This window comes from Stenella coeruleoalba (genome assembly GCF_951394435.1).
Source record: "Stenella coeruleoalba genome assembly, chromosome: 8".
Classification (NCBI taxonomy): Eukaryota; Metazoa; Chordata; class Mammalia; order Artiodactyla; family Delphinidae; genus Stenella; species Stenella coeruleoalba.
In genome coordinates, this window is record NC_137154.1 from 8622479 (window position 1) to 8724058 (window position 101580).

At 40.1% G+C, this 101580-nt stretch overlaps 2 protein-coding genes across 2 annotated transcripts; one reads left to right on the forward strand and one right to left on the reverse strand.

Moving 5' to 3' along the window:
- Positions 1-1059: 1059 nt before the first annotated feature.
- On the forward strand, positions 1060-26021 carry PLAAT5 (phospholipase A and acyltransferase 5; the record flags this gene model as incomplete). Its single annotated transcript, XM_079928353.1, is given in 10 exon segments — positions 1060-1096; positions 1498-1820; positions 1905-2043; positions 2601-2694; positions 3982-4081; positions 20514-20532; positions 20535-20606; positions 20609-20626; positions 22552-22814; positions 24890-26021. Coding segments are annotated over 10 exon segments (1158 nt in total). The 3' UTR covers positions 24983-26021.
- Positions 26022-37760: 11739 nt separating this feature from the next.
- LOC307189739 (organic anion transporter 7) lies at positions 37761-71009 on the reverse strand (the record flags this gene model as incomplete). Its single annotated transcript, XM_079928157.1, has 10 exons — positions 37761-37962; positions 38862-39065; positions 39532-39640; positions 41264-41478; positions 42141-42256; positions 53127-53250; positions 54386-54554; positions 54657-54811; positions 69849-69952; positions 70608-71009. The coding sequence occupies 10 exons, from the start codon at positions 71007-71009 to the stop codon at positions 37902-37904; spliced, it is 1659 nt and encodes a 552-aa protein (XP_079784283.1). The 3' UTR covers positions 37761-37901.
- Positions 71010-101580: the final 30571 nt, after the last annotated feature.

Sequence of the window (101580 nt, forward strand, 5' to 3'; positions counted from 1 at the left end):
AGACAAGCCAGGAACTGGAAGAAAATACGTGTAAACAAATACAACCGACTAAAGATGAGTATCGAGGATATATAAACAGCTCCTACAAATCAGTAAGAAAGCAACTCCAAAGAAAAATGGGCAAAAGACACGAACAGGCACTTCTTAAAAGAGGAAGTCTAAATGACTAATAAATACATGTAAAGGTCTCAATCTTATTAGCGATCAGTTAAATGCAAATGAAAACTTCAGTGAAGTACTATTTTACATCCACTCACCTGGAAAAATTAAGTAAGATAGTACTAAGTGTTGGTGAAGATGTAATCAACAAGAATTCTTACACATTGCTGGTGGAAGTGAAATTGGTACCACCAATTGGGAAAACGTTTTAGTGTTCTATTGTAAAGTGGAACATTTTCATACCTTCTTAGCTATTAAATCCTATAGACTCTCTTGCATGCATACACCAGGATACAATTTGGGTTCTTTTCAATAGTTTTCTAAATCCAAATTAGAAAACAAAACAGAACAAAACCAAGTGGTTTTATCACCATATCAATAAAATGTGGTCTATTCATATAATGGAATATTTTCCAGCACGGGAAACAAATTACAGTTCTGTACAGCAATGTGTATGTATTATAGAGACAACTTTTTTTTTTTTTTTTTTTTTTTGCTGTACGCGGGCCTCTCACTGTTGTGACCTCTCCTGTTGCGGAGCACAGGCTCCGGACGCGCAGGCTCAGCGGCCATTGCTCATGGGCCCAGCCGCTCCGCGGCATGTGGGATCTTCCACGGACCAGGGCACGAACCCGCGTCCCTTGCATCGGCAGGCAGACTCTCAACCACTGCGCCACAAGGGAAGCCCTACAGACAACTTTAAAAGAAGCAGATTGCAGAAGATAATACATCGTGATACGATTTTTTTTCTGTGTGTGATACGATTATTACAAGCTTCAAATAAGCAAAACGAAACAACGTGTTAGGACTACAAAGAAGAGATTTTTTTAAAGTTTTAAAAAGCAAGAGCATGATAGACTGGAGAGAGGTGACCTCTAGGGGATGGGGGTGGAGGTGAGGATGGGGCTGGGATATGGGATAAGGGAAGAACACACAGGTAGGAGGAGCCTCTGTGCTAGGTGTGTTGCGGTTCTTAGTAGGATGGTGTTTTCACGGGTGGTAATTTTATCGTCATGTTTCATAACTACATGTATTCCATGGATTCTTTTGTATATATATTACATATTATGTATATAATTTTAATACAAACATATAAAAGATTATCGATCGCTCGATCTGGTCTGAATCGCCCAAGATTTTAACTCCTGAGCGTACCTCCCCAAGCCCTCCTAACTTGGCCTCAACCCCTATCTCCAGATGTCGCTCCTCTGTCTGCTCCGTGGACCTTCAGCTTCTCCAGCCACATCAGATGCCACCTCTGAGTCTTACAGAAACGATTCTGTTACTTTCCACCCCAATCGCCTCCTACGACGCTTTTCCCTGCCTTTCCTCTCAAAGCGCCCCCAGCCCCCGGCCCCGCGCAGGTTCCTGGGCTTTCAAGCGCCCCCATCAGCGCCGGCTGTGTTCGTACACGTGCTCACCGCGCCCGCGCCGTCCTCGCCCCGCGCGCTCTGGCCGCGCGCCCCCGCCGTTCGCTGCGCGCCCGCGTGCCCACTCCGCGCCCCTCCGCCCTCCCAGCAAGCAGCGTCCCGGACCCCGCGGCTCTGCCGACCCGGGGCCACGCCGACTGGGAACTGGCCTGGCGCGTCGCCCCCAGCGAGGCCCTGGGACCGGCGGGGCGGCAGCAGCGGGATGGGCCTGAGCCCCGCCGCCGAGCGCGAGTGCGGGCGCCTCCTCCCTAGGTTCCCCCGGCCCCGCCTCAGGCCGCCTCCGAAACCGCGAGTGTACGGACGAATGACACCTAGCTTGCTCCTGGACTTTCGCCTGGGCCCCAGTCGGGTCGCCGCGGGAGGGGGGCTCCTCCTCACCAAGCCCCCACGCCTGGGCCTGGAACCTTCCGGGGTCGTTCTCCAGGCCCCAGCAGGCCGTTGGACCCCCAGAAAGGTCACCATGGTTTCTTTCAACTCTCCTTTTCGTAGATATTTGTTCATTGTGCGAAATGCTTGTTAACCGAAATGAGTGAATATTTTGGAATGATCGTTGGTTATTAATGTAATCGAAGCGAACCAGGCGTCCAGTGACTCTCTCGAGTATTTACCTTCCTGTTGTATTTAGGGTGGAAATGGGACAGACGGGGTAGCTGCCGGGCAGGTAGAGTTATAATAACAGCTCTGGCTCCGCAGAAGCTTCTGCCATTGGGTTTGGCCCCGAGGATTCTGCCATCTGGGATAGAGGCATCCTCTTCCCGAGTCTGTACCCAGGAATTCCAAAGCCTCTCTTTCCCGGAGGAACTGAGCCCTCTCCAGGATGGTCTCACAACCCCCTTTATCGCAAAGTTTATTGAGGGCTAACCAGGTGCCAGGCTTGGTTCTAGACTGGAGCTCCCACCTCTGCATAGCTGTCAAGGTGCTCGCTCCAATCCTCCTTTCATGGGTTTCACGCCCTATAGAAGGCAGTTGTGGTTTAAATATTCAATAACATTTTTTTTCCCCTTGAATTAGAAGAATCTGTGGGATCTCAAGAGTTGGTCCAGCTCTTGCCCAAGCAGGCACAGCAGGACACGTTAGAACAGGGCAGAAGCAGCGTCCGGCAGGGGTAAGATTCTTTGTATGTAAGGACTGGGTCTTTGGGTGGTTAGAAGCCTTTTGAAGAACCGACTTTGATGACAGTTTTGTAAAACAAATCCTGAGCTGGTTTTGCGAACCAGCCTACCACTAACGAAGGCTGGTGTGCTCCTGGTAATAACAGCCAGAGGGCAGTCCTGGGGCCTGCTGGAGGGAGGCTACCTTGCAGCAGTTTCTAGCCGCAAGGCCATTCTACAGACTCCTGAGAACTGAATTGCTTTCCAAGAGTGCTTACAATATTTTGCCAGCTGGGCTCAGTAACTAATGAATGATGCAACCTGCTTGCCAATTTCTGCAATTCGCTTTCATTAAAAACATGATAGTTGCTTCTGTTTAAAATTCTGAGAGCTGAAAGTTTGGAGAAGAGCAATATGGAAAACGAGGGGTTCCCCCACTCCCCCACTCCCATATACTGTACTTTTGGAGAAGAATTAAAATTTGGGGAAGGTAAAGAAAATGCCATTTGGGGGTTGGTAATGTATTAGATGTGTACATATGCTTTCTCATTTAACCCTCTTGACAACTCTGCGAGAAAAATATTAGCATCTCTATTTTATAGACAATCAAACTGAGGTTCAGACAGACTAGTTTACTAGCTCAAGGTTGAACAGCACATATCAGAGCCAGGATTCAAACCCAGGTCTTTTTGGCCCCCATATATTTCACTCTACTTTTCTACCCCAAAAGCATACTCCTACCTTTAGTTTCAGTCCTCTCCTGTAACATTTTGTTTCTAGGGACAAAATATACTGATTTCTTTCACATTACTTGCAGTTACAGTGTTGTCAACAAGATTTCTCAGAAACATGGAGCTAATTATTGGAAGAAACAGCTCAAGAGTTCCGGGGGCTTGCCTCTGGCCAGGAGGACTGGGAGGGGAAGGGAAAGAGCAGAGGCCTGTTGCATTTCCGTATAAGTCATTATGTACAGTTACCATTTTTTAAAAAGCTATGTCCAAGTATCACTTTGATAAATATTAAAAAAAAAAAGATTATCAGAGGAGGGGGGGAAAGCCCCTGAAAGCAACTCATTGCTATCATTAGCATTTTAAACAATTGTCTGAAAAGCAAAAAACAGCCATTATTTTGTATGACAGCAAATGGCATCACAGAAACAAGCTTGGGGGGGGGGGGAATGTTTCCTATAATCTGAAAACTAAAAGATATCTTAAAATCGTAAATCTGAAGTAATACAGAATTTCCAATAATTGTGAAAAAGTGTTTTGTTTATTAACTGTATAATCACAAAATTCATTTAGGGAGAAGCCCTTGGAGTCCACACCCAACCAGAAGAGAGCAGAGTGGAATTCAGCTCTGGAGCCTGGGAGCGCGGGAAGGTTAATAAAGCAGGCAGCAGAGGTGGGTATCTCGGGAATTCTCAGACCAGGCATATCTTTAACTTCCTGGCGACTTCTTCCCTACATAATATTGTCTTTTACTTTATTTATACTGTGGCAGGTTGAATTGCACACTGATTTGGGATGTTGCTTATGCCTTTAAAATTTTTTAAAAACAGCTTTACGGAGCTGATTATTGAGCTTTATTGAGGTATAACTGACGTACAATAAACTTCATCTATTCAGAATATGCAATATACATTTGGGTATGTTTTGACATATGTATTCACCCATGAAACCATCACCACAATCAAGATAACGAACATCTCCATCACTCCCAAAGCTTTCTTTGTTCCCTTCTGTAAACCCCTCCCTCTTCCCACTCCCATCCCCAGGCAACAACTGATGCACTTTCTGTCATTGTGCGTTAGTTTGCGTTTTCTAGAGACTTATATAAATGGAGTCATATTGTATGTGCTCTTTTTTGTCTGCCTCCTTTCACGTAATTATTTCAAATTATATCCATGTTGCAGGTTATCAGTAGTTTATTCCTTGTTATTACTGAGCAGGATTTCATTGTATGGATAGACCACTATTTATCCATTCACCCGTTGATGGGCATTTGGGTTGTTTCCAGTTCTGGCTGTTACAAATAAAGCCGCTATGAACATTTGTTTACAGATCTTTGTATAGACATATGTTTTCTCTTGGGTGAATATGTAGGAATATAGTGGCTAAATCATTTGGTAGATGTTTGTTTAACTTACTGTTTTCCAAAGTGGTTGTGCCGTTTTACATTCCCACCCGCAGTATGTGAGAGTTCCAGTTCCTCCTTGTCCTCATCAGCATTTGGTTTGGTCAATCTCTTTAACTTTAGCTCTCCTAATATGTATGTCGGTATCTCATTGCTGTTGTAATTTGCATTCCCTTAATGACTAATGATGTTGAAAATCTTTGCATGTGTTTATTTGCTTTCCTTATATTTATATATAATCTTTGGTGAAGTATCCAAATCTTTTGCCTGTCTTTTCTCTTGGTTTATCTCTTTGAGAGTTCTTCAGAAATTCTGTATACAAGTACAGATGGAGTTCATCATCACTTGCAATATTCTCTCTCAGTCTGTGGTTCGTGTTTTTGTTTTCTTAACAGTATCTTTTGAAGAACAAAATATTTTAACTCTGTTGAGGTCCAATTTATAAGTTTTTCTTTTATGAATTGTGCCTTTGGTGTTGTATCTGAGAAATCTTTGCCTAAACCAAGGTCACAAAGGTTTTCTCCTCTTTTCTTCCAGCTATTTTAAAGTTTTAGTTTTTACACATTACCTTTACATCTTTGATACATTTTGAGTTGATTTTTGTATATGGCATGAGGTATAGATCGACGTTTATTTTTTTTTCTTCGTGGCTATCAAGCTATTCCAGCATGATTTCTAGAAACGACTATCCTTTTCCCACTGAGTTGCCTTTGCACCTTGTAAAAACCAGTTATCCACATACTAGTGGGTCCCTTTCTGGGCTGTTTTATTCCATTGATCCTATTTGCCTATTGTAAGGCCAATACCACACTATGTTGATTACTGTAGCTTTGTAATAACTCTTGAAGTCAAGAGTGTTAGCCCTCCGATTCTGTTGTTCTTCTTCAAAGTAGTTTTGGCTATCCTAGGTTCTATAAAACGCCTGCTGAGATTTTCCCTGGAATCACATCAAATTTTAAGAGAATTGGTGTCTTCACAATGTTGTCTCCTGACTCAAGAACAAGGTATTCTGTTTACTTAGGTCTTCGTTAATTTCTCTCAGCAGTGTTTTGTAAATTTCAGCTTCGGATCCTGCACATCTTTTTGAAAGTATTTCATACTTTTTGATGCTATTGAAATGGTATTTCAGAAAATTTAAAATTTCAATTTTGAACATTTAAAGTGAAAAAAATGTCAATTTCTGATTGTTTATTGCTAGTAATTGGAAATATAATTGACTTTTGCCAGGGTACTTAGATAAGGATACTTATCTTGTATCTTTCAACCTTATTTACTGACTTATTTACTTGAGTAACTTTTTGGGGGTCGATTCCATTAGACTTTTTACATATCATGTCACCTCTAAAGACAGTTTCGCTTTTTCCTTTCCTAGCTGGATGCCTTTATTTTTGTCTTAAATTGTACTGATACTAGCCAGAATCTTCAGTACAATGCTTAATGGAAGTGGTGGGAGCAGACATCTTTATCTAATTCCTTAACTTAGAGGGAAAGCATTCAGTCTTTACCATTTAGTATGATGTAAGCTGTAGGTTTTTCATAGATGCCTTTTATTAGGTTAAGAAAGTTCCTTTCTTTTACCAGTTTGTTGAGAGTTTCTTTGGAAAAAAAAATCAGGAATAGACATTGAATTTTAACACATGCTTTTTCTGTACCTATTGAGATGATCATATAATTTTTCTTTTTTAGTTTGAATTATATTGGCTGGTGTTCAGATGTTATAACAACCTAGAAATCCTGGGGGGGAAAAACACATGTGACCATGATGTATTATTCTTTTTATATATTGTTTTATGCAATTTACAAAATTTTGCTTTGAATTTTTGCATTTATATTCATAAAGGGTATTAATTTGTTAAATTTTATTTTCTTTTATTTGTCTGTTTTGGTATTATGGTAATGCAAGCCTCATAGAATGAGTTTGGAAGTATTCCTACTCCACAGAATTCTTGTGAAGAATTGGTATTATTTTTTCCTTTAATGTTGGTTAGAATTTACCAGTGAAGCTGTCTGGGCCTGGTGTTTTCTTTGTTTGAAGGATTTTTAACTACAAAATCAATCTCCTTCATATATTTTGGGATATTCTCATTATCTGTTTCTTCTTGAGTGAGCTTTGTCAAATATATTGGCATAAAGTTGTTCATAATTTTCCCTTGTTATCCATTTAGTATCTGTAGGACATGTAATGATGTCACCTCTGTCATTCCTGATATTGGTAATTTGCGTCTTCTCTTTTTTTCCCTGATCAATTTGGTTAGAGTTTTAACAATTTTATGGATTTTCTCAGAGAACCAGCTCTTGATTTCATTGATTTTCTTCTGTTGTTTTTCTGTTTTCTATATCTCTGATCCTGTTCTGATTTTTATTATTTCCTTTTTTCTATTTACTTTGGTTTTAATTTGCACTTCTTTTTCTGTCTTAAGGTGGAAGTAGAGGACACTGATTTCAGACTTTTCTTCTTATCTATTATAGGCATTTATTACTATAAACTTCCCCTTAAGCACTGCTTTGTGGTGTCCCACAAATTTTGGCATGTTGTATTTTCATTTTTGTTCAATTCAAAGTAATTCCCCCCCCTCCTTTTTATCTCCTGTGGGTTATGAAAAATGTTATTTAGTTTCCAAATGCTTGGAGATTTTCCAAGATATCTTTTGGTTATTAAGTTATTCTGTTGTGGTCAGAGAATGTATTTTGTATGACTTGAATCCATTTCAATTTAACGAGACTTGTTTTACAGCCCCAGATATGGTCCTTCTTGGTAAATATTGTTAGTTTTTGGGAAGAACGTATATTCTGCTATTGTTGGTGGAGTAGTCTATAAATATCTATTAGGTCAAGTTGGTTCATAGTGTTATTCAGGTCTTCTGTTTATATTTTTCTATTAATTACATAGAGGAGTACTGAAATTTTTGACTATAATTGTAGATTTGTTTATTTCTCTTTGTAGTTTTATCAGTTTGTTTTTAATGAATCATAAGGTCGTATCATTAGATGTGTAAACATTTAGTATTGTTATTCATTATTGATGAATTGATTCCTTTATTATTACAAATAATACCTTCTTTATTCCTAGAAAGATTCATTGCTTTGAAGTCTACTTTGTCTGATATTAATATAGTCACTCCAGCTCTTTCAATTAGTGTTAGCATAGTATGTCATTTTCTTCCTTCTCCTTTTAACCTATTTATGCATTTATATTTAAAATGTGTTTCTTGTAGGCAGCATAGAGTTGGGTTTTATTTTTTTATCCAATCAACAATCTCTACCTTTGCATTAGGACGTTTAGACTATGTACTTTAATGTGACTATTAATAGGCTGAGATTTAAGTCTGCCATCCCTATTTGTCCTATCTGTTATTTCCTATTTGTCCTATCTGTTTTTTTGTTTCCTTTCTCCTTTTTTCCCCCAACTTCTTTTTGATTGTTTTTTGTGATTCAGTTTTATTTCATTTGTGGTTTATTGACTATATAATTCCTTGTGTTTTGTAATTTTAATTCTTGTTTTAGCTTTTATATTCTACATTTTTAACTTATTATGGTCTACCTCTGAGTGATACTGTACCACTTTATTTATAGTATAAGAAGCTTACCGTAGCTCCATTTCTCCATATCTGGCGTCACTGCATTATTAACATCCATTTTGCTTCTACATATGTTATAAATCCCAACATACATTGTTGTTATTGTACTTTTGCTTAAGCTGTCAGTTACCTTTTTAAAAAATGACAACCTTATTGAGATACAATTCACATATACCTAAAATTTATCCTTTTAAAGTGTACCGTGTGGTGGTTTTTAGTAGATTCACAGAGTTGTGCAACCATCATAATGGTCTAATTTTAGAATGCTTTCATCACCCTAAAAAGAAACTCCACCTCATTAGCAGTCTCCTCATTTTCCCTTGTCCCTAGTCCCTGGAAACCACTAACCTGATTTTTGTCTCTAAGTATTTGCCTCTTCTGGACGTTTCATGTGAATGGAATCATACAATCTGTGATCTCTTGGATCTGGCTCCTTTCACTCAGCATAATGTTTATAAGGTCCATCCATGTTGTAGCCCGTCTCAGTATTTCATTCATTTTTATTGGCCAGTAGTGTTCCATTGTATGGATATACGATCAGTACATTTTGTTTAGCCATTCATCAGTTGATGGACATTGGGGTTGCGTCCACCTTTGGTTGTTAGGAATAATGCTGCTATGAACATTCATGTACAAGGGTGGACCTGTGTCCACACTTTCAGTTCTCTTGGATATATACAGTTATCTTCTAAAAGAATTTAAATGATAAGAAAACATGAGTAGATTGATCCGAAGTTTTGAAGGTGTCTTCTAGCAGTGATTATAGTGTCATGTGATCCGAGGTACTCAGGGTCTGCTAGAGAGCTTGGCCATCAGTTACTGCTGGACTTACTATGACTCGCTACGTTGTACTTGTTCAAATGGTGGTGAGACTCTTAATCTCTTTAGGAAAATAAAAATCCTTACAGTCAAAGGTTTTTATTTCTCATTCTATGATAGGAGAGGAAGGCGCCAATTGAGTTGGTCTCAATTGTATGGTTTAGGAATATAGGGGCGTCAAGATTCCAACATTATTACCAGGCCGGTGAGTTATCAAGCCCAACCACCAATAGGAATTTCAGTTCCTCCTTCAACTACAACAATTTCTAGAATGTCTCAACACCACTTTGTTCAGATGATATTCTAAGGACTGATTTATATTAACAGAGAACAGAACAAGTTGGTGACGGTTAATGAACATTCGGGAAGCCTCCATATTGCACAGTATCTCAAACCTGATACTCTTGTGTTTTCAGTTTGATACTTTGTCAAGTCAGATTCTTTGGCAAGCTTGATGCCGTGGAAAGATACAGCTATCTCTGCAGCTGCAGGGTGGCCATCACTTTAAACACTTAATTTTATTTATTTATTTTTAACATCTTTATTGGGGTATAATTGCTTTACAATGGTGTGTTAGTTCCTGCTTTATAACAAAGTGAATTAGCTATACATATACATATATCCCCATATCTCCTCCCTCTTGCATCTCCCTCCCACCCTCCGTATCCCACCCCTCTAGGTGGTCACAAAGCGAAGATTCCTTTTAAATGGAAATTTATAAGGACTTGCATTTTTTTTTTTTTTTTTTTGCGGTACACGGGCCTCTCACTGCTGTGGCCTCTCCCGCCGCGGAGCACAGGCTCCGGACGCGCAGGCTCAGCGGCCATGGCTCACAGGCCCAGCTGCTCGGCGGCATGCGGGATCCTCCTGGACCAGGGCACGAACCCGCGTCCCCTGCGTCGGCAGGCGGACCCCCAATCACTGCGCCACCAGGACTTGCATTTTTTAAGGTTAGGCTCTGGAGTTTCTTTTGATAACGTTATAAGCAAAAGCAGGTCTGTAGAACTCAGTGTTAATGGCAAAAATGTAATACGAGATGAATAGGATTTTACTTAATAGCGAAATAAGGAGTGTATGGCATTGCTTCTCTACAGTGTTTTACTCAGCAGAGATCTGGGAGCCTAGTCTTGTCCTTGGCCTCAAGGTGCTTGTGGACTATTTGGGTAATAGGAGGAAGAGAGGAATTTATCTTATAAAATGACAAGCAACATCATTACCAGCTCCCCATAGGAAACTTTGTGTAACATTAATACCTGGTTTCATTCACTTGCCCCTGTTTCAGAGAGTCAGGGCAAAACCTGCTGGGATGTATCACTTCAAGCTGTTCTGTTTTCACCTTAACCCGATGGAGGTCTATGTGTAGGTCTTTGACGGATGTGCTTACTTTTCACCTTCACTAACCTCATGCCATTTTGAGGCTCTATCATTTGACTCCTATTTCTGCTGATTTCATCAAGACATGTACATACCCTTTAAAATACATGGAACGACTTACTGCTTTGTGTGACAGGGGTGAATTAATGCCAAGATAGGACAGATGAGATAAATGCATCTTGAGGTCCCAGCACATGAGGAGCGCCAGCTCTTTTACTCAAATGAGGCCTCAGAGATTGCTCACCATAGACACACGTCCACCCCCCACCCTGCCCACATTCTCTCCTTTTTGCTTTCTATTGTCTGGATCTGTATATCATCTCCAGATTCATCTCGTATCTCTCTCCTCCCCCTGATCACTCTGTACCAACCATCCCCGCCTCTTTTCTGTACATTTCATGAACCCAAGTCCTCCCTTTCTCAGAGCCTTTGCACTCACTGGGTTGCCAAGACTGCTCTTTCCTGGTTTTGCAAATCCAGCTCACATATGTTGTTACAGACTCAGTGTATGTGGGTCCCTCCCTCCCCCCACCACATTCATATGTTGGAGTCCTAATCTTCAGCATGACTCTATTTGGAGTAAGAAGTAATTAAGGTTAAATGGGATCATAAGGGTGGGGCCCTAACATGATAGGATTAGTGCCCTTATAAGAAGGGACACCAGAGAGCTAGCTCTCTCTCTCCACACACAAAGAAGTAGTCACTTGGGAGTTCCCTGGTGGTCTAGCGGTTAGGATTAGGAGCTTTCATTGTTGTGGCCAGGGCTCAGTCCCTGGTTGGGGAACTGAGATCTCCCATGTGTCGTCATGTGAGCTTGCAGTGAGGTGGCAGCTGCCTACAAGCCAAGATAAGAGGCCTCAGGGTGAAACCTACCTTTTTGGCACCTTGGTCTTTGGATTCACCAGCCTCCAGAACTGTGAGAAGATAAATTTCCCTTGTTTAAGCCACCCAGCATGTGGTATTTTGTTATGGCAGCCCAAGCATACCAGTGTGTGTCTTCTGGTCAGAAAGGCCCTCCCTGACCTCTCTATGGGAAGGCCAGCTCCTCCTCGGGGGCTCTTGATCTCAGCCCCTCCCACTTTTTTCAGGACCCTTTGCTGCTGATTAATCTTCTCTCTCTGCCGCCTTCAATATCTCCCTCCCGCTGGAGCCGTGCTACCAGCACTCATGTGCTGTCGTCCTTCCTGTCTTGAAAACGCCCTCCCTGGACCCCTGTTTCTGTCCATTTCCCACCTGGTGCCCCTCCTCCCTTTCACAACCAGTATCCTGAAGGATTCGTCTGCCCTCATGGTCTCCTGTCTATAACTGGTGTCGGAAAGACCTCCACCTCCATCACGATGGGGTCCTTTTCTTCTTCTACAGTCTCATCAGACCTTCCCTCCCTTCATATTCAGCCACACTAAACCCTCCTGCCCAAGAGTCTTTGTCCTGCCCCTGCCTGGAGTGACCCTCCAGATGGTCACATAATTTTCTTCCTCGTGCCTTTACCTTCTCAGCCTAAATCTTACCTCTTCATAGAGGTCTCTCCTGCCCTTGGGGCCCAGAGTGTATCCACAGTTACTCTATGTCACACCACTCCCCTTTCAGTTGGATTATAGAAAACCAGCTTTAGCTAGTATAAGTCAAGAAGAGATTTTTTAAATTGCAAGGTTACTAGGGTAACTTAGAGTCAGGGAGGACTCACCGTAGGAACCTGGGCAGATCTGGGCTCTTAGAGACTGGAACCAGGATCTGGGCCCCTGGCACTGCCAGGGGATCCTGTCTGTCTGGCCACCTCTCCCCTTGGTTTCTTTCAGATCGATGGCCTCAATTTTCCTCTACATCAACAGCTTCTTCCATGCGGTTTAGAGAAGGGAGGCCCCGCTTAGCAACCCCAGAGGAAATAGACAGCATCTCTTCCCTTGCTTTAAACACAAAAAATCCTGAAAACAGGCAAACACACAAACCCCAACCAACCAACCAAGCAAACAAAAAAACCCCCCTGAGCTCATAGATACAGAGAACAGATTGGTGGTCGCCAGAGGCAGGGGGTGGGAGGTGGGCAAAATGGGTGAAGGGGGTCAAATGGTACAAATGTTCAGTTATAAAACCGAACAGGCTGTGATGTACAGCGTGGCGGCTATAATTAATAATGCTGTATTGCGTATTTGAAAGTTGCTAAGAGACTAAATCTTAACAGTTCTCTTCACAAGAAAAAACAAATTCTGTAACTATGTATGGTGATGGGTGTTAACTAGACTTATTGTGGTGGTGACCATTCTGCAATATATACAAATATCAAATTATTATGTTGGATACCTGAAACTAATATAATGTTGCATGCCAGTTATACCTCAATAATAATTAAAAAAAAAAATCCCAAGGGAAAGGCTCGGATTGGCCTGAGTTGAAAGGGTGCCATGATTGGCATCCCCACGAGGATCACAGGGCTGGGGAGGAAGGGAGAAGTTACCCAAAGAGAAATGAGACGTCTGCTATCAGAAGAATCCAGACCATCTACCGTGGCTACACTTTAGTACATGTGGTACTAAAGTAGTCTTAGCATTCCATCACATCACCCCATTTATTGCCTTAATAGCATGTATCACATTATATAGTCATTTTGCTTATTGACTGTCTCCTTCCAAAAGAGGGCAGAGCTTTTGTCAGCCTTATTCACTGCTGTATTCCCAGTGCTTAAACTAGTAGGTGCTTGATAAATATTCGTTGATTGAATACATAAAGGCAGAATTTCTGGGGGGAATAAGACCATCGTATTCACTGCAAGGGATTAGAAAAAAGTTCACCATGGCAGATTCATAACAGAGTAATTAGGAGTGAGGCGCTCCATTGGGGCATACAGTCATCTTTCGACATTTGTAAAATGTTCTTTTGTAAAGACCGACATCTTTGCTCTCTCGGAAGTTCTCCTGAGAATGTGTCGAACACCTAGTAAGTGGCAGAGTTGGGATTTGAATGAGGTCTCCTAACAACAAACCCTGTCTTCTTTCTATGACTTTGTAGCTGCCTACCATTCTTTTTTTTTTTTTTTAAAGAAATATGCACATTTTATTTCAATAAATACATACACACAAACCCCCTACAAATGAACATTTATATGTATATATATGCTAATCTGTTGACTTGGGGTAAAACTTTTTCTTTGAGTATGAATCTTGCTTAAGTACAGAAAGTATCTTCTATGATTTCTATTTGCCATTTCTGTTAGATGGTACATAACCTTGAAGATGCTTGTTAAGCAGTCTGAGTGCAGATATCTTTTAAGTATTTACAATTTTTCCAAATCTTTTACGATTATCTTCCCTATACCTTTTCTTTCTTTCTTTCTTTTCTTATTAGTCATCCATTTTATACACATCAGTGTATACATGTCAAAACCAATCTTTGTTTGGTTTGTTTTTGTAGGTCCTTTTCTTCTCTTGTGTTTCCCACTTAGAGAAGTTCCTTTAGCGTTTGTTGTAGAGCTGGTTTGGTGGTGCTGAATTCTCTTAGCTTTTGCTTGTCTGTAAAGCTTTTGATTTCTCCATCGAATCTGAATAAGATCCTTGCAGGGTAGAGTAATCTCAGTTGTAGGTTCTTCCCTTTCATCACTTTAAGTATATCATGTCACTCCCTTCTGGCTTGTAGAGTTTCTGCTGAGAAATCAGCTGTTAACCTTATGGGAGTTCCCTTGTATGTTATTTGTCGTTTTTCCCTGGCTGCTTTCAATAATTTTTCTTTGTCTTTAATTTTTGCCAATTTGATTACTATGTGTCTCGGAGTGTTTCTCCTTGGGTTTATCCTGTATGGGACTCTCTGCGCTTCCTGGACTTGGGTGGCTATTTCCTTTCCCATGTTAGGGAAGTTTTCGACTATAATCTCTTCACATATTTTCTCGGGTCCTTTCTCTCTCTCTTCTCCTTCTGGGACCCCTATAATGCGAATGTTGTTGCGTTTAATGTTGTCCCAGACGTCTCTTAGGCTGTCTTCATTTCTTTTCATTCTTTTTTCTTTATTCTGTTCCGCAGCAGTGAATTCCACCATTCTGTCTTCCAGGTCACTTCTCCGTTGTTCTGCCTCAGTTATTCTGCTATTGATTCCTTCTAGTGCATTTTTCATTTCAGTTATTGTACTGTTTATCTCTGTTTGTTCGTTAATTCTTCTAGGTCTTTGTTAAACATTTCCTGCATCTTCTCGATCTTTGCCTCCATTCTTTTCCCGAGGTCCTGGATCATCTTCACTATCATTATTCTGAATTCTTTTTCTGGAAGGTTGCCTATCTCCACTTCATTTAGTTGTTTTTCTGGGGTTTTATCTTGTTCCCTTCATCTGGTATATAGCCCTCTGCCTTTTCATCTTGTCTGTCTGTCTGTGAAGGTGGTTTTTGTTCCACAGGCTGCAGGATTGTAGTTCTTGCTTCTGCTGTCTGCCCTCTGGTGGATGAGGCTATCTAAGAGACTTGTGGAAGTTTCCTGATGGAGGGACTGGTGGATGGTAGAGCTGGCTTTTCTCTGCCTACCGTTGTAACTCGAATTCTCTCCTTGGTGTCATGTCTGTGTCTGAGGCTTCAGGTTTTATTTCTGAGGTATCATCTGGGTTAGGATCAGAGCTGGAAGTGAAATTCCTAATACCTGTATCATGATGATTTTCTTCTGCTCCCAGCTTCCCACATCTGCTCCAGTGCCTGGTCAGGAACTGACCCAAGAATCAGTGTGTTTCAGAAACAGCTAGGGACTTTACATTTTTACTCCCAGGAGTTCAAAATAAAGCTCTGTCTTTGTGGTTTTGTTCCTGCCTCCCTGCCACATGCTGCAGGCAGGAACGAGCCCTCCACCCACTTCCCTGCACCACCCCTGTCTTAGTTATAAGACTTTCAGAAACTGTTATCATCCAGCGGCCTTATGAAAGACTGGTTTTTCCAACCAGGTGCCTATTTCTGGGAGAAGGGCCAGAGCTGGGTTGCCAGCTTGTGCAAAGGAAATAAATAGCAGATGGATGGAAGATTTCAAAGTCATATCTTATTCCAAAGAGAGAAAAAGGGGCAGGGAAACCTTAATCTGGATTTGAAGATTGGAGCATCAGCTGGGAGTGGAGTTCGCCCTGGAGGATATAGACAGGTTCCCTAAGGTTCATGAAATGCTGGGGACAGGCTAAAGTTAAGGAAAAAGGAAGGATGGGACCTTGGAAAAGCTCCCAATATGGCTACAACCTTGGCTGCCATTAGAGTCACCCGGGGAGCTCTTAAAATTCTGGTTCCCAGGCCATACTCCACATCAATCTTAATTTTTAAAAGCTCTGCAGGTGATTTCCGTGTGCAGCCAAGGTTGAGACTCAAAGCTCAATACCATCAATTTATAGAGGGAGAAACTTCAGCAAGAGAGCAGGTAACTCTAGGTGACTGTTAAGTCTGTTGTGAATCCCATTCAAGTTTCCACCTGACTACCCCTATCCAGAGGCAATATTGCAGGTGGAGAGTATTAAGGAACAAAAGAAAACTTAAAATTCTAAAATCCACTCCCCTCAACCCCAGAATTTTTTGTTTCCTGTACCACAAAGCTTGTTCAATATCCTTGATGACCAGCACGTGGATTTCTTTTGTTTTTTTTGTTTTTGCTTAGACTAGCATCACAATGAATTGTGCTGTCTTCTTACTGGCAGATAATTCGAGGAAAAAACAGCAAGGATAGTGATTCTGCTTTCCAGATGAGAAGGCTAGTTTGGAGCGCCCTCTAGTGGGAGCTCAGTTGCCACCGTATTTTCTCTTTAAGGCAGAAGGAGTTGGTTTGGTCCAGGACCCCAGTTCTGGTCCTAGCTCTGCCACTGACTTGCCTAGGACCTTGGACGAAGCACTTCATCTTTCTTGGCCTGATTTTTGCCCATAAAAATTCTAAAATCCACTCCCTTTCTTGGCCTCAATTCCTTCCATGTAATATCACTGAGTAGATGGTCTGCTTTTTGCCCATAAAAATTCATTCCGTCAAGTGGGCAGGACATCTGGAGTGGCTAACTGAGCATCTCAGAAAAATATCCCCAAACAGCAAAAATAAAGCTGGACAGAACCATCAAAGACAACCATTTAAAGACTCTGGAATTTGACCAAAGGCATACAACAAATTGATAAGTGTTGAATTAAGAAAGCCTACTGAATCTTGGAATCTCAGAACAATGGAGAGCTGTAGTGTCTTAGTAAGTCCCCCACCTCCCCCAGCTCTGTGGTGGGGAAGTTGTTACCTGGGTGGGTGGGACCTGCCAGGAGGACTGGCAGTGGCAGCAGAGGGCAACTTTATTTGTTGGAAAATTCCACGCCCAGAGATGTTGTGGAAAACAATAGTTATCTCAGTGACAAACATCATGGAAGGCCTAGCCTGAGGTTGCAATACTGGTTGGGACACATGATGGACTAACAGACCAGCCAGACCTTTAATACGGAAACCCAGGTAATGAGACAGCTGAAGAGGGTCTAGAAAAGCTGCTGTTCTCTAAGGGATGCACGAGGCTGCACACACATTTGGGAGAGAACAGAGGGGCCTGCGTGAGTCTCTAGCTCCTGGAGGAACACGAGGCCTTGTGAATGCAGAAAGTAACAGCTGGGACAGACTTCTAAACTTGAGAACCTGAATGAATTCTCCAAACCACACCGAGCTCCGTAGGAAAGGAGTGATGCCTTATTGGCCCAAGATGTGGCTTAACCTCTGCCCAGTCACTGGCTGACCATTATTTTTATGCCAGGCTTGAAAATAAGAGCAAGAAAAAACAAACAAACAAACAAAACTGAAGCAGATACACCAGTGGTTGCTCTGAGGGAAACAGATATCACAGAACCAATCCAGGCAAACCTCTAAACAAACAGACAGACAACGGCAACCACCAGCCCTGGGGGGGAATCAGAATCCAAACGGCTGAAAGCCAAACAGAAAGAGAAAATCTTGAAAGCAGCAAGAGAAAGAAAGACTCATCATGTACAAGGGAACCACAATAAAATTGATAGCTGGCTTTTCATCAGAAACGACGGAGGCCAGAAAGCAGTGGAATGGCATTTGAAAAGTTCCAAAAGAAAAAATGTCAACCAAAAATCCTATACCCAGTAAACTGTCTTTCAAAAATGAAAGTAGGGGCCTCCCTGGTGGCGCAGTGGTGGAGAGTCCGCCTGCCGATGCAGGGGACGCGGGTTCGTGCCCCGGTCCGGGAGGATCCCACATGCCGCAGAGCAGCTGGGTCCGTGAGCCATGGCCGCTGAGCCTGCGCGTCTGGAGCCTGTGCTCCACAACGGGAGGGACCACAACAGTGAGAGGCCCACGTACCACAAAAAAAAAAAAAAAAAAAGAAGGTAGAATAAAGGTAGTCTCAGATAAGTGAAGACTGCCTTAAAGGGAATAGCAAAGAAAATTCTTCAGGCTGAAAGGAAGTCACACCAGATAGTAACTAATCCACATGAAAGAATACAAAGCATGGGAGATTCCTGGTGGTCCAGTGGTTAAGACTCTGCTCTGTCACTGCTTAGGGCCCAGGTTCAATCCCTGGTCAGGCAACTAAGCTCCTACAAGCCATGCGGTGTGGCAAAAAGGAAAAGAAAAAAAGCACCCATAAAGGTAATTACATTGGTTATTATTATCAAAGAGTATAAATATATATTTTAGCTTTTATCCTAATTAAAAAGACAATCGAATTAAACAGTAATTATAAAATTTTATTATTGGCCTTTTAACATGCCAAGATGTAATAAATACGACAATAATAGCACAAGGGAGGGAGGCTGAAAGGGACAGGGAGAAATCCAATCCACAGGGAGAAATGTGACTCAATTAAACAGTCCAGAAAAGGCAGAGATCATCTGACTTGATAATACAAGATCCAGTTATATGCCACCTACAAGAGGCATAGTTTAGATTCAAGGTCATAAATAGGTTGGAAGTAAAAGGATGTAAAAAGACGCAAGCAGAACCACAGCTGGAGTGGTTACACTAATACCAGAAAAAATAGACTTTAAGGGAAGAAGTATTACTAGGAAAAAAGAGAAACTGTTTGCAATGATAAAACGTTAATTCATCATGAAGATATAACAGTTACAAACACACACATTTAACAACATAATCCCCAGATTCATGAAGCAAAAGTTGATAGAATTGAAGAGAGAAATAGACAATTCAGAAATAATAGTTGGGGGTTTTAAATACTACACTGTCAATGCTGGATAGAACAATGTGACAGAAAATCAGTGAGCATATAGAAGATTTGAACGACGATATTAACCAAGTTGACCTAACTGACGTTTACAGAATAGTCCACTCAACAATAGCAGAATACATATTCTTCATAAGCAGATATGAATGTTCCCCAGGATAGGCCATATTCTAGGCCATAAAGCAAGTCTCAGCAAATTTAAAGGGATTGAAATAATATAAAATATTTCTTTGTTCACATGAAATTGAATTAGAAATTAATAACAGAATGAAATTTGGGAAATCTACAAGTATTTGGAAATTAAAAAACATACTTCTAAATAACCCATGGGTAAAAGAAAAAATAGAGAAATTGGAAGATATTTTGAGTTGAATGAAAATGAAAACAGCATATCAAGTTTTATGAGATGCAGTTAAAGCAGTGCTTAGAATAAAATTTAATATGGGCTGGTGTGGGTTCGATCCTTGGTCGGGGAGCTAGTATCCCACATGCGTCGTGGCCAAAAAACCAAAACATAATAAACAGAAGCAATATTGTAACAAATTCAATAAAGACTTTAAAAATGGTCCACATCAAAAAAATCTTTAAAAAAAAAAGGAAGATTTCAAATCAATAATCCAAATTCCTACCTCAGTAAACTGGAAAAAGGAAAGCAAACTAAACCCAAAGCAAGCAGAAGGAAGGAAATAATAAGTATTGGAGCAGAAATCAATGAAATAGAAAACGGAAATAAATGGAGAAAATCAGTGAGGCCATATGTTGGTTCTCTGAGAAGATAAATAAAATCGACAAAACCTTGGCTACGTTCATTGCCCAAGAAAAAGAAAACTCAAGTTACCAAAATCAAGAATGGAAGAGGTGGTTTACTACCAGTCTTACAGAAATTAAAAGGATAATAAAGGAATACTATGAATAACTTTATGCTAACAAATTAGAAAACTTACATGAAATGAACAAACTCTTAGAAAGACACAGATTACAAAACTGGCTCAGGAATAACTAGAAAATCTGAACAGACCTATAACAGGTAAATTGAATTAGTAAATAAACATCTTTTCACAAGGAAAAATTCAGGCCCAGAGGGCTTCACCATACATTTGAAGAAGAAGAATTACCAATTACCAGTCCCTCACAAACTCTAAAAATAGAGGAGGGAATGCTTCCCAACTCATTCTGAGGTCAATGTTACCCTGATACTAAAGTCAGGCAAAGAAAAGAACTACAGACTAACATCCCTTATGAATGTAGACGTGAAAGTCCTCAACAAAATAGTAGCAAACTGAATTCAGCAACATATAAAAAGGATTATACATCATTACTAGGTGAGATTTATCCCAAGAATGGGAGTTTGGTGTAACTCCCCAGCCCAAAGCCAGAACCTGCAGGAGAACCTTTTCCTCTTGCAGTGTCTCTCTAGCGCCCTCTATTGAGAAAGCTCGCATGGTGCGGAGTTTCAAGGAGAAATGCTTACAGGAGCTCCTTCGCTTATCACAGGGCATGTATGCAGACGGAGCTGTGCGTTTGGAGCTGGGACTGTCAGCCTCGGTGGCTTTAATAACGAGGGCGGTAGCAGGAGTGGGCGGGTCCCTCGGTCATTTGTGTGAAGAGAGCTTTTTGCAGCCTGGGTTTCTGTAAAGTGATGAAAGGCAGTGTCTTCAGGCTGAGCTGTAGCTGATCCCCAAACAAGGAGGTCTCTGGACTTCCTTGGGCATGTGAAGTCTACTTTATTTTATTTTATTTCATTCCATTCCATTCCATTTCCATCATAGAGTAAACCAAGACCCAGACCTGAGACCTGATTGAGATTTTCCGGGTTGGCTACGAGCACCGGGCCGTCTATGTGGAAGATGACTGTGTGGTCCACCTGCTCCCACAAGTCAGAGTGAATACTCTATTGAAATATTGTTATTGAAGTTAGCAAAGTAAAAAGAAGGACAGCTAATTACTGTGTTCCTCAGCTGCTGCCTTACTTTAGCAACAGAACACCCAAAGCACGACTGGACCTTAATTTACTGTGTGATAGAGCTTGGTCTCTGTCCACCAAAAACCACTGAGTGTCCAGCCCTACGACAGATAAAAGTATAAAGATCATTCCTAAGTTCCCTGACCACCTAGACCACTCTTTCTTTTAAAATAGAAGCGTAAGAACCAGAGCCTCCATTTGGTAATGACAGCAGTTCAGTATCCTTCTGAGGGTCCCCTGGGAGGGGTGCAGATGCTTACGCGTTCTGATTGTCACTTGCTTCCTATTGCCCCAAATGCTGCATCCATCTGGCTTCCTGGTCACCTCTGGCACCTCCATCCTCACCTTGTCTCCCTGCTTTTCCAACCCGTCCCAGGCTGCTCCATCCCCAGTGTGGGCATCGTTCTCCTTTCATTGCAGCATTAACACAGGGCTGAGATTAAACGGGTGACTCATTAAATTTTGGTGGAGATTCGATGGGGGCAGAAGTGGTGATAGTGGAAGATTACAGCACAGAATGTGAAACAGCTTAAAACTGGACATCCAGAACCATTGGTCACATGGTGGCCTCAGGAGATGGGGGAGCTGGGAGAAGGGGAGGCAGGGGCTCCTCTGGGTAATCTTTGATGCTTTGGGGATTTTGCCTCCTGTGCAAGTACTGCCCGTTCAAGATTCGATTACAGAAGGGCTCTGGTACCAAATGCCTGTGGCCGCACCTTGTTCACAGCTCTCATCCTTGTCTCCTGTCCCCCTCGGTGGGCCCCGCCCCTCACCTGGCTGAGACCTTCCTGCAGAGCAGAGTCCCTCCCCCTCGCTTTGCTTCCCCACCCCATCCACCCACACCCGTCCCCCTTCCTGCCTGGATGCCTACACGAAGAATGAAAAATCGCTCCACATCGCATTCATCTTCACCTCTCCTTTCCAGACTAAGTCCAGGAGCCTTCCTCTTGCGTAACCAAAGAGTTGTACAAGTTAACAGTTTTGTCACCACCGCCCCCCATCAGATCTTCCTTCAAAAATGAATTCTGCCATCTTTGTTCCTGAGAGCCGAATTGCCTACTGCCAGCTTTTGCAAAATCAGTAGATAGTCCTCAAATACTTCAGAAAGGAACAAGGGACATATCTTGCACTCAGACAACTTACAGAGGGGGAAGGTTCCCACGTTTGCCTGTCCATATGGTTGTAGTAGAAAAACAGTCCTGATATTAAATTACCACCCACCTGGCCTTGGGCAGCTTCCAGACCTTCTCTGGAGCTCTCTCTCCTCTAAGGACTGAATATGATAATACAGCAGTTTTCAGAAGTTTCTGTTTTTCCAAGCTGTGCAACCCTGTTTTCAAACAAACACTCAGTGAGAATCCTGATACTTGAGCAGAGGGAAAGGCAGAGTGCCTCTGGGTGGAAGCGGGTTGGAGCGGGTCTGCATGGTGGCAGAGGGAGGCCTATCCTGGAACCGCATGACAGCCCCTTGTCCAGGAGCTGACTCTTACCTGTAAGGGGATTCGTCACATGTTTGTGAAGATTGCTGGAGTCTGGTTAGGAAAGCAAGACCCCAGTCCTAGGACTTGATCAGGTCTGTACACGGAGTGGAGTCTGGGCCTACACCATAAGGTACCCCTGGAGCTTGATGAGAAAGAGATTGAGAGTGGTGGTTGAAACCGGGGAGTGCGGAAAGCTGGCCCTTTGCAGTTCATTTAGTCCAACTTCCCATCCTCTGCTGTGCCTTTTAGAGACGGTGAAACCAGGACCCCAAGAGGAGCCACTGATCCAGCGGCTGGAGTGAGCCGGTGCTCTGCCCCACTGCCCCTTGCAGCTTCCAACTTTGGCTTGTCTTTGGCCTCTAGGTGAGGAATTTGAGGCCAGCAGCATCACGTCTGTCTTCAGCAACCGGGCGGTGGTGAAATACAGTTGTCTGGAGGACGTGCTGCATGGCTGCTCCTGGAAGGTCAACAACGAGCTGGATGGGACATACCTGCCCCTGCCCGTGGACAAGGTCATCCAGCAGACGAAAAAGATGACCAGCAAGATAGTGCAGTACAGCCTGATCGACGGGAACTGCAAGCGCTTTGTCAACGACCTGAGGTACGGCGTGCCCAGGAGCCAGCAGGTGTGGCACCCCCTGCCCCCGCCCGGCTCTGACCCGGGGTCTTGGGGCTTGTTGCTGCATCAGGGGTCCAATTGGTGATCGGTGTTTTCATTATTATTTGTTGGGCTTGTGGGGCCTTCCGTTGCTCCAGGACGGCTCAGGAGGTGTTTTCACCTCTACTGACCCATGGAGGAGTAGAGGGGGCACTGGGCTGCATAGTAAGACCACCAGGTGGAATCCCTCCTCAGCCACTTAAACTGGCATGCTCTCCTCGGCCAAATCATCTTATTTCTGAAACTGTTTCCTTCCTTTACAAAAAGGGGAAAAACTGCGGTAGATACTCAGAGCTAAAGTTGCAAACTAGCAGCCCGCGGGCCACATCTGGCCCACAGATGTGTTTAGCTTGGATGACTAGTATTTTTTTTTTCTTAATTTGAATGACTTGCAAACATTTAAGAATATAGAAATTTTATATAAAAAGATCTGGATTCCCAGCCTCTCTTGGACAACCTATTTTTTAATTTAATTTTATTTTTTAACATCTTTATTGGGGTATAATTGCTTTACAATGGTGTGTTAGTTTCTGCTTTATAACAAAGTGAATCAGTTATACATATACATATGTTCCCATATCTCTCCCCTCTTGCGTCTCCCTCCCTCCCACCTTCCCTATCCCACCCCTCCAGGCGGTCACAAAGCACCGAGCTGATCTCCCTGTGCTATGCGGCTGCTTCCCACTAGCTATCTACCTTACGTTTGGTAGTGTATATATGTCCATGCTTCTCTATCGCTTTGTCACAGCTTACCCTTCCCCCTCCCCATATCTTCAAGTCCATTCTCTAGTAGGTCTGTGTCTTTATTCCTGTCTTACCCCTAGGTTCTTCATGACATTTTTTTTTTCTTAAATTCCATAGATATGCATTAGCATACGGTATTTGTCTTTTTCTTTCTGACTTACTTCACTCTGTATGACAGACGCTTGATCAGGCCCCTGGGCCCTCGTTCCAGCTTGCTAACACTCTACAGGGCCGAGGAGGAGCTCCCCCTTTAGAAGGGGTGTGGGGCATCGGTATGTCACCTACCAGCTTCACCCACATTCCCTGCCTGGCTTGTGTGTACTTGGGTCTGGCCTCCTTCGCCCCCTCGCCCGCTTCCCCCACATATAGGATGGCGATAAATTAAATGTGGTACGCTATGTGTGAAAAAGCTTTGGAAGCCTAAATACCTGTGACAATTTGAGCTGCTCTTGTCACTATTTGGACCTTACTAAAACCCCATGAGATGAGAGGAGGAAGTGTGTACTGTTGCCTTTTTAATAGATTAGAAGGATCAAGATTGAAAGGTGGAACATAATTTTCCCATTTTCTTTTCTATGTTACCTGTGTTCTCTTGACCTATGGGGCTCGAATCCCAGTGCTGGTCTCTCTACTGTCCCTCTCCCGTTTCTCAGCGAGGGTTAGCAGCCCCGCCCACTGGCCCCCCCTCCACTCTCTGCATCTTCCTCCTTCCTGCTCTGCCTCTTCTCCCAGCCATTCCATGCTTGTGAGACCTTGTACTAGTGCTCGGGCCTGGTGGGCTCTGGTGTGAGGGATCTCCTGTCTCCTGAGCATCTGTGCATGGAAAGAAGACCCCAGGGCGCAAGGGGGTTATAGGAGGTCCTGCTAAGGAGCCTGGGCCTGGCGTGCATGAGACCCGAGCCCAGATCTAAGTGCGGATGCCGTTCACTGTGTGACTTTGTCCAAGTGAGCTCCCCTCCCTGGCTCTCAGGTTCCCTGTGTGTAGAATAAGGGACTCAGTGGCTGTGCTCCTCTGAGCCCCGTGCTAGTGGCAGACCGTGGGCTGAATGGCTCTCGGGGGGAGGAAGGGGACCAGGGGCCCTGGATGCCTCCTGGGGAAAGGGCTCGCTCCTGCCTCTGATGTGCACCTCAGGCCGTCCTGGCTTCTCCAGGTCTCTTGCAGCTCTAGGGTCTTTGGGAATCGAGGGTGGCTGCTTCTTAGGCAGGCCAGCTCCTGACGGGGTGTGGTGAGGTAGGGGTGGGGCAGGGTGCGAGCCTAGGAGCCTCACGGAGGGTCCTATGAACTGGTCAGCTTTGCAGGTAGAGCACATGCTGACAGAGGGAGCCAAGGCTGCAGGGGCGGTGCTTTCAGCCGTGGTGGACAGCCTAAGGCCCAAAGCAGCGATGGCCTGAAGCCTCTGAAGAAGAGGAAGAGCTACTGACGTCGGCAGAGAGAACGTGCCTCCTTCCCTCCCCTGCCTCGCTCTCCCCACCGCCCCGTGTGAGAAAATTGTGAGTTTCTGGAAGAATCTAGAATGTACCCAATTACCCCGCCAGAAATACATCCAATATATGTGCTCATCGACCCCTGGCCTCTCAGGGTGGGGAGAACCTAATATTTATTCTGCGTCTATTAGGTGCCAGGCACTGTGCTAGGCACGTCACATACTTCATCTTACTCTCTTTGGAGGAAGGAGCCTTACTTACTTTTTAGGCTGAACCTAGTCTGTGGCGCTTGAAACATCCTGGAAATCTCTGCCGAACGTTCCCAGGAATGAAGAACTCTTTGCAGAAGGTCGTTTTATTGCCCTTTCAGACCCACAGTGCGAGTCAGGGGAGGAGGCCTTTTAGGAAACCTGTAACTCGCTGCTCAGGGCCACCTGTGCCTTGATCTAGGAACACCTTTCCCAAGAAATATTTTCTTTTAAAAATTATACATGACTTTTATTTTTTTTTATTGAAGTAAAGTTGAGTTACAGTGTTGCGTTAAATACGGCTGTACAGCAACGTGACTCTTATACATACACACACACATTCTTTTTCAGATTCTTTTCATTATGGTTTATCGCAGGATATTGAATATAGTTCCCTTTGCTGTACAGTAGGACCTTGGTGTTTTTCCATAGCTTTATTCTTTATTGTCTAAAAAACCTCCCAACTTAAAGTTTAATCAACGAGAGCATTTATCTTGCTTTTCTGTCTCATAAGCACCAGAAAATTAGAAGTTTCTATCTTCACCGATTTCAGAGGAATACTTAAAATAACTTAATCAATGGACTTCGGTGTGAATGAGGGAGAGAAAGGAGTGGTTTTTGTGCTTTGAACAATGTGGACATGATGGAAGATCTATGATGATGGCTGGAGATCGTTAGTGCCAGCTGAGAGCTGAAGCCACCCCAGAAAGCCAGAGAAGGGCTCTCGAAATGCCCTGGGGAAACATGAGGAACGTGAAGAGAGCGGGATGGAACCCCCGAGCATCTTACGTAAGATCTGTTAGGATCTTCTAGAGTCTTTCTCCTGTTTGGAGGAAACAGACCTGCAGGGAAACTCTTCAGTTTCCCCCGCTCTGTTCTGTTCTTAGCAGTCCAAGCTTGACTGCCTCTCTCTGTTTCCTAGATGCTGGAGTCTGGGTGTGTCTCTTTGATTGTCTTCCTTCTGCTCGTCCTGAGCGGCCCCTCTCTCTGCTTTGCACAGCAGTTACAGGTGCTGGTAGGTGGAGCTCGCCCCCGTTTCTGTGAATCACGACTAAGATGAAGCCATTGTCCCTAGTTCCCGTAATCACCTCCTCCCCACCCCACAAGATCACTGGAGTTCCCGGTACCCCTCCCTCAGTCTCTTTATTCATGATACGGTCTAGGTTGGAATCTTCCTTTGGAGGAGAACCCAAGTGCCGGGAATTTATACTTTATAAATTTTAGCTTTGAATTAACTCAGTCATGGGTTAGTAAACCTTTTGATCTGAAGATCACTTTGAACTCATAGACCATATTAATCATTAATCAAGGGAACCAGGTGTTGTTTGATTAACAGACCAACAACTCCCCCACGCCAGGGCGTACGTAGTAACTTCGAAATACAGCACTCATCTGTCTCTCGCTTATTATGTTTGGGACAGAAAGACACTTCCCTGGGTCCTTTCTGGTTTGTACCCAGTGAGGCAGAGACCCTCAGGAGCATTTCAGGGCTTATGTTCACTCATTCGTCCAACAGATATTTTGGAGTGTCTGCCACGTGCCAAGCCCTGGCTCCGCCCACCTCTGCCTGAACCCATGAGCGCTGGTCAGGGCTGGCAGTGAGCAGTTCTGAGATGGTTGGGGGCATGCAAGACACAGTGGAGCATGGGGTGGAGACTACCTGCTGGACAGTGATCTCCCCCTGCTTCTGAGCGGTCCATAAAGTCATGAGCTCTGGAATGCACACGCCATATTTTGCAGATGAAGAGGGGAGCGTTTCCTGAAGTGTTACTAAAAACCCTGTAGCGGTTCCTGCATTCTAGGGTAAAAACAACTCTGCTTTGAGGGGGACCCCTTGGTGAGCCTATTTGGTCTTGTAGATATAAGGCACATACCCACTGTTGGAGGGGAGATTCCAAGGGAAAGTCATCTGAATGCAAATGTTTCTGAGATGTTAAATGCTGATCTTTTGTTTGTGTTCTTATTTTTTTTTTAGTGTTTATTCCTTTTTGCTTTGGGGGCATGGGTGAGTGGGGACAGTGGTGGCATCGGTTCGCTTGGCATATCACAGGGAACAGAGAACAGAAACGTTCTGTGTTCCTTAATTAGGGAGGCCCAGTCCAAGTGACACATGGCCTGGCAGGTGCTACGTACAACCCAGATGTTTTGCTTAAGGATGGAAAGATGGACTTCGGGAGACCCTGAATAACCTCTGCAGAGGTTATTGTGATGACAAAGGGATCTGGTGTTGCTGGCCAGGAGTGGGAGCTAACGAGGGGAAAATATACCAGTCAGGCGTGCCAACTGACACGTGGGGAATGAACCCCATCTCTGGGGCAGCAGGCCAGAGGCTGAGGAGAGAACCAGACAGAGGGGACCCCCTAGTGACACCGGGAGTAGGGATGAGCTGCTCCCCAGTTCCTAGTTTTATGTTTTTGTCTTACGCTTATGATCACCTTCTGTTAGCCGCAAGCCACCTGCTCGCTGGGGGGGGGGGGGGGGGGGGATAAAGGAAGGGGCCAGTGTGCACGGCTTTTAGCACCCGAGAGGGCTGCAGCTACGGGGAGGAGAGGTTCAGGGACCCCCCAGAGGGAGTCCGTTGGGAGCAAGCAGACCAGAGTTTCCGTGTGGGAGTCCTCTGGAACCTTCTGGGACGGAACTGGATTTCCCGCAGTCAGGCGGGAGGGGAGCTTGTTCAAAATGTAAAGATTTAAAGGGAATCATGACGTTTGATTCTGCAGGACTGGGATTTTTATGTCACGCGTAGTCAAGCACAGCACAAGGGGAGGGGGTGTTGGATGCATGGCATGCTGACGCTAATAGACCATTCTGACCCTGCGCTGTTCCTGTTGAAACTTCTTTTATCACTTTAGCCGAACAATACAAACTCTAAGAATGCTTTCTGAGCCACTCAAAGTTCTGTTCTCTTCAAGTGTCTGTTCCCAGTGCTTTTTTTTTTTGCGGTACGTGGGCCTCTCACTGTTGTGGCCTCTGCCGTTGCGGAGCACAGGCTCCGGACGCGCAGGCTCAGCGGCCATGGCTCACGGGCCCAGCCGCTCCGCAGCATGTGGGATCTTCCCAGACCGGGGCACGAACCCGTGTCCCCTGCATCGGCAGGCGGACTCTCAACCACTGTGCCACCAGGGAAGCCTAGTTCCCAGTGCTTTTGAAGCCCACCAGCCCATCGTTAACTGGGCAGATGCTTTAACCAGAAGACAACTATTTATGGACCACACGATGTTTCTTGGTGCAAAGTGGTTCGTTTTTTTGTTTTTTGTTTTCTTCTTCTTTTTGTTTGATTATGGTGGGTATTAAAATATATTCGGTTAGCTAGGTTAAATATAAAAAGACGAATTTTTTCCGTGTGCTTTCAGAAAGTTTGCTTAAAGTTCAACTTCAAAGTTAAAGCATATTTGAGTTTGTAGCAACATGGGGGGGTGCCTTGTAAATGAGTAATTTGGGGTTCTGCCAGTTCCGTTTCAAAAGAAGGGCGTTTGAAAAGAAACCAGTGGAGGCCACAGGTTCCTGGTATTTCCGTCTTGATGCAGGATGGCTCCCCCAACCTTTGCTTGATCCTGCGAGCCGTGAGCGTGTTGGCAGGGAGAGTTCTGAGCTGGAAAGACAAGGGAGGTCTGGCTGGCTTTAGTGGATTTTCCAGAGCCCTGGCTTCTGCACTTTGCATGAGCATCAGAACCCTCCCTTTAGGCATAATGTCATCGAGCTGCCTGATGAGTGAAACGGGAAAAATGGAGCAGCTCTGGGCTGGGCAGGGCCCAGAGCTTCACTTGGGCAGCCTGGGGGCCGTGTGCTAGACCCGGAGCCCTGGCGGACAGGCTCCGCCAACAGTTGAGGGCAATAAAGTAATAATGACAAGGACAGCAGTGACATTCGCGGAGCGTTCACGCTGTCCCAGGCGCCGTTTCTTTCTTTTTAAAAAATTTATAGTGAATTTTATTTAAAAAATATTTTTAATGTAATTTTTATTTTATATTGGGGTATAGTTGATTTACAGTGTTGTGTTAGTTTCAGATGTACAGCAAAGTGGTTCAGTTATACGTATACATATACCCATTATTTTTCAGATCCTTTTCCCATTTAGGTCATTACAGAGTATTGAGTAGAGTTCCTTGTGCTATACAGTAGTTCCTTGTCGATTATCTATTTTATATATAGTAGCGTGTATATGTTAATCCCAGCCTCCTCATTTATCCCTGTGCTGTTTTAAATACTTTTGGACGACCTTCAGTCACCCTGTGGCTCTATGTGTTCATTATCTCCATTACAGACTTGGCCCCCGTGAACACGTAGCACCCACTTACCCAGCTTTACACGGTGCTCCAACTGGGTAAATGTTTATAGCAGTAATGTCTCCACTTGGCAAAATAAGGACTTTAAAATCAAGAGCTGCTTTATCATGAACCCAGAGATAAATACCAGAAGAGGGTATTTAAGGCCCGGAGATGCATAATTGAAAAGGGAAATGTGGGCAGGGAGAAAGGGCTAGTCATCCACGGGGCTCACAGCAGAGGTAGAATTAATTGCATATAATCCTAATACGAGACCTTGGCTTTTGGGTGAATAGTAATAGACATTCATGAGTAGGATAAGCTTTCGAGCTGACCTATGATACCTTTGGGACAGAAAGTCCCTGCAGGGTACAGACACTGAACTGTGATGACCCAAATTCAGTGTCTCTCACAGGGCTGAAGCAACAAGGTGTGTGCTCTTTACCGGGAGGTGGCGGGAAAAAACTGAATCCCGGGAGGAACTCGGGAGCCGTGGATCGTCAGAACCTCTTTGGTGGGAATCCACTTCCAGGATTGATGCTGCACAGACCCCCCCACCAGTGGCTGCAGCAGAGCTTGCCCGGACGCTGAAACCCACCGGGAGGGCAGCTCTGGCGTCTCGGGGATCCCAGTCTGGCACATTGTAGCAGCAGCCTTCACCGCCATCTCGGCTCAGGACGATAAAACAAGAAGTTTCAGTATTTCTCACTCACATGCAGACGCTGAGGGTTCTGTTCTTCCATTCCTCTGTGCCCCATGGGTGGCAGCCCTGGGGCTTCGCAGGGCAATAGGAAAACAGTGCTCTAAACTGATGAAACTGCCTTCTGGGGGCTCACACTCAGGACTTCTGCTCTGCAAGGCTGGGCTCCGGAAGGGCGAGGCGGGAGAGGCTCACTGAGGCTTGTCGGTTTAAGGGCACTACCCAGACCCCAAACACGAGGACCCGGCCAGACATACGATATTAAGAAAAGTGTGGAACGAAGGATATTTGGCATGATTGAGCTGTGATCCTCCAAATACAGGGAAATAACCTGTTAGAGACGTCTTGAAGTCTCACCCCTGGATATTCCCTGAGCCACAAGTAGACCTGTGTCAGGACTCTCTTAGTTTCAAGGGACAGAATACTCAACATCAGAAGTGCTTAAGTGAAGTGACGAATTGACTGGCTGAAGTGACTGTCAAATCCTGGAACAGAAAAGAGTACATCTGGACTTAGGCCTTTATAACATCAGCGTCAAAATACCCTGATGGGCCAGTTCTCCAGAACTGTGTGATTATTGTGGATTCGGAAGTGAAGGAGTCAGGCGGGCAGAAACAGCCAATGACCGCAGTACACCTTACGATCTCAGATCTTTGCTCTTCCTCTCCCAGTAGGACCCCAAACATGATCTAGTGCACAGAAGCTGATCGTTCTGTCCAGACTCACGGCTGGGATTCCTTAGAGAAGCTTTCTATGTGGTGAGACACACGGGTAGCACTGGTGAACAGATTTCCCCCCTTAGGTTATTCCATAGGAAATGTGTGTTTTCTCCTGCTCCTTGGACGATAACATATTCTCTTGTGTTTCTGGAAAATGATTCCGCTCCTGGGCAATAAAAACCACAGAATTAAAGCCTGCACACAAACTATGGTATATGCTCTTTAGGCTACTGGGCAGTTATACAGGCCAATTGAAGATCCGTACTGTAGGACTCTTACGTATCTGATGATTACTTTAGGGGGTACCCACAGAAGTGACTGATAACGTTCTCATGATGGATGTTACCTATTGATAACAGGCCAGCAAATGGCAACAGAATTTTAAGATCCAGATTGAAGATCAGTGAGCTCTCTCATTTATAGTGCAAAATGTGGCTCCCTCCCGCCTATGCTGAGTGGACTGGTATTGATTCAATGACTTTGACGTAATCCCTGTAGTCAAACTTTATCCGTTCAAGGAAAAACAGAACTGGGGCAAAGTCTAAAATTCATCCGTTCCTAAGGAGCACCAGAGACGTTATGCACTGATGAAGGTGTATTGGGGAACTTACGGCAACAAAGGAATCTCTTCATATTTTTGGATACTGAGGAATAGTTCACTCTGCTGCCAGGAGGTACTCATGTTACACTGGGAAAGTACTTTAACTGGATATGGAAATAACTTTCCGATTGGACAATGGACTGTTATAATTTTGTGGGTGGGAACTTCAGGGCTGATACACGTCAAGTAGTGGTGATTGATACTGCTGAACGTATTGTGGGAATCAATATGTTATATATGTGTAGAATTCTGGTTACTGTAAGGGATGTTCCCAATGGGGAAATGTCGTAATTCGAAGCAGATTAGTAAGATAAGTGCACACCAAGAACCATCTATCTTCCCCAGCATTGTCACGTAGTTCCTCTGTGATAGTAGAGGATAGCATTGTAGAGGGAAGCAGGTTACTACAGTAATCAGGGAGATAATGGAGGAAGAAGAGCTTAATAAAAATATCACATTATTAAATAGCTTTGTGTGATCAATCAAAAAAGTCCAATGAAGCTTGGTGCTCCACTGTGGACCCCTGAAATTTAGGGAGGCATTATCTCCCTGGCAACTGCAGTTGTGATATCATGAAGTCATGGAGTCGTCATGGAGTCCATTGTGCAGACCGAGGGCACGTGTTAAGCAGTGATGATGACATTGCTAATGCCTGTTAAGAGACGGTTTCTTATTGCCATTTGGGTTCTAGTGAGGTATGAGCCTTCCTGCTCTGCCTCCCTCAGAAAGGAGCTGCCGAGTATAAAATAGATACTTTAGCTGCAGACTAGCATCAGCTCTGCATCAGTGGGGTGTCCCACAACTCAGACGGTAGTCTTCTGATCCCTTTGTGTGACGTCCTTTGTGGGTTGTGGGACAAAAACGATGAAGAGCTTGTATCCTTGGCTACTTGTCACTTCCGTGTCTATGTAGATAAATAAGAATGGTTTGTTTTATCTGGACTCTCTGAATCAGTCAAGGCTCTGATCTTTTGATGGGATCTTGACAGACGAAGGATGAGCTCTTGGAGTTGTGGTTCGAAAAGGGAGCATGGAGGAAATATAACCAGCAAAAGAGATATTAGGAACAGCGAGGAAATCTATGTTAGATATTGTCTACTTCAGATATTCTTTTACTTATCGTTGCTTGCTTCTCCTGATGTCTGTGTACATTTTACCCTCATCCATACAAATGGATACACATCCATGTAAATGGATTAATTTTCATTTCATCCAAATAAAATGCCTGGTTTTCCCTTAACTCTTTATTGTCATTCCCTCAAAATTCAAACAATGTCACATTCGGTCAATTCTATCCACTAAATCTATTTCTATCATCCTAATGAAATCAGAATGAAAATCATAACATTTCCTGACCTAATACAATTTTAACCCAAAATGAAGAAACAGTATCCACGGTCTCTTGGTGTGCAGTAAAGACTTTAACTCAATGGCCTAGGATGTTCAAAACCTGCTCTGTCTGAGGAAAGGACTGGCCTTTTTCTCTCTCCTGGGAGACAACCTATAAGTCTTTTGAATATTTGATTTGATCAGGGTTTATTTGTATATTTGGGACTTGGGCTGTGACAGATAGTTTAGCTATGAATCTGATTTACGGTGAATGAGTGCTTTTGTTAACCTGGGGCCATGCGTCATTTTATATCAGTCTGACCTCTTGGGGGTCTAGAACTGAGTAGTTAAGGGCAGTCACTTGGGGCTGTCCAACTTACGAGACAGACGCCCAATAAAAACCCTGGACACCTAGGCCTGGGTGAGTTTCTGTGGCTGGAATTTCTTCATACGTCTTGTCATGTACCACACACGTGTTGCTGGTAGAATTAAGCGGTGTACGTAACTCCAAACAGGAAAGGCCAACAGGAAGCTTGTGCTTGATTCCTTCTGGGTTCCACCTAAGGCATTTTTCCTTTTCTGATTTTAATTTTTCTTTTCGCCGTAATAAGCCATAAGCATACTATAAGAGCTTTTCAGAATTCTGTTACTCCTTCCAGTAAATCAGGAAACTCAAATGTGTTCTTGGGGACCCCCAACACTCTTGGGATACTTCAGTGAAGGTAAATTAACAGATCAGTCTTTGTTTTGCGTCTGGTGTTTTGGGATTAAAAAAAACCTCTTCACCATTCATTTTCATGCAGGAGGTTTATTAGAACTACAATCTATAAGTTTGTGAGGAAGGCATGACTGGTTCCAGCTAAATGTTGAACCAGTATTGCTGCAACAGAGTGCCCAGGCAAGCTACGGGAGGAGGTAGAGATGGAAGAGCCCTTCAGAAATGTCTGGTATCGAGTCCCAGAATGAGCCCAGTTAACGCCACAAGGATGAGTTATTGTGTATGAGCAGTCCCTCAGGAGTGTAACATTGAAGGGTGTACATCACTCTGACCAAGGACCAGGCCAAGGAATAGATGTGTGTGTTAAGTCATTCTCTTGTTGTAGCCCATCTATCTTGCCCATAGGGCTGGTATGCTGTATTTATCATTGCCACAGGTTATCTAAAATGGAACAATATCTCTATATCTAGGAAGTGAAACACATTGATAGATGACAAAAAGCAGCTCTTTAGTTGAGATGTCCTTGTATAAGAGTTTTCAGCTCCTACAGAACATGCTATACAGACAATGGCTTACGGTGACTAAGCCACTTAGTCTCTGTCTTGTGATCAACAGCAGCTCATGGGCTCTGGAGAAAATAGATTCTGGGAAACAGGGATCAACGAATGTATCTTTAAGTTTTCTGAAAAGAAAGACGCTAGGATGGTAAAAAACAAAAACAAACAAACCCCAGCTTTACTAAATTGCATGAGTGCAATTGCAGGTCTCTAGTTTTCACACATTTCCTTTTCTCAGGTTCACTACAAGACTATATTCCACTCAGTGATGTCCTAATAACTTTGAGAATAGTAAAGCGTAATAACTTAGAGAGGGTACCGACGGAAGCCTCTTTCAGCAGAGATTTCCATGCCACGTCATTACATAAATCACCTGCTGTCCTAAAAATAGCTGCACTTGGTTTATGTACTGTCCTTCTTTAGGAACCATGATAGATTCCATGATACTATTTCTGAATAATTAATAGAATCAGATTTTATATAACGATTGTCAAAAATTATATACAGCCTCATGGTTCAAGAGGGTGTGGTTGACAAGGCCTCTGTTAGTGGGTAGTCTGTGTCTATGTCCAGGAAGAAGCTCTGATACTACAATTAGGAGGCAAGATTTGCCATATAGCACTTCCTCACTTGATTTGAAATGTCATTAGTTATCTGAATTCAGTTTTTCCTTTTATAAAAATCCTTTTAAGAAATACTACAAAATACAGAGTAAACGAAACACTTTCACTGATAATCCTGTTGCAGAACAATGACAGATTGGACGTTTTTGAAGAATGACCCTGCAACTCTGTGTCAGACTGAAAGGAAAATTCCCCAACCCTCTCACCACAATTTTCTATACTTGTGCTTACTATACTTCTCCACCAAAATATACCTCACTCTACTCTCTCTATCACAGAGCATCTGCTGGGCCACAGCTGCTGGTGTAATGTCAAAGACCCATGAGGACCTGTGGGACTGTATCTGCCATGAAACATCAGATTTTATGGACTGGCAGCTAAGCTAGCCTTTGGGGTGATGCACAATAGATGCTGTCTAGTCTTTCTCCTGATGGGATATCGAACATTTCATTAGGAAGAAGACCAGATAAACCAATGACATTCATTATTGATAATTCCTTGGCATTCCCTTTCTCTCTTTCCCACTTTCTGCAAGTGGTAATTTCTGTGCTTCTCGATCTCTTGGAAGTCATTTGGCAGGAAAAAGGCAAAAGAAGACATAAGACTGGGGCTTCCCTGGTGGTGCAGTGGTTAAGAATCCACCTGCCAATGCAGGGGACACAGGTTCAAGCCCTGGTCCGGGAAGATCCCACATACCGTGGAACAACTAACCCCCTGAGCCACAACTGCTGAAGCCTGTGCACCTAGAGCCTGAGCTCCGCAACAAGAGAAGCCACTGCAATAAGAAGCGTGTGCACCAAACGAAGAGGAGCCCCCACTCGCTGCAACTAGAGAAAACCCTTGCACAGCAATGAAGACCCAACGCAGCCAAAAATAAATAAATTAAAAAAATAATTTATTTTAAAAAGAACTGAAATTAAAAAAAAAGAAGACTGTAAGACTGATTGACTTGATTGTGTTTCAAAAACTAAAGCCCATGGGGTAACTAGAAGGTTTGTGTGGAAGAGCTAATAAGAGAAAGAAGTTGAGTATCTAGGAAGTCTGAGGATGGAGGAGTGCTTGTAGGTTCTGGGGGAGCAGGAACCCAGTCCTGAGCCCTGGCAACACTCTATGGAAACAGAAGACCCCTTCCATTGTGGCTGTAAAAGGAGTTGAGCTGTCAGATGAGAAGCCCCAGATTCCAACATTTCATTGTGGTGTGAATGGCAGAATTGCTGCACTTGAGTGTCCACTGGTCCAGTAGTAACCTCTTTGAACAGGTAACTGATAACCAGTGCAGCTCCTCCTTGTAACCGTATATACTCCTGGAATCTGGATAGCTCTGGTGTGGAAGTCTTGTGGAAATAATTTCCCAAAGTAACTGATTTGCAATTTTCTACCAGCCTGGAGGGAATGAGGACTTTAAAATAAATTTTCTTTGCCCATAGAAAATAAAAATGTGATGCCACGCCAGTACACAGAGACTAATATCTGCTACATCTGTTTTTAGACTTTTTTTTTTCATTTCCTCTTTGTATCCAAGGCTCCTATCATACTGCTTGGTAACTATTACATGCTGAATAAATGGTTGCTGACTCAATGAAAGATTTTTAAAGCTCTTTATAATGACACCATTCTGTTTTGTGCAGTTGTATGGTATATGTTATTTTATAACTCCACCATCAATTAACAAGTTTCCATTTACATTCCTCAGAAAAGTTGGTATTTTACTTAGCTTGTATGTCTTCAAATTTCAGTCGTTTTGTAGTTTTTCATAAATGTATTAGTCATAGGATTTTTTTCTTTTGAAAATTATATGCTCTTGCTTTTGACCATCTAATATTGAATTATGTATTCTTTTCATGAATATTTATTAGAATCCTACATATTAATATATAATAATTTTGAAAATTGTTAATTTGTCTTTTGCAGTTTATTTTTGATAGTATCTTGTAATATTTTAGAATGTTGCATTATCCTTTTAAAACTTAGAGTACAGAAACTTACAAAGAAGCAAGTAAAATCTCATAAAGGTACACCACTGGCTTCCCTGGTGGCGTAGTGGTTGAGAGTCCGCCTGCCGATGCAGGGGACGCGGGTTCGTGCCCCGGTCCGGGAAGATCCCACATGCCGCGGAGCGGCTGGGCCTGTGAGCCATGGCCGCTGAGCCTGCGCGTCCGGAGCCTGTGCTCCGCAACGGGAGAGGCCACAAGAGTGAGAGGCCCGCGTACCACAAAAAAAAAAAAAAAAGGTACACCACTAAAAGTTAACAGCTTTTATCATTTTGGTGAATATTTTTTCTAGACTTCTCCCATAAGTTTTTCGAGTTTTGTCCAATAGAGGTTTTAAATGAGTATTTAGTCAAATCTACCTATATTTAAATCGTTGGCATTTGCTTTACTTATCAGAACATTTTCTTAATCCCAAGACTTTGTATCCACGTTTTCTATTGAATAACATGGCTTAATTGTTCCATTTGTCATTTTAACCATATGGAATATATATTTTTTTGGTTTAGAGAATGAAATCAAATTATTAGTCATTTATTTCTAAAGTTAGTTAATGATATTTATTACATAATCATTTTTTCTACCAGTGATTTATGGTGCCCAAATTATCAAATTTTGAGTGTTCTCCACACCACCGTCTCATTCTGGACTTCTTTTGATTTGTAAATACATCTGCATTTCCTTTCAGCGTATGCGGCCCCAAATACTTGCACCACTTTCCCTCCATAAACTTCATTTTTCTGGATCTTGTCTATAATTAATTTGTAGATATATTTGGAACTTTTTCAAATTGTCCCCAAAGTAATTATTACATCAATTACTCTGTCATTAATTAGAGCAGAATCAATGTTTTAAATACTATTCTATCTTTCTTTCCAGAAACATGCTAGGGTTCTACAATTATACACATATTTTATTATGGTCCCTTTAAAAGTATTATGACTTTCCTCAAACTTCTTCTTATGATTAGTCATAGGCATTTTATATATAGTTATTTAGAACTGCAATTTTAAATGGAGTCCATTTTTCCTTTATATCTTTTTATTTATTTGTTTTCCAAATTTTGCCAATATCTGGGAATGATCCTAATTTTTCTTGTTTATCTTGCTCTTTGATTAGCAGTTAGTTCCTGGAATCCTTTAAAACTGGGTCACTTTCATGGAAGTATCTTCCTGCTTTGCTTTTCTTGAGCCTTTTCTCCTAGAACAAATACAATGAAAACAACAAACGAACAAAATTTTAAAAACATGGAAAAACATCTATGTCCTGCATTCTTTAGAGCAAGCTGATTCTTGGTCCACGAGTTTTGATAAAAACCATGACACCTGCCCTGAGAATTTGAGTAAATTTTGTGAAGAAAAAAGCCAAGTTCTCAGGGCACAATCTGGAGAGGCAGCTTTGATAGTTTCAGCGCTCACCCTTGGACACCATGGTATTGGCTAACGGGGTCTTTGGAAGAGGCAAGGGAAGTATATTAAAGTTTTTAAACCCTTTCAAATTCTTGATCACTTAAAAATACCAATAACTACCACCCTTTTCCTCTCTTTTCTTAACACTTTCATTCCCAGTGAAAACCAGATGGTCTGAATCTTACGGGCAGCACAGTAGGACTCCTTCCCCTGAGATATATTGTCATCTGTGGAAGGGGATCTTGTCCTCTCCCTGATCTTCCTCAGATCTTCAGCGACCAGGGTAGGTCACAGACCTACAGACACCAGCAATCTCAGGGAGGTTACTGCCCTCACTGGGCTGAGGGCTGCCAGGATCTGAGGGATGAGAATCTGGTGTCTGGATCTGTGCATGTTTGTGAAACACTTTCAAGGGTATGTATGTCACACTAGGGCATTAATTTTGGCTTCTTCATCACTAAACCTACTGGTGCCTACTGGTGTTGGTCTGTGTGATCTAGGGAGGCTCGGGGGAGTCTGAGGTCACTGTGAGGAGGGATGAGGCTGTAGCTGTACCAAACGCACTGACCCCCTGGAGTAGTCTAGGTGTAAGCCTTCTCCTGGGGACAGTGACCCTGCATGGTGCCTTGCCCTCCTAGCGCGAACCTGTATCACACAGCAACCCGAAGGGAGAGCCAGCGGTTTACTCACTGCTTTTCCACATCCTGGATGGAGTCAGGCAGAGGCTTATTCCTGGTTTCAGGAAGGAGTGGAACAACAAGGCCAGCGAGGATGGAGCAGACTCCATAGATGATCCAGGGTAGGTGGGGAGAATATACTGTTAGGATCATCAAGAGGGGAGCCAGGGCTGCCCCAATATTAGAAGCAATTCCCATGAATCCTGAGGCTGTTACCCTTGGAGTGCAAACAACAATACAAAAATAATCTGGTATAAATCCATACAAGTAATTTGTGATTTATTATTTTGCTTTGATTATGGGAGACACCTCAGCAATATTTAGACACATGAAGGCTGATGACGTTCTCTTACGTTTAAAATATGCTCTTATTTGCTCACAAATTTTTCAAGTGCACAAGTGCATTAAGATATGTTTTCATTATTGAAAAAATACTCTTACCAACAGCACCTACCCTTTAATGGTTCAGCAGATTATGGGAGATGATACATTAAAGGGCTTAACTCATGACTGACAAAAGTGAGATTTTAACAAAAATTTTGGCTATAATTTTTGTTATTATTAAAACTATTATAATCAATGCTTTTGATAATGAATCAGATTAGTTTTCTTTCCACTTTAAGTCTTGATTAGCTGGGAAAGGTCTGTTTTGACCCTGATAGAGCTTCCATGAGATTGTGTACCTGACAATGGTGGGGACTAGTTCATTTCCATGGGCAAAAGAACACATGAGAGCCATAGAAGAAACTGCTATTCCCAAAGTTGACAAAGCCACACGCAAGGTCTGTATTTCTGGAGAAGAAGACAAGTGAGACTCAGGAAATCTGAGCTGAAGAAATCACCATCCACCAAATTATAAATGAAAAAGACACAGTTGGGGGACATCCCTGGTGGTCCAGTGGCTAAGATTCCACGATCCCAATGCAGGGGTCCTGGGTTCGACCCCTGGTCAGGGAACTAGATCCCACATGCCGCAACTGAAGATCCTGCACATGGCAATGAAGGTCCCGCGTGCTGCAACTAAGACGCGGTGCAGCCAAATAATTAAGTAAATAAATAAATATTTAAAAAGAAAAAAAAAGACAGTTGGAGACACTTGCATGTGTTAAATACCTGGTAGAGAAAGCACACAGGGGCAGAGAATGTGCACAGCCTAATAGCTGAGAAATATTACAACTTAAATAAGAAATTAAAAACCTGAGTTATTGCATCAACTCTTCCTACATATCAGAGATTTCAGAAATTTGCCAAAGATGGAGAGGGGAACAAAAACCCAGCAAGAGTTTGCTTTCATTTACTCTGTCCAGTGTCTCCTCTGCCTTTCATGTATAACATAGGACTATTATATGAGCAATTACTGATGGATGGAGGACTCACCAATATCCTCCAGGAGTTCAAAACCTGGGTGTTTACACAATGTTGACATGGGACTAGTAATGCAGTAGAGAGTAATAAAAGAATGGGGCTTGGGCTTCCCTGGTGGTGCAGTGGTTGAGAGTCCGCCTGCCGATGCAGGGGACACGGGTTCGTGCCCCGGTCCGGGAAGATCCCACATGCCGCGGAGCAGCTGAGCCCGTGAGCCATGGCCGCTGAGCCTGCGCTCCGCAACGGGAGAGGCCACAGCAGTGAGAGGCCCGCGTACCGCAAAACAAACAAAAAATCATGAAAGCGTGACAACGTGGGAGTGAGCTCTGTTGTAAGGCAGCAAATTTGCGTTGATGCTGATATTCAAGATGGGATGCTGTCAAGTGCATCACTGCGCTGGGAGCTAGCTGAAGCATGGTGACCACCTGGGTTCCCCCATGAATTACATATGGTCATTTAATTTAGTAAAATTGATTTTAATAGAGGCTGTTAACAGCTTAACGCCTTTTTCCTACTCTCTGTACCTTCTATGCTTGAAGACAAAGGATTAAAAATACCTTAGAGTCAAGATGACACCCTGGGACCAGGGTTGCAGTTATGGCGACCTAATTCCAGACACAAGAGTGGATACATAGAATCAGGGAGTAAAGTTTCACTGAAACTGTAGTAATAAGAAAGAGACCAGACCAAGGAAGTGTCCTCACATGAGATATAATTATATATAGTGACATAATACTGTCATTTACAGTTACAAGTGTGATTGGCCAAAGAGAAAGTGATCAATTGCTCTCCCAGAGAAACTGTCAGCAATAAATGGCACAAATTACCAAACACATCTCTGATATGATGAAGACAACCACATGTCTGAACTGACTTTTACTGACCTTTGCCTATTTCTCAGCCACTTAATGACAGAATCTATCCTAAATCCTCAGATTGGTTTTGGAAAATCCTTAGAACCCTAGTCTTCACTTCCTTCTGCCTTCAGATCCTGTCTTCAAATCTCTGAGGTAAGACATTTTCTTATTTCAACCTGTGCTCTCTTCTCACCTTGAGGCACAAATGTGACGGCCAGAATGGAGACTCCAAGGAGAAACATGAAGAGCGTCTGGCTTACTTGACGGCCCAGGTGATTCAGTGCCAAAAATGCAACATAATTGGCTGGGAGGTTGACTGCACCGAAAAGAACCTGGAACAGGAAAACATTGCTCCCTATGTCCTGGAGGTGGAGAATCAGGCCAAAAAAGGACATGAAGTTTGCAAATCTGTGGTGAACAAAAATGAAAGACACTTATCATAAGGTGTAGAGCCTTTGTCTTACAAATGATGATAATAAATATTAGCCACGCAGCCAACGGTTGGTTTTAAAGTATAAAAACATGGTATATTTTATGGAATAATTCCTCGCAAGGTGATGAGTTTAAAATTCTAAAATTGGAGCTCCTAATTATTGTTAAGTTTTGGGGGAGGGTTTGGAGTGTTTTTTGTGGAGGATGCATGATGGAGCTTTCTAGAGTTTTAGCGCTTTTTTCTATATCTTCATCTGGGTGATGGTTGCATATGGAAATATTCATTGAGCTGTATATTTTTGTGCACTTTACTGCTTGTAATTTTACCTCCATTAAAATGGAAACAAACAAGTGAAGAAAGTTAAAGCCAATGTCTGTACCATGACTGAAGTTCTCAGTCTCAGTTTCCAGTGATGAGATTGGTAGGGTGATATGATAAACAAAACTCGCCGTTGTATAAATAGCTCTGGGTCAGTATTTTTCATAACCCTTTGACTACTCTAAACACAGCAATTATCATTATGACTTCCTCTGTATTTTATCTCAAATCTGTTCCCACAACATGTTGTATCCTTTGATATGGGATAGATTCATGTCTCCACTATTTTAGCGTCCCTCATGCACTCTGAGAAGCCCACCTCACAAAGGACAGGAGACAGACGTTCTTACGCAGGTTGGGTGTGCGGAACAAGTCAAACACAGAAGGTTTGGTCTGTGCGGCCTCCAGCTCTTCCTGCAGGATGGATCTCACGACCTTCAACAACAATAACAACAGACTGTTCAGTTGTCACACAATGGGAGGCACTGTGAGGCCCTCAACAGATGACAAGATAGATGATGTCCCTTTCCGTCTACTGGAAAATATAGCCACTGAGGATGTAATGACAGGAGTAAAAGTGGTATGACTAGAGAATTACAGAGTTAAAGGGGACTGAAGGAAATGATGTAGCAACAAAAATATTCAAACACAAGATTCGAGAGGACTACAGGGCATCAGAAAGGGAGTGTACCTTAGATACTCAGATTAGAAAGGGAATCAAATGCAGAGTTGCTTGGATTTTGTTCCAAAGCTCCATTTGTGCCAGATGGGCATGAAAGACCTGAGAACTAAGCTTGGTTATCAGCTGGCTGTCCTGTGCAGAGAAACTGTTTATCTCAGGAAAAAGAACATTTCCTGAGAATCTTTATTTTGGTTCTTTTCTCAGTCACTTTGGGGGAAATCCTGGCATGTTGTGCCTCCGTGAATGAGATGCCTAGAATTAAAACTGAGGATGAAATTAGGAGAGCTCTTGGTATAGAATGATTTAAACCCAGAGTTGGTTATAATCTGGAGTTACTTAATAGCCCTGCAACATGCTAGGTATATACCTTGAGGAAGGTAATTAAATATTTCTAAAACTCAATTTACTTGTCATTAAAAAGAAGAATAGGTAGAAGAATCAGAGTAGGAGCAGAAGAGGTGGAGAAAAATAATGGCATTTCCCTCACAAGGATTTCCGGGTCCATACATGAGGCTAAAAATATGCATAAGGAATTATATCCAGCATACCTCAGATACTTACTTATTAGTTATTCAAACAATATAGTCTTAATTCTTATCCCACCTCTACAAATGAAAACGTACCATGAAGTCCATTGGAATAATTCCATGAGGAATTCAGAGAAATGAAAGGCCACCCTAACTGAGGACCTACACATGCAAGAATGTCCTTTCATTTAAAGAACAAGCCCAAATAGTGAAATCTTGGACTTAACACTTTTAGAAGAGAGGAGTCAGGATCGCATCTAACACCAGAATCCCATGACCACAGGCCATTGTCATGGACGATAATGTAAGAATGTGCTCAAATAATACTTTAAACTTGGGCCAGATGAGGGATGCAATGCCTGCAAGACTAGCCTTAAATTACATCCAATATCAAAGTTAAAGTTTGGGATATGGTGTGGTTATTTTACACTGGCCGTTCATTTTTGGTGAGCAAGCAGAGACGTGAATAGTGTTGGCAGATGTATTTGGGGGGCGATGACAGATCACTTACAGGAGCTCAAGGAGCTCCTCCTACCTGGTAAAATCCTTATTCAGGGGAAAAGAGGCCCGTATTCAAATGGGAACCTGCTGTATCTTCACTTTTTAAAAGGTACTTTTCTCTCTGATCTTCACTATTTTCTTGCTTAAAAAATGCTTTGTACCACTCATAACACTATCCTGGGGTAAAAAGCATGAAACAGCCCTCGTCTGAACCCTTGCCCAGTGGCGTTCTGGAATCAGTGTGTACAAATTCACAAAAGCCCTTTGTTCAATTTTTAGATGGTTTGTAAAGCAGTTGCCGTCTTGTTGGTGGCATGAAACTCACTGAGGTGGTGATAGTCGCACCACGGAAAGTGATAATTGCCACAAATCTGAGATCTATGCTTCTCTTCCTCTTGTAATGTTAAGTGTTAAACATTTACCAGCACACCCTGGTTTGACCCCTCTGTAAGTCATTTGGACTGCTCTCAACTGCAAATTTAATCATCTCTCTGCCTGGTTTAAACCTGGATAGTTCTACCTTAACCTGTAAGACCCATTTCATATATAACTACTTCCAAGATGCATTCATTGCCCACATATCTGCAGTTCAGATTTTATGTCCCTCCTTGACAGTCACATTCCACCCTTGCTTTAATTCAAAGAGACTTTATCAAGCCCATTTTACTTGTTGAGTGTGATCTTTCTGAAGATAGAAAGTGTAGACTTTTCCCCTCTGCGACTGTCACAGGATCTGTCATCAAGTAGTCCTGAAATAAATTTGGAAGGGAAAGAGGAAGACAAAAAGAAAGAGGGAAGACAGGGAGGGTGGAAGAAACTGGCTGAAGGTGGAATGCATTTAGAAGCTGAAAGACTTGAAATTCAAGAACCGATATAGGTATAAAACATGGATTGGGAGAGCTTTGAGAAGATGTTTGTCAATGAGATCAGAAATGGAGAAAATGGACATTTATTTCTTCAAAATTACAATTTATGATATTTAGAAAGAAACATCTCTTAATGTAGAATAGTTGGGAAAACTCTGAAGTTTTATGGATGTAAGAGAAACCTGCGGAGGATTCAGGGGAGAAGTTTGTGTTGGTCTCTCATAGTTGCCATGTCACTTACCATCACATAAGTGTGCCATCATTGAGTTTGTGAGAATCGAGTTTCAAGTGAATACTTTTTAATGGTTTCATTGGACAGTGCGCCTTGGGATCCTTTAAGAAAGTGTATTTCTTATACAGCCTGAAGTGTATTTCAGGCTGGGCTACTGTGGAGCATGAGTTCTTGTGTTTCTACTGGGTCTGAAACAATTAGGACAATAGAAAAGGAGACTGAAAAAGACTGTAGATGTCACACAGGAATAGGAGGAGGAAATTGGACAGAGCAGAGGTGAGAGTATCAGAATTTGGAGTGTACAGAGTTTAGAGCAGGAAGGAAGGTAGATAAGACCACAATTGCATTGAAATACCAGAACCAGTAGAATGAAATGAGCAGGGGAGGAGGACAATTTATTAAAAGGTAAAGAAGGAAAAGATGGAAAAATGAATCTGCCAAAGGATGACTGAAATAAGAACTGACCAAAAAGAAGTTGCCTGAGAAACACTGGTGGCTTAGGGTAGGGGCACTTTCTTCATAATCTTCATGTTTCCAAGAAGAAAGACTTTGAAAGAGTAATACTACAGACCACTTTATACCTACCCTCACTGCCCCTTGGAGGACTGAGGTATTTGCCTGGTAAATTAGGAGAATGCAATGGATATGCTTCAGTGACCCAGAATGCCTTTAGAATGAAAATTCATTCAGATTTGCTGCCTGGGTTACACCTTATATTTAGCAATGCAGGCTCTGCATCTGTGGAGAAACCTGGCACTTGTGAATAAGTTCAGTTGTGGGTTGAAGTGTTAGCAAACTTATTGTTGCTTGAAATTTAGACACTTCCTCTATTTCAGTTTTCACTGTAGTGAAAAACATCAGTTTTTATTGTCATCTTTCTGAGCACATTAACTCTCCCTCAGTTGGGTGTGATTTAGGCAGAGGAAACGTTTATCATTTACTGGACTCCAAGACAGCCAAACCTGGATTAATCAGTGGATTGTTATTGATATGAAGGGGAACAGCTTTAAGTAAGAAGGATTGTCTGGAGTGAATGTGTTTGGCAATCTGTCAGATGGAGGTTAAACATGACTAAGACCACAAATTTCTGAATAATCTTTACAAAATTAAAAAAAATGGAATTAAGGCGATCTTGGGTACTCATTCATGCATAGAATCCAGTTCCTAAACCGAATTTCATTTGTTCCCCTTGTACAATGTTGTCTTTCTTCTTCTTGCCACTGAGGTGGTTGTCATTTGCCATTTACCCTGATAATGCATTGTTCCTTTCTTTCTTCCAGATCGTAACACTTATTTTTGTTATTTACCTGGTAAATAATTTTCCTGTAAGATTTAAGCTTTAATTCTTTGGATTGGGCCAACCTGGTAGACAAAATACTAGGTGCGGGCTTGGAACTAAAGATACTTCCAAGATGTTAGTTGGCACAAAATAATTTCCTGTAAGTCAGGTATATATTGACACAGTCTCAGAGTGCCATAGAGCTCCACCTAAATTTCAAAATTTCTTTAAAAAAAGGACTATACTGGGGCTTCCCTGGTGGCGCAGTGGTTGAGAATCCACCTGCCAATGCAGGGGACACGGGTTCGAGCCCTGGTCTGGGAGGATCCCACATGCCGCGGAGCAACTAGGCCCGTGAGCCACAACTACTGAGCCTGCGCCTCTGGAGCCTGTGCTCTGCAACAAGAGAGGCCGCGATAGTGAGAGGCCCGTGCACCACAATGAAGAGTGGCCCCCGCTTGCCGCAACTAGAGAAAGCCCTCCCACAGAAATGAAGACCCAACACAGCCAAAAATAAATAAATATTTACCAAAAAAAAAAAAAAAGGACTATGCCAATGGCACTTTATCATCTCAGCGCCTCTCAGGGCCACTGCATCTGTGTAATAACCCCAGGCACCACGCCAACATGTCTGCCTGTGGATCCCATCACCAGACCTGCCTTTGGCCCATGACCAGCAGCAGGTCCATCCAGGGACCCTGAAATGAAACTACCAACAACAGTACCTGTGGACTCTGGCATCTAGCCTGTCCACAGACAATGGCACCAGGCCTGTCCACAGACCCCAGAACAAGTTCTGCCTCTCCATGGACGCTAGCAGTGGGCCCTCCCACCTGCAGACCCTGGCTGAAGGCACAGCCGTATGTGGACCGAGGCAGTAGGACCACTATTGAACCCTGCTAACTGGCCCACCTGTAGTCTCTGCCAAGTGGCCTGCCCAGAATTTCCAGGGACTGGTGAAGAGCTTCCCTGCCCAAGCCAGACTGTAAAGACTGGAAGAAATAACTGCTTCTTCATACGCACAAACACCAATACAAGGCTGCAAGGATCACAAAGAATCAGGAAAACATGACATCACCAAAAGAACAAAATAAAGCACTGGTAACCAGTTCTTAAGGGGTGTAGATCTACAGACTGCCTACAAATATTTGACAATAATCATAAAGAAGCTAGTGAGCTGCAAGAGAACCCAGAAAGACAACAAAATGAAACAAGGAAAACAACACATAAAGAATATAAGGAGTTCAACAAAGAGACAGAAACCATAAAAAAGAACCAAACAGAAATTCTGGAGCTGAAGCATATAATAAATGAACTAAAAAATTCAATTAAGAGCTTCAACAGCATATTTGATCAAACAAAATAAAGGACCTATGAACTCAAAGACAGACCATTTGAAATTACCTAGTCAGAGGAACAGAAAGAAAACAGAATGGAAAAGAGTGAAGACAGCCTAAGGAACTTATGGAACAATATAAAAAAATCAATATACACATTATAGGAATCACATAAGGAGAAGAGAGAGAGAAAGGACCAGAAAACTCATTTAAAGAAATGATGGATGAAAACTTCCCTTCTCTGGGGAGAGTGGTGGATATTCAGATTCATGAAGCACAAAGGACTCCCAGTAGGTAGACCCTAAAGAGGTCTACATGGAAACATATTATAACTAAATACTCAGAAGTGAAATATAAAGAGAGAATTTTGAAAGCAGCAAGAGAAAAGTGACTCACCACACTCAACAAAACTCCTATAAGACCATCAGTGGATTTCTCAGCAGAAATTCTGTAGGAAAGGAAAGAGTTGAATAATATATTCAAAGTACTGAGAGAAAAACCTGCCAACCAAGAATGGAGCACCCAGCAAAAATGTCCTTTAAAAATGAGGAAGATAAAAACTTTCCCAGAGAAAAACTGAGGGAATTTGTCACTAAGAGACGTGCCTTACAGGAAGGGCTAAAGGAAGTTGAAATGAAAAAGATACTAAACAGCAACACGAAAGCATATGAAAGTAAAAATCTCTATGGTTAAAGTAAATATAAGACAAATACAGAATAATCTAATACCGTAATGGTGGCATGTAAATTTCTTTAACACTAGTATAAAAGTTAAAAGACAAAACTGTTAAGAATAACTAGAACCACAAAAATTATTAATAGATACATGATTTGAGAGAAGTGAATTCTGGCATTAATAACATCAAACATGTGTTTAGGGAAAGTAAAAGTATAGTTTTTGCTCATAATAGAATTTAAGTTGTTATCAGCTTAAAATAGACTGTTATAACTATAAGAAGTTGTATGCAAGTCTCATGGAAACAACAAAGAGAAAACCTACAGTAGATATACAAAATAAAAACAGAAAAGAATCAAAGTATTGTACATCACTATAAAAAATCAAATCACAAGGGAAGATAGCAATAGAAGAGAGGAAAAAAGAACAATAAAACAGAGAGGAAACAGTTTATCAATTGTAAGTACTTACCTATCAATAATTACTTTAAATGTAAATGGATTAACTCATCCATCAGAAGATATAGGGTGCCTGAATGAATTTTTAAAAAAAGATCCAATTTTATGCTATCTGTAAGACAGTCACTTTAGATTTAAAAACACAGTAGACATAAAGTGAACAGATAAAAAAAGACATTCCATGCAAATGATAACCAAAACAGAGCAGGGATAGTCAACTTGTATACATAAAATAGACTTTAATCAAATACTGTCACAAGAGACAAAGAAGGTAATTTATAATGATAAAAGGATCACTGCAACACAAAGATATGACATATAACCCACAAAGATTGAATCAAGAAGAAACAGAAAGCCTCAATAGGCCAATAACTAATAAAGAGTATGTGGCAGTAATTTAAAAAATTCCAGAAACAAAAGCCTAACACCATAGGTGAATTCTACCAAACATTTGAAGATTAATTAGTTAGATATTAATTAATTAATACCAATCCTCTTAAACTCTTCCAAAAAATAGAAGACAGGGACAGTTCTAAACTCATTTTGTCAGACCAATATGATCCTGATACCAAAGTGAGACAAAGATACCAGAAGAAAAGAAAAGAAAAGAAAAATGCAGGCCAATATTCCGGAAGAACATAGTTGAAAAAATCATCAAGATATTAGCAAACCAAATTCAACAGCATATTGAAAGGATCGTGCACCATTACCCAGTGGGCTTTATTCCTGGGATGTAAGGATAGTTCAGTATAAGCAAATCAATGCGATACACCAAATTAACAGAATGAAGGCTAAAGATCGTGTGATTACCTCAATAAATGCAGAAAACACATTTGACAAAATTCAATGCACTTCTATGGTAAAAATTCTCAACAAATTAGGTATTGAAGGAACTTACATGAAAGGCCATGTATGTAAAGCCCACAGCTAACATCATACTCTATGGTGAAAAACTGAAAGCTTTTCCCTTAAGATCTGGAACAAGACAAGGATCACACTTCAATGTAGGACTGGAAGTCCTGGCCAGAGCAATTCGGTAAGAAAAAAAATAATAAAAGGCATTCAAATCAGAAAGGAAGAAGTAAAATTGTCTGTTTGAACGCAACATGATCTAATTTGTAGAAAACCCTAATACATATCCAAAAAATTGTTAGAACTAATAAATGAATTCAGTAAAGTTGCAGGATACAAAAGTAACATATAAAATCAGTTATATTTCTATACACCAGACACAAACTCTCTAAAAATAAAATTAAGAAAACAATCCTGTTTGCAGTAGCATCAAAATAATAAAGTATTTAGGGATAAACTTAACCAAGGAGGTGAAAGACTTGTATACTGAAAACTATAATCCCTGAAGAAAGAAATTAAGGCAGATACTAGAAAATTGAGAGACATCATGTTCATGGATTAAACAAATAAATTAATACTGTTAAGATGTCCATACAACGCAAAGCAATATGCAGATTCAATAAATCCCTGTCAAAATCCCAATGGCATTCTTTACAGAAATAGAAAAAACAATCCTAAAATTCATATGGAAACATAGGCGGTCCCCACAGTCAAAGCATTTTTGAACAGAAACAAAGCTGGAAGCATCACATATTCTGATTTCAAAATATATTACGAAGCCACAGTAACCAAGAGTGTGATACTGGTACAGAAACAGACATATAGACCAATGGAACAGAATAGAGAGCCCAGCCATAAACTCATGCACATACAGACAATTGATTTCTGACAGCTGTGCCAAGAATTCACAATGGGGACAGGATATTGTCAATAAATGGTGCTGGGAAAACTGGATATCCACATGCAAAGGAATGAAACTGGAAACTCACACTATACACAAAATCAACACAAATGGATTACAGACTAAAATGTAAGATCTAAACTGTAAAATTCCTAAAGAAAACATAGGAGAGAAGTTTGTTGATATTGGTCTTAGCAATAATTTTTTGGACGTGACACCAAAAGCACAGGCCATGAGCAGAAATAGACAAATCGTACTAAATACATCAAACTGAAAAGCTTCTACACAGCTAGGAAATAACTGACGAAATGGAAAAGCACCTACAGAATGGGAGAACATATTTGCAAGCCATATGTCTTATCGAGGGTTAATATCCAAAATACATAGGAAACTCGTACAACTCAATAGTAAAAAAGCCAAATAACTTAATTTAAAAATTGGCATACGAACTGAATACACATTTCTGCAAAGACAGCATACAAGTGGCCAAGAGGTACATGAAAAAGTGCTTAACACCACTAGTTGTTAGGGAAAGGCAAATCAAAATTATGAGTTATCACTTCACACCAGTTAGGACGGCAATTATAAAAAAAAGTAATTAGTGTTGGTGAAGATGTGGAGAAAAGGGTACCCTTGTACACTGCCGTTAGGAATGTGAAATGGTGTAGCCACTATGAAGACAGTATGGAGTTTCCTCAAAAAATTAAAAATAGAACTAGTATATTATCCTGTAATCCCTCTTCTGGGTATATATCCAAAGGAATTAAAATCAAGATCTTGAAGAGATAGCTGCACTCACATGTCCACTGGATCATTATTCACGATAGCTAAGATATGGAAACAACCTAAATGTCCATCCATGGATGAATAGAAAATATATATATATGTGTGTGTGTGTATACACACATATATGTAAAATGGCATATTATTCAGCAATAAAAAGGAAATTCCACCCTTTTCCACAGCATAATTAACCTAGAGGTCATTATGCTGAGTAGAATAATCCATGTGCAAAAGAACAAATACTACATGATACCACTTATACGAGGAATCTGAAAGAGTCAAACTCGAAGAAGCAGAGAGTAGAATGGTGTTTGCCAGGTGCTGGGGGATGTGAGAAATGGGGAAATATTTGTCATAGAGTACAAAGTTTCAGTTGTGCAAGATAAATCAATCCTAGGGATCTACTTTACAGTCTAGTGTCTAGGGTTATAATACTGTACCGTATACTTAAAAGTTGCTGTGAGGGTAGATCTTATGTTGAGTGTTATCACAAAAAAATAATGAATAAAGGGCAGAGAGAGTTTTAGGAGGTAATGGATATGTTTATTGTGTAAACTGTGGTGATGATATTTAGATGTATACTCATCTGCAAATACATCAAGTTGCGTACATTAACTATGTACAGCTCTTTGTATGTTAATCATACCTCAGTAAAGTGTTTTTTTAAAAATCTATGACACATGTAATTGAACTTATTTGCAGAAATGTTTTATTGCTTCTCTTTGGCTGTCTAGCTCCTAGCACTCTCTTTTTCCTGTTAAATGAGGGCAGATGATTTCTCCTTGTCTCTATTGGCATTCTTTTCATTCTCTTATCGTTGCAAACAAAAAAAGTTAACAGCAGAAATACCATATGATCTGGCAATATCAATTATGGTCATATAGCCAAGAGAATTGTACACAGGATATTGAAGAGATATTTTCATACTCATATTCATTGCCACACTATTCACATATGGAAACAACCTAAATGCCCATCAACGGATGAATGGATAAAGAAAATGTAGTATGTTCATACCATAGGATATTATTCAACCATAAAGATGAGGAAATCCTACCATATGCTATATCATAGATGAATCTAGAAAATTTTGCTAAGTGAAGTAAGTCAGTCACAAAAGGATAAATAGTTCTCACAGAAGGACAAATACTGCAGGATTCCACTTGTAGGAGGTATCTAAAATATTAAAATAATAGAACAATAAGTAGAATGGTGGTCACCAGGGACTGGGGACAAGGGAATTGAGAAATTGTTGTTTAATGGGTACAGAGTTTTAGTCATGCAAGATGAAAAAGTCCTAGAGCTCATTGTACTTATAGTTAACAATACTGTATTGTACAGTTAAAAATTGTAGATTTCATTCTCTGCATTTTGACCACAATAAAAATTATTTTAAAATATATGTTAAAATTTCTCTTTTTAATATTAAAACTCTGTGAAAAATGGAATTCTGACTCATACAGCTATTCATGAGCAAGCACCACGCCTACTACATTATAATTTTTCAATAAATAATTTATACATTCATGACATGATGAATGGTCTACTTTATGACACACAGCAGCGTCTGCCTTCCATACCTGGGGAGGAAAATAAAAAAAGAGAAAGGTCTCTCTGAAGCATTTCCACTCAGTCATGTTCTTGGAACTTGTAATAAGTAGAATGTAAACGCCACGAAACAGGGATTTGGACTATTGTGGTCATTACCATATTTCCTATATAGAACAGAATGCCCTTTCAGTAAATATACCATGAATGGAAGCATATATGATTGACTTGACAAATAAGCCTCCTTATGCTCTGTTCTGCATGGTCACTAAGCTGCCCTTCAACTTGCCTTACTATCCTGAAAAAAAAAAACATTGAAGTGTTAATTGGAAAGAAATGGATTAGTTTCCGTTACTTTCTCTAATACAAAGTGAGAACAATAACAACCTTTACAATCATAAATACTGTACCATTTTTCTAGCTTCCACATATATGCGTGATCTGCCTCTGTTGAGTAAAATATCTCCATCCAGTCCTTTCGGCATGAGCATCCTAATGTTCACTCAAACCCTGTTGACAGCTACTGAAGACCAGGACAATGAGGTAAGAAGATCCCAAACCACACCAGTGTTCCCACCCTTTATTCACTTTATGGACGCCGACTAGTGTATATGTCAGGTCATGTGTTTCCTATATTCCATAACCAACTCCCTCTCCTGTTCACCTCCATGGTTAGAGCGTCTCCAGCATTCTTCCTTCCATTCTTGTGAGCAGCTTTTCTGAGTTCCTTTAAGCCCTCCTCGGGTTTGTTGGTGATCATCAACCACCGAGCAGACTCCGCCAGCCACCTGATCAAAGAAGAGGACAGAAGTGCCATCAACTCTCATTTTCCCATTTTTTTCTCACAGAGGCTTTTTCCTGAAATGCCTCTCCCCTCCCATCTAATACCTATCTCTTGTTTTGTTATACCAGGAAATATAAACTTAGGTTCTTTTGTACCATAACTAGGAAGCTGTGAAGATGACCTCTCCATGCAGTACACCTTCACTGACTGCCGGGAATATAGAGTTGTAGTCATAGTGCCCTCCCCCCCATTATTCAGGGGGATATTATCAGTTTTAGCAAATAAAACGCTGTGTTTGGGCTTCACTGGTGGCGCAGTGGTTGGGAATCCGCCTGCCAATGCAGGGGACACAGGTTCGAGCCCTGGTCCGGGAGGATCCCACATGCCGCGGAGCAACTAAGCCCGTGCGCCACAGCTACTGAGCCTGCGCTCTAGAGCCCACGAGCCACAGCTGCTGAGCCTGTGTACCACAACTACTGAAGCCCATGCTCCTTGGAGCCCGTGCTCTGCAACAACAGGGGCCACCGTGATGAGAGGCCCGCGCACCACAGCGAGGGGTAGCCCCCACTTGCCACAACTGGAGAGAGCCCGCGCGCAGCAAGAAGACCCAAGGCAGCCATAAATAAATAAATAAATAAATAAAACCCCAAACAACAAGAAAACCCACTGTGTTTAGTTAAATTTGAATTCAGATGAACAGTGAATATGGGTAATTCTTCAGTATGACTATGTCCCATGCAATATTTTGGACATACACTAAAAAGTATTTGCTGTTTATTTGAAACTTTACTTTAATGAGACACTGTATTTTATCTGGTTAGTAAATGAAAATACAGAATTCTTAGGTAAGTAGAGATTTCATATAAACAATGAATAATTTTTAGCGTAACTATGCTCTGTACAATATTTGGCGTACTATACAAAAAGTTTGTTGTTTTATCTAAAATTCAAGTTTAACCGAATGCCCTTGGTATTATCTGGCAACCCTACCCGTTCTGCTTCTTTAACTGTACATAGGGCACAGATTAGCAGAGCATGTGCTCAAGTGTTGACTAAGACCACCCAGAATTCTTGCATCCTAATTTCAGGTACCTTGCATCTAGGATCCTCTAAGACAAAGGATGTAAGAAAGCTTATACCTTGAGGAAAGAAAGAAGACAAATAATGGTACAGAAAACACCAGCTGAAGGGTGTGCCAGTCTCGAATGGCAAAAGCTATTCCTCCTAGGGCGATCTGTCCCATGCAAGCAGCACAGATGGACATGGTCATTCCCATGACTTGGAATTGGGGCCCTGTCCATTCTACAACTGAAAGAAAACACAAACAGGATTTTGACTTCAAACAAAGTTAGAGTTTCAAAGTCAAAGTTGAGGCTTGGAAAATGTCAAAGACCCAAAGTATTGACTTACTAAGCACAGAAATATTTGTCAGGATGCTCATGGTAGAAAACCCAGCCAAGAAGCGTAGGGAGCAGTAAATGAGGAAGGTGGGAGCAAAGGCTGCACAGGTGTCAGTAATGGCGAGCTGGAGCAAACACCATCTGAGCATTAACCTCCTCCCAAACCTGAGAAATGGAAACAGGTTAGATATAGTAATAGTAACAACCTGTTGTAGAAATGAACAAAAAGAAGACACACTTTGAAATTTAGGGGATGTTTTGTTATTTTTATTTTATTTTAAAATTTTTTCTGTTTTCCTTTTTTCCCCCGTTTTATTGAGATATAATTGACATACAGCCCTGGACAAGTTTAAGGTGTCCAGCATAATGATTTGTCTTACATACGTCATGAAACGATTATCACAGTGTTTAGTGAACATTCATCATCTCATATAGATACAAAATTAAAGAAATAGAAAAAAATTTTCCTTGTGATGAGAACTCTTAGGATTTACCGTACTAACAGCTTTCATATATAACACACAGCAGTGTTAATTATATTTATCATGTTATACATTACATCACTAGTACTTATTATCTTATAACTGGAAATTTCTACCTTTTGACTGCCTTCATCCAGTTGCCCCTCCCCTCATGCCTGACTCTGGTAACCACAAAACTGATCTCTTTTTCTATGAATTTGTTTTTGGAGTATAATTGACCTACAACACTGTGTTAGTTCCTGTTACACAACATAGTAATTCCATATTTCTATACATTTCAAAATGATCACCACGATAAATCGTCTGTCACCATACAAAGATATTACACTGTTATTGACTCTATTCCCCACACTGTACATTTCATACCCTTGACTCATTTATTTTGCACCTGGAAGTTTATACCTCTTAATCTCCCTCACCTATTTCTTTCCCCACACACCTGTCCCCTCTGGTAACTACCTGTTTGTTTGTTCTCTGTATCTATAACTGCTTCTGTTTTGTTATGTTTGTTCACTGTTTTCTTTTTTAGATTCCACATTTAAGTGAAATCAGTATTTGTCTTTCTCTGCCTGAATTATTTCGCTTAGCATAATACCCACTAGGTCCATCCATGTTGTTGAAAATGGCAAGATTTCATTCTTTCATATGTTTCATATATATATATATATATATATATATATAAAAAACATATCTTCTTTATCCATTAATCTATTGATGGACACTTAGGTTGCTTCTATATCTTGGCTATTGTAAATAATGCTGCAATGAACTTAGGGGTGCATATATTTTTTTGAATCATTGCTTTTTTTTTCTTCAGATAAATACCTAGGAGTGGAATTTGTGGGTCATACGGTAGTTCTATTTTTAATTTTTGAGGAATCTCCATACTGTTTTCCATAGTGGCTGTACCAATTTACATTCCCACCAACAGTACATAAGCGTTCCCTTGTCTCCACATCCTCATCAATTTATTGTCTTTTTGATAATAGCCATTCTGACAGATGTGAGGCGGTTTCTCATTGTGATTTTGACTTGCATTTCTCTGATGATTACTGATGCTGAGCATCTTTTCATGTGTCTGTTGGCCATCTGTATGTCTTCCTTGGAAAAATGTTTATTCAGATCCTCTGCCCACTTTTTAATTAGGTTGTTTGCTTTTTTGATGTTGAATTCTATGAATTCCAGTATATTTTGGATATTATACCCTTATTGTATGTATCTTCTCCCATTAAGTAGTAGCCTTTCATTTTGTTGATAGATTCCTTCCCTGTGTAAAAGCTTTTTAGTTTGATGTAGTCCCATTTGTTTATTTTTACTTTTGTTTCCCTTGCCTGAGGAGACATACACCCCGCCCCTCAAAATTACTAAGACCCATGTCAAAGAGTGTGCTGCTTATGTTTTCTTCTAGAAGTTTTATGGTTTCAGGCCTTACATATAAGTCTTCAATTCATTTTAAATTTATTTTTGTGCTTGGTGTGAGAGAGTGGTCTAGTTTGATTCTTTTGTGTGTAGCTGTCCAGTTTTCTCAACACCATTTATTGAAGAGGCTGTCTTTTTCCATTGTATATTCTTGCCTCCTTTGATGAGACTAATTGCCCATATAAATGTGGGTTTATTTCTGGGTTTTCTCTTGTGTTCCACTGATCTATGTGTCTGTTTTTGAGCCAGTATCATACTGTTTTGATTACTGTAGCTTTGTAGTATAGTTTGAAACCAGAGAGCATGATACTCCAGCTTTGTTCTTTTATCTCAGGATTGTTTTGGCTGTTTGGGGTCTTTCATGTTTCCATACAAATTTTAGAATTATTTTTACTAGTTCTATGAGAAATACCGTTGGTATTTTGATAGGGAGTGCATTGAATTTGGAGATTGCCTTGGGCAGTATGGTCATTTTAACAATATTTATTCTTCTAATCCTTGAGGACGGTTTATCTTTCCATTTGTTTTGTTGTCTTCAGTTTCTTTTATCAGTGCCTTATAATTTTCCAAGTACAGGCCTTTTACTCCCTCAGTTGGACTTTTCCTTAGGAATTTTATTCTTTTTGTTGCAATTGTAAATGGAATTGTTTCTTAATTTTTCTTTCTGATAGCTTCTTGGTTAGCGTATAGAAATGCAACAGATTTCTGTATACGGTAAGTTCCCTACATATGAACGGGTTCCATTCTGAGAGCACATTCGTAAGTCCAATTTGTTCGTAAGTCCAACAAAGTTAGCTTAGGTACCCAACTAACACAATCAGCTGTACAGTACAGTACTGTACTGTAATAGGTTTATAATACTTTTCAAACAAATAATGCATAAAAAACAAACACAAAAATAAAGAAAACGTTTTTAATCTTATAGTACAGTACCTTGAAAAGTACAGTAGTACAGTACAACAGCTGGCATACAGGAGCTGGCATCGAGTGAACAGGCAAGAAGAGTTACTGACTGGAGGAGGGAGGGGAGCTGGGAGATGGTAGAGCTGAAAGATCGTCAGCAATAGGAGATGGAGGGCGAGCTGCAGTTGCACTCATGGGTGTTGTTGACGGCACAGCTTCTGGTTCCTTGCTAGATTCAATTCTATCTACCCTCTTGAAAAAACAATCCAGTGATGTCTTGGTAGTAGATCTTTTTTTTTTTTTCCTCATCATAGATGACACAGTAGCACTGGATTCCATCTGAATGGCTGCTGCAAACTTCATGTACTGTTCTACATTTTGGTCCTGTGTCTCAAAAACTAACAGTGCCTCCTCAAAGAAAGAAAATCCCCTTGCCATTTCCTGCATCATGAATCTCTTTGGTTCTTCAGTTACTTTTTCTTCCTCTTCTCTCTCTTCGCCCTTACTCTGGGCACATTCGCATCTTTGAAAGTTTGCAACTTACTGTATTAATTTTATATCCTGCAACTTTTGCCAAGTTCATTGATGAGTTCTAGTAGTTTTTTGGTAGCATCTTTAGGATTTTCTGTGTATAGTATCTTGGCATTTACAAACAGTGACTGTTTTACTTCTTCATTTCCAATTTGGATTACTTCTTTTTTTCTTTTTTTTTTGCAGTACACGGGCCTCTCACTGCTGCAGCCCCTCCTGTTGCGGAGCACAGGCTCCGGACGCGCAGGCTCAGTGGCCACGGCTCATGGGCCCAGCTGCTCCGCGGCATGTGGGATCCTCCCAGACCGGGGCACGAACCCGCGTCCCCTGCATCGGCAGGCAGACTCCCAACCACTGTGCCACCAGGGAAGCCCTGGATTACTTTTATTTCTTTTTTCAACTGGTTGTTGTGACTAGGACTTCCAAATCTATGTAAATAAAAGTGAATAAAATTGGTGAGAGTGGGCATCCTTGTCTTCATCCTGATATTACTAGAAATGCTTTCAATTTTTCACCATTGAGTATGATGCTACTTAGCTATGGGCTTGTCACATATGGCCTTTATTGTGTTGAGGTATGTTCCCTCTTTGTTGAGAGGTTTCTTTTTTATCATAAATGGATGTTGAATTTGTCAAGGTTTTTCTGCATCTATTGAGATGATCATATGATTTTTATTCTTCAGTTTGTTAATGTGGTGTATCACATTGATTGACTTACAGATATTGAACCATTCTTGCATCCCTGGGATAAGTCCCATTTGATCGTGGTTTGTGATACTTTTAATGTATTATTGATTTCTGCTCTGATATTTATGATTTTTTTCTTTCTATTAACTTTGGGTTTTGTTTGTTCTTCTTTTTCTCGTTCCTTTAGGTGTAAGTTTAGGTTGTTTATTTGAGATTTTTCTTGTTTTCTGAGGTAAGCTTGTGTAAAACTCCCTCTTAGCACTGTTTTTGTTGTATCCCATAGATTTCAGATTGTTGTGTTTTCATTTTCATTTGTCTCTAGGTATTTTTAAATTTCTTCTTTGATTTATTTAGTGAACCATTGGTTATTTAGTAGCATTTGTTTAACCTCCACATTCTTGTGGTTTTTGCAGTTTTTTTCTCGTATTGGATTTCTAGTCTCACAGCATTGTGGTCAGAAAAGATGCTTGATATGATTTCAATTTTCTTAAATTTACTGAGACTTGTTTTGTGCCCTATCATATGACTTATCCTGGGAAATGTTTCATGAGTACTTGAAAAGAATGTGTATTCTGCTGCTTTTTGATGGGATAGTCTATATATATCTATTAACTCCATCTGATTTAATGTGTCATTTAAAGCCCTTATTGATTTTCTGTCTGGAAGATGTCTCCATTGGTGTGATTGAGGTGTTGAAGTCCCCTAGTATTACTGTGCCATGTTGATTTCTCCCTTTATGTCTGTAAATATTTCCTTTATGTATTTAGGTGCTCCTATGTTTTATATATATATATATATATATATACACACACATACATACATATATATTTGTGTATGTATATATATATATATATATATATATAATTTTTATATCTTCTTCCTGAATTGAGCCCTTGATCATTATGCAATGGCCCTCTTTGCCTCTTGTTACAGTCTTTGTTTTAAAGTCTCTTTTGTCTAATATAAGTACTGCTATTCTGGCTTTCTTTTGATTTCCATTTGTATGGAACAACTTTCTCCATTCCCTCATTTTCAGCCTGTATGTGTCTCTAGATATGAAGTAAGTCTCTTGTAGGCAGCATATATAGGGGTCTGTTTTTAGGTGTGTGTATCCATTCAGCAACACTATGTCTTTCAATTGGAGCATTTAGTCTATTTACATTTTTAATACTTATTGTTAGGTATGTACTAATTGTCATTTTGTTAATTGTTTTTATAGTTCTTTTTTGTTCCTTTCTTCTCTTTTGTTCTCTTCCCTTGTGATTTGATTTTACCTGTGATAGGTTTTACTATCTTTATTGTTATCTTTGGATTCATTTCTCTTTTTTGGGGAGGTGGGGAGTGCATCTATTGTAGGTTTTTGGTTTCTGGTTACCATGAGGTATATATATATATCAGTCTCTCTATATGTGTGATTATTTTAAGCTGCTGATCTCTTAACTTAAATGCATTTTAACAACCCTGCATTATTACTCCCCTCCCCCAACAATTATGGTTTTTGATGTCATATTTTACATCTTTTTTTTTTTTGGCGATACGTGAGCCTCTCACTGTTGTGGCCTCTCCTGTTGTGGAGCACAGGCTCCGGAGGTGCAGGCTCAGCGGCCATGGCTCACGGGCCTAGCTGCTCTGCAGCATGTGGGGTCTTCCCGGACCGGGGCACGAACCCACATCGCCTGCATTGGCAGGTGGACTCTCAACCACTGCGCCACCAGGGAACCCCTCTTTTTGTTTTTGGAATCCTTTAAATACTTATTGCACATAGAGATGATTTAACTAATTTTCTTTTAACCTTTAGCTTTATACCTGGTTCATTTACTACCTTTACTGTATATATGCCTTAACCAATGAGATTTTTTCTTTCACAGTTTTCTTGTTTCTTATTTTTTGAGTTTTGTACTCTTTGTACTTCCTGGACCAGGCTGTCTCTTTTCTTTCCCAGGTTAGGAAAGTTTTCAGCTATTATGTCTTCACATATGTTCTCTGCCCCTTTCTCTCTCTCTTCTCCTTTTGAGATCCTTATAATGTGAATGTTAGCCCACTTGATGTTGTCCCAGAGGTCTCTTAAACTGTACTTATTTCTTTTTATTGTTTTTTCTTTTTCTTTTGTTCAGCTTTAGTGATTTCCACTACTCTGTCTTCCAGTTTGCTGATTTTTTCCTCTTTATCACTTACTCTACTGATTCCTTCTAGTGTATTTTTCATTTCAGTTATTGAATTCTTCATCTCTGTTTGGTTCTTCTTTATATTTTCTAACTCTTTGTTAAAAGCTTCTTACTTTTCATTCTGTTCATCCAATCTTCTCTCAATTTCTTTGATCATCATTATGATCATTACTTTGAATTCTTTATTGGGTAGATTGGCTATCTCCACTTCATTTAGTTCTTCTGGGGTCTATCTTGTTCCTTCATTTGGAATGTCTTTCCTCTGTTTCCTCATTTTGCCTAATTTGCTGGGTTTTTTTTAAACATCTTTATTGGAGTATAATTGCTTTACAATTGTGTGTCAGTTTCTGCTGTATAACAAAGTAAATCAGCTATATGTATACTTATATCCCCATATCTCCTCCCTCTTGCATGTCCCTCCCACCCTCCCTATCCCACCCCTCTAGGTGGTCACAAAGCACTGAGCTGATCTCCCTGTGCTATGCGGCTGCTTCCCACTAGCTGTCTATTTTACATTTGGTAGTGAATATATGTCCATGCCACTCTCTCACTTCATCCCAGCTTCTCCCTCCCCATGTCCTGAAGTCCATTCTCTTTGTCTGCATCTTTATTCCTGTCCTGTCCCTAGGTTCTTCAGAACATTTATTTTTTTTAGATTCCATATATATGTGCTAGCTCTCTTTATAATTTGCTGTTTTTATTTCTATGTATGTGGTAGGTTGGTTATGTTTCCTGACCTGAAGAAGTGGCCTTTTGTAGGAGTTGTCCTATCCATGCCAGCGGTGCAACTCCCTTTGGTCACCAGAGTTATATGCTCTAGAGGTGCCCCCTATGTGGGCTGCATGGGTCCTTCTGTTGTTGTGGATGCCTACTGTGCACAGTCTCATAGGAGTTGCTGGTCCCCAGTCCAGTTGGTTGCCAGGCCCTGCCTTGTGCAGAGGCTGCTGGCTGCTGGTTGGCTGGGCTCTGTTGTAAGGAGGCTGATGCAGAGTCCTGCATTGTCCCAGGGCTAGTGCTGACCCTCTGGTGGGTGTGTTCTGGGGTGGCTGCTTTTTTGACCAGTGTTCCAGATCTAGTGTTGACTTGCTCGTCGTTTGGGTCAGTTCCTGACATACCTGGCTGTGAGGTCTGGGTTATTCTAAAGCTGTTTCTGGCCTGTTGGTGAGTGGGGCTGGATCCTGGGGCAGCTGGCTGAGGGGTCCAAGGTGTCTTGGAGCTGGTGTTAGCCTGCTGGTGAATGGGCTGGGTCCTGACATGGTGAGCAGTGGAGCTGCCATGGTCCTGGGGCTGGAGTTTGCCTGCTGGTGGGCAGGGCTGGGGCCCAGTGGGTCCTGGAGTTGATGCCTGTCCACTGCCATGTGTGTGGCTGGCCCAGGGCTAGTGCTGGCCATCTGGTGGGTGAAGCTGGCCATCTGATGGGTTCCAGATTCTCTGGTTGCAGGGCCCTGGGTGTCCTGTGGCTAGTGATGGCACACTGGTGTGTGTTGCTGGGTCCTGGGTCCTCTGGTGGAAAGGGATGTGTGCTGGGGTGGCTGTGGCCTCAGGGGATCTTAAGGCTGCTCTCTTGCTGGTGGGTGGGGCTGTGTCCCTACATGGCTAGTTGCTTGGCCTGAGGCATCTCAGTACTGGTGTTGACAAGCTGGTGAGCAGGGCCAGGTTCTGGGAGAGGGAGGATTCCAAAATGGCACTGGCCAGCAGCAGTGTCCACATTGTAGAATGAGCTCCCTAGATGGCTGATGCCAGTGTCTATGTCCCCAGGGTGAGTTCCAGTTACTACCTGCGTCTCTGGGAGGCTCCCCAAGATCAGCAAGTGGGTCTGACCTAGGCTCCTTTCAAATTTCTCTTTCTGCATTGCATTGCAGAGCATGTGAGATTTTGTGTGAGCCCTTTAATAGTATAGTCTCTATTTCCCACAACCCTCTGGCTCCCCTGAAATTAAGCTCTGCTTGCCTTCAGAGCCAAACCTTCTGGGGGCTCATCTTCCTGATGCAGGACCCCAAGGCTGGGGAGATCAATGTAAAGTTTGGGCTCCTGGCTTCTTGGGGAGAACCTCAGCAATTGTAATTATCCTCCCTGTTTGTGGGTCACCCACCTGGGGGTATAGGTATTGACTATATTGAATCTCTGCCCTTCCTCCCTGTCTTTTTGTGGTTGGTTCCTTCTTTATATCTTTAGTTGTAAAAGATTTTTTTCCTGCTTGATTCTAGTCTTTCTTATCAATAGTTGCTATGTAAATAGTTGTAATTTTGGTGTGCCCAAGGGAGGAAGTGAGCTCAGGGTCTTCCTACTCCAATTATCTTGGCCACCTCCCCCAGAACAGCAGTCTTGACTTTCTCCTCTATATGTGCCTCATTCCCTTCATCTCACTAAATGGTATCAGCATTCATCCATTTCCTCAGCCTGGACACATAGATATCTTCCTTGACCCTCTGCCACACCATCACCTCCTTAAAAATCTGAAAGCATCAGGAAGTTCTACCACATTGTCCTCAAATTATGACCCAAATCCAGCTATTTGTTACCATTTCTGCGGACACCTTCCTAATTCAAATTCCCACCATCTTTCCTAAGGCCTATTTTGACAGACTTTTAAAATGTCTTCCCTAACATGATTCTGGCTCTCTCAGTTAATGGAGATTCAAGAATTAGGTTTAAAATATTCTATTATAATACTCCTCTTAAAAGCCTCTGATGCATACATTTCTGGTTCCAGGAATAAAGGCCTTAAACCCTACTATTTGCCCTCCATTCCCTCAGAAAAGAAATATAATGCAGGTACATACACAAAAAGGAGCTACTGGAACATAGGTGAGAGTGAACAAAAGCAGATAGACTGTAATGGGGAGTGTATACTCTCTCAGATAAGAGCAGAGGGAGAACAATATAAAGAACATCCTGTTTCCATGGCTCTTAGCCTGGAATAAGGTGCAGTCCTCACAGTAAAGTGAATGAGGTGCATGAAAAAAACCTGCAATCTGGAGAATCAGGGCACAGATGGTGGGAAATTGGGAACAACGAAAAAAGTGGGGGTTCCAGCAAGGGAAAGTGGTAAAGAGGGGATCCCAAAATTGTGTCTACCACACATCCCCCAGATGGCCCCTGAAACATACACCTGCAGAATAAGTTCAACTAAGGACAAAGATCTAAACTGAGGTCAGAGCTGCTGCATAAGAAACAGTTTTTAGTTTAATTTCAGGCATGAAAATTACTTGCTAAAATGAAGGAATCAGTATTACTGATGAATAATAATGGAAAATAGAATCTTCACAACTTAATATTTATAATATTCAAGATATAATTCAAAATATCTTGATATGTGAAGAACCAAGAAAATGGAACTCATTCCCAAGAGAATGGAAATCTTTCAAATCTTCTCCTGAGATGAGACAAATTTTGGAACTAACCAACAAGGATTTTAAATATCAAAGATCCATTTGATACGATTGATGAACCTACAATTATACGTCATTATCCCCCAATGTTCATAGTTTACATTAGGATACACTCTTGGTGTTGTACATTTTATGGGTTTTGACAAACATATAATGACATGTGCCCACCATTACAGTATCATAAAGAGTAGTTTCACTGTCCTAAAATACCTCTGTACACTGCTTATTCATTTATTTCCCCCCCTACCAACTACTTATCCTTTTACTGTTTCCATAGTTTTGACTTTTCCAGAACGTTATATAGTTAGAATCACACAATATGTAGCCTTTTCAGATTAGCTTTTTTCACTTTGTGATACATATCTAAGGTTCCTCCACATCTTGTCATTGCTTGATAGCGCATTTACTTTTAGCATTGAGTAAGATTCTGTGGTTTGATGTAACACAATTTATTTATGCGTTCATCTACTAAAGGACATGTTGGTTGCTTCCAAGTTTTGGCAATTATGAATAAAGCTACTATGAACAACTACAGGTAGGTTTTTGTGTGGACATAACTTTTCAAGTCCTTTGAGAAAGTACCAAGGAACTTGATTGTTAGATTATTTGCCAAGAGTGTGCTTAATTTTGTAAGAAACTGACAAAATGTCTTCAAACGTGGCTGTAACATTTTGCATTCCCATCAGCAACGAATGAGAGAGAGTTCCTGTTGCTCCTCATCTCTGTCAGCTTTTGGTGTTGTCAGTGTTTTGCTTTTTGCCATTCTAATAGGTGTGCAGTAGTATATCATTGTTTGCATTTCCCTAATGACATATGTTGTGGAGCATCTTTTCATATGCTTATTCACCATCTGTATAATTTCTTTGGTGGGGTGCCTTTCAAGTTTTCTGACCATTTTTAAATTGGAATGTACATTTTCCTTTTGTTAAGCGTTCTTTGTATATTTTGGATAGCGATTCTTTTTCAGGTGTCTTTTGCAAGTATTTTTTCCAAGTCTGTGGTTTGTCTTCTCATGCTCTTGATTAAGTTTCTTTTTAATTTCAGTATAATATATAAAATATGATTTGCTACTTTAACCACTTTTGACTGTATAGATCCCTCACTGGTATTAATTACATTTACAATGTTGTGCAACCATCGTCACTAGCTACTGCCAAAATTTTTCAAAATCCTCAACAGAAACTTTGTACCCATTAAGCAATAACTCTCCATTCCTCTTTCTCCCCATCTTCTGGTATCTATATTCTACATTATTCTCTATGAATTTTCCTATTCTACATATTTTATATAAGTGGAATCATAAATATTTGTCTTGTCTTTTCTTATTTTACTTTACATGTTTTCATGGTTTTAGTATGATTCAGAACTTTATTTCCTTTATGGCTGAACAATTTCCATTGTATGTACATATGGCATTTTATCCATCTGTTGATGGATACTTGGGTTGTTTTCATTTTCTGGCTATTGTGAATAATGCTGCAATGACGTTGTTGTATAAGCTATCTGTTTGAGTTCCTGTTTTCAGTTCTTTCTGTTTTATACCTAGCAGTGGAATGCTGGGTCGTGTGGTTTCCCTAAATTTAGCTTTTGAAGAACTCCCAAAGTATTTGTCATAGTGGTGGCACCATTTTACCTCCCCATCAGTAATGTACAAGATTCTAATTTCTCTATATCTTTGTGAATACATGTTATTTTCCTTTTTTTTTTTTTGAATTATAGCCATCCTAGTAGGTGTGAAGTGGCATTTTATTGTGGGTTTTTTTTTTTTTGCAGTACGCGGGCCTCTCACTGTTGTGGCCTCTCCCGTTGCGGAGCACAGGCTCCGGACGCGCAGGCTCAGTGGCCATGGCTCACGGGCCCAGCCGCTCCGTGGCATGTGGGATCTTCCCAGACCGGGGCACGAACCCGTGTCCCCTGCATCGGCAGGCGGACTCTCAACCACTGCGCCACCAGGGAAGCCCATTTATTGTGGTTTTTGACTTGCATTTTTTAAAATGACATCATGTTGAGCATCTTTTTATGTACTTATGCACTACTTGTATAACTTCATAAAATAAATGTATATTCAAGTCCTTTGCCCATTTAAAAATTGAGTATTTTGTCTTTTTGTTGTTGAGTTGGAGTTCTTTGTATAGTCTAGATATTAAACCCTATTCCATTGGTCTATTTGCCTATCTATTCTTTATATATGATTTACAAATATTTTCTCCCATCAGATAGGTTATCTTTTCACTTTCTTGATAATGTCCTTTGATGTGCAAAAGTTTTTAATTTTGATGAAGTCCTATCTCTATATATTTTCTTTTGTTACTCAGGCTTTTGGTATTATATCTAAGAATACATTGCCAAACCCAAAGTCATGTAGATTTCCACCTGTTTTTTCCTGAGTTTTAGATCTTATATTTAAGTTGCTAATCCATTTTGTGTTAATATTTATTATGGTTTTAGGTTTATTCACATTCTTTTGCATGTGGATATCCAATTGTCACAGCACCATTTGTTAAATGGGCCATATTTTACGCATTGAATGGTCTTGGAAGCTTTTTCAAAAATCAATCAGCATAGATATATTGTTTTATTTTTATTTCTGCAAGATGAGTAGTTCTGTGTTATAGAACTGTTAGAAATGAACATTCTGACTCTGAAAACTTTTATAAGGTACCTTTTATAAGGTCATAAATTCAGAATTCACAGTTTTCACCTGAGATAACAGATGGCATTATGCTAGTAGTGGTAAGGGGCACCTTAATTCCCCATACCCTTTAGAGGAGACAGGCTTGGGTGGTGGCAAAGGTTGGCTGTCTAATTCAGAAGTGGTATGGTCAGGCACAGGGTATTCCAATTTCTAATACCACAAATGGTGACAGAAGTTGTCATTAGATTAATTCCCTACATGGTTGAAAAATTTACCTTTAAAGTAATGTTTCAGCAAAAATAAAAATCAAGGTCCTTGGAAGACACCACCAAGACACTTTGCTGTGTATAACACAGGTTTCTTAGGAATGTCTACCCATCACACCTGAGAAACAGGGACATGATGACCATGCTCTGAAAATCCACAAGCATTCAGCTAAGAGGGACTGAACACGGCCCCCTGGCTAAGGCATGCAACACTGTTTTCCATATTGTATCATTGAGCAGGTTGAATCTCATGATGTGAAACATCTTCCTCCCTGTTCCCATAGGTACCTCTTTCTCGTCTTTATAAGCCACATGTTGTGGCACCTCTGTTCTAAACCTCATCCTAAAATGCTCCCATGTCTGATGGAGATGTTGTTTCTGTATCCCATACACAGTGCTCACAGCTGATAAAATAGCCCTCACCACATGGACTGTAATTCTCCATTTGTTTGTGTTTCTAGATCCCTGGGGAGCAAGGAAGCCCCAGGGCAGTGTAATTTGCCATAAGTGTTTTTTTTTTTTTAACATTTTTATTGGAGTACAATTGCTTTACAATGGTGTGTTAGTTTCTGCTTTATAACAAAGTGAATCAGTTATACCTATACATATGTTCCCATATATCTTCCCTCTTGCATCTCCCTCCCTCCCACCCTCCCTATCCCACCCCTCTAGGTGGTCACAAAGCACCAAGCTGATCTCCCTGTGCTATGTGGCTGCTTCCCACTAGCTATCTATTTTACATTTGATAGTGTATATATGTCCATGCCACTCTCTCACTTCGTCCCAGCTTACCCTTCCCCCTCCCCGTATCCTCAAGTCCATTCTCTAGTAAGTCTGTGTCTTTATTCCCGTCTTATCCCTAGGTTCTTCATGACCTTTTTTTCCCTTAGATTCCATATATATGTGTTAGCATATGGTATTTGTTTTTCTCTTTCTGACTTACTTCACTTTGTATGACAGACTCTAGGTCCATCCACCTCACTACAAATAACTCAATTTTGTTTCTTTTTATGCCTGAGTAATATTCCATTGTATATATGTGCCACATCTTCTTTATCCATTCATCCGATGATGGACACTTAGGTTGCTTCCATGTCCTGGCTATTGTAAATGGAGCTGCAATGAACGTTTTGGTACATGACTCTTTTTCAACTATGGTTTTCTCAGGGTATATGCCCAGTAGTGGGATTGCTGGGTCGTATGGTAGTTCTATTTTTAGTTTTTAAGGAACCACCATACTGTTCTCCATAGTGGGGGTATCAATTTACGTTCCCACCAACAGTGCAAGAGGGTTCCCTTTTCTCCGCACCCTCTCCAGCATTTATTGTTTCTAGAATTTTTCATGATGGCCATTCTGACTGGTGTGAGATGATGTGTCATTGTAGTTTTGATTTGCATTTCTCTAATGATTAATGATGTTGAGCATCCTTTCATGTGTTTGTTGGCAATCTGTATCTCTTCTTTGGAGAAATGTCTATTTAGGTATTCTGCCCATTTTTGGTTTGGATTGTTTGTTTTTTTGATATTGAGCTGCATGAGCTGCTTGTAAAATTTGGAGATTAATCCTTTGTCAGTTGCTTCACTTGCAAATATTTTCTCCCATTCTGAGGGTTGCCTTTTCGTCTTGTTTATGGTTTCCTTTGCTGTGCAAAAGCTTTGAAGTTTCATTAGGTCCCATTTGTTTATTTTTGTTTTTATTTCCATTTCTCTAGGAGGTGGGTCAAAAAGGATCTTGCAAAAAAAAAAAAAAAAAAAAAAAAAAAAAAAGGATCTTGCTGTGATTTATGTCATAGAGTGTTCTGCCTATGTTTTCCTCCAAGAGTTTGATAGTGTCTGGCCTTACATTTAGGGCTTTAATCCATTTTGAGTTTATTTTTGTATTTGGTGTTAGGGAGTGTTCTAATTTCATACTTTTACAGTATGTAAAAGTCCAGTTTTCCCAGCACCACTTATTGAAGAGGCTGTCTTTTTCTCCACTGTATATTCTTGTCTCCTTTATCAAAGATAAGGTGACCATAGGTGTGTTGGTTTATCTCTGGGCTTTCTATCCTGTTCCATTTATCTATATTTCTGTTTTTTGTGCCAGTATCATACTGATATGATACTATACATAGAGAATCCTAAAGATGCTACCAGAAAACTACTAGAGCTAATCAATGAATTTGGTAAAGTTGCAGGATACAAAATTAATGCACAGAAATCTCTGGCATTCCTATACACTAATGATGAAAAATCTGAAAGTGAAATTAAGAAAACACTCCCACTTACCATTGCAACAAAAAGAATAAAATACCTAGGAATAAACCTACCTGAGGAGACAAAAGACCTGTATGCAGAAAATTATAAGACACTGATGAAAGAAATTAAAGATGATACAAATAAATGGAGAGATATACCATGTTCTTGGATTGGAAAAATCAACATTGTGAAAATGACTCTACTACCCAAAGCAATCTACAGATTCAATGCAATCCCTATCAAACTACCACTGGCATTTTTCACAGAACTAGAATAAAAAATTTCACAATTTGTATGGAAATGCAAAAGACCCCGAATAGCCAAGGCAATCTTGAGAACGAAAAATGGAGCTGGAGGAATCAGGCTCCCTGACTTCAGACTATACTACAAAGCTACAGTAATCATAAGTGTTGCTTAATGGAAGAATGATTTATGAGTTCATGAAAATACATGAGTAAAGAGAGCTGTGATCCAGAGACACTCACCTGTCTGAGAAATGGCCATATATGATGCTTCCCACCAGCATTCCAGCCATGAATAAGAATTTGGCCATTGATTTTAGTGACTGAGATTCACATACCAGGTCCCACTGGAAGAGAAGGAAACCAACAAAGGAGAGCTCCACAACTTATGACCCCTCAGTGGAAACCTGATTGAAACAGTTTAAATGATTTACACGTTTCTTTGTTTCAGCCCCTTTTTTCCTCTCCAGCTTCCTTTTTTACTTTAGTTGACTTTTATCATTCAGGTATCAGCTTAAACCTGTTGGTTATATTTATGCCTTTTTTAATTCCATAATAAGTGATCCTCAAACATGGCCACAGTGCAATCATTTGAGGAGATTTAAAAATTTACTGAGGCCAGAATTTCATTACAGATCTTCTCATATGGTTGCTCTGGGGTACAGCGCTTGGAGGTTTTGATCAATATCCCTGATATTTCTAATTTTCAAGCCAGGCTGAGCATTACTGACCTTTTAAACACATCGCATAAATTACTTGCTTAACCTTTGGTCTTTTAAATAATAAAAGCCATATAATAGCAAGGTCACATCTATTTTTGAGTTCATTAGACTCATGAAATATATAGGTGTCTGGCATTCAGTAAAGAAGTAATTAATATTTGCTGAAAGAATGAAGAATGAGCACCTAATAGTGACTAAAAATTCTAGAAGCTCGTTCATTACTCTGTTACCCTTAAACACCCAGACCAGGCACTCATAAGATGTAAATGGGGCCTCTTACCTCAGTCACGACAGTGGAGGAGAAGGAGCTTTGGTCATACACCCAGCCATCCACACAGGGTTCTGTGTCCAGATCACTCATGTTGGGGAAGGTCCCGTTCAGGTGAAGGAGCTGCCACTGGGGGAGGAGGAAGCGACGACACTTCTCTGGCCTCAGGTTTGAGTCCAGTGGGATGGAGATTCTCAGGAGGGTGTCCTGGCTGAGGGTCCCAGTGCCATTAGCAGAGTCAGTGTCATTGTCAAGGATGTGAACCCAGCAGCGATGACCAGGAACAGCTGCAGTGAAGTTCTCCAATAGAATATGAGGGTACACTATGAGGCTGGAGATACAAAGGAAAACCATCTGAAGGATCTGGAATCTCCCCAGGCCTCCAACTTGATCCAGGAGGTCCTGAAAGGCCATTGAGCTGAGCAGTGATCCCCAAGGGGAGGCAAAATGACTATTTAGAGAAGTTCAAAGGGAGAAAAAGTTTCCTTTCACTATGTCACACACTAAGTGTGTATTGATCCTGATCTCAGTATTAGCTCGATGGGCCCTGTCTCACCTTCACAGCAAGGCCATGGAAGCTATTTCTCCAGCTTGTTTGGGGATCAGGTCGGTAACTGTCTTCTTTAAAGTCACAGAGAAATATTTTGCTGAGATGCTTCCAGCAATTGACAAAACTGTTTAAAGGTCTACTTTGTGAAAATTCTTTTTATCAGCAGTGTCCCAAAGTGACACTGGACTTTGAACTACACATCTGTAAATAAAATAAAATAAACCTGCTACATGGTTTGCAGTCCCTTTCAGAACATGTCATTTGTCAGACTCGAAAGTGAAACGTGTTTTGTTTTTCTGTGAAAAGTACTGAAAGTAAGTGCTTTGCTTTTTAGTACTGACTTTTGATTAAAAGAGTTAATGAAAATAGTCCTGAGTTCATTTAAAGCAAGTGAAATATGATACAATATTTTTCTTTTGGTAAATGACATTATTCTGCTGAAAGTCAAATCAAACCATGATTTCACATTGAAAATAAATTACTCAAAATGGGGTCAGGGTGGGTAGTGATGGAGGGCAGAGGGCTAAGTCAGTGCATAGAGAAGTTTATTTTTTACAGGCTTATAGATTCATTCGGATAACATTTGTGAGGACCTGCTCTGTTCTAGGAATACAGCATTGTGTTAGGCAAGGTCTTTAAGTGTAAGGCTATGGTGAGTAAGGGAGAGGTATGTAAATAACTACAATCTGATATTATAAAACATATGTATGGCAAATGCACCATGTGCTATGGAAGAACTGAAGAGCAATATAGGAAAACTGTCACCTTTGTTAGCACTAAATTTTCCATTAAAATTTTTTTGAAGCCTTATTGTGGTATAATTCATATAACACGTAATTCTCTTTAAAATATACACTTACATCGATTTTATTTGTTCACAGTTGTGCATCCATGACTACGCTCTCATTACAGAACATTTTTGTCACCACAAAAGAAACCTGTACCCACGAGGAGTCACACCCCATTCCCCACTTTACCCCTAACTCTTAGCAACCACTAATCTACATCTGTCGCTATGGAATTGCCTAATTTATGTATTTCATAGAAATCACGTTATAAAATATGTGGGCCTTTGTATCTGGCTTCTTTCTGTTTTTTTTTTCACTTAACATAATGTTTTCAAGTTTCATCTATGTTGTAACATATGCCATGCTTTCATTCCTTTTTATGACTAATTAATTCTATTTTTGGCAATTAATTTGACTTTATTATTTTTCTACATATATATTTAATTTTTACTTTATATTGGAGTATAGTGGATTAACAATGTTGTGTTAGTTTCAGGTGTACAGTAAAGTGATTCAGTTATACATATACACGTATCTATCCTTTTTCAAATTCTTTTCCCATTTAGGTTATTACAGAATACTGGGCAAAGTTCCCTGTGCTATACAGTAGGTCCTTGTTGGTTATCTATTTTAAATATAGCAGCCCGTAAATGTCAATCCCAAATTCCCAATTTATCCCTCCCCCCACCTTTCCTGTGAAACTGTTTCTGTTTTGTAAATAAGTTCATTTGTATCATTTTTTTTAAAAGATTCTGCATATAAGAGATATATTTGTCTTTCTCTTTCTGACTTAGTATGATAATCTCCAGGTACATCCATGTTGCTGCAAATGGCATTATTTCATTCTTTCTTACAGCTGAGTAATATTCCACCGTATATATGTCCTACATCTTCTTTTTTTTTTTTTTTTTTCTCTTTGCGTTATGCGGGCCTCTCACAGTTGTGGCCTCTCCCACTGCGGAGCACAGGCTCCGGACGCGCAGGCTCAGCGGCCATGGCTCACAGGCCTAGCCGCTCCGCGGCATGTGGGATCCTCCCGGACCGGAGCACGAACACGTGTCCCCTGCATCAGCAGGCGTACTCTCAACCACTGCGCCACCAGGGAAGCCCTGTACTACATCTTCTTTATCCATTCCTCTGTTGATGGACATTTAGGTTGCTTCCATGTCCTGGCTATTGTAAATCTCATTGTAGTTTGCATTTATCTAATAATTAGTGATGTTGTATATCTTTTCATGTGTTTTTGGCCATCTGTATGTCTTCTTTGGAGAAATGTCTATTTAGATCTTTTGCCAACTTTTTGATTGGGTTGTTTGCTTTTTTTTTTTTTTTTGCTGTACACGGGCCTCTCACTGTTGTGGCCTCTCCCATTGCGGAGTACAGGCTCCGGACGCACAGGCTCAGCGGCCATGGCTCACGGGCCCAGTCACTCCGCAGCATGGGGGATCTTCCCGGACCGGAGCACGAAACCGTGTCCCCGGCATCGGCAGGCGGACTCTCAACCACTGCGCCACCAGGGAAGCCCTGTTTGCTTTTTTGATATTGAGCCACATGAGCTGTTTGTATATTTTGGAGATTAATCTCTTGTTGGTTGCTTCATTTGCAAATATTTTCTTCCATTCTGTGAGTTGTCTTTTCGGGTTTTTTTGTTTGTTTGTTTTTATGGTTTCCTTCGCTGTGCAAAAGCTTTTCAGTTTAATTAGATCCCATTTGTTTATTTTTGTTTTTATTTTCATTACTCTAGGAGGTGGCTCCAAAAAATATTGCTGTGATTGATGTCAAAGAGTGTTCTATGTTTTCTTCTAGGAGTTTTATTGTATCTGATCTTACATTTAGGACTTTAATCCATTTTGAGTTTATTTTTGTGTAAGGTGTTAGAGAATGTTCTAATTTCATTTTTTTACATGGAGCTGTCCAGTTTTCCAAGCACCACTTATTGAAGAGACTATCTTTTCTTCATTGTATATTCTTGATTCCATTGTCATAGATTAATTGACTATAGGTGCGTAGGTTTACTTCTGGGCTTTCTATCCTGTTCCCTTGATCTCTATTTCTGTTTTTGTGCCAGTACCATACTGTTTTGATTATTGTACATTTGTAGTGTAGTCTGAAGTCTGGGAGCCTGATTCTTCCAGCTCCGTTTTTCTTTCTCAAGATTGCTTTGGCTATTGGTGGTCTTTCGTGTATCCATACAAATTTTAAGATTTTTTTGTTCTAGTTCTGTGAAAAATGCTATTGGTAATTTGACAGGGATTGCATTGAGTCTGTAGATTGCCTTGGGTAGTATAGTCATTTTGACAATATTGATTCTTCCAGTACAAGAACTTTCATATATCTTTCCATGTGTTTATGTCATCTTCAATTTCTTTCATCAGCGACTTACAGTTTTCAGAGTACAGGTATTTTGCCTCCTTAATTAGGTTTGTTTCTAGGTATTTTATTCTTTTTGATGCAATGGTAAATGGGATTGTTTCCTTCATTTCTCTTTCTGATCTTTCATTGTTAGTGTATACAAATGCAAGAGATCTCTCTGTATTAATTTTGTATCCTGCAAATTTACTGAATTCATTGATGACCTCTAGTAGTTTTCTGGTAGCACCTTTAGGATGTTCTATGTATAGTTTCATGTCATCTGCAAACACTGACAGTTTTAATTCTTTCTTTCCAATGTGGATTCCTTTTATTTCTTTTTCTTCTCTGATTGCTGTGGCATTTGCCTTATATATTGACTTGCTCCTATGTTGGGTGCATATATATTTACAATTGTCATAACTTATTCTTGGACTGATGCCTTGATCATTATGTACTGTCCTTTGTCTCTTGTAACAGTCTTTTTTTTGAATAACTTTATTGCAGTATAATTGCTTTACAATGGTGTGTTAGTTTCTGCTGTATAACAAAGGGAATCAGCTTTATGTATACATATATCCACAAATCTCCTCCTTCTTGCCTCTCCCTCCCACCATCCCTATCTCACCCGTCTATGTGGTCACAAAGCTCTGAGCTGATCTCCCTGTGCATTGCAGCTGCTTCCCACTAGCTATCTATTTTACATTTGGTAGGGTACATATGTCCATGCCACTCTCTCACATTGTCCCAGCTTACCCTTCCCTCTCCTCATGTCCTCAAGTCCATTCTCTATGTCTGCGTCTTCATTCCTGTTCTGCCCTTATATTCTTTTTTTTTTTAAACATCTTTATTGGAATATAACTGCTTTACAATGGTGTGTTGGTTTCTGCTTTATAACAAAATCAGTTATACATATACATATGTCCCCATATCTCTTCCCTCTTGCATCTCCCTCCCTCCCACCCTCCCTATCCCACCCCTCAAGGTGGTCACAAAGCACCAAGCTGATATCCCTGTGCTATGCGGCTGCTTCCCACTAGCTACATATTTTACATTTGGTAGTGTATATATGTCTATGCCACTCTCTCACTTTGTTCCATCTTACCCTTCCCCCCCCTGTATCCTCAAGTCCATTCTCTAGTAGGTCTGTGTCTTTATTCCCGTCTTGCCACTAGGTTCTTCTGACCTTTTTTTTCTTTTTCTTTTTCTACATTCCATATATATGTGTTAGCATACGGTATTTGTTTTTCTCTTTCTGACTTAGTGCACTCTGTATGACAGACTCTAGGTCCATCCACCTCACTACAAATAACTCAATTTCGTTTCTTTTTATGGCTGAGTAATATTCCATTGTATATATGTGCCACACCTTCTTTATCCATTCATCTGTTGATGGGCACTTAGGTTGCTTCCATGTCCTGGCTATTGTAAATGGAGCTGCAATGAACATTTTGGTACATGACTCTTTTTGAATTATTGTTTTCTCAGGGTATATGCCCAGTAGGGGGGTTGCTGGGTCATATAGTAGTTCTATTTTTAGTTTTTTAAGGAACCTCCATACTGTTGTACATAGTGGGGGTATCAATTTACATTCCCACTAACAGTGCAAGAGGGTTCCCTTTTCTCCACACCCTCTCCAGCATTTATTGTTTGTAGATTTTTTTGATGATGGCCATTTTCACCAGTGTGCGGTGATATGTCATTGTAGTTTTGATTTGCATTTCTCTAATGATTAATGATGTTGAGCATTCTTTCATGTGTTTCTGGGCCATCTGTATATCTCCTTTGGAGAAATGTGTATGTAGGTATTCTGCCCATTTTTGGATTGGGTTTTTGTTTTTTTGATATTGAACTGCATGAGCTGCTTGTAAATTCTGGAGATTAATCCTTTGTCAGTTGCTTCATTTGCAAATATTTTCTCCCATTCTGACAGTTGCCTTTTCCTCTTGTTTATGTTTTCCTTTGCTGTCCAAAAGCTTTTAAGTATCATTCGGTCACATTTGTTTTTGTTTGTTTGTTTTTATTTCTATTTCTCTAAGAGGTGGGTCAAAAAGGATCTTGTGTGATTTATGTCATAGAGTGTGCTGCCTATGTTTTCCTCTAAGAGTTTCATAGTGTCTGGCCTTACATTTAGGTCTTTAATCCATTTTGAATTTATTTTTGTGTATGGTGTTAGGGAATGTTCTAATTTCATTCTTTTACATGTAGCTGTCCAGTTTTCCCAGCACCACTTATTGAAGAGGCTGTCTTTTCTCCATTGTATATTCTTTCCTCCTTTATTAAAAATAAGGTGACCATATGTGCCTGAGTTTATCTCTGGGCTCTCTATCCTGTTCCAATGATCTATATTTCTGTTTTTTTGCCAGTACCACAATTTCTTGATTACTGTAGCTTTGTAGTATAGTCTGAAGTCAGGGAGTCTGATTACTCCAGCTCCGTTATTCTTTCTTAAGATTGCTTTTGCTATTCAGGTCTTTTGTATTTCCATACAAATTGTGAAATTTTTTATTCTAGTTCTGTGAAAAATACCATTGGTAGTTTGATAGGGATTGCATTGAATCTGTAGATTGCTTTGGGTAGTATAGCCATTTTCACAATGTTGATTCTTCCAATCCAAGCACATGGTATATCTCTCCATCTGTTTGTATCATCTTTAATTTTTTTCATCAGCATCTTGTAGTTTTCTGCATACAGGTCTTTTGTCTCCTTAAGTTGGTTTATTCCTAAGTATTTTATTCTTTTTGTTGCAATGGTAAATGGGAGTGTTTCCTTAATTTCTTTTTCAGATTTTCCATAATTAGTGTATAGGAATGCAAGAGATTTCTGTGCATTCATTTTGTTTCCTGCAACTTTACCAAATTCATTGATTAGCTCTAGTAGTTTTCTGGTAGCATCTTTAGGATTCTCCGTGTATAGTGTCATGTCATCTGCAAACAATGACAGCTTTACTTCTTCTTTTCCGATTTGGGTCCTTTTATTTCTTTTTCCTCTCTGATTGCTGTGGCTAAAACTTCCAAAACTATGTTGAATAATAGTGGTGAGAGTGGGCAACCTTTTCTTGTTCCTGACCTTAGTGGAAATGGTTTCAATTTTTCACCATTGAGAATGATGTTGGCTGTGGATTTGTCATATATGGCCTTTATTATGTTGAGGTAAGTTCCCTCTATGCCTGCTTTCTGGAGGGTTTTTATCATAAATTGGTGTTGAATTTTGTTGAAAACTTTTCCTGCATCTACTGAGATGATCATATGCTGTTTATCCTTCAGTTTGTTAATATGATGTATCACATTGATTGATTTATGTATAATGAAGAATCCTTGCATTCCTGGGATAAACCTCACTTGATCGTGGTGTATGATCCTTTTAATGTGCTGTTGGATTCTGTTTGCTAGTATTTTGTTGAAGATTTTTGCATCTATGTTCATCAGTGATATTGGCCTGTAGTTTTCTTTCTTTGTGCCATCTTTGTCTGGTTTTGGTATCAGGGTGATGGTGGTCTCATAGAATGAGTTTTGTAGTGTTCCTCCCTCTGCTATATTTTGGAAGAGTTTGAGAAGGATAGGTGTTAGCTCTTCTCTAAATGTTTGGTAGAATTCGCCTGTGAAGCCATCTGGTCCTGGGCTTTTGTTTGTTGGAAGATATTTAATCACAATCTCAATTTCAGTGCTTGTGATTGGTCTGTTTATATTTTCTATTTCTTCCTGGTTCAGTGTTGAAGATTGTGCTTTTCTAAGAATTTGTCCATTTCTTCCAGGTTGTCCATTTTATTGGCAAATAGTTGCTTGCAGTAATCTCTCATGATCCTTTGTATTTCTGCTGTTTCAGTTGTTACTTCTCCTTTTTCCTTTCTAATACTGTTGATTTGAGTCTTCTTTTTTTTCTTGATGAGTCTGACTAATGGTTTATCAATTTTGTTTATCTTCTCAAAGAACCAGCTTTTAGTTTAATTGATCTTTGCTATCGTTTGCTTCATTTCTTTTTCATTTATTTCTGATCTGATCTTTATGGTTTCTTTTCTTCTGCTAACTTTGGGGTTTATTTATTCTTCTTTCTCTAATTGCTTAGATGTAAGGTTAGGTTGTTTATCTGAGATGTTTCTGTTTCTTAAGGTAGGATTGTGTTGCTATAAACTTCCCACTTAGAACTGCTTTTGCTGCATCCCATAGGTTTTGGCTCATCGTGTTTTATTGTCATTTGTTTCTAGGTATTTTTTGATTTCCTCTTTGATTTCTTCAGTGATCTCTTGGTTATTAAGTAGTGTATTGTTTAGCCTCCATGTGTTTGTATTTTTTACAGATTTTTTTCCTGTAATTGATATCTAGTCTCATAACGTTGTGGTCAGAAAAGATACTTGATATGATTTCAATTTTCTTAAATTTACCATGCCTGATTTTGTGACCCAAGATATGATTTATCTTGGAGAATGTTCCATGTGCACTTGAGAAGAATGTGTATTCTGTTGTTTTTGGATGGAATGTCCTATAAATATGAATTAAGTCCATCTTGTTTAATGTACCATTTAAAGCTTGTGTTTCCTTATCTATTTTCATTTTGGATGATCTGTCCATTGTTGAAAGTGGGGTGTTAAAGTCCCCTACTATCATGGTGTTACTGTCAATTTCCCCTTTTCTGGCTGCTAGTATTTGTCTTAGGTATTGAGGTGCTCCTATGTTGGGTGCATAAATATTTACAATTGTTATATCTTCTTCTTGGTTTGATCCCTTGATCATTATGTAGTGTCCTTTGTCACGTGTAGTAGTCTTTGTTTCCAAGTCTATTTTGTCTGATTATGAGAATTACTGCTCCAGCTTTCTTTTGATTTCCATTTGCATGGAATATCTTTTTCCCTCCCCTCACTTTCAGTCTGTATGTGTCCCTAGGTCTGAAGTGGGTCTCTTGTAGACAGCGTATATACAGGTCTTGTTTTTGTATCCATTCAGCCAGTCTATGTCTTTTGGTTGGAGCATTTAATCCTTTTACATTTAAGGTAATTATCGATGTGTATGTTGTTATTACCATTTTCTTATTTGTTTTGGGTTTGTTATTGTAGGTCTTTTCTTTCTCTGTGTTTCCTGACTAGAGAAGTTCCTCTAGCATTTGTTGTAAAGCTGGTTTGGTGGTGCTGAGTTCTCTTAGCTTTTGCTTGTCTCTAAAGGTTTTAATTTCTCTGTCAAATCTGAATGAGATCCTTGCTGGGTACAGTAATCTTGAATGTAGGTTTTTCTCCTTCATCACTTTAAATATGTCCTGCCACTCCTTTCTGGCTTGCAGAGTTTCTGCTGAAAGATCAGCTGTTAAGCTTATGGGGATTCCCTAGTGTGTTATTTGTTATTTTTCCCTTGCTGCTTTTAATATTTTTTCTTTGTATATAATTTTTGATAGTTTGATTAATATGTGTCTTTGCGTGTTTCTCCTTGGATTTATCCTGTATGGGACTCTCTGTGCTTCCTGGACTTGATTAACTATTTCCTTTCCCATGTTAGGGAAGTTTTCAACTATAATCTCCTCAAATATTTTCTGAGTCCCTTTCTTTTTCTCTTCTTCTTCTGGGACCCCTATAATTTGAATATTGGTGCATTTAATGCTGCTGTAATCTTGACTGTTAACTTCCTTCTACTAACTTTGGGCTTAGTTTGTTCTTTTTTCTACTTCTTTGAGGTATAAAGTTAGATTGTTTATTTAAGATCTTTTTTCTTTCTAACATAGACATTTGTTAATATAAAATTCATTTTTACTAGTATCTTGCCACATCTCAGAAATTATGGTGTGCTGTGATTTTGTTTTTGTTTGTCTCAGATATTTTTAAAACCCTCTTTCAATTTCCTCTTCAGTGGAATGTTTGTTCAAGAGTGTGTTGTTAATGTCTATGTATTTGTGATAAAAATATAAGTGCCCAATTAACTGGGTATAGAAAGAACATAACTGAACATAATAAAGATGATATACAACAGGTCTTCAGATAACATCACACACAGTAGTGACACTTTGAAATATTTCCCTCTATGTTAAGGGGAAAAAAGTGTGCCCACTCACACCTCTCCTATCAACATAATCCTGGAATTCCTACTCAGAGCTACCAGGAGAGAAAAAGAAGTAAAATGTATCCATACTGGAAAGGAGGAATTATATTCTCTATGGTTGAAGATGATATGAACTTGTACATAGAAAATCTGTCAACTCAACCAAAAAATTTGTTAGAACTAATCTACAAATTCAGTAACTTTGTAGGATACAAAATCAACATATAGAGATCAAATGCATTTCTACATGCTAACAAAGAAATATCTGATTCCTCCATCTCCGTTTTTCTTTCTCAAGATTGCTTTGGCTATTCAGAGTCTTTTGTGTTTCCATACAAGTTGTGAAATTTTTGTTCTAGTTCTGTGAAAAATGCCAGTGGTAGTTTGATAGTGGTTGCATTGAATCTGTAGATTGCTTTGGGTAGTAGAGTCATTTTCACAATGTTGATTCTTCCAATCCAGGAACATGGTATATCTCTCCACCTATTTGTATCATCTTTAATTTCTTTTATCAGCGTCTTGTAATTTTCTGCATACAGGTCTTTTGTCTCCTTAGGTCGGTTTATTCATAGATATTTTATTCTTTTTATTGCAGTGGTAAATGGGAGTGTTTTCTTAATTTCACTTTCAGATTTTTCATCATTAGTGTATAGGAATGCAAGAGATGTCTGTGCATTCATTTTGTATCCTGCTACCCTAACAAATTCACCAATTAGCTCTAGTAGTTTTCTGGTAGCATCTTTAGGATTCTCTTTGTATAATATTATGTCATCTGCAAACAGTGACAGCTTTACTTCTTTTCCAATTTGTATTCCTTTTCTTTCTTTTTCTTCTCTGATTGCTGTGGTTAAAATTTCCAAAACTATGTTGAATAATAGTGGTGAGAGTGGGCAACCTTGTCTTATTCCTGATGTTAGTGGAAATAGTTTCAGTTTTTCACCATTGAGGATGATGTTGGCTGTGGGTTTGTCATATATGGCCTTTATTATGTTGAGGAAAGTTCCCTCTAAGCCTACTTTCTGGAGGGTTTTTACCATAAATTGATGTTGAATTTTGTCAAAAGCTTTCTCTGCATCTATTGAGATGATCATATGGTTTTTCTCCTTCAGTTTGTTAATATGGTGTATCACATTGATTGATTTGCGTATATTGAAGAATCCTTGGATTCCTGGGATAAACCCCACTTGATCACAGTGTATGATCCTTTTATGTGCTGTTGGATTCTGTTTGCTAGCATTTTGTTGAGGAATTTTGCATCTATGTTCATCAGTGATATTGGCCTGTAGTTTTCATTCTTTGTGACATCTTTATCTGGTTTTGGTATCAGAGTGATGGTACCTGACTTCCAACTATACTTCAAAGCTACAGTAATCAAGACGGTATGGTACTGGCACAAAAACAGAAATATAGATCAATGGAACAGGATAGAAAGCCCAGAGATAAACCCACACACATATGGTCACCTTACCTTTGATAAAGGAGGCAAGAATATACAGTGGAGAAAATACAGCCTCTTCAGTAAGTTGTTCTGGGAAAACTGGACAGCTACATGTAAAAGAATGAAATTAGAACACTCCCTAACACCATACACAAAAATAAACTCAAAATGGATTAAAGACCTAAATATAAGGCCATACACCGTCAAACTCTTGGAGGAAAACATAGGCAGAACACTCTATGACATAAATCACAGCAAGATCCTTTTTGGCCCACCTCCTAGAGAAATGGAAATAAAAACAAAAATAAACAAATGGGACCTAATCAAACTTAGAAGCTTTTGCACAACAAAGGAAACCATAAACAAGATGAAAAGACAACACTCAGAATGGGAGAAAATATTTGCAAATGAAGCAACTGACAGAGGATTAATCTCCAAAATTTAGAAGCAGCTCATGCAGCTCAACATTAAAAAAACAAAGAACCCAACACAAAAATGGGCAGAAGACCTAAATAGACATTTCTCCAAAGAAGATATACAGGTTGCCAACAGACACATGAAAAAATGCTCAACATCATTAATCATTAGAGAAATGCAAATCAAAACTACAATGAGATATCATCTCACACCAGTCAGAATGGCCATCATCAAAAATCTAGAAACAATAAATGCTGGAGAGGGTGTGGAGAAAAGGGAACCCTCTTGCACTGTTGGTGGGAATGTAAATTGATACAGCCACTATGGAGAACAGTATGGAGGTTCCTTAGAAAACTAAAAATAGAACTACCATGCCACCCAGCAATCCTACTACTGAGCATATACCCTGAGATAACCACAATTCAAAAAGAGTCATGTACCAAAACGTTCATTGCAGCTCTATTTACAATAGCCAGGACATGGAAGCAACCAAAGTTTCTATCAACAGATGAATGGATAAAGAAGATGTGGCACATATATACAATGGAATATTACTCAAAAGGAATGAAACTAAGTTATTTGTAGTAAGGTGGATGGACCTAGAGACTGTCATACAGAGTGAAGTAAGTCAGAACGAGAGAAAAAAATACCATATGTTAACACATATATATGGAGTCTAAAAAAAAAACAATGGTCATGAAGAACCTAGGGGCAAGATGGGAATAAAGATGCAGACCTACTAGAGAATGGACTTGAGGATATGGGGAGGGGGAAAGGTAAGCTGGGGCAAAGTGAAAGAGTGGCATGGACATATATTCACTACCAAACGTAAAATAGATAGCTAGTGGGAAGCAGCCACATGGCACAGGGAGATCAGTTTGGTGCTTTGTGACCACCTAGAGGGGTGGGAGAGGGAGGGTGGGAGGGAGGGAGATGAAGGAGGGAGGAGATATGGGGACATATGTATATGTATAACTGATTCACTTTGTTATAAAGCAGAAACTAACACACCATTGTAAAGCAATTATACCCCAGTAAAGATGTTTTAAAAAAAAAAAGAAGTTCTGAAAAAGCTGATAAAACAGTCCCCACAGACCTACTATAGAAATGACTTGAGGATACAGGGAGGGGGACGAGTAAGCTGGGACTAAGTGAGTGAGTGGCAAGGACATATATACACTACCAAACCTGAAATAGATAGCTAGTGGGAAACAGCTGCATAGCACATGGAGATCAGCTTGGTGCTTTGTGACCACCTAGAGGGGTGGGAGAGGGAGGGTGGGAGGGAGGGATACGAAAGATGGAGGAGATATGGGGACATGTATATGTATAACTGATTCACTTTGTTATACAGCAGAAACTAACACACCATTGTAAAGCAATTTTACTCCAGTAAAGATGTTAAAAAAAAAAAAGAAAGGAACAGTCCCATTTACTATAGCATCAAAAACAATAAAATAATTAAGTATAATTTTATCCAAGGAGATGAAAGATCTGGACACTGAAAACAAGACTTTGATGAAAGAACGTAAGACACAAATAAATGGAAAGATGACCCAAGTTCATATTAGAAAAATTAGTATTTTTACAATGTCCATAGTATGCAAAGCCATCTATAGATTCAGTGCAATCTCTTTCAAAATTCTAATGACATTTTTCACAGAAATAGAAAAACTATCCTAAAATTTATGTGAAATCACCAATGACCCTAAATAGTCAAAACAATCCTCACAAAGAAGATCCAAGCTAGAAGCATCACACTTTTGATTTCAAACTATACTACAAAGCTATAGTAATAAAACAGAATGGTACTGGCATTAAAATAGACCATAAACCAATAGAAAAGATTTATGATCCCAGAAATTAAGTCTTCAGATACCATATGTGGTAAAGAAGCCAATAACAGTGTCTTCAGTAATGGTATTGAAAAAACTGTGTAATCACATAGAGAAGAATGAAGTTTGACCCCTATATACACAATTGAAAAAATTCACTCAAAATGGATTAGACTTACACAATACCCTGAAACAGTAAAATTCCTGGAAAGAAAGATAAGGACAAAGCCCCTTGACATTGGTCTTAAAAACAATGTTTTGGATATATTAGCCTTCTGAACTGGCATAAGGGTACATCTCATTGTTTTCATTTGTAATTCTCTAATGATTAGAGATATTATGCATCTTTTCATATACCTGTTCACTATTTCTATGTGATCTTTGGAGAAATACCTATTGATTTCCTTTGCCCATTTAAAAAGTCAGGTTATTTGTGGATTTTTGCCATTGGTTGTAGTAGTTCCCTGTAAATTTTGGATAGTAACTCTTTATCAGCTCTATGACTTTCAAATATTTTCTCTCATTCTGTAGGTTTCCTTTTCATTGTGTTGATCATTTCCTTTGGTTTGCGAAGTTTTTTAGCTGGACATAATCCCACTTTGTTTTTCCTTTTCATGATGGTGTTCAGAAGCTTTTTAGTTTAAAATCTTTAGCTTCGCTATAAGGTTTCCTCTTCTTTCCTTAAGTTTCCACACTCATCACCTGTCATAACCCACTTCCACGCACAGCCACACATATATATCACCCTATGCCCATATAAAGAGATCAATCAGCATTTTACCGTGAATCATCATAAAGGGTTCAGTTGGAAGACTGGCCAATATGAGCACTCTGACCCTGAAATCTTTTATGAATTACACTGAGGTGATACATTCAGAGTCCACAATTTTCAGCTGTAGGATTAAATGATGTTAGGCTTACAGACAACGAGGAATACTTTAAGCTTTTCACCTCCCCTACAGGAGACTTGCATGTATGGCTGCCATGGTTGTCCTCTTACTTTCAAATGATTACTGCCAGGCACAGAATAACCCAAACCTCTCACACACAAGTTATAACACCAGGGGTCTACAGATTAATTACCTTACACGTTTGCAAGTATTACCTCTAACGAGGCTTTTTTTTTTTTTTACAGAATCAAACATCCAGATTATAGCCACGACATGTCTTAATTCAACTTCAGTACCAAATAACAAAGCACCAGGTTTCATAGAATGAATACTAATTACAGTGGGGTAACCACAGCATGATGACTGATGTAGGAAGCCACAACATTTAGCTCACTGAATCTGTAAGGTACTTAATATAGAAGCTATGGCAAAGGCCTGCATTCCTTTTACTTCCCATTGGCAACTCCTTCTCATCTTTATAAATGAAGTTTAGGGCAACTTGCCTCTAAATGCTGTTCTGAAATGTTCCCAGATCTCATAAAGAGGTCATTTCTGTCTCCAGTACAGAGAGCTCTGTGGCAACAAAATGGCATTTATCACAATGAGTCTAATTCTGCATTTCCATCTATAGCTGCCTGGGAACCAAGGCAACCCACAACAGTTTAAATTGTATACTGGGGGAGCTCGATAAAGACTTCTTTATGAAACAGTTAATCATAAACTGTGAAAACACCACAGAGGAAGGGCAGCAGTGCGCTAGAGACACTCATCCATCTGAGAGATGGCCATATATGAGGCCCCACACCAGCATTCCAGCCATGAATCGGGATTGAACCACTGGTTTCTGTGACTGATGATCACATACGAGGTCCCACCGGAAGAGAAGGAAACCAGCACAGAGGAGCTTCACATCATCTTGTATCCCTTGATGTGCACTGACTCCAATAGCCCTCAGTGAACACACCCTCTGGCTTCCTTTACTACATCTACTCATCTGAATCATTCATGTCTCAGCTTAAGCATATATTTTCTAGAATTCCTCAGCTAACTCTCCTAGGTTATCTTGGGGCCAATCTTTACATTCACTTAGCACTGCATACCTCAGTAGACCTCAATATTTGCACACATTGAAAACACTGAAGTTTTTTTTTTTTGAAGATGTTGGGGGTAGGAGTTTATTAATTAATTAATTTATTTTTGCTGTGTTGCATCTTCGTTTCTGTGCGAGGGCCTTCTCTAGTTGTGGCAAGCGCGGGCCACTCTTCATCGCGGTGCGTGGGCCTCTTACTATCGCGGCCTCTCTTGTTGCGGAGCACAGGCTCCAGACGCTCAGGCTCAGTAGTTGTGGCTCACGGGCCTAGCTGCTCCACGGCATATGGTATCCTCCCAGACCAGGGCTCGAACCCGTGTCCCCTGCATTAGCAGGCAGATTCTCAACCACTGCACCACCAGGGAAGCCCCACTGAAGTTTTTTTTCGACACTGATTCCCAGATTTCACACCCAGAGTGAAATGCACTCCGATCTGTTTCTCAGACAAGTAGCAGGACATGGAATTTTTTAAAAAACTAACAAATAGTTGCAATTTGCAACTAGGTTGAGAGCAAATGACCGAGAATAATTTTCCACAATTTATATCAAGTACTTATCCAACCATCAATCTTCACATTAAATTTAAAGCTTTGTGATAGTAAAATTCATGTCTAGTTTGTTGATTTCACTGTCATCAATTGTGCTGTAAGTGCTTGGCAATTTAATAGATAAGCAATCACTTTTCCTAAAAGAATGAAGGAGAGGTGGCTACATTATCCACTCAGCAACTGAACAGTTGAACTGTGTTTATTTTATGCTACTGTAAACACCCACAACATGAACTCACGAGAGGTAAATGGGGCCTTTACCTCAGTCACGATGGTGGAGGAGAAGGAGCTTCGGTCATACACCCAGCCGCCCACGCAGGGCTCCGTGTCCAGGTCAGTCATGTTAGGGAAGGTCCCATTCAGGTGAAGGAGATGCCACTGGGGGAGGAGGAAATGATGGCATTTCTCTGGTTTCAAGCTAGCATCTAACGGGATGGAGATTCTCAGGAGGACATCAGGGCTGAGGGTCCCAGTGTCATTATCAGAGACAGTGCCATTATCAAGGATGTGGACCCAGCAGCGATGACCAGGAATGGCTGCAGTGAAATTCTCCAACAGTAGATGACAAACTACTATCATGAGAGAAGGAAGAATTAAAACCAGCTGAAGGGGCTTCCCTGGTGGCGCAGTGGTTGGGAGTCCGCCTGCCGATGCAGGGGACGCAGGTTCATGCCCTGGTCCGGGAGGGTCCCATATGCCGCGGAGCGGCTGGGCCCGTGGGCCATGGCCGCTGAGCCTGCGCGTCCGGAGCCTGTGCTCCGCAGCGGGAGAGGCCACAACAGTGAGAGGCCCGCGTATCGCCAAAAAAAAAACCAGCTGAAGGATCTGGAAGTTCCCCAGGTCACCAAATTCATCCAGGAGTTCCTCAAAGGCCATTGTGTACAGGTGATCCTCACGAAGAGTCAGGATGACTTTAGCTACAACTTCAAAGGGAGAAAAACATTTCCTTTCACTAATTGACACTAAGTCTATGTGACCTCACACCAGTTTCTCATCACTGGTTCCTGTGACCTCAGTACTGCAACAGAGCAGTGGAAGCAATTTCCCCAGTCCTTTTGGAATCAGGAGGTATTTCTTCTTTAGAAAAGTCACAGAGAAAATAATTTACCAAAGATACTTCTCTCTGATGACCATTAAATCTGTTTAAAGTTTTACTTTCTGAATGTGCTTGGGCTCAGTGATTTCTGTAAAGTCAAATTTGGACTTTGGCATGTACAATGGTCTCTAAACAAGCTAAAATAAGGCTGATACAGGGTCTTCAGTCACTTCCAGAAAATGGAATTTGAGACACACAGAAGTGAACTGCTTTATGATTTTCCGGTGGAAAGAACAGAAAACAAGTGTTTTTATTGTTTACACTGAATTTAGATTAAAATAATTAACAAAATACAATCATTTTTTTTTCAGTTTTAGGATCAGCTTTATTCTGCATTTTATCTTCACCAGGGAGAAGAAGACAAAGAAGCTGGAGAACAGACCAGCCTGCACCACACAGTCACAGATCTCACATCTCTGAAGAGGAGACATGGTGGAAATTAAGGGCCTAAAGCAGGTCAGCAGTGAAGCACAAAGATCAACCACCAGGATCCCAAACATCTCATCTCGTCTTTCCTTATTGGCTGTTTGGAATCAGTCATTTATATTTCATTTAGTTTCCTTTTCTAAAGCACAACCAACATTCCAACAAATAATCGTTTTCTGTTCTTTTTTGGGGATGCAGAGACAAAATTACCCAGTTTTTGATTTTTTCAACATCACCAACTTGTTCTCCACAACCATGGTGATGGTGATCCACACAGTCCACAAAATTCAGTTTATTTTGAGGTTCAGGTGAGAGGTTGACACTCTGAAAGATGGATGGAGGCATCCTGGGCTGTTACACACCCTGGGCTGGGTGAATTTTTGCCCCAAAGGAGCTGAACTAGGTTTCTGTGGTCTCCCCTGATAACCACATCATTCCTACAGCTGAGACCCTCTTTTTTTTTTTTTAACATCTTTATTGGAGTATAATTGCTTTACAATGGTGTGTTAGTTTCTGCTGTATAACAAAGTGAATCAGCTATATGTATACATATGTCCCCATATCTCCTCCCTCTTGCATCTCCCTCCCACCCTCCCTATCCCACCCCTCTAAGTGGACAAAAGTACCGAGCTGATCTCCCTGTGCCATGTAGCTGCTTCCCACTAGCTGTCTATTTTACATTTGGTACTGTATATATGTCCATGCCACTCTCTCACTTTGTCCCAGCTTACCCATCCCCCTACCCGTGTCCTCAAGTCCATTCTCTATGTCTGCGTTTTTATTGCTGCCCTGCCCCAAGGTTCTTCAAAACCATTTTCATTTTTTTTAGATTCTATACACATGTGTTAGCATACGGTATTTGTTTTTCTCTTTCTGACTTACTTCACTCTGTATGACAGTCTCTAGGTCCGTCCACCTCACTACAAATAACTGAATGTCATTACTTTTTATGGTTGAGTAATATTCCATTGTATATATGCGCCACATCTTCTTTATCATCTATCGATGGACACTTAGGTTGCTTCCATGTCCTGGGAATTGTAAATGGTGCTGCATTGAACAGTGGGCTATATGATTCTTTTTTTTTTTTTTTTTTTACGGTATGCGGGCCTCTCACTGTTGTGGCCTCTCCCGTTGCGGAGCACAGGCTCCAGATGCGCAGGCTCAGCGGCCATGGCCCACGGGCCCAGCTGCTCCACGGCATGTGGGATCTTCCCAGACCAGGGCACGAACCCGTGTCCCCTGCATCGGCAGGTGGACTCCCAACCACTGTGCCACCAGAGAAGCCCCTGTTTGTGGATTTTTTGCTGATGGCCATTCTGACCAGAGTGATGTGATACCTCATTGTAGTTTTGATTTCCATTTCTCTAATGATTAGTGATTTTGAGCATGCTTTCATGTGTTTGTAGGCAATCTGTATATCTTCTTTGGAGAAATGTCTACTTAGGTCTTCTGCCCATTTTTGGATTGGGTTGTTTGTTGTTTTGATATTGAGCTGCATGAGCTGCTTGTGAATTTTGGAGATTAATTCTTTGTCACTTGCTTCATTTACAAATATTTTCTCCCATTCTGAGCATTGTTTTTTCATGTTGTTTATGTTTTCCTTTGCTGTGCAAAAGCTTTTAAGTTTCTTTAGGGCCCATTTGTTAATTCATGTTGTTATTTCCATTTCTCTAGGAGATGGGTCAAAGAGGATCATGCTGTGATTTACATCATAGAGTGTTCTTCCTATGTTTTCCTCTAAGAGTTTTATAGTGTCTGGCCTTATATTTAGGTCTTTAAACCATTTTGAGTTTAGTTTTGTGTATAGTGTTAGGGAGTGTTCTAATTTTACTCTTTTACATGTAGCTGTCCAGTTTTCCCAGCACCACTTATTGAGAGGCTGTCTTTTCTCCATTGTATATTCTTGCATCCTTTATCAAAGATAAGGTGGCCATATATGCTTGAGTTTATCTTGGGGATTTCTATGCTGTTTCATTGATCTATATTTCTAGACAGTACCATACTGTCTTGATTACTGTAGCTTTGTAGTATAGTCCGAACTCAGGGAGCCTGATTCCTCCATCTCCATTTTTCTTTCTCAACATTGCTTTGGCTATTCAGGGTCTTTTGTGTTTCCATACTAATTGAGAAATTTTTTGTTCTAGTACTGTGAAGAATGTCATTGGTAGTTTGATAGGTATTGCACTGAATCTGTAGATTGCTTTGGGTAGTATAGTCATTTTCACAATGCTGATTCTTCCAATCCAAGAACATTGTATATCTCTCCATCTCTTTGTATCATCTTTAATTTCTTTCATCAGCATCTTATAGTTTTCTGTATTCAGGTCTTTTGTCTCCTTTAGTTGGTTTATTCCTAGGTATTTTATTCTTTTTGTTGCAATGGTAAATGCAAGTGTTTCCTTAATTTCTCTTTCAGATTTTTCACCATTAGTGTATATGAATGCAAGAGATTTTTGTGCATTAATTTTGTATCCTGCTACTTTACCAAACTCATTGATTAGCTCTAGTAGATTTCTAGTAGCACCTTTAGCATTCTCTGGTAGCATCTTTAGGAAACTCTATAGTTTCATGTCATCTGCAAACAGTGAGAGTTTTACATCTTCATTCCCTCTTAGAATTCCTTTTATTTATTTTTCTTCTCGGGTTTCTGTGGCTAAAACTTTCAAAACTATGTTGAATAATAGTGGTGAGAGTGTGCACTCTTGTCTTTTTCCTGATTTTAGTGGAAATAGTTTCAGTTTTCACCATCAAGAATGATGTTGGGGCTTCCCTGGTGGTGCAGTGGTTGAGAGTCTGCCTGCTGATGCAGGGGACACGGGTTCGTGTCCCGGTCTGGGAAGATCCCACATGCCGCGGAGCGGCTGGGCCCGTGAGCCATGGCTGCTGAGCCTACACGTCCGGAGCCTGTGCTCCGCAACGGGAGAGGCCACAGCAGTGAGAGGCCCGCGTACTGCAAAAAAAAAAAAAAAAAAAAAAAAATATATATATATATATATATATATATATATATATATAGTCACCTTATCTTTGACAGTGGTGGCAAGAATATACAATGGAGAAAAGACATCCTCTTCAATAAGTAGTGCTGGGAAAACTGGACAGCTTCATGTAAAAGAATGAAATCAAGACACTTCCTAACACCATTCACAAAACTAAACTCAAAATGGATTAAAGACCTAAATGTAAGGCCAGATACTATAAACCTCTTAGAGGAAAACATAGGCAGAACACTCTCTGACATATATCACAGCAAGAGTTTTTTGACCTACCTTCTCGAGTAATGGAAATAAAATAAAAAATAAACAAATGGGACCTAATGAAACTAAAATCTTTTTTCGCAGCAAATGAAACAATCAAAAATCAAAAAGACAACCTACAAAATGGGAGAAAATATTTGCAGTTGATGCAGCTGACTTGGGGTTAATATCCAAAATATATAAACAGCTTGTAACACTGAAGAAACAAATAATCTGAACAAAAATGGGCAGAAGACCTGTACACACATTTTTCCAAAGGAGACAAATGGATGACTAACAGGCCAATGAAATGATGCTCAACATCGCTAATGACTAGAGAAATGAAAATCAAAACCACAGTGGGGTATTAGCTCACAGCTGTCAGAATGGCTGTCATCAAAAAGACCACAAATAACAAATGTTGGTGAAGATATGGTGAAAAGGGAGCCCTCGTACACTGCTGATGGGAATGTAATTTGGTGTACCCACTATGGAAAACAGTGTGGAGATTCCTCAAAAAAAACTAGAAAAGAAATTACTATATGATCCAGCAATTCCACTCCTGGGTATACAGCCCCCAAAAACCAAAACACTAATTAGAAAAGATACAGGCACACTAATGTTTGTAGCAGCATTATTTACAATAGCCAAAACATGGAAACAACTCAAATGCCCATCAGCAGATGACTGGATTAAGAAGATATATTCCATATGTATATATAGAACATTACTCAGTCAAGAAAAAGAATGAAATATTGCCATTTGTAGCAACATGGATGGATCTAGAGAATATCATGCTTAGTGAAGTAACTTAGATAGAGAAAGACAAATACTATATGATATCACATGTAGAATCTAAAAAATAATACAAACGAATATATATACAAAACAGAAACAGACTGACAGACATAGAAAACAAATTTATGGTTACCAAAAGGGAGAGGGAGTGGGAAGGGACAAATTAGGGGTATGGGTTTAACAGAAGCAAACTACTATACATAAAATAGATAAGCAACAAGGATTTACTGTGTACAGGGAATTATACCTAATATCTTGTAATAACCTATAATGGAAAAAATCTTAAAAATCCCTGAAACACTATGCTATACACCTGAAAATGACACAATATTGCACATAAACTATATATGAAATTACAAAAAAAAAACCCTAACAATCTGATTTAAAAATGGTCCGAGGAACTGAACAGACATTTCTTCAAAGAAGATATTCAAAAGGCCAACAGATGCATGACAAGGATTTCAACATCACTGGTCATCAGGGAAATGTAAATCAAATCTGCAGTGAGATACTACCTCACACCTGTTAGAACAATTATTGTATAAAAGAGGGGAGATGTTAAGTGCTGGTGAAGATGTGGAGGAAAAGAACACATGTAGACAACTGATAGCAATGTGAATCTAGAGAAATAGATAGCAACTAGAGAAAACAGTATGGAGGGTCCTCCAAATATTAAAAATATAAACACAATATGATCCAACAATCCTACTTCTGGGTACCTAACCAAAAGAATGAAATCTCCATCTTAAAGAGATATCTGCACTACCATGTTCATTACAGCATTATTTATAATACCCAAGACATGGAAACAACCTAAGTATCCACCAATAAGTGAATTAGAAAAATATATGTATGTACCACCTATGAGATATAGATAGATGAAATATAACAGATAGAGATATAATAGATAAATAATATGGAGAATATTATTCAGCCATGTGAAAAGTCAAGAAGTCCTGCCATTTACAACACGGATGACTCCTTGAGGGCATTATGCTAAGTGAAATAAGTCATAAAGAGAAAGACAGGGCTTCCCTGGTGGTGCAGTGGTTGAGAGTCTGCCTGCCGATGCAAGGGACACGGGTTCGTGCCCCGGGCCGGGGAGATCCCACATACTGTGAAGTGACTAGGCCCGTGAGCCGTGGCCGCTGAGCCTGCGCGTCCAGAGCCTGTGCTCCGCCACGGGAGAGGCCACAACAGTGAGAGGCCCGCGTACCGCAAAAAAAAAAAAAAAAAAAGAGAAAGACAAACACTGTATAACCTTCCATATATGTGTAATCTAAAAAGCCTGAACTCATAGAAACAGGGAAGTGATTACCAGGTTGGTTGCCAGGGGTAGCAGAATTGAGTGACGTGTTCAAAGGGCACAGACTTCCAGTTCACACTTAATAAGTTCTGGGAATGTTATGTACAGCTTGTTGACTAGAGTCAGCAATATTTTACTGTAAATTTGAAAGTTCCTAAAATATTAGATTTTTAAAGTGCTCAACAAAAAAATATAACTATGTGAGGTGATGGATGTGTTAACATACCTTATTGTGGTAATTATTTCACAACATGTACCTATATCTAATCATTATGTTGTACATTTTAAATGTACACAATTTTATATAAATCTTATCTCAATAAGCAGAATTTTTTTAATTTTAAAAAAGAAATAATTTGATTTGTAATCTTTTGGAATTGGCTTTTTTCACTAAGCAAAATTATACAGCTATCCATCCAAGTTGCTATGTTTATCTATAGTTTGTTTTCTTTTTATTGGTGAGTACACAAAACGTATATGCAAAAGTTAGTTTAACCAATCTTCTGGGGAAGACCATCTGGATTGTTTCAAGTTTTTGTTTGCTTGTTCTTTATTGTAATATAATTGACGTATAAGCTGTATAAGGTTAATGTCCCCAACATGTTGATTTGATACATTTGTATATTGCAGTATGATTACCAGCACAGTGTTAGCTAACACTTTATTCATGTCACAAATTTATTATTTTTTTTTTGTATTGAAACCAATTAAGATCTAACTTATCAAGTTTGACATTTATAAAATAGTATTGTCGACTATAATCACTAGCTGTGCATTACATCTCCAGACTTTATTTATCTACTAGTTGCAAGTTTGTAACATTGAACGTTTCCCCATTTCCCCCGTCCCCTGATAACCACTATCCTACTCTCTGTTCCATGAATTTTTTTTTCTTTTTTAGATCTGACATCTAAGTTACAGTGTCCTCAAGGTCCACCCATGCTGTCACAAAGAGCAGCACTTCCGTTTTTATCATGGCTGAATTATATTCCATTTTTTATACATATATCTTTGTCCATTCATCTGTGGATGGACACTTAGGTTGCTTCCATATCTTGGCTATTGTAAATAATGATGCAATAAACATGAGAGTGCAGGTAACTTTTCATTATCTTGCTTTCATTCCCTTTAGATATATGACAAGAAGTAGGATTGCTGGATTTTATGGTGTTTTAAAAAAAAAATTTGTGGATCCTTCATACTGTTTTCTGTAGTGGCTGTACCAGTTTATATCAGCATCAACAGTGTACAAGTATTCCCTTTACTGAGCATAACTTATTATCTCTCGTTTTCAGATGATAGCTGCTGATGAAAATTAATCAATCTTCAATCAAAAGGGAGAAATAAAGAATTTTATTCGAGCCAAGCTGAGCACTATAACCCAGGAGAAAGCCTTCCAGAAAATTCTGAAGCCTATCCTGTTTGTTAGAAGTCAAAGGCACAGTCACATACATCTTTGAGACAAAGAATTTTGCATCAAAATGACACACTGACATTTTACATCAAGTTCACCAAGGATACATAGTCCAGTTCTGCACATACCAAGCAAGCAGCACGTCACCATGACCTGTTAAATCAAGCATGCATTCCCTCCTTTCAGGAGGTCTGGTTAATGTATAATGCAGAAGCACATTGCCTACTAAGGAGAGCCCAATATGGGCAGAGAATATGCTATGCTTAAAATTTCTCGTCCTGCCTTAAAACATAAATTTTTTTCCATCATAGTCATTCTAAGAGGTTGAGATGATTCCCCGTTGTATTTTTTTTTTTTTTTTTTTTTTGCGGTACGCGGGCCTCTCACTGTTGTGGCCTCTCTCGTTGAGGAGCACAGGCTCCGGACGCGCAGGCTCAGCGGCCATGGCTCACGGGCCCAGCCGCTCCACGGCATGCGGGATCTTCCCACACCGGAGCACGAACCCGTGTCCCCTGCATCGGCAGGCGGACTCTCAACCACTGCGCCACCAGGGAAGCCCCAATACGTTTTTATTTAACTTTTATGTCAGTGCTAAAAGGTAATTTACATATCACTGGTCCAGTATTACGTTATTATTTGTCTATATATTTCCCTTTCCCTTTATCAGTGAGATTTGCACTTTCTTATTCTTTCATATTGCTGCTTAGCATCATTTCATTGCAACTTAAAGATCTGCCTGAACTTCTCTGAGATGATTAGTTTGAATTCTTTGTCAGGCAGTTCATAGATATCCATTTCTTTAGGGTCAATTAGTGCAGCTGCATTTTGTTTCCTTGGTTGTATCATATTCCCCCAAGTCTTCATGGTCCTTGCAGCCTTGCATATCTGTCTGCCCATTTGAAGAAGCAGTCACACTTTCCAGTCTTTACCGACTGGCTTAGGCAGGGAAAAGTCTGCACCAGACAGCTTGGCCAGAGACTCTGTACAGTCCAGTTGTCAGGGACCCTGGGCAGGCTGCCTGGTGACGTCCATGGTTGTGGCCTGATGCTAGAATCCAGAGTCTTTCTCTCTCCTTCACCAGTGAAAGAACTTGTGGGCCAAGGGGATCTTTCTCAGTGCTGCTCTGTGACTTGTTGGGAGGAAAGTGGAACTTTTCTGTTCACCCTTTCAAACAGGGCTTTTCTCATTTCTGTGCTGCACCACGCTGATGAACCCTCTCACCTGGATTCCAGGTATCTCATAAAGGAATTTTCATCATGGACAGTTGTTAAATTGGTGTTACTGTGGGAGAGGAGGGCTGGGACCTCCTATCCTGCTATCTTTCTGATGTCAATCTCTTTTATCGTTTGTTCTTTTGTGTCACATTTAAGAAATCATTGTCTAACCAAAATTGTGAATATTTGCTCTTATGTTCTCTTCTGAAAATTAATAGTTTTAGTTCTTATATTTAAGTCTATGATTCATTTTGAGACTTGTTTGTTTATGGTATAAGATAGAGGTCCTGAAACTTTTTGTATGTGTATATCTATTTCTCCAAGCATCATTTCTTTTTTTACTGTCAAAGTAAGATGAGCAGTTTATTAAAATAAGCAGCAAATTTGGGGTGGCAGGCCGGCGAGGGCTTGACCTGCAGAGATATGCGGAGATGGTCAATATAGCACAATACTTCTAAAAGTAACTTACATGGAAAGCTAACCAGGATATTGCTTAATTTCTATAACAAAAAATCAAGGATGTATCTTTTTGAATTAGTGTTTGGGGGATTTTTTTGGATAAATACCCAGGACTGGAATTGTTGGTTCATATGGTAGATCTATTTTTAGTCTTTTGAGAAACTTCCATAGTGAGTGCACCAATTTACATTCCCACCAACAGTGTACGAGGATTCCCTTTTCTCCACATACTAGGCAACATCTCTTATCGTGGTCTTCGACGATATCCATCCTGACAGGGGTGAGGGAACGTCTCATTGTGGTTTAAATTTGCATTTCTCTGCTGATTGAGGATATTGAGCATCTTTTCATATGCCTATTGGACATCTGCATGTCTTTTTGGAAGAATGTCTATTCAAGTCTTCTGCTCACTTTTTTTTTTTTTTTTTTGCAGTACGCAGGCCTCTCACTGTTGTGGCCTCTCCCGTTGCGGAGCACAGGCTTCGGACGCGCAGGCTCAGCGGCCATGGCTCACGGGCCCAGCTACTCTGCGGCATGTGGGATCTTCCCGGACTGGGACACGAACCCATGTCCCCTGCATCGGCAGGCGGACTCTCAACCACTGCGCCACCAGGGAAGCCCTTCTGCTCACTTTTTAATCTGGCTTTTTTCTTTTTTGATGTTGAGTTGTATAGGCTGTTTATATATTTTGGATAGTAATTCTTTATTGGTCATTATTTGCAAATATTTTCTCACATTCGGTAAGCTGTCTTTTCATTTAGTCAAAGATTTCCTTTGCTGTGCAAAAGCTTGTAAGTTTAATTAGGTCCCATTAGTTTATTTTTGCTTTTATTTCCTTTGCTTTAGGAGACAGATTCAAAAAACACTGCTATAATATATGTCAAAGAGTGTTCTACCTATGTTTTCTTCTAGGAGTTTTACGGTTTCAGGTTTTACATTTAGGTCTTAAATCCATTTTGAGTTCATTTTTTATATGGTGTTAGGGAATGTTCTATTTTCATTCTTTTACATGTAGCTGTCCAATTTTCTCAGCACCACGTATTGAAGAGACTATCTTTTCACTACTGTGTATTTTTACCTCCTTTGTCATAGATTAATTGACCATAACTGTGTGGGTTTTTTTTTTAACATCTTTATTGGAGTACAATTGCTTTACAATGGTGTGTTAGTTTCTGCTTTATAACAAAGTGAATCAGTTATACATATACATATGTTCCCATATCTCTTCTCTCTTGCGTCTCCCTCCCTCCCACCCTCCCTATCCCACCCCTCTAGGTGGTCACAAAGCACCGAGCTGATCTCCCTGTGCTATGCGGCTGCTTCCCACTAGCTACCTACCTTCCATTTGGTTGTGTATATATAATGTCCATGCCACTCTCTCGCTTTGTCACAGCTTACCCTTCCCCCTCCGCATATCCTCAAGTCCATTCTCTAGTAGGTCTGTGTCTTTATTCCTGTCTTACCCAAGCATCATTTCTTGAAGACTTCCTTCCTCCCACTGAATTTTCTGGTCCCCTTTGTTAAAAATCAATTGACCATAACTTTAGGGTTTATTTCTGTGCTCTCAATTTTATTCCTTTATGTTAAAGTCTATCCTAATGCCTGAATCACACTGTACTATAGATTTGCAGTAACCTTTGAAATTGTAAAGTGAAAGTCCTCTAAGTTTATTTTTCTTTTTCAATATTGTTTTGGCAATCTGGGTCCTTGAGTCCATATCAATATTAATGACAATGATATTATAAATTGACAATTAATGTCAATTCTGCCCAAAAGTAAGCCAGTTGAGATTTGGATAGAAATTTTGTTGAAACTATAGGTCAACTTGGGGGTGTTGCTTTACTGACAACACTAAACCTCCCGATACAAGAATATGAGCTATCTTTCCATTTATGTAGATCTTCTTTATTTTCTCAGAACACTGTGTTTTGGTTTACAGTGGACAATTCTTGCACTCCTATTAACTTTTTCTGTGTATTTTATTCCCTATGATACTATTGTAAATTGATTTTTATAAGATTTGTTTTGGGGGCTTCCCTGGTGGTGCAGTGGTTGAGAGTCCGCCTGCCAATGCAGGGGACATGGGTTCAAAAAAAAAAAAAAAAAAAGATTTGTTTTTGGATTGTCTATTGCTAGTGTAAAGAAATACAATTGATTTTTGCAATTTATTTTGTATTTTGCAAAGTTCATAAACTCATTTATTACTTCTAACAGATATTTAGTGGATCCTTGGGAATTTCTACATACAAAATTATGTCATCTACAGATAAAGACAGTTTTGCTTTTTCTTTTCGAATATGGTTATCTTTTATTTATTTGTCTTCTCTAATTACCCTCATTAGAACTTTTAATATTTTGTTGAATATACATGATGATAGCTGACATCATTATATTTTCCCTGAAGTTATGGTAAAGAAATCAGCCTTTCATCATTTAGGGTGAGAATTTCTGTAGGTTCTTTGTATTTGCTCCTTTTTAGTTTTACTGGGGTATAATTGATACACCAAATAATTTCACATTTTGTTGAGATTGTGCATATGCATACACTTATGATACTATCACTAAACTAAGGTACTAACCATATTGATCACCTGGAAAAATTCCCTTCTGTTCCTTTGTAATCTTTTTTTATTGAACACAACATAAGATCCACCCCTTTAACATATTATAAAATGCACAATACCGTATTGTTAACTATGGCCTTATTCATCATGAATAAAAAAACTTTATACCCATTGGAAAACAATTTCCAACTTCTCTCTCTCCCCAGCCCCTGACAACTACCATTCATTCTACTCTCTGCTTCTATGACTTTGACTATTTTAAAAAACCTCATATAAGTGGAATCATGCCATATTTGTCATTCTGTAACTGGATTATTTCGCTTATAATAATGTCTGTATGCTTATCCATGTTGTCCCAATGGCAGGATTTGCTTCTTTTTTATGGACAAATAATATTCCACTTTTAAGCAAGATGTAAACACTGACTTGGAACTCTAAAACTCCTCAGAGAGAAACCTAGGGAAAAACTTCTTTGACGTAGTTGGTGGCAATGATTTCTTGGTTTTGGCATGAAAATCACAGGCAACAATGTCAAAAATAGAAAAGTGGACTACATAAAACTCAAAAGCTTCAAAAAGCAAAGGAAATAATCAACAAAATGAAAAGGCATATATGCTGTTTACCAGGGTGAACTCCCTTTCTTTTGCTCACTTCCCATCTATTTTCTAAAAGAGTTTGTGAAGGATTCATGTTAATTCCTTTTAAATGTTTGGTAGAGTTCACCAGTGAAGGTAAATTAGACTGAGCTTCTCTTTGTAGGAAGTTTTAAAGTAGTAACTTAAGATCTTTAATTTTTATAGTCTTATTCAGATTTTCTATTCCTTCTTTGAGTCAGTTTTGGTAAATTTTGCCCTTCTAGGAATTTGTCCATTTCATCAAATTATCTTATTTCTTGGCATTCAGTTGTTCACAGGATTACCTATCTGCTCTTTTTTATTTATGATTTTAGAAACTTGAGTCTCTTCTAATTCTTTTCTTGGTTAAGGCACTTAAAATTTTATTCACCCTATTTTGTTCACCTTTTCAAAGAATCAATTTGGTTTCACTGATTGTTCTCCATTGTTTTTCTATTATCTCTCTCTTTTTTATCTTTGTACTAATATTATTACCTTCCTTCTGCTTTCTTTGGATTTAGTTTTCTCTTCTTTTTCAAGTTCAAAGATTGAAGGTTAGATTACTGATTTGTGCTCTTCCTTTTTCTTTAATATAGTCATTTTCTTCCATGTCTTTTCCCCTAAGAATTGCTTTAGTGCATCCTATAAGTTTTGTTATGTTATGTTTTCCTGTTCATTCATCTTGAAAAATTCTCTAATTTTCCATGTGATTTCTTCTTTAACTAATGGTTAGGTAGAAGTGTATAACTTAATTTCCTCATATTTGTAAATTTCTCAAAATTTATGTTGTTGATTTCTAATTTAATTCTATTGTGGTTGAAGAACATATTTTGCATTATTTCCATCCTTTACTGTGTCTAAAGGCTTGTTTGATGGACTAATTTATGGTCTATTCTGGAGAATGTTCCATGAGTTCTTGAGAAGAATATGTACTGTGATGTTTTAGGCGAAGTGTTCTATACTTGTTAGGTCTTCTTTGTTTATAGCATTGTTCAAGTCTTCTTTACACTTCCTGACCTTCTAACAAAGGTTCTATCCATTATATTTAGCAGGATATTGATGTTTCCAACTATTATTGTTGAATTTTCTATTTCTACCTTCAGTTCTGTCAGTTTTTGCTTCATCTATTTTAGGGTTCTGTTGTTACATTTATGCACATTTATAATTCTTATATCTTCTCGATTAATTGACCTATTTATCATCCTAAAATGTGCAGATTTTGCTTTTGTCACAGTTGTTGTCTGAAAGTCTATTTTGTATGATATTTATATAGTCACACCAGCTATCTTGCAGTTGCGGTCTGAATGGTATTTCTTTTTCTATCCTTTTACTTTCAATCTATTGATATCAGGTCTAAAGTCTATTTCCTGTAGACAACATAGAGTTGGATATTTTTGTTTCTCATCCAGCCAGTCTCTGCTTTTAATTAGATTGTAAATATTATTATTGATACAGTTGGAATCACATCAATTATTTTGATTTTATTTTTCTTTCTGCCTCATGACTATTTTATTCCTCTAGTTCTCTTTTGATACCACCTTTAAAGTAAATATTTTCTAGTGTATCATTTAATTTATTTAAGTATTTTAAACTCTTTTTTTTCTCAGTGGTTTCTCAGTAGTTGCTCTAGAGGTTATAATACACAGCATAAGCTATCAGAACCTACTTCATATTTATACTCACTGAATTCCATAATATATAGAAACTTTACTCCTATAGAGCTCTATTTCCTCCTCCATCCACTTTGTGCTATTATTTTTTAGACATGTTAATATATTACTATATATACTTTCACAGTCTAGAATAGTTGCCCCATGAGTTCTTTCATGGTGCATTTAGTCAAAAGAGAACAGATTCAGTATGCTTACTCTATCTTCTTCAGGATCAGAACCCTCTTCCTTTTTTAAGGGAAGCTCTGTACCACAGCAAA